The sequence below is a fragment of the Pantherophis guttatus genome, chromosome 1 (assembly GCF_059756535.1).
Source record: "Pantherophis guttatus breed Tessera chromosome 1, ASM5975653v1, whole genome shotgun sequence".
NCBI lineage: Eukaryota > Metazoa > Chordata > Lepidosauria > Squamata > Colubridae > Pantherophis > Pantherophis guttatus.
Genome location: NC_142063.1, coordinates 335,662,776 through 335,806,954, shown reverse-complemented (window position 1 = coordinate 335,806,954; position 144,179 = coordinate 335,662,776). Strand labels below are relative to the sequence as shown.

General features: G+C 42.3%; 1 protein-coding gene and 1 long non-coding RNA gene across 4 annotated transcripts; one reads left to right on the top strand and one right to left on the bottom strand.

Annotated features, from left to right (window-relative positions):
• The first annotated feature begins 46,167 nt into the window (after nt 1-46,167).
• WSCD1 (WSC domain sialate O sulfotransferase 1) lies at nt 46,168-119,509 on the top strand. 2 transcript variants are annotated; one of them, XM_060693190.2, is made up of 11 exons: nt 46,186-46,539; nt 64,614-64,667; nt 66,442-66,613; nt 68,437-69,133; nt 82,271-82,385; nt 85,716-85,900; nt 88,221-88,342; nt 108,377-108,554; nt 113,213-113,377; nt 117,359-117,559; nt 118,892-119,509. In XM_060693190.2, the coding sequence occupies exons 4-11, from the start codon at nt 68,707-68,709 to the stop codon at nt 119,242-119,244; spliced, it is 1,746 nt and encodes a 581-aa protein (XP_060549173.1). In that variant the 5' UTR covers nt 46,186-46,539; nt 64,614-64,667; nt 66,442-66,613; nt 68,437-68,706; the 3' UTR covers nt 119,245-119,509. The 2 variants fall into 2 exon arrangements, with proteins under 2 accessions (XP_034276686.1, XP_060549173.1); XM_034420795.3 differs by lacking the exons at nt 64,614-64,667; nt 66,442-66,613 and having other exon boundaries at nt 46,168-46,539.
• On the bottom strand, nt 110,910-134,341 carry LOC148116986 (uncharacterized). Of its 2 annotated transcripts, none has more exons than XR_015731621.1 (3): nt 134,240-134,341; nt 121,477-121,587; nt 110,910-111,170 (listed from the first exon to the last, which is right to left on the bottom strand). It is a non-coding gene; the product is annotated as an uncharacterized LOC148116986 (long non-coding RNA). The 2 variants fall into 2 exon arrangements; XR_015731622.1 differs by lacking the exon at nt 110,910-111,170 and adding an exon at nt 118,845-119,135.
• Nucleotides 134,342-144,179: the final 9,838 nt, after the last annotated feature.

Here is a 144,179-nt window from a genome sequence, read left to right as displayed (position 1 = left end):
GGACTTTGCTGTGTCATCTCTGGGTTTCGGCCTGAGAGTAGCCCAAACTGAAGCTTCCATTTACTCTCCTTTTAATTTTTTTTTAAATTTTATTTTAATACAAACGTTTCATCTTTCATTAAACAGTGTGTTGTCTGGGTACAAATATTTTGTGCAATAACAATTAAGATTTACAGTCATATTTAATATTTTGTCTATTCTTAACTTAATACTAATACCTAGTATACCTACCAGTGATGGGTTGCTACCGGTTCACCCCGGATCAGGCGAACCGGTAGGGGTGGTGATGGTAGGCCCCGCCCACTCAGCCTGATGTCTCTGCATATGCACATGTGCAGAGACGTCAGGGCACATACACGCCCATGGGAGAACCGGTAGCGATCGAAATTGAAACCCACTACTGATACCTACTATTATAAGAATCCTCTTCTTAGCTTATTTAACTTTGTTAAAACATTTTCCATATTTCACTTCTCTGCTTTTCTTTTCTATAATTTTCATATTTGTTCTCTAACCATTGATATAACAACTCCCATATACTATAATAATCAGAATCTTCCTTTTCTTTAATTGCAAGTGTTAATCTATTCATTTCTGCACATTCTAATATTTTCTTAGTAACATTCTCATCTGTAAGGATATCTTCACTTTTCCAATTTTGTGTCTTCCATTTACTCTGATAGGCTACGTGACCTCATAGTGAGAGTGGTTCAATAGTGTGACATCAGGAGTTCTCTTCCTCCATTAAGAACCATCACTAATGACATCTGTTTCCATACGCAGGAGAACATTTGGTGCATCAAAAATCCCATAAGGAAAATGGTATGTTGGATGAATGAGTAAAGCTTCCTCAAGTGCCTTACAGCCAACACACACATACACAAGGAGTTCTTGAGCATGATTCTTAAGGGCCGGAACCTTCTATCCAGAACCTTCTCTCCTGAGTTCATAACTCTAGGATGGTTTGAAGCTGTCCGTGAAGAAGCTGGTGGCTCACTTTTTGCTCGGTGTGCTTTTATTGATTTAATCTTGAATGAAGTAGCTGTTCCATTTATGAATTGCTTGCTTTATAATATACCATATTTTATAACACTTGTCCAAAGACACGTCCCTCTTAATCATCTAATGGCCTTTAAATATTTTTGGCGATTCTCTCCTTTTAACTTTGGGATCAATCTTTTAATTCATCACCAGAATGTATATTATTTAGCTGTTTGTTTACTCGGTTGGTTTCACAGACCATAGCAATTTTGTACTTGTCATTGTCATTTTATGATTGCATTTCTAGGTCTTAGCTGACATCTGAATTTAGTGAGAAGGCAGAATATAAATTCTGATAATCAACTATAGATAGATAGATAGATAGATAGATAGATAGATAGATAGATAGATAGACAGACAGACAGAGAGAGGTAAGTAGGTAGATAGGTAGGTAGATATATAGATATAGATATAGAAGAGGTAGAGATAGAGACAGAGACATAGATAGATAGATGATAGATAGAGAGGTAGAGAGATAGAGAGGTAGGTAGGTAGGTAGATATATAGAGATAAGATAGAGAGAGATGATAGAGAGAGATAGGTAGGTAGGTAGGTAGATATATAGATAGAGATATAGAGATAGAGATAGATAGATGATAAAGAGAGAGAGAGAGAGGGAGAGAGAGAGAGAGAGAGAGAGGTAGGTAGGTAGATATATATATATATATATAGATTTAGATTTAGAGATAGATTTATTTATTTATTTATTTAAATTTGATTTATATGCCGCCCTTCTCCGCCCTCCTCAGGGCGGCTTACAATGCGTTAAGCAATAGCCTTCATACTTTTGTATATTTATACAAAGTCAGCTTATTGCCCCCACAAACTGGGTCCTCATTTAACCTACCTCAGAAAGGATGGAAGGCTGAGTCAACCTTGAGCCTGGTAAGATTCGAACCTGCAGAAATTGCAGGCAGCTGTGCTAATAACAGGGTGCATTAAACCACTGTACTACCAAGGCTAGATAGATGATAGATAGATAGATAGAGAGAGAGAGATAGGTAGGTAGGTAGGTAGGTAGATATATAGATTTAGATTTAGATTTAGATTTAGATTTAGAAATAGATAGATAGATAGATAGATAGATAGATTGATAGGGACTGATCTGGAGTGGCTATTGTAATCAAAATGATGGTGGAATGAAAATGCCAGCTCACATGTGTGAAAAATGATGTGAGAAAGATTAAAATCCATCTGGTAGCTCATGAAAAAAAAAAGTTTCCAAGCAAAACTGACAAGGCTGGATGTCTTTTGATGCATCTGTAGCTTGAGGAACCTTGAAATAATGTGTATCTTTCTCATTGCCACATCTCAAAAGCAAACATGATAGAAGAGTGCAAAATTATGAATGGTAGGGAGAAAGTAGAGGTCTTTTTTGTCTTCTCCATGTTTCATAACACTACTATCATCCAATGAGGTTGAAGGATGGGAGATTCTAGAAAGAGAAAGAAGAAGGTCATCTTCTCACAGTATATATTTTAACTGTGGAGTCAACTGTCGTCATCTCTTTTTTATGACCCCATAATCCAAGAGTGAAATGCTACTGGTTTGGACCAGTTTGGGCAAACCAATAGTAATAAAAGCTACCGGTTCAGAAGGACCGGTATTTCCAACGATCAGCTGTGCCGCGCGATTTATATTCGCTAGAAAACAGGAAATCATGCTTTCTAGCGAATCTAAATTGTGCGGCACAGCTGTTTTCCCCCCTCGCTGTTCTACTTACCTTAGAAAAGGCTTCTTAAGCCTCCATTTTCAGCGCTGTGTGGTAGCGCCTGGTGTGCACCGCACATGTGCGCGCACAGCAAACCAGTAGCAAAGCGAACCGGTAGCAGACCTCAGAGCATTTCACCCTTGCCATAATCCCTTGCAGAGTGGAGTCTGGGCAACTGAATGAAGCAGTGTGTTTACTGGCCAGATGCCCTTCCTGTTGCCAATGCGGAATTTTATTCAGCTGAAAAATTCTCATTGTGCCCAGAGAGAAATATCTGCCTTTACCTAGGATCGAACTCACAGCCTCCTGATTGTGAGGCAAAAGCTCCACCTCTAGGCCACCGCACCACTCAACTGTAGAGTCAACTATGAAGATGGTAAAGTGACTGCCAAAGAGAAGAGGACAATTCATGGAGGGGAAGGCTCTCAGTAATCACTAACAAAAAGAAGTGCCATATACTTGGTTTATGTGTATCTACATGTTTGTATAGTATGCCATATAGTTACTAACTATATGGCATGTTGCCATACATCAAAAAGATTTCAGAAGTAGTAGAATGTAGCTTCCGAGATCTGCAAGAGAGCATCACACACCACCCAGAGGCTACAATGCGAGGACAAATCATGCATTGCAAAGATCACTTGAAGGTGGAAGATACTTCTAATGTAATCTACTGGATCCATCACATGGATTGCCCCTGTGACTATGTAGGACAGATGGGAAGATGTCTATGGAGCTTCTCAGTCATCCAGGTCATGGTTGTCCCAAGGTGATTTTTTTTTCAAGAGTCAACTGGACTTTCTGATTTTTGAAGATGTTTCGCTTCTCATCCTAGAAGCTTCTTCAGCTCTGACTGGATGGTGGGGAATGAAAGGATTTATACTCCTTGCAGACAGCTGGTCATCTGCATTCTTTTAGTGAGTTGTTAAGGCCACCTGGAGGTTTATCTGTTTCCTCAGGGTCACCTGTGTGGCACAAATGGGCATGGAGCCTTCTTGGAACAGTTGAAAGGACTGTGCCATAGACTGGATGACAGCGGTATAGCTGTGGTCTATACTTCTGACAGATTCCATATTGGCAGATCATGCCACTTCATCCTGGGATGTCCACAAGAGTTTAAAATAGTGAAGTTAATGACATCAGCTGGGGAATCAAAGCCTTACTTCTTTGTACGTATTAGATAATATATATATAAGTATGAATTGAATTGAATACATAATATGAATACAAATAAAGGGAACATTAGGACCAGAGGTGATATTCAGCAGGTTCTGTCAGGTTCTGAAGAACTTGTAGTTGAAATTTTGAGTAGTTCGGAGAACCGGTAAATATCCCCATATATTCTCTGCCTCCCGAGTCCCAGCTGATTGGGAGAAAATGGAGATTTTACAGTAGCCTTCCCCTGCCATGCCCACCAAGCCACGCCACCAAGCCACGCCCAGAGAACTGGTAGTAAAAAATGTTGAATCCTACCATTGATTAGGACAGGGACGGTAGGCACGTTGGTGTGCTTATGCATGCCCCTTACAGACCTCTTAGGAATGGGGTGAGGTTGATAGTAGACAGTCTTAGGTTTAAGGTTTGGGGGTTTGGGGAAGAAACTACAGTTAGGTAGTGCATTCCAGGCATTGACCACTCTGCTACTAAAGTCGTACTTTCTGCAATCGAGTTTGGAGCAGTTCACTTTACCTTTGTATCTCTTGTGTGCCTATGTATTGTTGTGGTTGAAGCTGAAGTAGTCATTGACAGGTAGGACATTGTAGCAGATAATTTTATGAGCCACGCTTAGGTCATACCGTAGTTTTAAGTTTTCTAAGCCTAGAATTTCAAGTCTGGTGGCATAAGGTATTTTGTTGCGAACAGAGGAGTGGAGGACTCTTCTTGTGAAATATTTCTGGACACGCTCAATTGTATTAATGTCCGATATGCAGTGCAGGTTCCAGACATTTGTAAGCACATGCAATGGATAAAAATACAATGTGACAACCTAATTCCATAGCTGGTGACTGCCAACCTGACACTTTTTTAAACCCCTCCAAAGATCACAGATTTCCTCCCCTTTACAATCAAACAGTTCCTCCCACACTTTTCAATTCCTCCAGCATTTCTTACATGCACTTTCAGGCCAAAGTTGAGGGATGAGAAATGGACAGTTTTATCCATTCTGACCCATTATTAATTCATGCACTCGTTCCCCCATTTATTTGTGTATGCGTTTCTTCAATTGATGTCCCAGGTTTCTTCTCAGTTGCTATAATCACGTTTGGTTGGCAATAAATTAAAAGAAGGTGGGATTCCAAAAAAAATCAAAAACATACATTACAACCAATCCAGACATCAGCTTAACAACGAACAGCCTGATGAAAGAGGTGAACCTTGGCTGAGCTTCTAAGGAAAGGATGGGTGGAAGCCAAGAGCAATTTCATAGTCAGAAGTGAAGCAAGAAAAGGCCATCTCCTAGGTACCAGATGGAGGCATCTCTGGCAATAAGGAATAACAGAATAACAGAGCCGGAAGGGACTTTCGGGATCTTCTAGTCCAACTGCCCACTCAGGCAGGAAACCTTCCACCATTTCAGACAAATGGTTATTCAATCTCTTTTTTTAAAAAAACCTCTAGTGTTGGATCCTTAAGGGATGCGGTGGCTCAGTGGCTAAGACACTGAGCTTGTCGATCGAAAGGTCGGCAGTTCAGCGGTTCGAACCCCTAGAGCCATGTAACGGGGTGAGCTACCATTACTTGTCCCAGCTTCTGCCAACCTAGCAATTCGAAAGTGTTGTGTTTGGGAGTGGCCCGGCAACGGGGATGCTGTCTGGGGATTGGTCAGGGGGCGTGGCCATAAAACGCGGGAGTTTCCGTGTCTTCTGACTGGTAGTTCAACTGACAGCTCGAGGTATAAAAGAGCTGTCAGCTCCTGACGTTCCTGTTCTCAGTTCCGATAGTTCCGATGTTAAATAAAGAATTATTGTGAGGACATTTCTCTTGCCTCGTTTATGCCAACTTTGACGGATCTAACACTGGAGACGAAGGTGGGATTCACCCGCTGGTAGTTGGCTGAGGGAGAGAAGGAGGAAGAAATGGCGCCGCCGAACACAACAGAAAGCACGTAAAAATGCAAATAGAAAAATAGGGACCACCTTCGGTGGGAAGGTAACAGCATTCCGGGCACCTTTGGCGTTTGGTCATGCCGGCCACATGACTTTGGACAGTGCTTGCTCTTCGGCTTTGAAATGTAGATGGGCACTGCCCCCTAGAGTCAGGAACGACTAGCACATATGTGTGAAGGGAACATTTACCTTTACCTTTAGTGTTGGACCCACAATTTCTGGAGGCAAATCATTCCACTGATTAATTGTTCTAACTGTCAGGAAATTTCTCCTTAGTTCTAGGTTGCTTCTCTCCTTGATTAGTTTCCATCCTTTGCTTCTTGTCTTGCCTTCTGCTGCTTTGGAGAACAGGTTGACCCCCTCTTCTTTGTGACAACCCCTCAAATATTGGAACATTGCTAGCATGTCACCCCTAGTCCTTCTTTTCATTAGATTAGATATACTCAATTCTGGCAAGCATTATTCATATGTTTTAGTCTCCAGTCCCCTAATCGTCACTGTGGCTCTTCTCTACGCTCTTTCCAGAATCTCAACATCTTTTTTTATAGCGTGGCATTCATTACCAAGGCATTATAAAGTGGTACTGATTCTTCACGTGGTCTTGATTCTATCCCTCTGTTAATGCAACTGAGGGCAACCTAGAACATTTTCCAAAAAAAGCTTTGTCTACATATTTCACCAGCTGGACATGGAGGCAACCATCAGGATGGAGATGGCAGTTCCAGTGGTGAGACTGAAGCCCCACCTGTTTTCTATGTGCTTCAGGATCACAGACATGCATGAAGAGCTTCAAATGTACAGTTGCATTGCTATCTTGGCTTCTTTTGATGCTCCCTACGGATACCTCCAACCTGATAGCTTTGGGGCAGGAAAGACATGGCTGAGTTAAATAAAGACATTGCTGACATTAGAGGAAGAGGATGCCATGAGTGGAGAGATGTGTATTGAGGGGCTGAGATTGTGGATGCTCCATCATTGGAGGTTTCTAAGAAGAGATTGGACAACCATTTGTCTGAAATGATATAGGCCAGAGGTGTCAAACTCAAGGCTTGCGGGACAGTTCTGGCCTACAGGGTGCCTAGATCTGGTTCACAGTGTTGTGGCTCCGTCCTCCAAGCCTATCTTATCAGAGGAAGAAGCTCCGAACATGAAAGAGAGGAGACGGCCAGGCCTCCCTCTCTAGGACCCTCCTCTCTGGCAATGCCTCAGGTGTCTCCCGACGGAGAAGAGATTGGCCAGGAGCCAGGTGTTTCCCAGCCATCGGATAGTGACGAAGAAACATTGTGGTTGGACCCATGCCAGCGTCGGAGAGACAAGCGTGCACAGCAGAAAAGGAGGCATGCCAGAGATTAAGCTGAGTCACTGGACCACACCCCACAGGCTATAAAAGGGAGTGTGGTGGCCATTCGGACTCTGTGACGGACAAAGCTAAATCTCTGGCGAGTCACTTTGCACCTTTGGACACAACGCCTATTTGCTGTGGATTTAATTACAAACTGGACTATTCAAACTGTGTGTATTTTTGTCTGTGTTATCGGAGTAAAAAGTTCTTGGCAGGCAGCTACGGAGTTGCTGCCAAGTTCCTTATCACTAACGTTGAGTGTTTGAAGAGTTTATTTAACCCTCGGCTGGCTGGTTGGGTGCGTGTGTGGGACGGGGACAGAACACACAGGATTGCCCTGGAAACAGTGAAGGACCGGCCCGTGGTGCCTCTACCAGCAAAAATGGAGCTCTGTTTTCACTGGCAGAGGGTTGCAGGAAGCCATCGCAACTGAAATTGGAGCTCAGGAGCCCGTTTTCACTGGCAGGGTGCTCAGGCCACCACAGGCGCCTCCGATACAAGTGACGTCGAGCTGACCATGCCCACCCTGGCCCCCTCAGGTCAAACACAACTCTGATGCAGCCCTCAATGAAATCGAGTTTGACACCCCTGGAACAGGCTTTCCTGCCTGAGCAGGGGGTTGGACTAGAGGTCCCTTCCAACTCCCTTATTCGGTTATTCTGTGGCTTAGCGGTGAGAACTTACTCATTGTCACACCTTGCCCTTGTGAAATCTTCATACCAATCCTGAAGATGGTATTTTTATTTGGGCAGAAGAAGCACCTTTAGTTAGATTAGGGTTAAGGCTTATCAAGATGTGGGAAGTAACCATTGTACGTACTGATAGTACAAATTTGTACTGATAGTACAAATTTAAAAGTGAAGAGAAGCAGAGATAAAAGAAGAGGATAGAAGTCTGGTGGGCTTGTTAGGCTTTGCTTTTCCAGAATTTTTTTCCTAGGAGGATCTAAATGCTTGCATTCCCGCATCTCTCCTGCTTATCTGATGTGCCATTTCCCAAATTGTGAAAGTGTGCTCTTGTTGTGAATGCAGCAGAGACATAGCAGTTGTTGCTTGGTAACTGGCCATGACATGAGAGAGAGAGAGAGAGAGAGAGAGAGAGAGAGAGAGAGAGAGAGAGAGAGAGAGAGAGAGGAAGGGAGGGATGGAGGCAGTGATGGAATTCAATTTTTTTTTACTACTGGTTCTGTGGGCGTGGCTTGGTGGGTGTAGTGTGGCTTGGTGGGCGTGGCAGGGGAAGGATACTGCAAAATCCCCATTCCCTCCCCACTCTGGGGCCAGCCGGAGGTGGTATTTGCCGGTTCTCCGAACTACTCAAAATTTCCGCTACCGGTTCTCCAGAACCTGTCAGAACCGGTTGAATTTCACCCCTTCTGGAGGGAGGGAGAGAAAGAGAGAGGGGGGGGGAGAGAGAGCGTGAAAGGAGGGAGGGTGGGAGCTTTGCTTTTCAGTAATTTATCTGTGGGCTGTCAGGCTTCTGAATGGAAAATAACTTTACAACAACATAGTACAATTGACTTGTGGGGCTGGTGCACATGGTACAGTAGGATTGTGTGTTTGTTAACAGGATTCACTGGAATAGGGATTTTTCTTTTACTGTCTTTCACTGTGAGTTGTATTGGGCTGGGGCCAGGGGTGAAATATAAAATTTGTTACTACCTGTTCTGTGGGCGTGGCTTGGTGGTGGTGGGTGTAATGTGACTGGGTGGGCGTGGCCAACTTTTTTTTTTTTAACTTTTCAAAGCATTTTTTCTAATGCTTTGAAAAGCCTCTGCCGATCAGGTAACTAGCTGGGATCGTCAGAGAGGCTTTTTAAAAAATACCTCTCTGCCGATCAGGCAACTCAGCTGGGATCACCAGAACTTTTCAAAGCATTTTTTTAACCACCTCTTCAGCCAAGAGGTTGCAGAAAAAGATGCTTTGAAAAGCCTCTGATGATCCCAGCTGAGCCGCGCGATCATCAGAGGCTTTTTTGTTTACATTTAAAAGCATTTTTTCGTCGGAAGAGGTTGTAGAAAAAATGCTTTTAAAAGTAAAAAAAAAAAACCCTCTGATGATTGTGCAGCTCAGCTAGGCATGGGGGAGGGCAGGGATTTTTGCTACCGGTTCTCCGAACCACCAGCCGCCATCGCTACTAGATCGGGCGATCCAGTCCGAACCGGGAGCATTTCACCCCTGGCTGGGGCAGAGGTGGGTTTCAGCAGGTTCTAACCAGTTCTGGAGAACCGGTAGTGGAAATTTTGAGTAGTTCGGTAGTAAAAATTCTGACTGGCCCCTCCCCCATCTATTCTCTGCCTCCCAAGTCCCAGCTGATCGGGAGGAAATTTTTGCAGTAATCTTCCCCCGGAGTGGGGAGGGAATGGAGATTTTACAGTATCCTTCCCCTGGAGTGGCGTGGGAATGGAGATTTTACAGTAATCTTCCCCTGCCATGCCCACCAAGCCATGCACACAAAACCGGTAGTAAAAAAATTTGAAACCCACCATTGGATTGGGGGGATGCACGATCTCAGTCAATCTCATTGTACACATGTTGTACCCTGACAATAAAGGTTTGAGTCTGAATGAATAAGCTTTCCAAACTAATGACTCTGAAAAGTTGTTCTTTCAGGATCATTTTGTATATATCTTTTTAATTCTTCCTTCAGAGGCAACTGCATATACTCACAACGGGGCTTTAAAAAAATCCCCCTTGCCTTTAGCTTTGTCTGGCACAGAATCCAAATGAGCTGCTTTTTAATAGAGGGTGGGAGCGAACCTTTCTTTCCTTTCTCTTTGACAGTTCATATATTTGTTATTTTCCTTTCATCAGCTTCACCTTTGTACTTCCTGTAGGGTGCTTGGATTAAGGCTCATGCTTGTTTTCAGAATTAGCGATGTTGAAGACATTCTCTTGGATTTCCCGCCATCTTCCTCTATATAACTTGGAAATCTTTCAAACCAAAAAGAATTTGGATAAAATTCCCATGGATACTGATAGAAAACAATATCCGTAGCTCAGAGTTGAACTGGGGTGTTCTTGGTACTCTCTGAGCTTGGTGGTTTCCTTGCAGGTTCTAGGTTCTTCTCTCTTTGGTTAGTTTCCATCCATTGCTTTTTGTCTTGCCCTCAGGTGCTTTGGAGAATAGCTTGACTCCCTCTTCTTTGTGGCAGCCCCTGAGATATTGGAACACTGCTATCATGTTCCCCCTAGTCCTTCTTTTCATCAAACTAGACATACCCAGTTCCTGCAACCGTTCTTCATATGTTTTAGCCTCCAGTCCCCTAAATCCACATACCTGAGAATTATTCAGGCTGAGCAAGTCTGTCTTAGCCAATATGATTCTGCCTAGAGATATTCTATCTTGATTAAAAGTAAGAGCAGCATAGGCCACAAAGAAAATGCCTTCTTAGTGGCTGTTCCTATTTTATATGAGAGATGTTCACCTCACATTACTGGTATCATAAGACACTTTTTAAACCAGCTCTTAATACTGGGCCATGATTGAAGGCCACTGCTATAATTTGTGTCATACGGTAAGAATTTTAAGTGAATTTTAATTGTGATAAGTTTGCACACAACTCAAAATTGGGCAGTATATTCTCATTATTTTTTACTATTTGGATAAATAATAAAGAAGGAGCTGATAACTACAACGCAGACGTTCAAATCTGCCTTGTTTCTGTTGTGATTAATTGATCCTCTCTCTCTTCTGACTCTTGATGACCTGTCTAACTGTCATTTGAATTTATTTGCAATGTCCTTTAAGATGAAGAAGGAAGGCCCCCTCCCCAAAACGGGGTCATTGCTAATTAGCCTGATTTGCTCTTGCCTGGAAACATTGTGGTAATTAAGTTGAAATTGACCAAGAGAGACTAATTGTCCAGTCTCTACTACTTCTCCTTCTGATGCCTGTAAGGTGGGGAATGCTAATGACATGAGCTGACCCATGAAGGAGTCCTGCCAGATTGTTGCCCACTCTAATTTGGAATCTGGATAGGAATTTCATTGGTACTCTCAAACACAGCAGTTCACTAATTACTGCTGTCAAGTCCTCGTAACAAATGAGTGAGTCAGCATGTCATGGAAGGAAGGGAAGGAGGGAGGGAGGGATAGAATGACAGAGATGGAGGAAGAAGAGAAGAAAAGAAAGAAAGAAAGAAAGAAAGAAGAGGGAGAAAGGAAGGAAGGAAGAAAGAAAGAAGAGGGAGGAAGAAAGGAAGGAAGGAAGGAAGGAAAGAAGGGAGGGAGGGACAGAATGATAGGCAAGGAGGAAGAAGAGAGGAAAAAAGAAAGGAAGGAAGGGATAGAATGATAGGGAGGGAGGAAGAAGAGAGAAAGGAAGGAAGAAAAGAAAAGAAAGAAAGAGGAAGGAAGGGATAAAATGAGGAAAAAGAGAGAAAAGAAAAAAGAAAGAAAGAAAGAAGAAGGAAGGAAGGAGGGAGAGAGGGAGAGAGGGAGGAAGGAAGGGATAGAATGTCAGGGAGGGAAGAAGAAGAGAAAAAGGAAGGACGAAAAGAAAGAAAGAAAAAGGAAGGAAGGAAGGGATAAAATAAGGAAGAAGAGATGAAAGAAAAAAGAAAGAGAGAGAGAGAAAGAAAGAAGGAAGGAAGGAAGGAAGAAAAGAAGGAAGGAAGGAAGAAGGAAGGAAGGAAGGAAGGGATAGAATGACAGGGAGGGAGGAAGAAGAGAGGAAGGAAGGAAGAAAAGAAAGAGAAAAAAGAAAGAGGAAGGAAGGAAGGAAGGAAAAGTTAAGCAAGGACAGATTTTAAAAGATTATCTTTGGAAAAGATGATACATTGTACTGTTTTTTATTGTGTTTCACAGGAATGCCAATGCATATACATTATATATAAACTTTCCCTGATTTAAATTTGGGGGACTTTGAACCGTCACTCTACCAAATCAGTTTGTTGTAGTCAGTTGAGCAAATCACTGTAAAATGATTTTCCAAAAGACATTCAAAGAGCATGGTAATCCTAAATTAGGTAAAGCTGGAGCCAAACTGATGTTTGGAAATTTTTTTTTCAAAATTTCCCACTCTTTCCCAATTTTTCTGGGAAAGGGGATATTTTTGGAAACTTTTCTCAAAGTCAGGAGGTTCCCCTTTGGAGGTGATGGTAGCACTGCTATTGGAAATGCCCACTGGGAAGGAATTCCTCTTCAATGCCATGGCTTGGATTTCATGGAACCACAGGAACTGCAGTGGCATATGGGAATGACTTTGGGAGAAGGAATGAAGAAATGCTGCCTAAGAAATGGCTAGATAAGAGGAGGCATAGCCCTCAGCTCAGGGGTGAAATCCAGCAGGTTCTGATAGATTCTGGAGAACTGGTAGCGGAAATTTTGAGTAGTTTGGAGAACCAGCAAATACTACCTCTGGCTGACCCCAGAGTGGGGTGGGACTGAAGATTTTGCAATATCCTTCCCCTGGAGTGGGGTGGGAATGGGGATTTTGCAGTATCTTCCCCTGGAGTGGGGTGGGAATGGAGATTTTGCAATATCCTTCCCCTGCCATGCCCACCAAGCCACGCCCACCAAGCCACACCACACCACGCCCACCAAGCCACGCCCACAGAACCGGTAGTAAAAATAATGGATTTCACCACTGCTCCAAAGGCACCCTTCCTAGCTTACCAGGTTGTAAACGAGACAGTGGGAGAGTTGGATTTTCAGACTTGCAAGGCTGATGTCAGACAAATATGGGTCTGTTGCCAAGCATCTGGATTTTGATCACAATATCATGGGAATGCTGCAACAGTCAGTGTGAAATACAGTCATATGTCACTTTTTTCAGTGCCTTTGTAACTTTGAAGGGTCACTAAACAAACTGTTGTTTAGACTAATTGTAGACTAACTGTATTTACTTAAACATGGGTGGACAAAAAAGCATTGGAGTGGGAGTAACTTCTGATTTCCTGCTGGCTTCCCCATTGACTTTGCTAATCATGAACCATGGGGCTGTTCAACAGCCATAATTTTGTGAGTAAAACTGATCTAACACTGTAGAAATGTTAATTCCCAATGAAATTCCATTAATTTTAATTAATGGGGCCAGGATTATTATTATTATTTTACACATTCTTGAAGGTAGTGGACTTTGGTTACCTTGACTCAAAAATTGTTACAGAATAATGTATCATTTGGGCTAACTTGAGGGCAGGGATGCTATTCAGCAGGTTCTGACGGGTTCTGGAGAACCGGCAGCGGAAATTTTGAGTACTTCGGGGAACCGGCAAATACCACCCCTGGCTGGCCCCAGAGTGGGGTGGGAATGGAGTCTTCGTAATATCCTTCCCCCAGAAGTGGGGAGGGAATGGGGATTTTGCAGTATCCTTCCCCTGCCATACCCACCAAGCCACGCCCACAGAACCGGTAGTAAAAAAAATTGAATTCCACCACTGCTTGAGGGTATAAACAGACAAACAAATACAATGAAGTTTTAGTAGTTATGTAGACAGAGCTTTTATGATCATATTTGCACAAAGCTACTCAGATTCAACAGTTACGCTTCAATAAACCAGAAGCATTATTCATGATTAAAATTTTATTCTAACTGGGAATGTCCTGTTACTGTTTAGGAAAACCGCACTGTAGATAAGCACAAATCCATCTTTTTTTCCCTGTCCCCTGAAGACTAAGTTCGTACTACTAATCTACTCAGGTCAATTAGAGTGACTTCAGTTCTACCCAGGTAAGTTTTTCTGCCTTATTGTGATGTAGGTTAGAGTTAATGCACTCTGCAAACCCAGAAAATGTCCAAATTTAGCAATTAGGTTGTTTTGTTTTTTTTAAATTTGATTTATATGCCGCCCTTCTCCGGAGACTCAGGGCGGCTTACAGTGCGTTAAGCAATAGCCTTCATACTTTTGTATATTTTTATACAAAGTCAGCTTATTGCCCCAACAGACTGGGTCCTCAATTTACCTACCTTAGAAAGGATGGAAGGCTGAGTCAACCTTGAGCCTGGCAAGATTCGAACTTACTTTAATTGCAGACAGCTGGTATTAAATTACAGTGCTTAGTCTGCAGAGCTATCCAGGCTCTGGATTAAACACACTTTGCAAATGTAATCCACATGTCTCAGCTTTCAGGGACTTGCCAATGTCCTTCCTGTTATGTAAAAGCTGGATATCACATGTCCAGATTCTGTTTCAGGCAGACAGACTAACAGAGCTGGAAAGGACTTTGTAGGTCATCTAGTCCAACCCCCCACCCCCCAAGCAGGAGACCCTACACCATTTCTGACAGCTGGCAGTCCAGTCTCTTCTTGAAAGCTTCCAATGATGAAGGTCCCACAACATCTGGAGGCAACTTCTGTTCCATTGGTTGATTGTTCTCACTGTCAGAACAATTCTCCTTATTTCCAGATTGAATCTCTCCTTGTTCAATTTCCACCCATTATTCCTTGTCTGGCCTTCAGGTGCTTTGGAGAATAGCTTGACCCCCTCCTCTCTGTGGCAGCCCCTCAAATATTGGAACACTGCTATCATGTCTCCCCTGTTCCTTCCCTTCACTAGACTAGCCATGCCCAGTTCCTGCAACCATCCATCATGTGTTTTAGCCTCCAGTCCCCTAATCATCTTGGTTGCTCTCCTCTGCACTCTTTCTAGAGTCTTAACATCTTTTTTATAGTGTGGTAACCAATTCTGTTCAAATATCTCTGATGCCACATCCATAAATATATCTGAATGTGAAGGTTTCTACTCATTTGTGTTCCCTTCAAGAATGAGCATTTATGATCTCAGCAGCTGCTTGTCCTCACAAATTTGTTTTACTGCCTTTTGGATCACTACATCTTCAAGAAGCTGATTGCGTAGAGTAACTGGAGTACATACTGTAGATGAGCTCTGATTACCAGTGGGATTTAGATCATCCGTCCCATCTGATTGTTCAAAATCAGTGAGAATAATACAATCGGAGTGATTGGGTGAACTTGACATTTTCAAGTGATACGGACAGAAAAAGAAAAGCTCTAGTTCATGTCATCTGAAGGCTTCGATTGATTCCGATGCATTTAATGATTTAGTCTGAATTACCTGTGTTGTCCAGGGATGTCACTTTCAAGATTTAGCCGAATCACATTTGAATCGAATCACTGAATGGAAGTTTCATATGGCCATAGCAGAGTTCATGGTGTGCTTGTATCTCAACATTTTCAAGATGGCAGACACAGGGTCCCCCCCTGTTGATGTGATGATCTTGCAGTCTTTGAATCCTCCTCCCTTTGTGGATTTTTCTGTAGACCACATTAAGTAACAACATTATATTTAGAAGCTTCTTCTTCTCCTTCTCCTTCTCCTCCTTCTCCTTTTCCTCCTCCTCCTCCTTCTTCTTCTCCTCCTCCTCCTTCTCCTAGAACATCCAGTGATTCAATAATTAAAGAACGTTCAGTGATAGCAATCTTCCAGTACTTGAGGGTCTGTCACAGAGAAGGGGGGGGATGGGCAACCTGTTCTCCAAAGCACTTGAGAACAAGACAAGAAATAACATATGGAAGTTTATCAAAGAGCGATCCAACCTAGAATTAAGAAGAAATTTCCTGACAGTGAGAACAATTAATTGGTGGAATGGATTATCTCCAGAAGATGTGGATGCACCATCACTGAAGATTTTCAAGAAGAAAACCTCCTCCTCCTCCTCCTCCCTGCATTATCAGATAGCTGAAAATAATTGATTAAGAATAAATATTCTTCCAATAGAGGAGAGTATTTGTAGTTTAGGTTTGAACTGTAGGCTTCTTGGTGCTAAGCATGGTTGTTTGTTTGTGGACCTTCCATTGGACAATGAAACATTAGCAGTGCCAATGAGTGTAGAGTTTGCTATCTACTTAGAGTAGCCTGTCTTGTACGTTTTGTGTGTGGCTTCCTCCTGAGTCATCCGTTGAGTGGAGCATTGTTTTTTCTGCCTCATTATTTGTCTGGTATTAATCCCTGTTTATCTTAGAATTGGCTGCTGGGCGAGAGGAATATTTTCTACCCTTCTTGTTTTCTTCCTAGATCTTTTTTTTTTTAATTATCTCTTTTGAGTAGTATGTAAATGTGGTTCATCTCTATATGTCCTTGCAAGTCAGAGTTAAAAACATAAACTTGAAAACTGTAAAAGTAAATTCCCAGATACGCTTACAGCAAACCAATTAAGCGGATTCTCTTTGACATGGTTCCTTTAAGAGGTGGTATTCAGCCGGTTAAGACCGGTTCTGGTGAACTGGTAGCAGAAAGTTTGAGTAGTTCGGAGAACTGGCAAATACCACCTCTGGCTGGCCCCGCCCCCTGATCTATTCACTGCCTCCCAAGTCTCAGCTGATTGGCTGGGTCTTCTTTTGCTGCCTGCACAGGAGAACAGAGCTGGAAAGCAGGTTAGTGGGGTTGGGAGGGAATGGGGATTTTGCAGTATCCTTCCCCAGGAGTGGGGAGGGAATGGAGATTTTGCAGTATCCTTCCCCAGGAGTGGGGAGGGAATGGGGATTTTGCAGTATCCTTCCCCAGGAGTGGGGAGGGAATGGAGATTTTGCAGTATCTTTCCCCAGGAGTGGGGAGGGAATGGGGATTTTGCAGTATCCTTCCCCAGGAGTGGGGGAGGGAATGGAGATTTTGCAGTATTCTTCCCCAAGGAGTGGGGAGGGAATGGGGATTTTGCAGTATCCTTCCTCCAGGAGTGGGGAGGGAATGAAGATTTTGCAGTATTCTTCCCCCAGGAGTGGGGAGGGAATGGGGATTTTGCAGTATCCTTCTCCTGCCACCCCCACCAAGCCACCCCCACTAAGCCACGCCCACAGAACTAGTAGCAAAAAATTTTGATTCCCACCACTGGTTTCTTTCCTCTGTTGTTGCAAATGAACTTATTTCTGGCCTCGCAAGGAGTTTCCTAGGAACAGCACATGGATAAAGAGGGAACCGGAACCTCAAACAATGAAACAGAACTTCTAAAGCGAGTAGTTCCTCTTATCGTCATCAAACAGACACAGACACATGTGCACTAGCATGTGCACACAAGAAACACAAATATTTAATTGTGACAAGGCACCTGAAAAAAAAAAAAAGATATGTTTATGTAAAGTGCATACTGCATGAAAATGCTAAGCGAGAGAGAAAGAGAGATTAGATCAGGGAATTGTGTATTTTAAAAGCCTGAATCTGCAGTGCAGATATTTACATAAAAAAGACAATAACAGAGAAACATAAGTTAGAAATCTTCCTCTGAGAAAACCTATATGCCACAGGCTAAAAGCTATGAACTCTGGGGAAAGCCACAGAAATGAATGCTAATTTTTAATAGAACTTTACAAAATGTAATAAAAACCCCTGTGATGTAAAAAGCAACCATATTTACTGAATTGTACTTTTTAAATCCTTCAGTTTCTGCGGGCAAAAGAAAGTGGTTTTTATAAATGCTGGAGAATTCATTCATGTCTCATATGAAACCTTTGCATCCTGGGTCGCATTAAAGCTCGAACTACAATGGTAATGCGATTCTTTTTAGGCACATTTCACTAGTTCAAGTAAATATTCAGCAGATACCATTCCGACAAAGCTTGAACTTTGTTTTGCTGTTGTAGAATGTTTCCTAAATCTCCTTGCTTGCTTCGTTGGTTAGTTTATCATTCAAACCGAGAGTATGTTATATAGGTTGTGTGAGCACAGTCATTGATTGGGCAGAAAACATTTTAGCTAACTTCACAGGAAAACGATGTGAATGGCTCCCTTTGGGTGGACAGTCAAGAAATTCAGGCTGCCAAAGAACATGGTGGCTGGACACCATCAAAGCTGACACCAGCCAGGGAATAGAACAACTTAAAGAAGTAGTGCAAGATTGGAGGATATGGAGACAGGATCCCCCCCACCCCCGTTGATGTGATGATCTTGCAGTCTTTGAATCCTCCTCTGGTTGTGGATTTCTTTGTAGACCACATTAAGTAACAACATTATATTTAGAAGCTTCTTCTCCTTCTCCTTCTCCTTCTCCTTCTCCTTCTCTGGAAATGCGTAAGATCTCCGACCTCCGTGTATTTCGCTGTGCCCTCAAGACCCTGCTGTTCCGCCAGGCCGGGCTATCAATGTAATGATTTTAAATTGGGTGTTTTAAATTTTTGGGGTTTAAATCTGAGCCGAAATTATTTAATAATTTTAATAATTTTTAATTATTTATTTTAATTAATTATTTTTGTCTTTGTGCTTTTAATAGGCTGTACACCGCCCTGAGTCCTTCGGGAGAAGGGCGGTATAGAAATAAAATTATTTTATTTATTTATTTATTTATTTATTTATTTATTTATTTATTTATTTATTTATTTATTTATTCTCCTCCTCCTCCTCCTCCTCCTCCTCCACCTCCTCCTTCTCCTCCTTCTCCACCTCCTCCTTCTCCTTCTCCTTCTCCTTCTCCTTCTCCTCCTCCTCCTCCTCCTCCTCCCCTTCTTCTTCTTCTTCTTCTTCTTCTTCTTCTTCTTCTTCTTCTTCTTCTTCTTCTTCTTCTTCTTCTTCTTCTTCTCCTCCTCCTCCTCCTCCTCCTCCCCCTCCTCCTCCACCTCCTCCTTCTCCTTCTCCTTCTCCTCCTCCCCTTCTTCTTCTTCTTCTTCTTCTTCTTCTTCTTCTTCTTCTTCTTCTTCTTCTTCTTCTTCTTCTTCTTCTTCTTCTTCTTCTCCTCCTCCTCCTCCTCCTCCTCCTCCTCCTCCCCTTCTTCCTCTTCCTCTTCCTCTTCCTCTTCCTCTTCCTCTTCTTCTCCTTCTCCTCCTCCTCCTCCTCCTCCTCCTCCTCCTCCTCCTCCTCCTCCTCCTCCTCCTCCTCCTCCTCCTCTTCTTCTTCTTCTTCTTCTTCTTCTTCTTCTTCTTCTTCTTCTTCTTCTTCTTCCTCCTCCTCCTCCTCCTCCTCCTCCTCCTCCTCCTCCTCCTCCTCCTCCTCCTCCTCCTCCATTTAAATGCCACAGCAGGACTGAAGAGGTAACACCAAACTTGTCCACTTTTCTGGGCAACTTCAATCCAGTGACATCCAGAGAAAGCTCTACCTCTACCCAGAGGTAGAGCCTTCTCTGTGGCCGTGCCCACCCTTTGGAACCAACTCCCCCTGGGGCTCCGGTTGGCCCCTGACCTTTGCACTTTCCGCCGCGAACTAAAGACATGGCTGTCTAAAATGCCTAGCCTGGACTGATGGGGTTTGATTATTTTAATGAATTTTAATACTTTTAATTGTATTTTAATATGTTTTTATCTGGTTGATTTTAATTGTTGTGAGCCGCCCTGAGTCCTATGGAGATAGGGCGGCATACAAATCAAATCAAATCAATCAATCAATAAATCTGAGAAACTGGACAGGATCCTTGAAAAGTTGAATTCTCCATCTGTGTATCAGATCTATGCTGTGCCTTGTTGGTTTTTGGCCTTCTGGGAAGAGACATGTGGCAGGGTTCAAGAGGTTGTAAGTGGCCAGGAGCTGTTTGATGATTGTGAGAATGAGCAAGACCAAACCTCATTCAATTGCCTTCTCTGTTGATAGTGGCAGCAAAGGATGCTTGGCTTAATAATAATCAAGGATTATTCTTTTAAGTTTTTAATGAAAACTCTTCATTCCATCTGCCCTGAAGGAGGAGGCAGTTCACCTCCATTTCTTGACTTGACTGTATTGGACAACGGTTATCCAGTCTCCAATTCCCCTTTTCAGCCTGTTTTTTTTTTAAATTAGAAGAGTGGGAGATAGAAAGAAGGGCGAAGACTCTGAAAGACTTTGACATTCTTTGTTTCACTCTTACAACACAATATCAGGCCTTTTGGAGGTTCAGATAACAACACAGGTGCTTTAACCTTAGTTGAGTTTTGCAATATCCATTTCACTTCTTAAATCCTTTTACTCCTTGCAATTTGGAAAATATTTTGGCTCTGTCCATTCTGACAAACATCATGCAGTCTTCCATATATTCCTGTGACTCTTGCAGGTCAACGAATTTAAAATCAAACCTAAAACTGATAGAGGAGAACATTACGGGCCTGGTGGCTCAGCAGACTGATAGCATTGTGATTAACACCAGCTGTCTGCAATTACTGTAAGTTTGAATCTCACCAGGCTCAAGGTTGACTCAGCCTTCCATCCTTTCAAAGGTAGGTAAATTGAGGACCCAGTTTGTGGGGGCAATAAGCTGACTCTGTATAAATATACAAAAGTATGAAGGCTATTGCTTAACGCATTGTAAGCCGCCCTGAGTCTCTGGAGAAGGGCGGCATATAAATCAAATTTTTTAAAAAAATTGTAGTTCAGGGTTAAATTGTAGGGTCCTTGGTGCACTGATGATGTTACCTAGTTTGGTAATGAAACATCTGCAAGAAAACCATCAAGCTCAGGGTGTTTTTTTTACAGTGAAACCGGTCTATCAGGGCAACGCTTAATATCTCCCCTGGTATAGCCGACAAAGCAAGGAAAGCCCATGGCTTAGAGGTTAATACATCTACCTAATATGTAAGTAGCAGGGGTGAAATGCTCTGAAGTCTGCTACCAGTTTGTTTAAAAAGTAGGAAAAAACGTTCCAATGATCAGCTATGCGACAATCAGCTGTGCTGCACGATCGTCGGAACTTTTTTTTTTTTTTTTACTTTTTAAAGCATTTTTTTACTACCTGTTCCAGCGAATCAGTAGCATTTTTTACTACTGGTTCGAGTGAACTGGCCCGAACCAGTAGCATTTCACCCCTGATAAGTAGCCCGGGTTCAAATCCCAGAAGGGTATGGCTAGCTGAGGAGAACTAAATAGCTTGAAATAGATCTATACTAGTCTCCCTTTATTTCTTTGTCAGTAAAATATAAATTCAACATCAGAGAATTCCAAGGACCCCATAAATCCCAAATGTTCTCCTTTAGCTCCATGAAAATTGGCCATTTTCTTTAGGGTAGAGTAACCCTGTGCTGGTGGTCACAGTGCTGAACTATTTTAACACAGATGCACGCTCTTTTTGCATCAGCTTCTTTCCTCTTTAGTATTGTAAATCCCATCAGCTGAATTAGAGGTAGCCCTCAACTTAATAAATAAATAATAAATAAATAACTTTATTGTCATTGTACATATATACACAGTATACCCATACAACGAAATTCCCTTAACACCCAAAGACCAGGTCCAACACACATAACAATCCCCAAACACCCCCCCACCCACCCACCACAAATCCCCCACCCCTAAACCACCTAAACATCCACACAACAGACCAAGTAATGATGTCCAACAGCTCACTGATGGTGGCCCTTTAGTTCATTGTTGAGTGCAATTATAGCTCTGGGATAAAAACTATTCAGAAAACGTGTGGTCCGAGTTTTAATTGTTCTGTATCTTCTGCCAGAAGGCAACAGCCCAAAAAGATTGTAAGCAGGATGGGAAGAATCTCTGAGAATGTTCTGCAACTTTCTCAAACAGCAAGATTCGAAGATGTTGTCCAGGGCTGGTAGCTGGAGTCCGATGATATTCTGGGCAGTTTTAATGATTCTTTGTAGAGCATTTTTGTCCACTACAGATTTTATGGCCACAATTGGATCTAGAATATCAGATGCTAAGTGATGTGGCTGTTAAGTGAGTCATCATGTGACTGGACCTGATTTTATGACCAATTTTACAGCAGTCGCCAAGCAAATCAATTATTAAATGAATCATGCTCTCATTAAGAGATTCTGGCTTCCCCGATTGACTTTGATTGTCAGAAGCTGGCTTGGAAGATCAGAAATCATGATGACATCAGAGGTGGTACCAGGGATGAAATGTAAAATTTGTTATTACTGGTTCTGTGGCTTGGTGGTGGTGGGGTAATGTGACTGGGTGGGCGTGGCCAACTTTTTTTTTTTTTTACTTTTAAAAGCATTTTTTCTACAACTTCTTCGGCTGAAGAGGTTGTAAAAAAAATGCTTGTAAAAGGCTCTGATGATCCCAGCTGAGCTGCGTGATCATCAGAGGCTTTTTTTTAACTTTTAAAAGCATTTTTTCGGCAGAAGAAAAAACGCTTTTAAAAGTAAAAGAAAAAAAGGCCTCTGATGATTACATGGATCAGCTGGGCATGGGGGGTGGGGCAGGGATTTTTGCTACCGGTTCTCCGAATCACCCACCGCCATTGCTACCGGATGTGGCAATCCGGTCCAAACTGGGAGCATTTCACCCCTGGGTGGTACTCAGCTGGTTCGGACTGGTTCAGGTCAACCAGTAAAGGAGATCGCAGGTGGGCCTGCCCACCTGCCTCGGTGCTATGCCACCCTATTTAGGCACATTTTTGAGGCCGGGAGCATGCACGGAAGATATGCGCTCGCAACAAACTGGTGGTAACAAAATGTGAAACCCACTGCTGGATCACATGATCACAAGATCCTGCAACCTTCATAAATATGAGCCGGTTGCCAAGCCCCCAAATGGTGATCCCATGACTCCAGGGAGTGTTGCGATGATCACAACTTCAAGGACAGCTCATAAGTCACCTCTGTCTCTTCCAAGGCCATCCTGACTATGAACCATCATTAAACAAACAGCCATAAGTCGAGGACTACCTGCAATAAAATGGAAAGTCTCTTTGATTTACTTCCTTTCCTTTTTCCTTCCTTTCTTCTTTTAAACTTACCACCTCATCTTTCCTTTTAAGCTTCGCTCTGTTAACTTTCCCATCCCGTCAATAACTTCCCTCCTTCCTGTGGTATCTTTTCCCTTAACAGTATTTTAGTATAAAGATGTTGCTGCGGTTACCTATGTGAAGCACCAGATAGGTAGACCTGAAGGATGAGAGTAGGGAGCCACCTGGGGATCAACAGAAATAACTGTTTGTTTCCAAATTTTTCACCTAACTCTGAGCACTTTGACTTTGTTAAGGCAAGAAGAAGGATCCATATCCAAGCAATGGCAGTTGGGTTGCATTATAAAATAGTTGACATCTCTATTTCTTATGGCCAGAGGTGGGTTTCATATAATTTTACCACCGATTCGCCTCGCACTGAAAATGTGAGCGTGCGCAGCTTGCACACCTGCACGCGGCTTAGAAAATGTGGCTAAATAGGACGGCATAGCGCTGGGGGTGGGGGAGCCAGGGGCAGGGCCACCCGCAGGTCGCCACTACCGTTTCACCCAAACCCGTCCGAACCGGCTGAATACCACCACTGGTTACGGCCCTCTAAAGCAGGGGTCCAACCTTTTGGACCTGAGGGACCACTAAATTCATAATTTTAAACCCCACGGACCACTAATATGATCTGCCTAATGACCAGCTGGGTGGGTGTGGCTAGGTGGTCATGTGACTGGGTGGGCGTGGCCAACTCAATGTCACTTACATTGAGGGGCGCCTCGCCTGCCTCTACTCACAGTGCTCTGCCAGCCACTTCTCATTTCCCTGCCCGGGCTCCTTAGGGCCCCAAAAGGAAGCAGTTGTTGGAGCTAAGCAGCCACCACAAGAAAGAGTTGGCAAAACAGCTCAATTCAAATTGGATCTGACCGAGAAGGAGGCTCAGCAGAAGCACCTCACTGAGGACTATGAGCATATGCTTTCCGAGCAGACGGAAGACCTGCAGGAGTGCAAGGCCAGGTACTGGCGCCTGGAGGCTCAGCGGGCTGAGATGGTCAGCCAGTTCCATGATGCAGTCCCACTGGAACAAGGCCCTCTGGCTCCTTGCCACCAGCGGCACTTCCCTCCGGCCTTTGCCCAAAGCCCCGCACCAGGAGGCTGAAGTGGCCAAGTCGGAATTTCTGCCCCCCTCCAACCCACCCAAAAAGACTCCGAAGGGGGAGACTTTCTGCAGCAACACAAACGTTCACTGCATGTATCTGGCCCAGGGGCTTTACTTTGAGGACCCCTGATTTAGTGCAATATAAAAAAATGCAAATAATTTTTCTGCAGACCACCAAAATTTTCTCATGGACCACCAGTGGTCCACGGACCACCAGTTGGTGACCGCTGCTCTAAAGCAGCTACTTGTCTACTTCATCTTTATTTTTATTTTTCTTCATTTGATTATAGTTCCAGAGAGTCAGAACCTATGCAGACATCCAGTTTTCCGGAACATTCGTTTTTTTCTTTCTTTTTTTTTCATTTTTCAGGTGCATAAATTTTATTAAAGTTCTATACATAAAATAGACATTAGAAAATCAGACAACTACACAAACATATACAAAAACATAAATGGCAAGCACAAAATGAAACATCCAACTTAAAAAAAAAAACAGTCCACTTTTGCCCTTTACTTTCCACATGGATCTATTAATCATCTATTTCCTGACAGTTAGAACAATTAATCAGTGGAACAACTTGCCTCCAGAAGTTATATAACCTCATGGTATAGGGTTTCCTGAGCAGAGAGTTGGACTAGAAGACCTCCAAGGTCCCTTCCATCAGTGTTATTCTGAAGAACATTTCTTAGTCTGTTATACCATTGTAAATGCTATTTAAATTTTCCATTCTCTCTTCTTGTTTAAACACTAAAATGCTTTATCATCAAGTTCTGCTTTTGTAATATAACTCTTAAACAGACGCCGGTCTTTAATAAAAGACTTTGTAGATTTCTCTTTCATTGACTAGGAAAGTGTCTTTCAAATAAATAAAAGTAAATAAATAAAGGAAAGGATATGATGGCTCAGTGGCTAAGACACTGAGCTTGTCGATCGAAAAGTCGGCAGTTCAGCAGTTCGAATCCCTAGTGCCGCATAACGGGGTGAGCTCCTGTTACTTGTCCCAGCTTCTGCCAACCTAGCAGTTTGAAAGCACGTAAAAAATGCAAGTAGAAAAATAGGGACCACCTTTGGTGGGAAGGTAACAGCATTCCGTGTTCCTTTGGCATTTAGTCAAGCTGGCCACATGACCATGGAGACGTCTTCGGACAGCACTGGTTCTTCGGCTTTGAAACGGAAATGAGCACCACTCCCTAGAGTCGGGAACGACTAGAACATATGTGAAAGGGGAACCTTTATCTTTAAATAAATAAAAAGGTCCCCCAAAATGACAAACACTTAAAGTGTCCAAGAGAGCATCGTGGATCTGTCTGTGAAGTTCCCAAAAGTAGAAGTCAACTCCATTTTCCTTTCCTTTATCTTCTCAAATGAAGTAAGGGAACCTGAGTTATCTTGTAAGAAGCAAAGCAGGATCAGTTTTGGTGAATGTGTGTATGGAAGACCTACCAGGAAATCTCAGTAGATTAGACCAGTCCAAAAGGTGGGGGGGAAAGACCACATCCCAGCAGAAGAGACCAGCAAACAATGTCTTCATTGCTACCAAGATAATTACATGGTTACCTCAGTGCAATCATGGGAAACTGAGTTTAACTCAATGTTGACTAACTATCACTTCTAGGCTAAACGTCTTTTGCTTTTACTATCAACAGAGAAGGCTATTGAGTGAGATTTGGTCTTGCAGGTTCTCATAACCATCACATAGTTCCTGCCACTTCCCTGTGACCCACACAGGCTGAATTTTAAAGCAAAACAACCCCAAAACCAATTGTTCTGCTCTCTAGATCTGCTTGCATAAAGTTTCCATCTGTACTTTGCTTTATATTGTTGAAAGAAATGTCCTTCTGGGTTCAGTTCCAAGTGGGGGAAAAGACCTTCTTCATGGAAAGAAAGTTTATTGATGAACGGGATCACATGCCTTGGAGATCTTGGGTGAAAAAAGGGAAGAAATGCTGAGAGTCCCTGGGTTTTATACTCTCTCTGGCTTTGAACTTCCTGGGTCACATGTCATGGCTAGCTTTGTAGGTTGTCTGTGTGCTACGTTTGGTTGAATTTGTTGGGTGATGCAATGAAGGGCAATTAAATGGCTCTGCCTGAAGGAGGTAGATCTTTGTTATGTAGAATGGACCGGCTCAGGTCTTAATGGCCCATTGACAAAGAGGTGTGGGGGTGAGTTTCTGCCTCCCTTTTAGGGGAAATATTCTGCCCTTTTAATATTTCCTAAAATATTTCATTTTTCTAGGAGAGGGGTGGGTGCTAATTTCCTACAATATCTTGATCCTTATTCTTATATTACGAATCTCCTTCCTGCATATGGACATAGTCCTGGTTATTCCTCTCTTAGTCAATCAGGCTGAAGATGTTTCCGTGTCGTGCTTCACCTCTTATAAAATCAAGAACTGAATTTTCAGCATGATCACTCAGTGTGGAGGTAATCTCTCTCCTAGCTGAATGCATCTCTCATTCACTCAAGTTACATTTTTTAGCTTTGTATCAAGAAAAAGAAACATGTACAAGGCCATGAGTTGACTGTGAACAACTGCTGATATTCCCATAAATACATCTATTTGTTAGTTTAAACCCTTCCTGTGTCCTTTTCCATTACAATAAACCTCAAAAACAGGTACAAGGGAGTTTGCATATGGCTAAAGATTTATTTCTATAACCTAGTTCACAAAGAGAGCTAGAAAATTTAGTCCATCTCATTGTATGGTTACAACCTTTCACCCAGGGGTGAAATCCAGCAGGTTCTGGAGAACCTGTAGCGGAAATTTTGAACAGTTCAGAGAACCGGTAGCAGAAATTTTGAGTAGTTCGGAGAACCGGCAAATACCACCTCTGGCTGGTCCCAGAGTGGGGTGGGAATGGAGTTTTTGCAATATCCTTCCCCCAGGAGTGGGGAGGGAATGGGGATTTTGCAGTATCCTTCCCCTAGAGTGGGGTGGGAATAGAGATTTTTCAGTATCCTTCCCCCTGCTATGCCCACCAAGCCATGCCCACCAAGCCACACCATGCCCACCATGCCACGCCCACAGAACCAGTAGTAAAAAAAATGGATTTCACCACTGCTTTCACCCCCAAAAAAGGATTCACCTTTCTAGTTTATTTAAGTAGAATAGAATAACAGAGTTGGAAGGGACCTTGGAGGTCTTCTAGTCCAACCCCCTGCTTAGGCAGAAAACCCTACACCACTTCAGACAAATGACTATCCAACATCTTCTTTAAAACTTCCAGTGTTGGAGCATTCATAACTTTGGGAGGCAAGTTATTCCACTGATTAATCGTTCTAACTGTCAGGAAATTTCTCCTTAGTTCTAAGTTGCTTCTCTCCTTGATTAGTTTCCACCCATTGTTTCTTGTCCTACCCTCAGATATGTGGATACAACATTTATAACCAGGTCTGTTAATGCCCAAATAGTTTCAATGGCACAACATCCTATGATTAATTAGTGTTAACCTTTAGGGTTTAACTTTTGCATTTTTGGTCAACTTATGATTTATGGCTATCTTATATTGAATTAACTCAGAAAATGGGTTAATTAAAAAGTTGGGGGCTCAGGTTTTTCAGGACACAGATATCAATTGTGTCTGCAATTCATAGTCACCCATCTTCAAGGTCAAAACATTCAAAGAGAAAGTCATGGGAAAGGCCGGAAAAAAAAAATTAAGAAAGGAAATCTGTACATCTCTATTGAAAAGAATTACGGTATCTTAAGTTCTAGAATGGAACTAAGAATGCTTGAAAGAATAAAATTACTACCAGTAATAGCAATATAAATCTCTGGTAGGCATCACTGTCACTCATCTCTAAGCAAAGAGACAGCACTTCTCAAGATGTCCTTCATTTCTCCGAAGCTCTGGGTTTCCAGGTTCTTCTGTTTCCAGGTTCTTCCCCTTGAATCTCAGAGAAGAATTTCAGGGGCCCCAAGATTTTACATGGAATGGTAACCGACATCCCCGAGCCGAGGTGGCACAGTGGTTGGAGTGCAGTACTGCAGCTACTTCAGCTGACTGCTAGTTCAGCAGATCAGCAGATCAGATCTCACCGGCTCAAAGTTGACTCAGCCTTCCATCCTTCCGAAGGTGGGTAAAATGAGGATCCAGATTGTTGGCGGCAATATGCTATTTAGTTTACTGTCTTTGGTGTAAGCCGCCCAGAGTCCTCGGAGAGTAGGCGGCATAGAAATATGAATAAATAAATAAATAAATAAATAAATAAATCCCAAGTCACCAATGCCATCATTTGACTGAAACCTCTAACTTCTAGTTTCAGCTCTTGAGAGACACCTCAAGCGTCCAGTGCTGTCTTCCATCTGAAACATCTAGCCCCCTGGGTCAGCTCCTGAGTGATTCCTCAGACCGGTAGCACTATCTTCTGACAGCTAAAGTTTTCAGAGCCCCTGACTGACATTCCAAATCTCCAATGCTATCTTCTGACTGACACCTCAAGCATCTGGTGTTATCTCCTGCGGGACACCTCAATTTTCCCCATGCCAACTTTCACAAATCTGGTTGACCTGGAGCCCCGTTCAGTGTACAATGCTTCAAAGTTGAGGGAAAGAGGGAATGGACTAGCATCGCTGATAAGGCCACCCTCAAGGCAGGAAGCAGCCTCTTTCGTCTCTTGTTGTTTATAAATAATTTACTTCCACCTGCTCAGAATTATAAATTGCAATGGGATTGTACACACACGGTGGCTATAAAGGAAAAGCGAATATGTATATCAGTCTGAATATATGTTGTTGATATCAACGTATGAGGTGCTAGCATTTCAAATCCATCCTTTCCAGCTTGGAGCGATGGAAAATTCATCCATGGAATGGATGTTTTTTTTTTCTTTTCCTCAGCAACAAATGAGGATCTACAGGCCTATTTTGTGTTGAGAATGCATTTTACTTGTTCCAAAACCCTACATAATGGGTTTTGTAATGCACCTAAGCAGAAAATCCCTAGATATTTATTTTTGTGAGCATTTGTATGCATACCCTGAATGTGTCATTACATTGCGTCTGTTTTCCGGCTGGTAGGATTTAGGTAACATATGTTAGCTTGTAGACAGCCTCTAGATCAGGGCTTGCATGGAATAACAGAATAACAGAGTTCGAAGGGACCTTGGAGGTCTTCTAGTCCAACCCTCTGCTCAAAGAAGAGATTCTATATATCATTTCAGAAAAATGCCTGCCCAATTTTTTTCTTAAAAACCTCCAGTGATGGAGCACCCACACCTTATGGAGGCAAGTTGTTCCACTGATTAATTGTTCTGTCAGGAAATTTCTCCTCAGTTCTAGATTGTATCTCTCCTTGATTAGTTTCTTGCTTCTTATCCTGCCTTCAGGTGCTTTGGAGAATAGGTTGACCCTGCTTCTTCTTCGTGGCAGCCCCTTTGACACCAGAATACTCCTAGCATTCCAATATGATGTCTTTAGATACAGTGGTAGGTTGGCCTCGGTTTGGACCGGTTTGCAAGAACCGGTAGTAAAACCGGCGGGACCCAGACGTCATCATAGGTCAGTGATGGCTAACCTTTTTGCTGTCGCGTGCCAAAAGCGGGGGGAGAGCGGGGGGATCGTGCATGTGCGTGCCCACACCCATAATTCAATGCCCACCCGTGCTCCACCCTCCCGCGCACGTGTGCGTGCTCCCCCCGCGCTCCCCCCGCTTTTGACACGTGATGGCACAGTGGGCCCATTTTTCACTCTCCCCCGGCTCCAGAGGCTTTCTAGGAGCCTGGGGAGGGCAAAAACGGTCTTCCTCAACCCCCCCTGGAGGCCCTCTGGAGGCTGGAAACAGCTCATTTCCCGACTTCAGGTGGGCCCGGAAGGCCCAAAAATCAGCTGGCCAGTGGGCACATGTGTGCTGGAGCTGAGCTAGGGCAACACTCGTGTGCCCTCAGATATGGCTCCGCGTGCCACCTATGGCACCCGTGCCATAGGTTTGCCATGACAGTCATAGGTGATCTGCGCATGCACAGAAGAGCGCAGGCGCGATGTGAACCGGTGGTAAAGGTAAGTAGAACCCACCCCTGCTTGGATATCATGTCACTCCCAATCCTTCTTTTCTTCAAACTACCCAAACATACCCAATTTCTACAACTGCTCTTCATATGTTTTAGCCTCCAGGTAAATACAATTCCTGGGATAAAACTGAGGTATGGGTGTGCTTATGGCACACAGGATAAAACATATCCCAAATGAACAGGACAGTCCTTGTGGTTAGTAGGAAATGTAACGCTGCTAAATTTAGGAATCTGAGTTACCTGTCAAAAATTCAATTTCACTGGGAAGCAGAGGTCAATATTTATAGGCTGATTGGTAATGATCATGGTATATACTGTAGAAGATTGCAGCTTGGAAGATAAGAGGATAAAATGGTAAAGAACACAAATTAACCAATGAAATGAAAGAAAACAGGCATGTTGTGTGTTTGTGAAGCTAAAACAGGAATGGATGCAAGAGACTTTAATAATGATCTCTGAACTTGTGCAAAGGAATGAATGAACAGGTGTATGGAAGTGAAGTTATAGGCATAATTATGAATGCAGGGGCTGAAATGAATCTGAGAAAGCATGAATTGATGTTATTTAGATGTTATTTCAGGGTACAATGACTCAGCAGTTAAAGATACTTAGCTTGTGAGAGGGAGAGCCAATAGCCTAGGTTCGAGACCCGAGTTCCATGCAATGGGTTGAGCTCCTGATACTTGCCTCAGGTCTGGCTCACTTAGCAGTTCAAAGACATGCAAATGAGAGTAGATAAATAGGTACCATGCCAGTTGGAAGGTAACAATGTTCCATGCTCCTTTAGTGTATAGCTATGCTGGCCACATGGCCAAAAAACAGAGATGAGCACCAAAGACTAGAGTCAGACATGACCGACCGGGAAACCTTTATCTAGATGTTATTTAGATTGGATGCTTATGGAAGTGGGAATATTCCTAGTGTCAAGCTTCAAAACTATTATCGCTTCTCAGCTTGCTAATGAACTATGGGGGGAGGGAAGGGGGGGAGATAGGTTTCAGACATCAAAACGCCAGGCATGAGAACCAAGGACGTTTCGGCAGGTGTTTATCAGAGTCAGAAAGACTTTCTCACAACAATACCAGGAGACTCAATTGGACAATATGACCTGCTCTAATTGGAGGGAGGCAGAACCAGAACTTTGACTATGTAGGTTTGCATGGGAAATAGCCAGATCTAGTTTTTGTCCTCCTCGGTGCCGAAATGATGTACTCAATCAAGTTTTGCATTAGGAGATTGGATCGTCTTGGCTGTGATTACTTTGATTGGGTTCGTCTCTCGGAACCTTGGCGCTTAGGTTGGTGACAGTTGCATGCTACTCTCCCATGTATCACAGTATTAAAAGAACTAAAGACAGGTCTATTGAAAATTGGGGGGTGTGTGGAACTGGGGGCCTGTGCATCGAGAAGAGGCTCATCCTCTTCTTCCTCTTCACTTATGGGAGCTTCTGGAGGTTCTGAAGGCCCTGGCTGAATCCCCGCCTCTGGCACCACATCTTCTCCAGCCTCCTCATTGTCCGACTCGAATGCCAGCTGCACAGGCTGCTGGTGCAGCACCACACCAGCCTCCTCGCTGTCTGAATCAGCTACTAGCTGCACAGGCCGCTGACGGGCCACAACACTTGCTCAGCACTGGAAATTCTGGTCTCAATTGTGGTCACAAGTCGAGGCCTGCCTGTAGTCCAAAAGATCTTCAGCAATTCCTCAGTATCAGGTTGAGTGCAATTTGACTCTAAGACAGGGGTGTCAAACTCAAGGCCTGTGGGCCGAATCTGGCCAGTGGGGTGCTTAAATCTGGCCTGCGGGGCCGGCCTGGAAATTGCAAAGGACTGGCCCACACATTGCCCCCCAACACCCATTTTGGCCAGCAAGGTGCTGCAGGAGGAATCTGTCCCATGTCCTTCTCCCGACCCCTGGCCAGCCCATGGAGGAGAAGTACAATGCTGATTCAGCCCTCAAAGAAATCTTTTGACACCCCTGCTCTAGGAGCTTATCAACTGGCGCTCTATCGTCCATAATTTTATATTTTCTATTCATGTGGTTTTCTTGGGCAAAATACAGAAGTGATTTACCACTGTCTTTGCCTGCACAGCATAAACAAATGCCTTTGCTGTGGTCACTAAAATGACCCTCTGCTTTTGCACCTTCCTAGGTCAGGGGTGTCAAACTCGATGTCATTGAGGGCCACATCAGGGTTGTGTTTGACCTCGGGGGGCCAGGTGGGCATGGCCAGATCGTCACTCGTGTTGGGGGCAACTGTGGTGGCCCAGGTTGGGCTGGGGGGATCTATTGTCCTCCTGGCAGGGGTGAAATCCAGCAGGTTCTGATAGGTTCTGGAGAACCGGTAGTGGAAATTTTGAGCAGTTCGGAGAACCGGTAGCGGAAATTTTGAGCAGTTCAGAGAACTGATAGTGGAAATTTTGAGTAGTTCAGAGGACCGGCTGGCTGGCCTCAGAGTGGGGTGGGAATGGTGATTTTGCAGTATCCTTCCCCTGCCACGCCCACCAAGTCACACCACACCCAATAAGCCACGCCCACAGAACCGGTAGTAAAAAAAATGTGGATTTCACCACTGCCTCCTGGTCTCCGTTTTTGACTGCAATGGCCTCCTCCAATCCTCTGCCAGGGGAAACAGAGCCCGGAAGGGCCACATGCACGCCTCCCGAGCTCAGTTTTCACTGGCAGAGGCACCGCAGGCCGGTCCTTCACTGTTTCCAGGGTGGCTCTTCAGGCTAGGTCTAACCACTCCTGATCCGGCCTACAGGCCTTGAGTTTGACACTCCTGTCCTAAATCATGGCTGCCCAATATAGGTGTCTGCCTGTTTTAAGTGTGCAGCTGGGATGACCTTCAAAACTCCTACATAGGAGCCATTGGTGACATAGTGGTTAGAATGCAGTATTGAAGGTTAATTCTGCCGACTGCCAGGAGTTTGATCCTGACCAGCTCAAGGTTAACTCCGCCTTCCATCCTTCCGAGATGGGTAAAATGAGGACCCAGATTGTTGGGGGCCATAGGCTGACCCTGTAAAATTGCTTAAAGCAGGTTGTAAAGCTCTGTGAATAGGTATATTAGTCTAAGTGCTAAGTGCTATAACTTTGGAGACTTTGCTAGGGGAATATACATCTGGCTTACATTCCTGGCATTCTTTAGCCATCCCTCCCAGGAACATCCCTGCCATAATAAGACAGCATAGCAGGACTTGAGAAGAGAGGAGGGGGGGAGGTTGTACTCCGAAGAACACTTCATAATGTGCTTTGCAATCATCATGAAACTTTCATATATATTCCCGTGCATGGCTTGTTCATTGGCAGAAATAAATGCAAGCTTGCAAGGTCTGAAGTAATCATTATAGATATGGGAGGTTTGTTGCAAAATGGTTAAGACATACTTTGCAGTGGCTGTTGCCAGAACACAGTGTAAGTGTTTTCATTATTAACAACTTGTTCATTTATTATAAATCAATACCCTGGCTCTCCTGCTTAGAGAATATTTGAGCAAAGAGGTGATATATTTTCCTTCCTTCCTTCCTTCCTTCCTTCCTTCCTTCCTTCCTTCCTTCCTTCCTTCCTTTCTTCCTTCCTTCCTTCTTTCCTTGGTATTATCTGCTTCCTTAGCCAGTGTATTGTTGATTGGACAACTGTAGTCTTTCTTTCTTTCTTTCTTCCTTCCTTCCTTCCTTCCTTCCTTCCTTCCTTCCTTCCTTCCTTCCTTTCTTTCTTTCTCTCTGTCTTTCTTTCTTTCCTTCCTTTCTCTCTCTCCCCCTTCCCTCCCTCCCTTCCTCTCTTCCTCCTTTTTTCTTTTTTGTTTCTTTTTTTGTTTCTTTTTTTGTTTCTTTCTTTGTTTCTTTCTTTGTTTCTTTCTTTGTTTGTTTGTTATTTTCTTTCTTTCTTTCTTTCTTTCTCTTTCTTTCCTTCCTTTCTCTCTCTCTCCTCCCTTCCCTCCCTCCCTTCTTTCTTTCTTTCTCCTCTCTCTCTTCTTCCCTCCCTCCCTCCCTCCCTCCTTCCTTCTTTCCTTCCTTCCCACATAGAATGGAAACAGTATTTAGTATATGTTGTATTATCGAACAGCCAAGCTTTATCACTAACTTAAGAAACCATCCGTGTCCCCTCTGAGCTTTTGATATAGTAATAAGAAAGCAGACTTCAGTCATGACGTGAGTTTCCAAATCATAAGTAGGCTTGTATAAGCAAAATGGGGAGCACATCCCAAAATGACTTTTGACCTACCCCCATTTTTTTCTGCACGAGCCTGATTAGATTTTAAAAATACATAGCACCCCTGCCCATCTCAAATTTGCATGCTATTATCCCAACTCATATTTTGAAATTTTCTCCTTACCTTGGAGACACCCCAATTCCTTTCTTCACAAATTGGGCAGAGAATTTAGAGTCCCCTGCTCTAATATTTCCTTTTAAAGCTGAAACCCCATCCTGCAGGTTACAGGCTGCAGAGGGAAATGCAGATTTTATGATTCAACAGCTACATTGACTCTATAAAGATGATCAGGAGACTGGAGGCTAAAACATCTGAAGAACGGTTGCAGGAACTGGGTATGTCTAGTTTAATGAAAAGAAGGACTAGAGGAGACATGATAGCATTGTTCCAATATCTCAGGGGCTGCCACAAAGAAGAGGGAGTCAAGCTATTCTCCAAAGCACCTGAGGGGAGGACAAGAAGCAATGGCTGGAAACTAATCAAGAAGAGAAGGAACTTAGAACTAAGGAGAAATCTCAGCTCAGATCATCTCAGCGTATTGTGGCACACACACTAACCAGATTCCTTTGTTATGATGTGCAGTTGTATGCTAGCTCTTTAGAACCCTTGGGTTCCACACAACCTCCTTTAAATGGAGTTTATAATTATAGGAAATTAAAGAAAACATTCTTCCTAAAATATTAAATGGTACACAAAGATTTGATTTTAAATGGAAAAGGGGCTGAGATTTTTTTTTAAAAAAAAGGATTTTAAAAGGAAAAACCTGACACCAATGATCCACCTATCCGTATCCATCTTCATACCCACAATTTTCAGGAAATTTAAAAAAAAAATACAGAAATCAACACTCATTACATTCATACACCTGACATCGTTACGTTGTAATTCCCATCATGAGATTTTATAAACATCCCTGCAGAAATTTCTTGCAAAAGGATTTTGGATGTAGAGCAATCATAAATGTAAAGATGGATGCAGGTGTGGGGCAAGGGAGGAAAAGAAGACGGAATCACCAATCTTCAGATGCGCTTCCAACCTGCTCCACCTTCATTCTGGAAATGACTTTTGAGAGTTAGAATCAATGTAGTTTTAAAAATGTAAGAACTAAAACTCGTTGTCCTCCCAAGCCAAATCTACAATCCTGGCTAGAATTAGAATAGAATAGAACAGTGTGGGTGAAACTTTTCGGCACTGAGTGCCAAAACAAGAGCCTTGGTAGTACAGTGGTCTAAGGCACCTTGTTATTAAGACCAGATGCCTGCAATTACTGCAGGTTTGAATCTCGCCAGGCTCAAGGTTGACTCAGCCTTCCATCCTTTCTAAGATAGGTAAATTGAGGACCCAGTTTGTGGGGGCAATAAGCTGACTTTGTATAAATATACAAAAGGATGAAGGCTATCGCTTAACGCATTGTAAGCCGCCCTGAGTCTCCGGAGAAGGGCGGCATATAAATCAAATTAAAAAAAAAACAAAAAACAGGAGTGCGCGTGCGTGCGCAAGGAAGCGCGGGAAAGTGGAAGAGCAGCTCCCCAAGGACATGTGTGCGCCGGGAAGCTAGGCTTCCAGTTTATGGCATGCGCATGTGTGCCGGTCACCTGGTCTTCCGGTTTCTGGCATGCATGCGTGCACGAAAACCAGTTGGCATGTGCAACCCAGAACCGGAAGAGCAACGGGGGACAGCTGGCGTGCCCGGAGAGATGGCTCTGCGTGCCACTTCCAGAATGCATGCCGTAGGCTTGCCATCACTGGAATAGAATAACAGAGTTGGAAGGGACCTTGGAGGTCTTCTAGTCCAATCCCCTGCTTAGGCAGGAAACCCTACACCACTTCAGACAAATGGTTATCCAACCTCATCTTAAAAACTTCCAGTGTTGGAGCATTTATAACTTCTGGCGACAAGTTGTTCCATTGATTAGTTGTTCTAACTGTCAGGAAATTTCTTCTTAGTTCTAGGTTGCTTCTCTCCTTGATTAGTTTCCACCCATTGCTTCTTGTCCTATCTTCAGGTGCTTTGGACAATAGCTTGACTCCCTTTTCTTTGTGGCAGCCCCTGAGATATTGGAACTCTGCTATCATGTCTCCTCTAGTCCTTCTTTTCATTAAACTAGACATACCCAGTTCCTGCAACCGTTCTTCATATGTTTTAGCCTCCAGTCCCCTAATCATCTTTGTTGCTCCTCTCTGCACTCTTTCTAGAGCAAGGCTGTTAAACTCCCGGGCCGCAGGCCAGATGCATCATGCGCTGGCCATGCCCATGCCTGGTTTAATGAAGGGGAAAAAAGTCCCGATATGCCATGTGACACCTCTGTGACGACATGAGTTTAACACTCCTGTTCTAGAATCTCAACATCCTTTTTACATTGTGGCGACCAAAACTGGATGCAGTATTCCAAAATAATAATTATATTATCCAAGCATCATTTGGTATAGTAATCCAGACTGAAGCAGTAGCCAAAAAAGCTAATACAATCCTTGGTTGTATAAACAGAGGCATAGAATCAAAATCACGTGAAGCATTAATATCGCTTTATAAAGCCTTAGTAAGACCACACCTGGAATACTGCATCCAGATTTGGTCGCCACATGACAAAAAAGATGTTGAGACTTTGGAAAAAGTGCAAAGAAGAGCAACTGAGATGATTAAAGACCTGGAGACTAAAACATATGAAGAACAGTGGCAGGATTTGGACTTGGCTAGTCTAGAGAAAAGAAGGACTAGCAGGGTCATGATAGCAATATCAATAGGACTTAGACTTATATACCGCTTCACAGTGATTTACAGCCCTCTCTAAGCAGTTTACAGAGTCAGCATCTTGCCCCCAACAATCTGGGTCCTCATTTTGTCGACCTCGGAAAGATGGAAGGTTGAGTCAACCTTGCGCTGGTGAAATTCGAACTGCCGAATTGCTGGCAGCCGGCAGTCAGCAGAAGTAGCCTGCAGTACTGCATTCTAACCACTATGCCACCATGGCTCTGATATCATTATTCTAGTATTTGGGTGGCTGCCACAAAGAGAAGGGGATCAATTTATTTTCCAAAGCACCAGAGGGTAGGACAAGAAACAACGGATGGAAACTAATCAAGGAGAGAAGCAACCTGGAATTAAGGAGAAACTTCCTAACAGTGAGGACAACTAACCAGTGGAACATCTTGCCTTCAGAAGTTGTGGATGCTTCATCACTGGAGGTTTTTAAGAAGAGACTGGACAGTCACTTGTCTGAAATGGTGTAGGATCTTCTGCTTGAGCTGGGGGCTGAACTAGAAGACCTCCAAGGTTCCTTCCAACTCTATTCTGATTCTGATTCTGATTTATTCCTAACATCTCTTGAACTTAATGAAGGCATGTCCACCACCTCTCCGAATATTTACTTTGATTGTCAAATTGTTTTTAACAATTGTTTTTGGCCATATGTCTATGGAAATTCTCAGTCATCTATGTCATGGTTCTCCCAAAGGTGCTTTTTCAAAGGGCAACTGGACTTTCTTTGTTTTTCCTTGAAGGCATTTCACTTCTCATTCAAGAAGCTTCTTCCGTTCTGACAATGGTGGAGAATGGAAGGATTTATATTCCCTGCAGTCATCTGATTGTTAGCAGTCTTTCTGAGAGTCATTGAGGCCACTTGGAGGTTTATCTGGCAGATACGACACTGCCTACCTTGTGTTTACAACACAGTCCTTTCAGCAGTTCCAAGAAGGTTCCACACCCATTTGCACTACTCAGGTGACCCTGAGGGCAGTGAGAAACTTTCAAGTGGCCTCAATGACTCTCAGAAAGAGTGTAAATGACCCGATGACTGCAAGGAATATAAATCCTTCCATTCCCCACTATTCAGTCAGAACTGAAGAAACTTCTTGGATGAGAAGCCAAATGTCTTCAAGGAAAAACAAAGGAAGTCCAGTTTCCTCTTGAAAAAGCACCTTTGGGGCTTTGGGCAACATTTATTTATTTATTTATTTATTTTATTTGTCAAGAACGTATTAGGTAATATGTATAAGTATAAGCATGAATTGAATACATAAAATCGATACGAATAGAGGAAACATTAGGACAGGGACGGTAGGCACGCTGGTGCGCTTATGCACGCCCCTTATAGACCTCTTAGGAATGGGGTGAGGTCAACAGTAGACAGTCTTAGGTTAAAATTTTGGGGGTTTCAGAATGAAACCACAGAGTCAGGTAGTGCATTCCAGGCATTGACCACTCTGTTGCTGAAGTCGTATTTTCTGCAATCAAGTTTGGAGCGGTTCACTTTAAGTTTGTATCTATTATTTGCTCATGTATTGTTATGGTTGAAGCTGAAGTAGTCATTGACAGGTAGGACATTGTAGCAGATAATTTTATGAGCCACGCTTAGGTCATACCGAAGGCAGCGTAGTTCTAAGTTTTCTAAGCCTAGAATTTCAAGTCTGATGGCATAAGGTATTTTGTTGCGAGTAGAAGAGTGGAGGACTCTTCTTGTGAAATATTTCTGGACACGTTCAATTGTATTAATGTCCGATATGAAGTGCAGGTTCCAGACAGATGAGCTATAGGTTTACAACTCTTAATGCCTTTTTGGCGATGTTTTGGCAAAGTTGGCCCTCCTGTGACCAAAGGCTGTTTCTCTACCTGTTCTCCAAAGCACCTGAGGGCAGGACAAGAAGTAATGAGTTGAAACATATCAAAGAGGGATCTAACCAAAACTAAGGAGAAATTTCCTGACAGTGAGAACAATTAATTAGAGGAATGGCTTACTTCTGGAAGTTGTGGGTGCTCCATCGCTGGAAGTTTTCAAGAAAGTCTTGACAGGTTTTTGTCAGAAATGGTGTAGAGCAGAGGTCTTCAAACTTGGCAGCTTTAAGACTTGTGGACTTTAACTCCCAGAATTCTCCAGCCAGCATAGCTGGCTGGAGAATTCTGAGAGTTGAAGTCCACAAGTCTTAAAGCTGCCAAGTTTGAGGACCCCTGATATAGAGTCTTGAGCAAGAGGTTAGGCTTGAAGACCTCCAAGTTCTCCTCCAACTCTATTGTTCTCTGTTCTGGGATTTATGGATTTCCTTGGGATGGCATCTCTGAACTTCTACTTCTCAGAATCACAGAACCATTCCTGAAAGCTTTTCTAGTCCAACTTCTGGATAGTGTAGGATTCACTAGAACAGGGGTCACTAACCTTTCGGACCAAAGGCACCACTAAATTCATAATTTTAAATCCCACAGACCACTAATATGATCTGCCGAATGACCGGCTGGGTGGGCGTGGCAAGGTGGTCATGTGACTGGGTGGGTGTGGCCAACTCGATGTCACTCACGTCAAGGGGCACCTTGCCAGCCTCTACTCGCTATTCCTCGCCTGCCTGGGCTCCTTAGGACCCCAACAGAAAGCAGTTGCTGGAGCTAAACAGCCACCATGAGAAAGACTTGGCAAAACAGCTGGCTCAGTTCGAATTGGATCTGACCGAGAAGGAGGCTCAGCAGAAGCACCTCACTGAGCACTACAAGCATAGGATTTCCAAGCACAGGGAAGACCTGCAGGAGTGCAAGGCCAGGTACAGGCGCCAGAAGCCTCAATGGGCTGAGATGGTCAGCCAGTTCCAGGCCATGATACAGTCCCATTGGAACAAGGCCCTCCCTCTTTGCCACCAGAGGCACTTCCCTCCAGCCTTCGCCCAAAATCCTGCACCAGGAGGCTGAAGAGGACCCCAAGTCGGAATTTCTGCCCCCCTCCAATCCACGCAAAAAGACCCAGAAGGGGGAGACTCTCTGCAGCAACACAAACGTTCATTGCACGTATCCATCCCAGGGGCCGTAGTTTGAGGACCCCTGATTTAGTGCAATATAAAAAATGCAAATATTTTTTCGCGTGGACCACCAGTGGCCCATGGACCACCAGTTGGTGACCGCTGCACTAGAATGTCTCTGAGATGACTATCCAAACCTCTAGCACAGAGGTCTTCAAACTTGGCAGCTTTAAGACTTGTGAACTTCAACTCCCAGTATTCTTCTGGGAGTTGGAAGTCCACAAGTCTTAAAGCTGCCAAGTTTGAAGATCTTTGCGTCTAGCAGGACAACCTGTTCTTCTGGTTGACAGCTCAGAGGTTCTCTTGATACCTAACTATATCTCTTGCCTGGTTTTCTCTTCTCAAGGCTTCCAGGTATCTCTATAACTAGTAGAGCAATATATCTTACTATGAATGGGAAAAACTATTTGGTTTTCGATGAGTTTTCCTTTTAAAGCCTATATTTGTTTCGTGCCTTTTCGTGTTTTTGCATCCATCTGAGCATATTTTTATTAAATGTCATCATGAATTTTTTATGTTGTTTTGTCTGCAGTCCTTTTCATATAGACTTTTTCGGGACATGTTTGCTCGTATGCATATTTTATATAGAGTTTTTCCTACTGTACATGTTTTTGCAAAATAATTTATCTGATACTTGACCTTTCAAATGCCATTTTCTCTAGTGTATCATTAAATGTATTCCTTGATTGAAAAACCACATCACAAAGTTCAGAACTGAATGACCATTGTAGGAAAATTATATATACCACACTTGCAATAGTTGAGGAATTTGTTTAGAAGGTATAAAGCAAGGTGGTCCAAACAAGATTTTCTTCAATCTCTCCAATTTCTCATTTTTTAAAAAAGGTGAAGATTTCCTCTGTCCAGTCATGTCCATCTCTAGGGGGCGATGGTCATCTGTACTTCCCAGGTGAGGGAACCAGCATTGTCAAAAGATGCTTCAGTGCTCATGTGGCCAATGCAACTATTTGCCGAGGCACATGGAATGCTGTTATTTTCCCACCAAAGTGGTACCTATTTATCTACTCACATTTCCATGCTTCCAAACTGCTAGGTTGACAGGAGCTGGGCCAAGGACAGGAGCTCACCCTATCACACAGTGCTTGAGTCTTGAACTGCCAACCTTCCGGTCCACAGCCCAGTGTCTTAACCGCTAGGCCACTTTAGCCTTCCCTAACTCAAATAACCCCAACATTTGTGGATTTCAAATCCCAGAATTCTCGGTAATTAAGAGTTCTGAAAGAGGAAACCCACATTCATTTGAAGGCAATGCCGACTAAGGAATGTCTGTCTGATCACTTTTTTTTTTATAAAAAAGAACTAACATTAGAAAAGATGTAAAAAAAAAACCCCAACAACTTTAAAAACAAAATACGGAAGAAAGCAATATTGTCAGGAGCATTTGAATGTTTAGCGTTCCTGGTGAGTTGAGTTCTGAAATCTCTTAAGATGACAGAAAAGATCTTTTGAGCTGAAACCTCTAAAAAAAAAAAAAATTGGTGGTCTTGAAAGATTTAAGCCGTTTAATATTTTCTGTACTCTACACAAGAAACCACAGGAATATAGAACAGCTGATTTGTACAACTATGCTGAGTTTCAAAGGAGCACTTTGAATTAATGAATCTTCCATCTCTGCATTTGTTCAAAGCATGTCCAAAGGTAACGTAACATTAATGGTGCTCTGTGTAACTTTGATCCAAGATGATTAAAGGGGACTTTGGTACATGGGTGCACATGTTCCACAGCCCCCTTTTCTTTAGAATATAGTGATGGGTCAAATCAAATGTTCAAATAGAGTAATCAGTGGAACAGCTTGCCTCCAGATGTTATGGGTGGTCCATCACTTGAGGCTTTTAAGAAGAGATATAGCAGTGGTGAAATGTAAAATTTGTTACTACCGGTTCTATGGGCGTGGCTTGGTGGTGGTGGGTCATGTGACTGGATGGGCGTGGTCAACTTTTTTTTTTACTTTTAAAAGCATTTTTTTACATCCTATTCGGGCGACACAGCTGGCGGCACAGCTGTGATCGTCAGAGCCTTTTGTTTTTTTACTTTTTAAAAGCATTTTTACTACCGGTTCTGGAAAACCGGGAGTAAAAAATGCTAAAAAAGTTTTTTAAAAAAGTTCTGATGATCGCGCGTCACTCAACTGATCATCGGAACTTTTTTTAAAAAACATTTTTACTACCGGTTCGGCGAACCAGTAGCCTTTTTTACTACCGGTTCGGCGAACCAGTAGCCTTTTTTACTACCGGTTCCGGCGAACCGGACCAAACCGGGAGCATTTCACCCCTGAGATATAGGATCTCCTGCTTGAGCTGGGGTTTGGATTAGAACACCTCCAACATCCCGTTCAACTCTGTTACAGGTAGTCCTTGACTTACATCAGTTTGTTTAATGACCGTTCGTTGTTACAACGGCAGTGAAAAAAGTGACTTATGACCATTTTTCACACTTACAATCATTGCAGCATCCCCCACGGTCACATGATCAAAATTTGGATGCTTGGCAACTACCTTTCCCATCTTCCCTTATATAAGACTTTTCGGTAGTTTTGCAGAACTTGAGATGAGTTTGCAGAAGAAATTCCTGATTTATTTATTTTTTTTGCCACAGATAGTCCTTGACTTACGACAGTTCATTCCGTGACTGTTTGAAGTTACAACAGCACTGAAAAAAGTGAGTTTTGACAGTTTTTCACATTTATGACCATTGCGGCATCCTCATGGTCACATGATCAAAATTCAGACGATGGTTGCAGTCTTCCAGAGTCATGTGCGATCCTTTTGCGACCTTCTGACAAGCAAAGTCTGTGGGGAAGCCAAATTCACTTAACAACTGTGTTACTAATTTAAGAACTGCAGTGATTCACTTAACATGTCCGGTAAGAAAGGACATAACATGAGAGCTCCTGGATTGGAGCTGAAAGGCGAAAGGGAAGCAGTATGCTCCCTCCCATATTGAGATAAACCAGGTGCTTCGACAGAAAAACACTATATACATACATATATACATACATACATACATACATACATACTAATAATTCCATCTTCAATTAAACAATGTGTCATCCGGGTACAAATATCTTTGTATAATGATAATCAAGATTTACAACAATATTCATTACAATGACGACTTCAGCTTCAACCACAACAATACACGAGTAAATAATAGATACAAACTCAAGGTAAACCGCTCCAAACTCGTTTACAGAAAATACGACTTCAACAACAGAGTTGTCAATGCCTGGAATGCACTATCTGACTCTGTGGTTTCTTCCCCAAACCCCAAAACTTTATCCTTAGACTGTCTACTGTCAACGTCACCCCATTCCTAAGAGGTCTGTAAGGGGCATGCATAAGCACACCAATGTTCCTACCGTCCCTGTCCTATCGTCCCTATTTATTCATCTCCATCGCATGTATTCATAATCATGTTTATACTTATATCTGTTATCTTATACATGCTTGACAAAATAAAAAAAAAACATTAATTCTATAATATTAAAATGATAATATTAAACATAATACTTGCTTCTCTCTCTTAACATATCTTCTTTATTTGACTAGTCGTTTTCTTTTGTTTCCCCTGTTTTTAACTCCCATTTTCTGTGTTCTCTTATTCTGTTAATCTGATTTATTTATTTTTTTCTAACTGAAATGCTGCGGTGAATTGGATCCTTCTGAGGTTCCGAGAAAGTGATATTTCTAACCCGATCATGGTGGCCGGCATAGGGAAAAAGCTGCCCACTTCTAACTTAACTTTTAAATGAATCGCTGAATGCTGGGATAATCAACCATGTTTAGGAGGCTGAATTAGATTCGTGGTCATTTCTCAGTGACTGCTCCTCTTTAAAACACTGGAAAGAACTCAGCTATTCCGTTCAGTTAGTGCAGTTGGCTAAGGGTGTAAAAGTTTGTTTATTTATTGTTTTCCCTTAAAAGCAACCTGCTTATCCCTCCATGTTTCTTCATAAACAAGACAGAAAGAATTTGAGATTAAAAGACTATGAAGGTGGGAAGAAGTGAAACGGATACATTTCCTCACCCAACACTTTTATTAAGAATGCTTATAAATTATTTATCTTATATTTGACCACTGAGTTATGAATTTGCTTTTGTATTACATAATTTAATTTCTAATTTAAAAAATCTTTTTTACAGGAGTAAAAAATGTCTGCTACAATTATCTGGGAATAAATTTCATGTAACAATGGGAAAAAAAGAAAAAAAAAGAATGTTTTGCTCTTATCACATGAGAAACTGCCATTTGCCCCTCTCATCTAGCAACACACAATACCGTCAGTTCGTTTTCTTCTAATTCTTCATTTGGTTCACCACAATGTTTCTGTTCATGCCTGTTGCTTACCAATTCTTTTTTTTTTTTGAGGTGGGGGTGGGGGAAGGAAACAATCACATGCATATTAACATACATCTTTGCATAACTTTCCAGCAGTCACCCTTTTTTTTTTTTTTTTACATTTTTCCATAATAAACCACATTTGTGCACACTTTATGCATTCAGGTTTGCCCATCTCCCGGATGTACATGTTTTGTGCGTATATTTTGAATTGGGTATTAAGTTGGAATTTCTGAAGGGTAAAGATTTTGGCACTTTCAAAAAAAAAAAAAACATTTCTCTAGAAAAATGCCAGTAATTGGGTTTTTCATTCTGCTGTATCCATCCCTTTTCTTCTCTACACATTAGAGAAACTCGTTTTCCACACCAGTTAAAATACCTTTCAAGAAATCTTCACCCCTCATCCTCCCTCTTCTTGAAATAAAGAAATCATTTTTAGTTTAGTGTCAATTCGTCGACCAAATGAAACTTTTAGCTCAGCTAAATTGAACTCAGCAGGGTCCTTCCTGCCTTAGATACAGATTAACAGAGTCGGAAGGGACCTTGTAGGTCATCTAATCCAACCCCTCGCCCAGCAGACCCCACACCATTTCCAACAGTCTCTTCTTGAAAGCTTCCAGTGATGAAGCTCCCTCAACATCCGGAGGCAACTGCTCTTCCATTGGTTGATTATTCTCACTGTCAGAAAATTTCTCCTTATTTCCAGGTTGAATCTCTCTTTAGTCAGTTTCTATTAATTATTTCTTGTCTGGCCTTCAGGTGCTTTGGAAAATAGCTTGACCCCCTTCCTCTCTGTGGCAGCCCCTCAAATATTGGAAGACTGCTATCATGTCTCCCCTGGTCCTTCTCTCCTTCTCTTCACTAGACTAGCCATGCCCAGTTCCTGCAACCATTCTTCATATGTTTTAGCCTCCAGTCCCCTAAGAATCTTGGTTGCTCATCTCTGCAACCTTTCCTTTCCTTCCCTACCTTTCCTTCCCTTTCTCCTTTCCTTCCTTCCTTCCCTACCTTTCCTTCCCTTTGTCCTTTCCTTTCTTCCCTTTGTCCTTTCCTTCCTTCCTTCCCCACCTTTCCTTTCTCCTTTCCTTTCCTTCCTTCCCTTTCTCCTTCCCTTCCCTTTCTCCTCTCCTTCCTTCCTTTCGTTTCTCCTTTCTTTTCCTTCCTTTCCTTCCTTCCCTTTCTCCTTTCCTTTCCTTCCTTCCCTTTCTTCTTTCCTTCCTTCCTTCCTTCCTTCCCTTTCTCCTCTCCTTCCTTCCTTCCCTACCTTTCCTTCCCTTTCTCCTTTCCTTTCCTTCCTTCCCTTTCTCCTTTCCTTCCTTCCTTCCTTCCCTACCTTCCCTTTCTCCTTTCCTTTCCTTCCTTCCCTTTCTCCTTCCCTTCCCTTTCTCCTCTCCTTCCTTCCTTCCTTTCTCCTTTCCTTTCCTTCCTTCCTTCCTTCCTTCCTACCTACCTACCTACCTACCTACCTACCTACCTACCTACCTACCCTTGAAATGGTTTCAAGTAATAAAATATTTAGACAATGTGTTTCTTCAGCTCTATTTGAGTTGGAGGTTAAGCAAGGCAAGAGGGGGCATAAAGGGCACAGCTCCTATAGCTGTTTGCTTGGACTGTTCGAAGGAATTCATCCAGAGCTGTATAGAGCGATGGTGGTGAAATTGTGGTTAAAAAAAGGGGGGGGAAGGCATCACAGTTTATATGTCATTAGATCAGTCTCCCAGGGCTGCTCCCTCGGGGTCGCTCTTCTTTCTCCTGCAGCCCGGAAGCCTCCGCAGACAAGATCTTTCCCTCACCCCTCCCACCCCCTCAAAAAAACCCCCACAGCTCCCGAAAAGCGACGCGGGTGGAATTTTTTTTTTTTTTTTTTTGTTGACATCCTGGCTTGTCGTTTTGGAACCGTGGTTCGCGTGAGTCACTTAGGACCCCGGAGAGCTTTTCAGCTAGTGCAGGCACAAAAGCTCGGTGCCCACTGAGCATGTGCAAAACCGAGGCTTGCTCTCTTAAGGCTGGGTTAGTTACTGATATAAACAGCTGGAGGAATTCGAAAGGCTGAGTTTTTTTAGAGACCCAGCAGAGCCGCCCGAGCGGAGATGCGAGAGGATTACAGCTTCTGCGGGCTTCCGTCGGGCTGGCAGAAGAAGGCTTAGCCAAGGGCACCCGAAAGATCTGCCTTTTCTTTTTTTCTTTCTTTTTTTTTTCCCCCGACGCTTGCATTCCGGTTTTGAGGCTGGCTGTCTTTCCTCGCCTTTTTGCCAGGGACTTTTTCTCTCTGGCAAGACGACGGAGTTTTGGAATATTGTTTATTTTTTATTTTTTATTTTCCCAGAGGTGAGTTTTTCCTTCCTTTCTTCCTGGCACATGTGGGGGAAAACCTACCTTGGCTCACGTTCCCATCCTCCACTGCTTGACTCGGGACTGGAGAACTTTTCCGAGCTCTCTTCGCCAACAGTTTTTTTAAGGGATTGCGTGTCCTTTTATTATTATTATTATTATTATTATTATTATTATTATTATTATTATTATTATTATTATTATTATTATTATTATTATTATTATTATTATTTAGCATCTCTCAAGGAAGGATGAAAACCATTTACATTTCAATGGGGTAGTAGTACATTTTAATGGGGGACATTTCAATGGGGTAGTAGAGGGACACGGAGGTTGTGGTTAGTGGAGAAGGGTTCATCCCTCGTATGTAGGGCACCAAGGGAGGTTTGGAAGGAAGGACCAGTTTGGATCTGGGTCTCTGTTTTTGCAGAAAGAGGTTGTCTGGGCAGGTTTCGAGGGGAAAAAAAACAACACACACAGGTAGAATCTTCCAAGCACCCTTCTTAACGCACAGAAATATTTCCTAAGACTTTATAAATAGCATCTATCGCTTTCTGGGGGGGGCTCGATTGCTGGAGGGGGTAGGGGTGGGGGTCTTCTGGCATTTTGGGTGCTTTCAGTGCTCAGGCCTCTTTCAAAGATCTATTGGAAACGGGTGTCCTCTCCTCTCGCGCTGGAGAGACCTGCTTCTCTGAAATTGGTGTTATGCAAAGATTTTTTTTCTAGGGGTTCTGTCTTCAGGAGAGAAACTTATTCCTCTCTGAAAAATCATATTGGCTTGCTGGGAAGTATTTTCCACGCTGTTCCAGGAAGATCCAAAGTCAGAGTTTATTATTATTATTTGTAAAGCTCCATTTATCTTAAATTGGATAAGAATTCTTCGGCAGCTTTCCTTCCCCTTTTTAATGTTGATGTAAAAGACAATAGAGCACAGATTATCATAAGTATATACACACACACACACACACACACACACACACACCCAAAGCTCAAATTTATTTCTATAAACCCATAGGGTTCAATCTTGTGCCAGAGTCTATTTTTCACACCATAATCTTCAAATGTTGTGATTGACTCACCATGGATCGTTGTAAGACTGCAGGAAGAAAGCATATAGTTCTACTTTAGAGGGAGGAAGGAAGGAAGGAAGGAAGGAAGGAAGGAAGGAAGGAAGGAAGGAAGGAATTCTTCCCTTTCACTTCAATCGGTCTCTTATCTTTATTTCTCCAGTGTTCTTGAAAGTAATTCCAAGAATATGCTTCCTTCCCCAAACCTCCGTTTTTCCAATTAAACCCTGACTATGATGAATACAGAAATCTCAAATTGTTGTTGTTCATGGTACAACTGATGAGCAGTGCAGGTTCAGTTTGATACAGTTTTCTCTACAATACCATGTTTATTTACTGCTTTTTCACCATCTCCTTGGGCATCCTTGCAATTTCTATCTTGCATTTCTATGGTGGGTGTCTGCCTTCCTTCCTTCCCCTGTTCTGCTCCACGTATTCTCCCTAGCCCCTGATTGCCCTATGCCACTTCGGTATCTATTGGGTGCCCTTTAAGTAATCAAGGCTTGCCCATTCGTGCAAGTGAAGGTTAGCTTCTGATCCTCAGGACAAAGAAAAAGAGTGCAAATGAGCCACTTAGGTCATTAAATGGAGAGGCTGTTACCCAAGACAAATTGAAATCAAATTGGGTTTCCGTAGAGAGACTGTAGGTCCATCAATAACTATTCTTCTCAAAGGCTGTAGAACATTAAGGATGTAAAAGAAATAATTGCCTATTTCCTTTAGAACAGAAAGATACAGTCCACCAGTAGAGTCTGAGTCATAGCACGGCTGGTGGAAATATACAGAATGTCCTCAAAACTTTTTATACAAAACAACATGTGTGTTTGAAAAAGGGGTAGGCGCACATCCTTTCCTCCCCCCCCCCCCGGGAGGTGGGGAGGAAGCCAGGTGAGGGAGTCATGATAGATGCTTGAGTGAAAAACAAACAATTATGAAGAAAACAGCGTGCCAAGCAGGGTATATATTAGGTGTATATCCTTGTATATTGTCTACAAAGATATTTTGGGGAAATTGCAAAGAAAACGGTGAACCGATTTGATGTGTGTGTATGGGATAGGGATCGGTACAGGTATAGATACAGGCAGAATAATAAGTAAATATACAAAATCTGACCCAGAATGTATTTGCAATAAACCCAATGTCCCTATGTAAGGTGTCCAGAGTCAAAGGGGGAGCATGATCATATCCAAATGTGATTTGCCAATAGGTGACAAAGTAAGCCGTACGTAATCGTGTAGAGCAGTGTTTTAAGATCACACCTGGAATGCTGTATCCAGTTTTTGTCACCATATTATAAAAAAAGATGTAGAAATTCTGGAAAGAGTGCAGAAAAGAGCAACAAAGATGATTAGAGGTCTGGAGGCTAAAACATATGAAGAAAGGTTGTAGGAACTGGATATGGCTAGTTAATGAAAAGAAGGACTTGGGGTGACATGACAGCAGTGTTCCAAAATTTGAGGGGCTGCCACAAAGAAGAGGGGATCAACCGATTCTCCAAAGCACCTGAAGGCGGGTCAAGAAGCAATGAGTAGAAGCTGGTTAGAGAGAGATCCCAACCTAGAACTCAGGAGAAATTTTCCTGACAGTGAGAACAATTAACCAGTGGAACGGCTTGCCCTCAGAAATTGTAGGTGTTTCATCACTGGAGGCTTTTAAGAAGAGATTGAACAGCCATTTGTCTGGCATGGTATGGGGTTTCCTACCTGAGCAGGGGGTTGGACTAGAAGACCTCCAAGATCCCTCCCAATAACATTCTATTAATTTTCTATGGATGTTTGGGAGAGAATTCTCAATTTCAGTCCAGCTTTGAGGACCAGGCTTAAGCAACAGAAGAGATCTGATTGCTTTAGTATCCTCTCTGTAAGCAATGCAAAGAGATCTGGTTGATCACTATAAACACGAGAAAACGTGACTGGATGATCTTTGGTATAATCCCTCTGGATGATGCCACTTGAGTTCAAGAACTAAAATATTTAGTCTGTCCATCTAAGCCTGTTTTTTTAAAGTCCTCCTTACATGTATTATACTGGCAAGAAGAATCTTTTTTATATGGCTGAGGAGAAGTAGGATGAAGAGAGCGGTTAGTGACAAAAGAGAGAAGAAAGGCTCACAAAAGAGAAGATGAGGAAAAAGCAAGGAGGTCCAGTTTGAGAGGGCCAAAACTAGCAAAATGGTGGATGGAACCAAGGCAGTGAAAATATGGACATTGGAAAAGGGTGGGGCTTGCACAGTGATGTTCTGTCCACTTTTTTTTTTGTTGTTGTTGTTGATAATTTTGACCCTCCCAATGTGGATACTCCCAGATTCTGCTCAGGAAGGAAATGTTGACAAAAATTGACAAAATCCATTACTCTTTCTTTTTTTACTTTTGACTCTAGACCAGAGGTGGGATTCACTTACCTTCTGTACTGGTTCGCAAATGTGAGCATGTACGCGCGCACGGCCTTCCATGCATGTGCAGTCCTCGCGCATTATGTCAGGGAGAGTGAGCGGAGCCTCCCGCAATCGCCACTACCGGTTTGCCCGAACTGGAGAGAAGAGGATGAATCCCACCTCTGCTCTAGACCAGGAGTCTCCAACCTTGGCAACTTTAAGACTTGTGGACTTCAACTCCCAGAGTTCCTCAGCCATCTTTGCTGTCCACAGTTTTGCTGGCTGAGGAATTCTGGGAGTTGAAGTCCACAAGTCTTAAAGTTGCCAAGGTTGGAGTCCTCTGCTCTAGACTCAACTTAAGCTCTACCCACCATTGGCATTCCCTCAAATTGGATTATTGTAACGCGCTCTACATGGGGCTACCCTTGAAAAGTGTTCAGAGACTACAGTTGGTCCAGAATGCAGCCGCGCGAGCTATTGTGGGTGCATCTAGATACACCCACATTACACCAATTCTCCGCGAGCTGCACTGGCTCCCTATCAGTCTCCAGACGCATTGGTAATAACCAATGTTGGTTATTACCTTTAAAGACCTACATGGCTTAGGGCCAGGCTATCTTTGAGACCGCCTTCTACTGCATAGCTCCCATCGACTGGTAAGATCCCACAGAGTTGGTCTCCTCCGGGTCCTGTCAGCTAAACAATGTTGGTTGGCGGGCCCATGGGGGAGGGCCTTCTCTGTGGCTGCCCCGGCTCTCTGGAACCAATTACCCCCTGAGGTCCGGACTGCCCTCACCCTATTGGCCTTCCGGAAAGCGATGAAGACCTGGCTTTTCCGGCAGGCCTGGGACCGTTGATCTCACTACGGCGATCTTGCGAGATCCAGCCATGGAATGGAGTGTATGGGTTTTTAATGTTCTTTTAAAAAATTTTTATGGGATATTGTTCGCATTGTTTTTTTGCTGTAAGCCACCCAGAGTCCCTAGGGAGTTGGGCGGCATAGAAATGCGACTAATAAATAATAAATAAATAAGTTGTGTCTGAGAGAATGTACTTGGGAAATATATATATATATATATATATATATATATATATATATATATATATATATATATATATATATGTGTGTGTGTGTGTGTGTGTGTGTGTGTGTGTGTGTGTGTGTGTGTGTGTCTGTGTGTTTCCTCTATATATAAAGGTTATCTCTCTTTTATGTACTTGTTTCAATGTAGAAAAAATTAGACTCAAAAACATGGTGGTCTTTTTTTGAAAACAAGGACAACTACTACCTTAGAAGCTTAGTTTGAAGCTGGATGAGAGCAGCAGGCAAGGCAGAATAATTCCATGAATGAAGGCAAATATACGTGTCCCTGGATAATGATGTGAGATCGAATTTGAGTCAGTCACCGGGACCAGAGAGAAAGTGGATTACAGATAGTCCTCAATTTACAGTGGTTCATTTAGTGACCGTTCGAAGTTACAACGGCACTGAAAAACATGACTTATGTCCGTTTTTCAAAGTTACAACCTTTGCAACGTCCTTACGATTATGTGATCAAAATTTGAATGCTTGGGACCTGGTTCATATTTATGACTATTGCTCAGGGGTGAAATCTACTTACCTTCCTTACTGGTTCGGAAGCGCATGCACCACGTATACACGCATCACATGCACATGCAGACCTGTGCACGCGCAAAACCACCTGCGCATGCACGGAAGGTAAAAAATACATTACTTCCTGGTTAAAACCAGGAAGTAATGACACCCAGGTGTGTGGGTAGAGCTTCACTCCGCCATCGCTACCGGATTGCTGAACCACCGGCCAAGATCTCTAGCGGATTGGGCGATCCGGTCTGATCCGGGAGCATTTCACCCCTGCCGTTGCTGTATCCCAAGGTCACCTTCTGACAAGCAAAGTCAATGGGGAAGCCAGATTCACTTAACAACTGGCTTACAACTGTAGTGATTCACTTAACAACTGTGGCAAGAAAGGTCGTAAAATGGGGCTTACTAATTTATGAACTGTTGTGATTCACTTAACAGCTATGGCAAGAAAGGTCGTAAAATGGGGCAAAACTCACTTAAGAACAGAGATTTTGGGCTCAATTGTGGTCGTAAGTTGAGGACTATCTGTATTTACCAGGCCTGCCTTCTACCATTCTTTAATTCTGGTTTAGTTTCCTCTTTGCAACCTGCAGAGCTTTCTGCAACTCTCTCTTTTAATTTTGTTCACTTGTATCTTTCCCTTTCCGTGCTACCGATGTTCATAAAATACATTCAAATAAAATAAATATTGCTCTTGCCCATCAGATAAAAGCAAAATTGACGCCACTGTAATTTGATTTTCTTAAGAAGAAAAAGACCTGGTCTTTTAAAGACGAGCATTTGCTTTCTTTGTCCATTGCTAAAGCATTATGTATGCCTCAGTCACGTTCAATCAGGTGCAGTGCTTAAAAGATACCAGGTTATCAACTGGGAGGTTGTGAGTTCTAGTCCTGTCTTAGACACAAAGCCAGTCGGGAAGAAATGATGGGGGAAAAAAAATCACATTCTGCCTAGAAAGCTGCAGAAACCTCTCCATCAGGTGTAAATATTACAGATAGTCCTTGGCTTGCAACCGAGTCATTTAATGACCGTTCAAAGTTAAGATAGACTTTAAAAAGCTACTTATATAAAGTTTATTGTCATTGTACGTATATGCACAGTATACCCATACAACGAAATTCACATAACACCCAGAGACCAAGCCCAACACATATGACAATCTCCAAAAACCCACCACCACCACAAATTCCCCACTCCTAAACCACTTAAGCATCAACACAACAGACCAAGTAATGCTGTCCAACAGCTCACTGATGGTGGCCCTTTAGTTCATTGTTGAGTGTAATTATAGCTCTGGGATAAAAACTATTCAGAAGACGTGTGGTCTGAGTTTTAATTGTTTTGTATCTTCTGCCAGATACTTACTTACTTACTTTCTTACTTTCTTACTTTCTTATTTTCTTACTTTCTTACATACTTACTTACTTACTTACTTACTTATTTATTTATTTATTTATTTATTTATTTATTTATTTATTTATTTATTTATTTATTTATTTATTTATTTATTTATTTAATTGGACTTATATGCCACCCTATCTCCACAGGACTCAGGGTGGCTCACAACAATAAACAAAAACAAACAAACCGTTAAAATGAAGTCCATAATAAAATTGACAAAGAAATCCAATAAAACCCCATTAAATTCTGTTAAAAACCCCATCAGTCTAGGGCGGCTAGGTGAAATAGCCACGTTTTCAGCCCACGGCGGAAGGAGCGAAGGTCGGGGGCCACCCGGATCTCCAGAGGGAGTTGATTCCAAAGGGTGGGTGCGCCTACAGAGAAAGCTCCCTCCCTGGGGGTCGCCAGCCGACATTGTCTGGCCGATGGCACCCTGAGTAGGCCCTCCCTGTGAGAGCGCACCGGGCGATGGGAAGCTGTTGTTGACTGCAGATGGTCCGCCAAATATCCCGGGCCTAAGCCATGTAGGGCTTTATAGGTGATCACCAGCACCTTGAATCTTACCCGGAGGGCAACCGGCAACCAATGCAGGTCGCGCAGGAGAGGTGTAACATGGGAGTGTCGGTGTCAAGTTTCGAGGTCGTCTCAAATAAATTGCATTTCAAACAAAGTCTTTGATGAAAAAAACTTCCCATTTATTAAGCACGACATTCTAAATCCGACTCCATCATAGCCAACACTGACTTCCAGACCCAAAACCCTCCCTTTCCGTTCCCCACTCCCCTGAACTCATTGGCTATCTTCCAAGTCACTCTACCCCTAATCTACTGCTCCAGCTCAAAGGAATTTCCCCCCTCCCATCCCATCTCCTAGGAGATATTATCTCCAGGGAAAATAAGTAGGTGAAAAGGCCCAGCTATTTGCGAGACCACCTTCTGCCACCGATAACCTCCCACCGGCCAGTTCAGTCCCACAGAGAGGGCCTCCTCAGGGTGCCGTCGGTCAAGCAATGCCGACTGACGACCCCCAGGGGGAGGGCCTTCTCTGTGGGGGCACCCGCCCTCTGGAACGAGCTACCCCCAGGAATACGACTAATCCCGGACCTCCGGACCTTCCGTCGAGCTTTGAAGACCTTCCTATTCCAGCAAGCTGGGCTGGCTTGAAATTTTTAAAGGGTTTTTAAGGGGTAATGGGTTTTAAATACTTCGGGAAGCCAATTGGATTTAATTCTGTTTTAAATTATTTTAAATTTTGTATTGTATGTATTTTAATTTGGCTGTGCACCGCCCTGAGTCCTTCGGGAGAAGGGCGGTATACAAATTTAAATATAATAATAATAATAATAATAATAATAATAATAATAATAATAATAATAATAATAATAAGTCAAACGTCCCTTTCCAGACGCCTCCGCTTCTCCTTCTTATGTCAGCATTAGAGTAATGCAACTTGAAGTGCTGACATCCGGGACACTCCCATCACTACCCACGCAGCTGCACTCTGCACCAGCTGAAGCCTCCGAGTGGTCTTCAGGGGCAGCCCCATGTAGAGAGCATTGCAGTAGTCAATACGGGAGGTGACGAGCCCACCCTTGAAGTTACGACTGCTTACCCCCTCCCTATAGTCACGTGATTACATTTTGGACACTTGGCTCACACTTACGACTAGTTGTAGCATCCTACGGACATGTAACTTCAGGTTGCAATTTTTTTTGTGTAGTTTCTGGCATGGTTTCTGGCAAAAACCTTGCTTAATGACCAGGGGATTGGCTTAATGGTTACTTTTTCTGATATGGCAAAAACAGTTCTGAAATTGAGTCCGGTCATGTGGTGCCTCAATTTATGACAGCAATGACTTGCAACAGAAATTATGGTCCAGTTGTTGTTGTAAGTCGAGGGCAACCTGTAATGTAAAGGCACCAAAACGAATAAGGACATTATGATGTTCAATCGAGATAAAACTAAAGCAACTAAAAACTGTGTAGCAAATCATGCAGAATTCTGGGATGGGATTGAGGGCTGATTTAGCTCTGTTCTAGAGATTTGGACTTTCGGACTTGCAACATTGATGTCAGTGTTCTCAGGTAAACCAGACAAGATACATGATTAGAAGAGCTAATTCTACTTAAGGTTACACTAACAGAGACCTTTAAGTCTGAAAGTAGAAATCTCCTTTAAAAGTAAAGGTAAAGGTTCCTCTCACACATATGTGCTAGTCATTCCCGACTCTAGGGGTCAGTGCTCATCTCCATTTCAAAGCTGAAGAGCCAGCACTGTCCGAAGACATCTCCGTGCTCATGTGGCTGGCATAACTAAATGCCAAAGGCACACGGAACGCAGTTACCTTCCCACCAAAGGTGGTCCCTATTTTTCTACTTGCATTTTTTACGTGCTTTCGAACTGCTAGGTTGGCAGAAGCTGGGACAAGTAACGGAAGCTCACCCCATTACACAGCATTAGGGATTCGAACTGCTGAACTGCCGACCTTTCGATCGACAAGTTCAGTGTCTTAGCCACTGAGCCACAGCATCCCTCCTTTACAGCCTGAGAAATTAGGGAGGGTCATTTCTGAGTCTCTTTGTCCACCCATTATGCAGCTGCAGGCTATGCCCCCATTATCTGACCATTCCCTAGACGGCATGCTGGCTGGGGAATTCTGGGAATTGAATGTCTATGGAGATTCTGAGTCATCCAGGTCATGGTTGTCCCAAAGGTGCTTTTTTCAAGAGGCAACTGGACTTTCTTTGTTTTTCTTTGAAAAAGTTTCACTTTTCATCCAAGAACAGTCTTCCGTTCTGACTGGAGGGTGAGGATTTATACTCCTTGCAGACAGCTGGTCACTTGCATTCTTTCAGCGAGTCGTTAAGGTTACCTGGAGGTTTATCGGTGTCATCAGAGTCACCTGAGTGGTGGAAATGGGCGTGGAGCCTTCTTAGAGCTGTTGAAAGGACTGTGTTGTAAACTGGAGATAGATGATGTTGCACCCCTCTGTTGAGTGATGGCTTCTTTGACCCCTTTTGGGGAATTGAAGTCCGCACTTGCCAAGATTGAGAAAGACTGATGTAGAGAATTCTGCGTATATGCAGAATACTTCTATATAATAGAATAACAGAGTTAGAAGGGACCTTAGAGGTCTTTTAGTTCAACCCTTCACTCAAGAAACTTTGTTATCATTTCAGACAAGTGGTTTTCCAATCTCTTCTTCAAAACTTCCAGTGTTGGAGCATCCACAACTTCTGAAGACAACTCTCCATAGACATTCAATTCCCGGAATTCCCCAGTTTCACCAATCAGTTGTTCTCACTATCATTCATGCTAGGTGAGAATTGTCAGTTCTCACCCAACATGAATGGGGGAAAGTTTGGTGCCTCTCTGAAATCTTGTTTCTGTTGAATCAGAATTAATGTGAAACTCTTACATAACAAAGCGATGCTAGATTCATGGTGTGGTGATAAAGACAGGAAGTATAGCTTTCTGTTGTGTTTCCTGCCACCCACGCTGTCCAACTTCGGATGATTCATATTTTTTCCAGGTTTTAAATGAGCCGTTCTTTAAGGTTAGGATGATGAAAAATGCATCAATGTTACTTTCAGTTATTTTTTTAAAAAAAAACTATTCCAGAAACAGCTTTATTTATTCTGAATAGAAAACCTGAATGGACATCATTCAGTGATCCTCAGTGGGATTAACATGGTCAAACCTTGTTGGTACTTACCGTGTTTCCCCGAAAATAAGACCCTGTCTTATATTTTTTTGAGCCCCAAAATAAGGGCTTGGCCATATTATTGGGGGGGTTGTTGTTATTATTTTGGGGGTGCAGGAGACAGTGAGCATGGCCATCTCATGGGTCCTGCTGTGGCAGCGCAACACAGCCGCTCGTCAGCTGTTTGCTGGGCACTTGCCCGCCTCCCATCTATCCATCCATCCCCCTCGCCTGTAAACTCCCACCCCGCTCCCACCTCTCTGCCAGGCAACCCCCGGCAGCCGCAGATGCCCAAAGCCTGCACCCGTCCGGCTCCCTTTTCCACAGCACCTGGCTCTTTATTGAGGGGGGTGGCATGTGGGGCAGGGGAGAAGCAAGATGTGTCTTGCCGTCTCTTCTCCCCCCCCTCGCCAGGGGCCGGGGAGACGCGAGACACATGTCTTACTTGCCTTGTAGCTCTGTTGCGTATCTCGCCGTTGTCTGCAGGCAAATACATTGTAGGGTAAAACCAAACTTCTTACGAGTTCGAGAAGTTTGACTGAACTCGCGAGATTTCAGCTCCACCCCCTCAATAAAGAGCTGAGCACTGTGGAAAAGGGAGCCAGGCGGGCACGGGCTTTGGGCGTCTGGGGCTGCTGGGAGTCGCCCACCGGAGAGGCGGGAGTTTGCAAGGGATTGCTTCCCCTTTGCCTTCTCTTCCCAAAAGCGCTCCTCGGGTGCAGCCACTTCTGCAGCAGGAGACTCGTGCCTCACGCCGGCCTTCCGAAGAGTGCCACAGCAGAAACTATCCACAATTTGTTAACCCTTATTTCATCCTGGCCCATGTGGCCCAATACGGTCGGGACGAAATAAGGGTAAAAAAATTGTGGGTAGCTGCTGCTACAGTACCCTTCGGAAGGCCGCCACAAGGCACATGGGGCGCATTGCTTGGCCTCCTGCTGCAGAAGTGGCCGCAATCCAGGGCAAAAACGGCGGCGTTTGCTGGAGGGCTTATTTTTGGGGGAGGGCGTATATTTACGCCCACCCCAAAATCAGGCTTGGCTTTATTTTCGGGACATGTCCTATTTTCAGGGAAACACGGTATTAAAATGTACAGGGACTTTTGTCTTTTGCAGCTGTCACATAGACCAGCATTTCTTAACCTTGGAAACTTTAAGATGCATGGACTTCATCTCCCAGAATTCCTCAGTGAGTCTGGCATAGACTGAGAGACTGGGCATGGTGGCACTTCCCAGAGATTTTGAGATAGGAACAATAGGTTATGTATTATGGGAATGATAGTCCAAAATATATGGAAAAGTTGCTTCTTTCTGTTTTAATTTAAAGCTTGAGCTTCTGTAGGAAGGGTCAATTGAGGAGTCCTTGATGCTCCCTGAGCTTGGTTGGTTTTTCGCAGAGGTTTCATTACTCAAACTAGGCAACATCATCAGTGCTAGTCAATGTTTAACTACTCAAAATTTCCGCTACCGGTTCTCCAGAACTGGTCAGAACTTGCTGAATACCACCTCTGCTTTGGGAAAACCATGACCTGGATGACTGAAAATGTCTACAGACTTTTATCTACCACAGTATTTCCCAATCTCAGCAACTTTAACATGTGTGGACTGTTAAATCCCAAAATTCTCTAGCCAACATGTTGGGAGTTGAAGTCCACACATCTTAAAGTTGCTGAGGTTGTGAAACGGTGCTCTAGACATTTAATACAAGAGGGGAAAATCGATCCCTTGTGCCTCTAGTGACCTCCCTTGACAGCCATTTCCCATTGCTTTTATTGACCAGTCATTAAAACAAATTTGGGTGATACATCACTCGTGTTAAAAACGAAGTAAAATAAGTCATCGCAATTTCTATTGGAAGAATCAGAGACAGAAACTCCACAATATATAGGAGAAACCTTTTTGTCAATCCCATTTTGTTAGAAACATGCTGGATTAACCAAATGTTGTCATTCCTCAATGCGATGATTTCTGAACGTGATGCAAAAACGTATATATTTTAAATGTGATCAGAAGGATAAAAATAATGGCCAATAATTGTTTCCATTCTTGGTAGACAGGGAATAAGTTTTGTTAGCCAACTCCATGGCTTAGGACCTGGTTATTTACGGGACCGCCTGCTACCATGAATAGCCTCCCACCGACCAGTACGCTCCCATAGAGAGGGCCTCCTCCGGGTGCTGTCGGCCAAACAATGTCGACTGGCGGCCCCCAGGGGGAGAGCCTTCTCTGTGGGGGCACCTACGATCTGGAACGAGCTCCCCCCGGAGATATGGAGGATCCCGGATCTGCGTACCTTCCGTCGCGCGCTCAAGATTTTCTTATTTCATCAAGCTGGCCTGACCTAAGTCTTTCCCCTTTTTAAATGGAAATTTTAAATTTGGTTTTAAATTATTGGGGTTTTAAATTTGTTCAGCCAAATTATTTAATTCGCTTTATTTTATTTTAAATTTTGTATTTATATGTTTTATTCTATGGCTGTTCACCGCCCTGAGTCCTTCAGGAGTAGGGTGGTATAGAAATTCAATAAAATAAAAATAAAATAAAAATAAAAATAAAAATAAATAACATCTTCAGTGTTATTCAGCACTGTAGATATTTCCACAATCAGATATCAAAATGTTTGCAAGCAACCAACCAAGTCCAGAGAGCAACAAGGAGTTCACAGACTATAGAATCTACCTAGCATTTTAAAAATGTTCAACCTAGCCGGAATCTCACTATTTACTTTCTTTGAATAATGAAATGTACAATCATTTATTCACAGTACGGACTGTAGGATTCTTCTCCAAGGCCTCTCTGCCTTCGCAGAATTTCCTGGATTGATCATGTGACCAAACAACCTTGCAGGTGGCACATGAACCTGTTTACTCTGGAAGAAGAGAAAAGATTGAGGGATCTTTTGTTCGTTTTTAAGAAATAAAATGCGAAAGTAAAATCCCCATTGCCTATGAACATTTAAGCTCCCCCCCATCCCCCTGTGAAGACCTTGGTTCTCTCTGAGCTTGGTTGTTCGCATACAGACATTTAGTTAAACAGCAGTGGGTTTCACATTTTGTTGCTACTGGTTCGCCGCACGCACACATGCTTGCTTTGTGTGCGTGCCTTGCACGCATGTGCCCGGCCTTCCGTGCATGCACTTTGCTCTCTTTCGCGCCTTCCGCTGGTCTCAAAACCATGCCTAAATAGGACTGCATAGAGCCGGTGGGGGAGGGGCATCTGCGATCTCTGCCACCAGTTCACCTGAACTGGTACGAACCGGCTGAATACTACCTCTGTCTGATCAGGTAACATTATCAGTGTTAATGAGTGTGGTGTTTGCTCCCAGGCAGGGGTGAAATGCTAGTGGTTCGCACCAGTTAGGGCGAACCGGTAGCGGCGGTGGCAGGTGGTTCGGAGAACCGGTAGTGGCGGCAGCGCGAAGCTTTGCCCACCCGCCCAGATGTCGTTCCTTCCTGGTTTTAACCAGGAAGTAACCTGTTGTTTACCCTGCACATGCGCAGAGGGTCCAAAATCGCATGTGACACACGCACGCGCACACTTCCGAACCAGTAGGGAAGGTAAGTAGATGATGTTGGTGGTAGTGTGGTTTTCTCCTTGGTGATTCCTTGATTAGGCTATTGTTTTCTGCTTGACTCTCTGCTGGACTGCTCACAAACTCCTGCATATAAACGGGAAGCAAACACTACACTCACCAGCACTGATGATAGCAAGAGCAAGAGCACTTAGACTTATATACCGCTTCATAGTGCTTTACAGCCCTCTCTAAATGGTTTATAGAGTCAGCATATTGCCCCCAGTAATCTGGGTCCTCATGATGTCACCTAGTGTTGGAAGAAATATCCAGGTCCAGTTCCAAGCCGGGAAAAAGGCACTAGAGATAAAATGGAGGCTGATTGGAAAGTGAGTTTCATTTATTGATGAAGCAGAAGCACGTTGGTGGTTCTGGGCAGCTGATCACCTGGAGCTGAGAGGGGGGGTATTTATACCTTCTCTTGGGCTTTGAACTTGAGCTTCCTGTTCCTGAACATGTATTCTATTGGCTGTTGTAGGGGTAATAGCTGGCTCTGTAGGTTGGCTGAGCTAAGTTTGGTTGAAGTTTGGTCTGCTGATGCAATGAAGGAGCTTGTTGGACAATTCCTATTGTGGCTGAGGGCTAGCCCTACAGACCTTGCTCTAGGGAATTTGTTTATGAATAGAGCTAGCTATCTCTTTATCTCTTAAGTGCTGACATCTGCTGAGGGTTATTAAGGAAGGTGGGGGCTGCTTTCCAAGAGCATGTTTCTCCAATTCTCATCTAGGGAAATATAATATTCTGCCTTTTAAATATTTCTCAAAATATTTCATTCTTCTAGGAGAGGGGTGGGTGCTAACTTTCTACACTAGTCTGGCAATGAAATGTTTGCAACCAAACAACCAAGCTTTGAGAGCACCAAGGACTCCACAGCTGAATTATGAACCACAAATATTCCCTTCTAAGTTTTGTTGTTGTTGTTGTTGTTTTCCTGGATCCAATTATTTTAAACTAAGAATCCGAGAGAAAATGCTTGTTTGGAAAGCAGCCAAAATGGGCCAGACTGATATCAATCCAAACTTACCTGTTCATATCTACGGATGCTTTAATGTACAGTATGTGAAACTGTTCCATTATTCTTGACAACTCTCCATTGCGTGCCTTCTGGAGTAACCTATTGTTAGCCAAGTTGACCTTTCTATTAATAACAGTGCTCTGTTGTATAGGTATATATTTGAGCTTCTTTACTAAATTTTACTGCAGTTATTCCAAATATAGAGAGTGGTAGTTGGAATGGATTGTAATGGAACAAGTTACTTTCCGTAATGACAGTTGTTTTGAGCCGAAATAAAAGTGCGGCTAATTTATGCACCATTGCTGGAACGGTGTTAAAATAAACTAATGGAACGGAGCAGTTTTCTGACCACAATGTAGAATTCATTGCATTTGGAAACCAGGGGCAGGAGGAGGAAACATTTCAAATGAACGCGATTGGAGTTTGTCGTTTCAGTTATTAAATGTTCTTCTGCAAAACAGAATCTCCATTTCTTCTGACAAAATTGCTTAATATTTATGTATCAATAAATTAGATTTTTTTTATCCCACCTTTATTACTTTATAAGTAACACAAGGTGGTGAATGTACCTAATACTCCTTCCTCCATCTATTTTCCCCACAACAGCCCTGTGAGGTGAGTTGGGCTGAGAGAGAGAGAGAGTGACTCGCCCAATTTCATCCAGCCTGCTTTCATGCTTAAGGTGAGACACTGCACCTGAAGCAGTGCACTAAACTGGCTCTCTACTATGCTTGCTGTGCTTCACTGCTATGACAGTAACAGACTGTCATGAACTGTGGGAAGGAGGAATGAAAGGGGGGGAATGCTTGGGAAATAGAAAGTAGAAACTGTACTTGTTCAAGACTTGGCCTCAAGGTCACCCAGCTGAAAGAAGGAGGGAGTTGCATTCCAACCTGTGCTTAGACTGACTGTTATGAAAACATATTGCATGAACTGGATTAGTTGCACCGGAATGGACAATGAGAGACAGTTCAAGTGGGGGGAGTAGAACTCAGGGATTTTGGCACACGATTCTCAGTTCTGGCTATGCCATGCTGCAATACATATGATCTCTAATAAAGCTGTGTTTCAGTGGCGCAGTAGTTAGAGTGCAGTACTGCAGGCTACTTCTGCTGCCTGCCGGCTGCCTGCAATTTGCCAGTTCAAAATGAGGAGCCAAATTGTTGGGAGCAAAATTCTGACTCTGTAAACTGCTTAGAGAGGGCTGTAAAGCACTGTAAAGCGGTATATACGTCAAAATCCTCAGATATCCGAATGCAAGACTTTATTGAGTACATCATTTCGGCACCAATGAAGGCAAAACCAGCTCTACCTAATTCCAGTGCAAACCCACATAGTTACAATATGGATTTTCCCTTCCCCCTATTGGTGCAGGTCACATGGTCCAATTGAGTGTCATTGCATTGGTATGAGAAGAAGTCTCTGGTCTTGGCAAGCACCTGCCAATATATCCTTGGTTCTCACGGCTCTTCTTCTTGAAGTCTGGGACCTGCATTCCATCTCACTCTTCCCTCCCCTCTGGTTCTTTGGCAATAGAGAAGTGATAATAGTTTGCAAGAGCATAAGCGCGCTTCAAGCTTGACACAATATACCTGACTGTTGCACCTCAGTGATGATTTTCTTTCTAATGGGAAGGAGATTGAAGTGTTCCGATGATCTAGTTCAGTGATGGCGAATCTTTTTGGGACTGAGAGGCCAAACCAGAATGTGCATGCATGTACATGCATATGTGTGCGCTGGAGCACCAGAAACCCTAAGACCAGCTGGCTGGCACACGCATGCCTGTTTTTGGCAGTTTTCTGGGGGTGTTTTACAGGCCATTTCCAGGCCGTTTTCAGGGCTTTTTTTCTGGCCATTTTTGGGCTGTTTTCAGGTTGTTTTTCAGGCCATTTTCAGGCCATTTTTCTGGCCATTTTCAGGCTGTTTTCCAGGCTGTTTTCCGGGCCGTTTTTCTGGCTGTTTTGAGGCCGTTTTCAGGTTATTTTTCAGGCCATTTTTAGGCCATTTTCTGGCTGTGTTTGGCCCAAAAAAGGCCCAGAAAACAGCCAGAAAACGGCCCAAAAACGGTCTGAGAAATGGGCTGGGTTTTGGCCATTTTCCAGCATTCCAGCACCTGGGAAGAGCAGCTGATGATGGCTCACTTGCCCACAGAGAGGGCTCTGTCTGCCACCTCTGACACGTGTGCCATAAGTTCGCCATCACAGATCTGGTTTATCTTGGTTTAAGGCTAAAGAATTGCATTCCAAGAATGAATGAATTGGTGGGTCATTACCAAAAGGGATTGCAGATTTTAATGGCCACCTCAGGTTATTTCTTCCAAAAAAATAAAACTCTTTTGGGAAAAGCTGGGCAAATATGCTCTGCGTATTTCTGCACCTTCTTCCTTGAACATGGCACCATCGTCACATCTTTCCTGTAATGGTGAAAATCTCACCCAGAAAACCCAGCAGGCTGGAGAAGACGAGGACCTAAGTGACTGCTTTTAGCTTGGTAAATAACACTGAGCCATTGGATTCAGGGTCAGAGTGAGATGGCAAGAATATATATATCAAATATATCTTCAAAAGAAACAAACCCGTATGATGCAAGTAGGATACACAGAGAGGAAATATGTTTGTAAATGATAAGGGAGGGGAAAAAATGTGAGGTGCTTCTCTGGTTACTAAGGAAGCAGACTGTTCTTCTCCATAAATTTGTTCTAAACCCTTTATCTGGTTGCAGAGCTGTCTGACCTACATCTCAAATGAAGGACGTAAAATGGCATCTGACAAGCTATCTGCTCAAAATCACTATGAAGGATTAACTTTACTACTAAGTAGCCATTCTTAACATCATCTTTAGTTTGGAAATTGCAGTCCAGACATCTTTCAGTCACTAAGTTTGAAAAACAGAACAAAATAACAGTTGGAAGGGACCTTGGAGGTCTTCTAGTCCAACCCACTGCTCAAACAGGAAAGCCTGTACCATTTCAAACGTGTGGCTGTCCAGTCTCTTCTTAAAATCTCCAATGATGGAGCACCCATAACTTCTGGAGGCAATTCATTCTACTGGTTGATTGTTCTCACTGTTAGGAAATTTCTCCTTAGTTCTAGGATGCTTCTCTCCTTGATTATTTTCTATTCATTGCTTCTTGTCTTTTCCTCTGGTGCTTTGGAAAATAGGTTGAAACCCACCCAAACCTCGTTGTGGCTCTCAAATATCAGAACACTGTTGTTGTGTCACCCCTAGTCCTTCTTTTCACTAGACTAGATATACCCAATTTCTGCAACGGTTCTTCATATGTTTTAACCTCCAGACCTCTAAACTTTCTTGTTGCTCTTCTCTGTACTCTTTCTAGAGTCTCAACTTCTTTTGTATACTGTGGTGACCAAAACTGGATGCAGTATTCCAGGTGAGGTCCTTACAACCTACAATACTTACAACCATTGCAGCACCTCTGTGATCATGTGATCAAAATTTGGGTGCTTGGGAACCAGAATGTTTTTACAGTGGTGGCCAAAATTGTGGAAACCTTTTGGGAAAAGTGTATTTTTGAGGTTTGATGGCTAATAATATCACTTCTTTTTTTTTTTTGGAGTTTCAAGATAATCCTATTCCACTGCTGGGATGGCCTGGGAATAGCCCAGACCTTCACCCAATTGAAAATCTATGGAGCCGACTAAAGAAACTTGTTAGTCAGAAGCAACCAAGCAACAAAACCCAGTTAATAGAAGCAATCATTCAATCTTGGTTTCACATTATCACAGCTGCAGAACTAAAAGACTTGGTTCACTCCATGGGAAGACATCATAAGGTTGTAATTCATGCTAAAGGTTACCCAACTAAGTATTAACTGACATGGTGATAATGTTTGTATATCTTGTTTTTTCTACGTGTTTCACTTTTCTTCTTTATACTGTAACTGCTATTCTAATAGCAAGTCCTTCATAAAAGTTATTGCATTACATTCTTGATTAAATTATCTTTCCATTGATATATAATGTTATGGTAGTACTCCAAAAAAAAAAAAAAGTGGTGTTATTAGCTAGTTTTAGAAAATTTTCCAAAAGGTTTCCAAATTTGTCATACAATTTTGTATGACAGTTGAAGTATTCCAGGATCCCCATTTGTGACCTTCTTAGCTGGCTGCCAATAAGCACAGTCAATGGTGAGCCCAGGCTCTTTTAACAACTGTCTGATTTACTTAACAACCATGGCGATTCACTTAACAGCCATGATGATTCACTTAACAACTATGGCAAAAAGGTCATTAAATCAGGACATGACTCACTTCACAATCACCTTTCTTAATGACAGAAGTGCCAATCCTAATTGTGGTTATAAATCAAGGATTACATGTATTGTCTGGAATATATTTGGACAGGGTCTTTCTATTTTAATCACAAGCCACTCAACCTTTTGGTACTCTGTTTGATTTTGGATATCCCAAAGGTGCTTTTTCAAGAAGTAACTGGACTTTCTGATTTTTCTTTTCTTTCAAGATGTTTCACTTCTTCAGAGCTGAAGAAGCTTCTTGGAGGAGAAGCGAAACGTCTTCAAAGAAAAACCAGAACATCCAGTTGCCTCTTGAAAAAGCACCTTTGGGACAACCATGACCTGGGTGACTGAGAATCTCCATAGGCATTGATTTTGGGTAGTTTATTTGATCATTGGAGCTGATATAAACATTCAGAAACTATTCCTTGAAAATCAAGACCATGGGAAAAATCCCATAAAAGGAAAAAAAAAGTATTTTAAAAAGTGCCTTTGGTAGGGATTATGGGCACTTATTTTGTTGATTTAGGAAGTTATGCAGAATAGTTTGTAATTGGCTGAGCACCCATCCGAAAATCCCCATAGGTTAGTCCGGGAATTTGGAAAACATCCTAGAGAAAGGCAGTGGTAAACCTATGTTATTTCCAAGAAAATTATATGGATTCAATTATCATTAACTAGGCTTGGCACAAGGGCATATTTACTACTTTAGGAACGGATAAATCAATCTAGCTCCAGTTTGTGTCAGTATTACATAAGGTCAAACATAAAACTCTTTTTCATAGAGTTTTCAAAGATAGTATGAACATCTCTAAACATAAATTTACTTTCTAAAATTTGCATTTCCCCTAAAGCACTCTTTTTATCAATATTTGCCTAAAATATATATACTTGTGCACATTTTCTTCTAGGAAAAGGTGAAATGGAAAATGTGGAAGAATGTGAAATATGGATAACTATATTCTGATTTATGAATCCTGGGAATGCAAATTAGCTGCTTTGCTTTAAAAGAAGAACACACAGTCAACAGCCCCATCTGAGACTTGGTTGCAGTTCAGAGCTCCTGAAACAACTGGCAGTGATGTAATTTTAATGTTCCAGAAGGGAATAATTGTTAAATACATGGGGAACAATCCTTTCAACTCTATTCAATTAATTTTTTGCTAAGTTTTAATTAGGCTTTAATTTAAATTAAGTTTTAACTTTTCCTTGGCTGGCCCACCCAAAATCCAAGGATATTTTGGTTGAAAGTAGATTATGTAGCCAATTTTAAAATAGGGCCTGAATCCATTTCTCCATGGTTTCATTTTAGACACTGAAATCAAAACATCATAGAACAGAATAGAATATTCCGAGTAGAGTAGAGTAGAGTAGAGTAGAGTAGAGTAGAGTAGAGTAGAGTAGAGTAGAGTAGAGTAGAGTAGAGTAGAGTGGAGTAGAACAACAGAACAGAACAGAACAGAACAACAGAACAGAACAGAACAGAACAGAACTGGAATTCTTTATTGGCCAGATGTGATTAGACGCACAAGAAATTTGTGTCAGGTACATAAACTCTCAGTGTACATACAAACAATAAAGTAATATAATTATAAGATATCAATAGAAGGCTATAGGAAAAGGATAATAGTAATATAGTCCTACTGCAGAGCAATAGCACTTAGACTTATATACCGCTTCACAGTGCTTTACAGCCCTCTCTAAGCGGTTTACAGAGTTAGCATATGGCCCCCAACAATTTGAGTCCTCATTTTACCCACCTCGGTAGGATGGAAGGCTGAGTCAACCAGCCAGTGATCAGCAGAAGTAGCCTGCAGTACTGCACTCTAACCACTGCGTCACCGGGTACGTGGGTTAATATCCTTAGACATAAGGCAATACTGTAGTAATTAGGTATTCAGCAGAGTGATGGCACGAGGGGGAAAAACTGTGTTGTTTTGGTATGCAGTGCCTTATAGTGGAGTCCCGAGGGGAAGAATTGAAACAGTTGATATCCAGGATTTGATGGCTATGTAGATATTTTCTCAACCCCCTTTCTGAGTCATGCAATATACAGGTTCTCAATGGAAGGCAGGCTGGTTGCAATTTTTCTTTTTCCTGCAGTCCTAACTATCTGTTGAGGGACGTGGTGGCTCAGGGGCTAAGACGCTGAGCTTATCAATCAAAAGGTTGGCAGTTCAGCGGTTCGAATCCCTAGTGCCAAGTAACGGGGTGAGCTCCCATTACTTGTCCCAGCTTCTGCCAACCTAGCAGTTTGAAAGCACGTAAAAAATGCAAGTAGAAAAATAGGGACCACCTTTGGTGGGAAAGTAACAGCATTCCGTGCACTTTTGGTGTTGAGTCATGCCAACCACATGACCACAGAGACATCTTTGGACAGTGCTGGCTCTTCGGCTTTGAAATGGAGATGAGCACCACCCCCTAGAGTCAGGAACGACTAGCACATATGTGCGAGGGGAACCTTTATCTTTTAACTATCTGTTGGAGTCTATACCTGTCCTGTTTGGTTGCTGTGCCAAACCAGATGGTTATAGAAGTGCAACTCAATAATTCAGACAGACTCAATAATTCCTCTGTAGATCTCTGCTCCTTGGGCAGTCTGAGCTTTCTGAGTTCATAGCTGCCAAAAGAACAAAAAGTTTTTATCATCCAAAACTTTCTCGGGTTGAAAATCAGAGAAAGCAGAAGGAAAATGAGCTACACATCCAGCTGAAAGTCTCTTATTTTGTTTCTCTCCCACCCTGCGTCTCATCCAGCATTTTTGAAGGATTATTGTTTTACCGACTGTCAGGGAAACAGACTGTGGTAAATTACAGATTAGGGTTTCAGCTAAAGAGGAATAGAACGGATTAGGAAGGAACAAATTGGTAAACTGGAACTGAACAGATTGTGCTTTCTTCTTGCAGATCTGAGGAACCGAGTCTTTGAAGTGTGACGGGCCACAATCGAGAAAGATGCTTGTGAACGGTTGACTGGATGTTCTGGTCTTCTGAAACCCCCTCGGTGCAGAGAACTATGGCGACTAGCCTAGCAGTGATGGCAGAAGGAAGCATATTGGAGACAGACAAAGTTCTAAGATGATCAGACGAACCCATGGGAGGGCCTGTAGCGAGAAGCCAAGGTGTGGCTTCAGAGCTGTTCTAAAGGCGTGAAGGGCTCAGTTTCCCAGGAAGGGTATGGCCAGATCCTTTTTCAGACCACAAAAGTTTCTTCGGAGGACCCAGTTTCTGCTCTTTTTCCTCACGGCTGCTTATCTGATGGCTGGTAGCCTTCTCCTCCTACAGAGATCTCGCGTGGTTCTGCAGCAAGGCTCCCGAGGGTTCTCCAGGAATCAGGGCCTACCAGTCGCTGAGACGTTGCCAGGTGAGGCAAATGCAGAGAGCAGACCAGTTCAGATGCCTCGCTTGACTTCTAAGCTTCTTGTGAACATGCATACAGTGTATGGATCCAACCCGGACCAGAAAGATGGACCGCGGTGGTTGATCTCCAGAAATTCAGAATTGAGACAGTTACGGAGGCGTTGGTTTCTCCGATTTGTAAATGACCAAGAACCCGTTCTGGCTTCTGGAGCAAAAACAGTGAAGCACGCCTCCAAAAGCAAAGGTAAATCTGGTTTTGAAATTTGCGCTAGATTTTGCAGAAGTATTTCTGAAAAGAGACATAGATACCTTGAAGTATCTTCTTAGGGTGATATTATTATTACTATTTACTTTATTCCTTAAACATGAAACCCAGTCAACTGAACATTAAAAAATGCATCACAAATACCATTGACTGGTGCTAATGGTTGATACGGGTTGCTGCCAGCGTCCTAGGTATCAAATAATAATAATAATAATAATAATAATAATAATAATAATAATAATAATAATAATAATTCCCCACTTTTCTACTTATCAAAGTGCACCAGGCAGTTTACAATAGCAAATACTGAAAAATTAAAATTTAGTAGAAAATATTAAAAAAGCACCACCAAGAAATCAACAAAGAGCCCAATTTAAATTAATATGTAGTAGCTGCTACATTGATGTCGATGATGACATGAAACCCAAGAGGAGCAAATCATTTCATTTATACTCACATTTCCTTTGGTTGGCTCATAATTCACCATCTGTCATTCTACCTTCACAATACCTCCGTGAGATAAACTAGGTTAAACGATGGTTAGTAACCGGTCAACCTTATAAGTAGGTAGACCAGGAAATTGATTTCCCAAGATGACTAGAACTATATTTTATTGAGATAGCCTGTAGTAACAAATTCTTGCAAATTTGCCTCTCTCTCCCTTCCTATCCTTTGTACCAGTGGTGGGTTGCTCCTGGTTCGCACTGGTTCACAAGAACTGGTAGTAAAAATTTCTAGTAGTTCGGAGAACCGGTAATAACATTGGCTGGCCACGCCACCGAACTGGTCCCCAGCCCGGTCGCTGCTTGCTTACCCCACCCACCTCATCAGAGGCTTTTTTTTTTTTACTTTTAAAAGCATTTTTTCTGCAACCTCTCCAGCTGAAGAAGCTGTAGGAAAAAAATGCCTTTAAAAGCCTCTGGCGATCCCAGCTGAGTTGCCTGATCGTCAGAGGCTTCTAAAAGCATTTTTTCCTGCAACCTCTTAAGGGTGTAGAAAAAATGCTTTTAAAAGTAAAAAAAAAAAAAAGTTGGCCACGCCCACCCAGTCACATTACCCCCCACAAGCCACGCCCACAAAATAAGCCACACCCACAGAACCGGTAGTAAAAAAAATTAGAACCCACCCCTGCTTTGTACTATAGATGTGTGGTCTTCAACTCCCAGGATTCCCCAGCCACCACGTTGTGAGTTGGAGACTATATTGTAGAGCTGCCCAGGATGAGAAATGATGCCTAGGGAATGGGGGAACCAGTCTCATTTTGACACACATACGCACCAGGCTTAATGCATGTGTCTTCTCCATCTGTGGTTGTCTTGGCAGCTTAAGGAAATAATGATAGTAAATAAAATACATTTGTCAAAGCCTTACCTACTTTCCATTGTATCTCTTCCTTCTCCAAGATGGGCAGCCATATGAATTGACTAGAATGAATGAATGAATGAATGAATGAATGAATGAATGAATGCCCATTCAAGGAAGTGCCTTTTATGAATTGACTAATATATATATAAATGAATTAATGAATTAATACATGAATAAATGAATACCCATTCAGAGAAATGCCCTTTATGAAATGACTAATATATATGAGTGAATGAGTGAGTGAGTGAATGCCCATTCCTGGAAATGCCTGTTGTGTGACAATTGGCAATGAGGGATAATGCCCAAGGCTCAAAAATGGCAACGGGGTGAGGCAAAATATTGTTGAGTATGCGAAATCTAATCTAATCTAATTAAATCTCATGATTCAAACAGGCAAGGAGATGAGTGCGATTGAAACGTTGCCTCTTTGGCATGTTCACTGTTGTTACATGCATGCAGAAGATGGGGTCTTGATTGTGCTGTCACGCTCACATCTTGCCTCTTTTGAATAACCCCCTGCAGTGGTTGCCTATCTACGCACTATCTTTAGCCGTAATAGAAACATGGATTGCAATTGCTTTCCTCCAGAATTTCCCCCCCCTCTATTTCCCAAGTTAGGCAACAGCTTGGTCATTTCCTGGTGGTCTCTCATCCCAGCATTAACCAATCCCAACTGTGAAGCACCAAGAAAATCAGGAGATCCAGACAGTTCAAATGGGTATAAATGAGAGCTGTGGTGGCACAGTGGTTAGAATGCAGTGTGGCAGACTAATTCTGCCAACTGCCAGCAGTTCGATTCTCACCAGCTCAAGGTTGACTCAGCCTTCCATCCTTCTGAGGTTAGTAAAATGAGGACCCAGATTGTTGGGGGCAAGAGGCTGACACTGTAAACTGCTTAGAGAGGGCTGTAAAACACTCTGAAGTGGTATATAAGTCTAAGTGCTATTGCTACTGCCTTAAAGATTTATTGTAAATGTAAGCTGTCTACAAGGATCTGTATTAATGGCCTAGGGAAATTGGCAGGAGATAAGAGTAGAAGGAATTCAAGGTGGGTTGAACTTAAATCTCTTGTGGGCACGCAGGGATTCATGACTTATGACCAGGGCCGGATTTAGATGAAAAGAGGCCCTAGGCTATTCCACTTATGAGGCCCTTTCACCTATAGTGAAAGTGTAATTTATTTTTGCTAACAATTTGAATGTAGGGAATGTAGGCCCCTCTTGATCTTGAGGCCCTAGGCTGAAGCCTAGTTAGCCTATAGGAAAATCCGGCCCTGCTTATGACATACCTCGTGCTCAGCCTGGTCATCTTCTACACCAACTCTATTTAGCTTTTCTTATTGGTCACTTATTGCTTCCTAGGTGAGCCAGAGGGTAAAGTCAGCATATTGCCCTCTCCAACAATGTGGCTCCTCGTTTGACCCACCTCGGAAGGATGGAAGGCTGAATCAACATTGAGCCTAGTGAAATTCGATCTGCCAAATTGCAAGCAGCCGGCAGTCAGCAGAAGTAGCCTGCAGTACTGCACTCTAACCACTGCGCCACCACGGTTCATTAGAGATGTGAGCATCTCTGTGAGCACTAAGGGTAGTCAGAAGATGAGGCTCAAAATATCAGAGCAGGCCTTAACACAAAAGCCTTAAGAAGCCTTTTGTAATATTACAGATAGTCCTTTATCTACAACCATTCATTTAGTGACCATTCAAAGTTACAACATCATTCAAAAAAATGACTTGTGACCATTTTTACACTTATGACTGTTGTAGCATCCCCATGGTTATGTGATCAAAATTCAGACTTATATACCACTTCACAGTGCTTTACAGCCCTCTGTAAGCAGTTTACAGAGTCAGTGTATTGCCCCCAACAATCTGGGTCCTCATTTTACTGACCTCAGAAGGATGGAAGGCTGAGTCAACTTCAAGCCGGTGAGGATTGAACTGCTGGGAGTCGGCGGAGTTAGCCTGCAATACTGCATTTGTGTTACTAACCGAACAACTGCAGTGATTCACTTAACAACTGTGACAAGAAAGGTCTCAAAATGGGGCAAAACTCACTTAACAATTGTCTTGCTTAGCAACCAAAATGTTGGGCACAATTTTGGTCATATGTCAAGAAGTGCCTGTCACCTTAATTAAAAACGGTTACATAAAGCAGGTGTCAGTATTCTGAGTAACACATCCAAAAGTAGGACTTCTGAGGCAGGTAGATTCCTCAAAGAACGTGTTTATTGAATACGTCATATTGGCACAGCCAGTGAAAATGAACTCTAAAAAGTTCCTGCAGTTTTAGACTAATTAAAATAATAAATAGTTCCCTCCCCAAATGTCACTGTAGTTGGCAGGCTGCTTGGTCCCTCCTCTCTTCCTTCAATTGCCACCTGTTAGGATGACCTTGGTTCCCACAGGAAACCGCTTTGTTTTGACTGTTTGCCAGTCTGTCAACTTCCACTTCCTTTCCCCCTCTCAGAGTTTGTGGCAACTCTGTGGCAGCAGAAGATAGCTTCAGCCAGGTTCGCTCCAGAGTTGACAGCAGGAGGAAAAGAGGTTAAACCACAATATTCTATCTATCTCACAATGCAACAACAACCTGAGGAAGCCCAGATGGCTTTGAACGTGCAGCTGCAAAGGATGAAAAAAAAAACCTCTCCAAACCTGTGAAATGGAGCTCAGAAAGAGAAACTCCCACCTTCTTAGCAGCTTATTGTGGGTGTCTGTTCACAGCTTGTGAACTTCCTAATTGCATGTTTGGAAAGCGCCAATGTTCACCTCTTTAGAAGAAACATAACATTCACCTTGTCTCAACATCTTAATTCAGGAGTTCTAGCATTTCCTCCTACTTTGCTGATTTTTTTCTCTTCTCTACTCTTTTTTTTTTTCATCCAAAAAGGAGAGGGATGTAGATTCTATTGGCTATTTTTAGCCATTAAAAAAAAAAAAAAGACTGAAGGTTGAATGATTTATTTTGGATCCATCTGTGGAAAGCTTTCGTTCAGAGACTGAACGCGGGACGGGAAATAATGGAGGGGAAAAAAACCAGAAGAAAGCAGAGCCTCCATTTAAGTCTAAAAAGCTTGTGTATAGAAGTGTTTGTGGATGTGATGTATGTCAGAAAAAGTTAGGATGGTAGCTGTAATTATTCAAAGCTGCCATCTTGAATTTCTTGATTCTGTTCCCTGTAAAGCAGGGGTGTCAAACTCGTGTTGTCACGGCGTCATCACATGATGTATCACAACTTTTTCCCCCTTCACTAAACTGGGTGTGGGCATGGCCAGTCCGTGACGCATCCAGCCCACTGGCCGCAAATTTGACACTGCTGCTGTAAAGGAACACAGAATTGACTTTGGGGAAGATATAAGCCAGGGATGTCAAACTGGTGGCCTGCGGGATGGATACGTCACATGTCTACCCCAGCTCCATAAAGGGGGGAAATGTCACGATACCTCACATGATGGCAACGTGATGCCACGAGCTTGACACCCGTGATATAAGCAATCTGTTAATGTTGCTTTACACCAGGAGTATCTAATCTTGGCAAACTTTTAAGACGTTTGGACTTCAACTCCCAGAATTCTCCAGCCAGCCATTCAGGCTGTTGAACTAAACAGTTACTCAGATTTCATCTAACTGGTTGATTCTATGATGGCTTGATTTGTTAAAAGCCAGGTGTCAAGTTCCAAAGTGTGCTTATGCTGTTGCAACCATTATCGCTTCTTGGTTTGCCAAAGAATAAGGGAGGAGGGAACGGTGAGAAGGAAATGCAGGCTCCAGACTTTTGAGGAGGAGAGCTGTGAGATTCAAGGACACATCTGCAGGTGTTAGCCAAACCCAGAGACTATTTCTCATAACAATACAATAACACTCAATTGGACAATGTGACCTGCGCTAATAGGGGGAGGGGGAGATTCAATTTGTACTATGTGGTGTGGGAAGCTCCCCTCTCCTAGAAGAAGGAAATACTTTGAGGAAAATTGAAAAAGGCAGAATATTATATTTCCCTAATTGAAAAATGGAGAAACATGTTTTTAGAGGCAGGAAGCAGCCCAAGTCTCCCTGCCCCCAAGCAGACAGTGAGCTTTTAGAAATGCAGATTTGGTAATCCATTCAAGACAGGATATTTTGAAACAAAGGCAGAATGGTAGGATTAGAAGCAGCCCAGAGCAGTCCAAGGCCCCTTGATTGCACCACCCCCAGAGCAGTCCAAACTTCAAACCTGGGAGCTCAGATAAACAATAAGCCAGAGGTTGACCAAATTAGCTCAGACAAGTGCCTAGGACAGTGATAGCTAACCTTTTTGCCATCGTGTGCCAAAAGCGGGGTGGTGGTGGTGGTGTCACATGGGGTCGCGTGCATGCGTGTCCACACCCATAATTCAATGTGGCCCCCTGTGCATGCACACGCGACCCCACTGCATGACCCCCGCTTTTGACATGTGATGGCACGGTGGGACTGAAAGGCCCATTTTCACTCTCCCCAGGCTCCAGAGGCTTTCTTGGAGCCTAGGGAGGGTGAAAATGGCCTTCCCCAACCCCCAAGGCCCTCCAGAGGCCGGAAACGGGCCATTTCCCGACTTCCAGTGTGACCGGAAGACCTGTTTTTTACCCTCCCCAGGCTCCAGAGGCTTTCTAGGAGCCTGGCGAGGGCGAAAACTGCCTCCCCCCCTTCCCTGGAGGGCCTCCAGAGGCCAGAAACAGCCTGTTTCCTGACTTCTGGTGGGCCCAGAAGGCCCGAAAATCAGCTGGAGCTGAGCTAAGGTAGCTCTTGCGTGCCCACAGATATGGCTCTGTGTGCCACCTGTGGCATGCGTGCCATAGGTTCGCCATCATGGGCCTAGGATTTGCATTTCCTCTGTTGCTTGTAGAGCCAGCTATGACCCCTACATAACCCCTACATGACCCCATAGGAATCTGACAACAGCCAATAGAAAACATGTTCTTGCACAGGAACAGAAAGCTCAAGTGCAAAGCCCAAACGAAGGTATAAAAATCACCCACTTTCAACTCCATTTTGTCAGCTGCCCAGAACCACAAACCCTGGTGGTTCTGCTTCATCAATAAATTGACCTTCTTTCCAATCAGCCTCCAGCTTCCATTTTATTTCTAGTGCCTTCCTCCCAGCTTGCAACTGAACTAGATGGATATTTCTTCCCACAGTGGGTTTGCGCGGGAATTTGGCAGAGCTGGTTTTGCCTTTGATAGTGCCAAAATGATGCACTCAACAAAGTTTTGCACATTGGCAGGTCTTGAGTGTGTGCTTGCTTTGGTTGGGATCATCAGTAGGGATGTTGACCAGAGGTGGTATTTAGCTGGTTTGGACCGGTTTGGTAGAACTGGTATTGGTTACCTGCAGGTGGGCCTGCCCACCCACCCAGGTGCAATCCCGTCCTATATGGCTGTGTTTTTGGCGCTGTACACACATGTGGATGGCGCACACTAGTGAATTGCCATGTTGTTTTAATGTTGCATGCATGTGTGGACAGCGCGCACGAGTGAATTGCCTTGTTTTGTGAAAATCAGCTGGCCGGTGCGCACATGCGCGCTGGAGCTGAGCTAGGGCAATGCTCGCGTGCCCACAGATTCGCCATCACGGATGTATACCATTCATATATACAATTCTTTCTACTTCACTCTCCTTTAAAGCAAGAGAAAATAGGATAAACCAGGCAGGATTTGCAGGTTGTTTGGATGTGAAATAAATAATTAAATGACAACATGAAACGGGAAAAAAATATTGATCTCTCTTCAAATATCTTTTCCTTACTTTAAAGTACTCTGACTGAGATAGGAGAAATGTAGGTAGTCCTCAACTTTCAACCACAAGTGGGACGGCAGCTTCCATGGCTTTGAGATGGGGTTGTTAAATGAATCCAGCTTCCCCATTGACTTGTTTGTCGGAAGCCCAGGGGAAGGTCGCAAATGGTGATCACATGACCCCAGGATGCCGCAAAACAGGCATAAGTACATGCCAGTTGCCAAGCTTTTGAATTTTGATCAGAAGACCATGGGGACACTGCAACGGTCGTAAGTGCAAGAACTGGTTTTCAGTGCCGTTCTAACTTCAAACCTTGTTGAATGAATGATTGTAAGTCAAGGTAAGTCACTGTTCTTGTACCTAGAACAAAATTTAGCAATTTCAAGACATCTGGGCTGTGGCCTGGCACTGGTCTTTGGTCCACCAGTAACTGGGCCATCTGCACACACACAGGATCTAGGCAGCAGGTGAAACCACACACCCCTGGTCCAAGGAAAAAATGCCCCCCATGGAACCAGTCCCTGGCACCTAAAAAGTTGAGGACTGCTAAACTAGAGTACTGGGTTTTGTTTGGAGAAATCCAGGCTGGCTGAGGAATTCTAGGAGTTGAAGTCCACACATCTTAAAATTGCCAAGTTTGAAATACAATGACTTAGAACAGTGATGGCGAACCTTTTTGCCATCATGTGCCAAAAGTGGGAGGAGCGGGGGGGGCACGTGTGTGTGCCCACACCCATAATTCAATGCGCCCTACCCCCCACGCATGCATGTGTAATCCCCGTGCATGCGTGCGCAAGCCGCCCCCCATGCTCCCCCTGGTTTTGGCACGCAATGGCACGGTGGGCCCAGTAGGCCCGTTTTTCGCCCTCCCCAGGCTCCAGAGCCTTTCTAGGAGCCTGGTGAGAGTGAAAAACGGGCCTTCCACAACCCCCTGGAGGCCCTCCAATGGCTGGAAACAGCCAGTTTCCCGACTTCCGGTGGGCCCAAAAGGCCTGAAAATCAGCTTGCGCGCGCTGAAGCTGAACTATGGCAATACTCGTGTTCCCACCGATATGGCTCCGCATGCCACCAGTGGCACACGTGCCATAGGTTCGCCATCACGGACCTAGAAACTTCCGTAATGTGTGTCTACGGAGATTCTCAGTCATCCAGGTTCTGGTTGTCCCAAAGATGCTTTTTCAAGAGGCAACTGGACTTTCTGGTTTTTCTTTGAAGACGTTTCGCTTCTCCTCCAAGAAGCTTCTTCAGCTCTGCCTGGATGGTGGGGGAGTGGAAGGATAATTCTGTAACGTGTCCTTGTTGCAGAAATAATTCAACTACATTGCGTGAATCCTTCATTCGTGGAAATGAAATTGTTCACCAAGGCGTGTGCATGGAAAGGGGGCAAAGAGTCAGTAATAATTTTTACCCACAAATGCACACACAAGTAAAATTCTCTGGTGACGTTCAGTATCTTTTTTTATTACTATTATTCTCTGTTATGTTCACATTGTGTGGTGGTTTCCTTTTGCATCAGAACTCTTGTGATTCAGATTTCCTTGCCTGTCTTTTATCTTACCGTGATTCAAATCAATCAGATAAAATTTAGCTCTGCTTTTTAGAGAGCGCTGGGCACGTTTGTGTCGCTGTCAGATTTTGTGTAGGATAACACATGCAGTTGAAGAGATTTCTAAGAAACTCAAGAAGGCAGCTAGCTATCATGAGAAAGAGACTTTACCAACCGTCAACCAATCCATTTCCAAAGCTTTTACAATACATGTTAAATGAAAAGGAGATATTTATGAGTTGTACACTTTTGTAGTTGATGTGATAGAGTGCTGTAATATAGGTCGTTGTCAACTTACGACCACAACTGAATCCAAAATTTCTGTTGCTAAGGGAGAGAGACATTTGTTAAGTGATGTTTGCCCCATTTTACGACCTTTCTTGCCACAGTTCTTAAGTGAATCACTGCAGTTGTGAAGTTAGTAACCTGGCTGTTAAGTGAATCTGGCTTCCCCATTGACTTGGCTTGTCAGAAGGCGGCAAAAGGTGATCCCACAAGCCCAGGACATTGCAACCGTCATAAATATGAGTCAGTTGCCGAACGTCTGAATTTTGATCGCATGACCACAGGGATGCTGCAGTGGCCGTAAGGGTGAAAAGCGGTCATAAGTCACTTTTTTCCAGTGTCGCTGTAACTTCGAATGGTCACTAAATGAATGGTTGTAAGTCGAGGACTACCTGTAATGCAGAGGTGGGATTGACTTCCCTACTGGTTCGCAAATGTGAGTACGTGTATGCACAGTGCTCGCGTATTACGTCCGGGCAGGTGGGTGGAGCCTCCTGCAGTTACCACTACCGATTCGCCAGAACTGGACATAACCAGATGAATCCCTCCTCTGCTGTAATGCACATGTATTTCGTTTGGAAAGCCTTACAGAAAATGTCAGCTGATCAATGGCCAGGGCTGCTGCCACACCAGGGGTGAAATCCAGCAGGTTCTGACAGGTTCTGGAGAACCAGTAGCGGAAATTTTGAGCAGTTCGGAGAACCGGCAAATACCATCTCTGGCTGACCCCAGAGTGGGATGGGAATGGAGATTTTGCAGTATCCTTCCCCTGGAGTGGGGTGGGAATGGAGATTTTGTAGTATCCTTCCCCTGGAGTGGGGTAGGAATGGAGATTTTGCAGTATCCTTCCCCTGCCACGCCTACAAAGCCATGCCCACAGAACCGGTAGTAAAAACATTTGGATTTCACCACTGTGCCACACGCTAACCAAAAGGTGATTTTTTCCCCCCGCACCAGCCTAAATGTTCCTGTTGCATTTTCGTAGGTCGTACATAATTAAAAATCATTTTCATGTCCTTTCACAAGAAATCAGATAAATGGCTAGTCTTCATTTCTCCACGTATGCCTTCCCCCCCCATCTTCTTCTCTCTACCTTTGCCTGACAGTTTGCAAGATTGAATTCAGAAGCTTTATCAAGGAGATGCAAACGTGATCGTTTCATTTTTATTTTGCATTACAGAAGGAAGGGGGTCAGTGCGGAGAACGAAGGAAGATTGATTTTAAATAAATGTTGCATTGCTTGAAGATTTTCCAAGTAGGATGTCGAAGTCAGGGAAACGCAGGAAACATGCCTTAATAATGCCAGAATAAATTATATCACTTTTGCTTTCTAGTCCTGGTTCTGGTCTTTTTTCTTTTCTTTTCTTGTTTCTCTGATTAATACAAAATCTGGGTTGGCTCATTTCTCCAATCAGATGTGCTTTAAAGTCTGACTAGAATCAGGGAATGAATAATAATGGTTTGCAACTGGCATGAGACGTTTCATAAACACTCCAATCAACCTTTATGGGGGAAAGTGAGAAAGTTGATTGTACAGTAAATGGTCATAGCTTTTGAATGAAAATGAAATATTCAGTAGCTAGTCCTCAACTTACAACAATTCATTTAGCAGCTGCTCAAAGTCACAATGGCGCTTTAGAATAGAGTTGTCAAGTTTCCGAAAGATGCCCTAATTAATTCATGAGCCATGATCCAAACTTCAAAGGAAATACAGTCATTTATTAGGAGCGACATTCCGGCAATACTCGGATGCAGTTAGGACTGATCCCACATAGATTTACGTTCCCCTATGACCCTCTCTCTCCCCTTCTCTCTGGCCATGTCATAAATCACATTCTCCAGTTAACCACTTTGGCTGGCTGTGAAACCTAATGCCCTCCTGATTGCGGTCAGGAAAAATGTATGGAATTCACTTCAGTTCTCCCTCCTTCTTGCTCATGGCAACTTGAAAGCTTTGCAAGTTGACAAGAGTAGAATAACAGAGTTGGAAGTAACCTTGAAGGTCTTCTAGTCCAACTCCTTGCTCAGGCAAGAAACTCTATACCAGTGATGGCTAACCTTTTTGCCATCGCGTGCCAGGAGTGGGGGGAGGAGGGGGTTTCGTGCACATGCGTGCCCAAACCCATAATTCTATGCACATGCACATGTGACCCCCCCTGCTTCCCGTGCTTTTGGCATGTGATGGCCCGGTAGGCCTGTTTTCTCTCTCCCCAGGCTCCAGAGCCTTTCCAGGAGTCTGGGAAGGGCGAAAACAGTTTTCCCCACCCCTGGAGGCCCTCTGGAGGCCGGAAACGGCTTGTTTGCCAACTTCCAGTGGGCCCAGAAGGCCGGCAGAGCTGAGCTCACCTGCCCACCAATATGGCTACACCTGTGCCATACACGCATGCCATAGGTTGGCCATCACGGCCCTACACCACTTCAGACAAATGGTTGTCCAATCTCTTCTTTAAAATTTCCAGTGTTGGAGAATTCACAACTTCTGGAGGCAAGTTGTTCCACTGGTTAATTGTTTTAACTGTCGGGAAATTTCTCCTTAATTCTAAATTGCTTCTTTCCTTGATGAGTTTCCCCCCGTTGCTTCTTGTCCTGCCCTCAGGTGCTTTGGAGAATAGCTTGATTCTCTCTTCTTTGTGGCAGCCCCTGAGATATTGGGACACTGCTATCATGTCTCCTCTAGTCCTTCTCTTAATTAAACTAGATGTAGCCAATTCCAGCAACCGTTCTTCATATGTTTTAGCCTCCAGTCCCCTCATCATCTTTGTTGCTCTTCTCTGCACTCTTCTTCTTCCCACATTTGTTATATGAATCACTGCAGTTGTTGTTAAGCAAATCTCGCTTCCCCATTGAATTTGCTTCTCAGAAGGTCACAAAAGAGGATCACATGACCCTGGGACACTGCAGCTGTCATAAATATAAGTCAGTTGCCAAGCCTCTCAAATTTGATTATGAGCCTACCGTGTTTTTCCCGGAAAATAAGACCCTGTCTTATTTTATTTTTTTTTTGAACCCTCAAATAAGTGCTTGGCCTTATTGCCATGCGCTCAAAAGCCCGATTGGGCTTATTATCAGGGGATGTCTTATTTTGGGGGAAACAGTGCATTGGGATGCTACAATGGTCATAAGTTTGAAAAATGGTCCTAAGTCACTTTTTTCAGTGCTGTTTGTAAGTTTGAATAGTTACTAAATGAATGGTTGTGAGCCAAGGATTACTAATAAAAATGCTGTATGTTTTCTAACATGAAGTTTATGTTTTGTTTGTTTATGTTTTATTTGATTTGTATACCGCCCTACTCCCGAAGGACTCAGGGCGGTGAACAGCCACAAGATAAAAACACATAAGTACAAAATTTAAAACGGAATTAAATAATTTGGCTGAAGACAGATTTAAAACACCCCAATAAATTAAAACCAATTTAAAATTTGTATTTTAAAAGGGGGAAAAAGGGAAAAATTAGGCCAGGCCAGCCTGATAGAATAAAAAGGTTTTAAGAGCGCGGCGGAAGGTGCGTAGATCCGGGATCCTCTGTATCTATGGGGGGAGCTCATTCCAGATAGTCGATGCCCCCACAGAGAAGGCTCTCCCCCTGGGGGCCACCAGTTGACATTGTTTGGCCGACGGCACCCAGAGGAGCCCCTCTCTATGAGAGCGTACCGGCCGGTGGGAGGCTACTAGTGGCAGCAGGCGGTCTCGTAGATAACCAGGTCCTAAGCCATGGAGCACTCTAAAGTTTAGTTCATAATCATATTTTATTCATTCTTCTTGGCAGAACATGAGTCTACAGCTATTATAGGAGAGGAATACAAGCAGGGCCGGATTTTCCTATAGGCTAACTAGGCTTCAGCCTAGGGCCTCAAGATCAAGAGGGGCCTACATTCAAATTGTTAGCAAAATTAAAATTACACTATTCTAAAAACAGTGAACACTAAAACACTGAACCGAAAATAAGGAGAAATTCTACGCATATGACTAATAAACAAACATAAAAACTTAAAAATGGGAGGTGAAAGGGCCTCATAAGTGGAATAGCCTAGGGCCTCTTTTCATCTAAATCCAGCCCTGAATACAAGGCTATTCTTTAAAAGGAGAATGCTAGGGTTTTTTGTTTTTTTGGTATTCAGTTCTATTCTCAAGATTCTTTCTAACTGTCTGTTGTATTTTCATATGCTCAAGGCACTTATATTGGCTGCTTTGGCGACGACTCAAGAAAAAGGACGTTGAAAGGAGCCGTGTTCTATGACTTGAGAAAAATGACAATTTCCCATTGCCAAGAAGCCTGTGCTGAGAGGTAAAAAAAATAAGAAAAAAAAGTATTTTATTTCTTCTGCATGCTGTTGCTCCTAAAGTCTCCATAACAGGAATGGCCAAATCAGTCTTAACATGAATTGGTCCTTATTTTATGTATATTGACTCAGCATGAAATGGTATGTGCGTGTTGTGGCCCGCCAGCTGCCAGCAGAGCTGGCGACAGACTCGGATGATGAGGAGGTTGGGGAGGAACTTGGGTCAGTGCTGGACTCTGGGGAAGGCTCTGATGGATGCTCTGCATCGGATGCAGAGATAGAGCCAGGGCCATCCAACATTTCCCAGCCACCGGAGAGGCAGCTGCCTTTGGAGGCTGAGATGAGTGAGGAGGAAGAACAGCTGGAGCCTGTTCCAGATGCATGTATCCGCAGAGCAGTTAGGAGACGTGAGCAATGGAGGACAAGGAGTCAACTTGGGAAGCAAAGCACACATGGACGCTGAATGGCCCCTCCCTGGCTGGGGAATAAATAGAAGGAAGGGTTGTCGTAGGAGACAACAGTTCGTATTTCTGAAGATTTTGCCCATTGTGTTTCATGCCACAAAGACTGCTTGCCAGAACTTAATTTGCAGCCTTTTGGCTGGGAGCTCACGGCCTTGAAATTATCGCAAGGAACTGATAAGGTCTGTACTGCAGTTAACTCCTTGAAGGACTCTTGCCCGGACTTTTCGATGGGTGAATGCCATTAATTCACAAGAGGTAAATAAAGAGGGTTTTTTTTGTGACAAGGAGTCTTTTTTTTGCTTCTGCAAAGGCTGGGTCAGAACAGTGAGAATGACCTTGGGAGACAAAAGAAGCCACAGCCAGGGGAACCATCAGATAAGAGGCAGCTGAGCCCACAGAAGGAATGGGAGCATGGCAAATGTCTCAAAAGGGACTCCCTAGTTTGTTGGACTGTAAAGGTGAGGGGAGAGAGAGGTACTTTCATTCTTGCAAAAATTCTATTAATGTAGCCTTACAATAAAGATAGTATTTATAGATGTGCTTATTGTTTAAACTACCTCACAAGGCTGATATCCAAATTTGAAAGCACATCTTTCCCCCCTCACCTTTACAATTGAAGAAACAAGAGAGGGTTCCCTTCTGAGACATTTGCCACACCTCAACTCCTTCTGTGGGCTTAGCAGCTGCTTGTTTGATTTGTCTGCAGATCTTGCTTCTGTCTGCCAAGATTATCCCCAAATATACTATATGTCAGGGTTCCAAGTAATATACCCATAGCAAGCAAAACTCCAAGGCAGGTAGATTCCTCAAAGAATAGTTTTATTGGGTATATCTTATTGGCACAGTTCTGGTGAAAACCGGCTCTGAAGGTTCCTGCAGTTTTCACCTAATTAAAAGTAAAAGTTTTTTCCCCTTCCCCAAACAGTCAGTCACATGGTCCAATTAAGGTACTCTTCAGTTGCCTGGTAACATCACTATTCCTCTCTCTCTCTCTCTCTCTCTGTCTCTCTCTCTCTCTCTCTCTCTCTCTCTCCCTCCCTCCCTCCCTCTCTCTCCCTCTCCCTCTCTCCCTCTCCCTCTCCCTCTGTCCCTCTCCCTCTGTCCCTCTCCCACACACACACACACACACCAGGTGTGAGAATGTCCTTGGTTCCCAGGAGAAAGTATTTTGTTTTGGCTACAAAACCCCAACTATCTCTATTCCTCCCTCCCTATCCCTCAGCTCCAGTGTGAAAACACCGAAGCTCCAACATGGCTTCGGTCAGGTCAGCTTCAATCTGTTCTGACCTATGCTTCCTTAGAAAGTAAACAGCACAAACGTAGTCCCAGCAAACCTCTTTAATTCAAACAGGTGTGAATTATTGTCATTCCTAGTCTGAAAGGCTTCTCAAACAGTCTATTTGGGGAGTGTTTAAAAACACTCACCTTATCTCCCTTGGAATGCTGCCAGAGAACTAATTGCCAAATGCAGGGCAAGGCCAAACTTAGCTCAGAGTCAAACAGAGCTTTTCCAGAGCTTTTACCGACCAGATGAACTAACTGCTTCCTGCAAAAGCTCACGTCCCGTTCGCTTCTCTTTTATGTCTTATGGGAGGGGCCAATCATCTCCAAGCCTTACTCCCAAGTCGACCCTCTTTCCTTAATTGTTCCTGTCTCCTGGCAGTCTGCGCATGTGCACACTGGGAACAGGCTCATGCTGTTCTTCTGCCTCGCTGATGTCAGACTCCGGAGGTGGCAAAGAACTACCAGATGGCCTTGGCCCCATCTCTGCCTCTGACTCAGAGCCATCGTCCGAGCCTTCCCCAGGCTCCAGGACTGGCCCACGTTCCTTCCCAACCTCCTCACTGTCCGAATCTGCTGCCAGTTCTGCTGGCCGCTGGCGGGCCACAACAACTATATACTATACCTCTATTATACTATAAATACTATATAGACTGGATAACTATTTGACCAGGATGATATAAGGTCTCCTTGAGGAGAAGGTTGGACAAAGACCTCTTCCAGCCTTAGGATTCTATGTTCTGTATTCTATTACACAGCAGCATTGAGTCAACAGCATCAAAATGTGTGACTGAGCCATCAAAGCCCTTCCCAATGTCTTTTTGCAAGTTTGGTCACTGTCTGACAAACAATGCTGGACTAGATGGTCCTTGGGCTGATCCAGCAAAGTCAGAATAATAGAATAACAGAGTTGGAAGAGATTTGGGAAGTCTTCTAGTCCAACCCCTTGCTCAAACAGGAGACACTATCCCATTTCATACAAGTGGCTTTCCTGTCTCTTCTTAAAACCTCCAGTGATGGAGCACCCACAACTTCTGACGGCAAGCTCTTCCACTGGTTAATTGTTCTCCCTGTTAGGAAGTTTCTCCTTAATTCTAGGTTGCTTCTCTCCCTGATTAGTTTCCTTCCATTGTTTCTTGTCTTGCCTTCTGGTTCTCTGGAAAATAGGTTGACCCCCTCCTCTTTGTGGTAGCCCCTCAAATATTGGAGCACTGCTATCAGTCCTTCTTTTCCCTAGACTAGACATACCCAACTCCTGCAACCATTCACATGTTTTAGTATCCACGCCCTTAATCATCTTTGTTCTTCTCTGCACTCTTTCCAGAGTCTCAACATCTTTTTTATAATGTGGTGACCAAAACTGGATGCAGTCTTCCAAGTGTGGCCTTTCTAGGGCTTTACAAAGAGTCCTTGGAAGTCTCTACCTTTCCTTCTTCAACTTCTCTCCTTTCCGTTTCCCCTTGATTTCCTCCACCACCATTTCCCAGGACCCCCCTCCCCCCACTCTCCTTTTGAACATCGCTCCATATTTGTCTTTGGTCTAGGTTGCAATGATGATATAAGAAGAGTTTTCTTTTTGGTTTTGCCCAGGGCTTATAAATACGCCGGCTTGGAATATGGAGCAGAATGCTATTGTGGAAACCAACTGCCAGTGAATATTGCAAAGCAGGAAGAGTGCAACAATGAGTGCAAAGGGGAGAAAGGGACCATCTGTGGAGGCATCAACAGGCTCTCTGTTTACCAGGTGGAGGAATCAGGGGCAGGGCCTAAACGACGTAAGTGATGTAAGCTTCTTAAGTGAGTATTTATTCCCGATAGGGATGGGCAACAGAATGCATGTATTGTTTTCTATTTGACTGTTTGTCTGGTGTTAATAGATAAGCAGGGATAAACAGTAAGTAAGTACCGTAGATAAGCAGGGATTAATACCAGACAAACAACCAAGCAGAAGGTTTTATGTATGCCCCCCTCCCCCCAAAAAACCCCCACTAAATCTCTACTATGGGTATAGGAGATGGGTTCAGGAGATGGAACTGGGAAATTGATGGGATTACATTTTGAACTCTATAATCACCTCATCAGTACAATTCGAGGTTGTCTCTGCTGATGTTCACATCAACTCATGGTGTGATATGGAAGGACCCTACAGACATATAGATTAGGACTTTCCACAACTGATTCTGTTGAGGGATTCTTAGCTCCTGCCCTAGTTGTAGTCCATCATTAAGGGACCAAATGGAAGATTCTAAATTTTAAAAAATGCCTGTAATGAGTAAGAGTTAATTTTGCAATGAAAAAACCCTTTGTTCATCCTTTTTGGTTTTAAAGGAAAAACAACATTTCCTTTTTCATCCTTTTCTAGTTATTCTGTTACGAGTGGGAAATAACATATCTTAAATCTCTGATTCATTCTTATTTTGCTCCAATGAATGCCATTTGCTCCCTATGAATGCCATTTGTGGAGAAGAAATGCTAACCTTGTTCCCTCTGCTAATAAAAAGGACTTTTAACCTGCAGAGTTTAACCTGCTTCTTGGCGCATTCTCCAAATTTGCATCTGTGCTAACACTTCTTCAAGTACAAATGCAGCCTAGGGTTTATTGATTGATTTAATTATTTGTTCCCAGAATTGGGAATGTTCGAAGGAGTACAGTCCATTCATTTAGTGAACATTTGAAGTTGCAACAACACTGAAAAATGTGACTTCTAACCATTTTTCACATTTACGATAATTTCAGCATCCCCATAGTCACGTGATCAAAATTCAGATGCTCGGCAACTGACTCCTATTTACGACAGTTGCAGTATCCTGGGATCACGTGATCATCTTTTTCAACCTTCTCACAAGCAAAGTCAATGGGGAAGCCAGATTCACTTAACAACCGTGTTACTAACTTAACAGCTGTTGTGATTCACTTAACGCCTGTGGCAAAAAGGTCGTAAAACGGGGCAAAATTCACTTAACATCAGTCTCGCTTAACAATATGCATTTTTGGCTCAATTGTGGTCGTAAATTGAGGACTAATTCCTAAAACTTTCAAAAATTCTGATTGATACCAATTGGGCTCTGAGAAATGCCTAAATAAAAAAAAGCATTATTATTGATTAAAATAGCCAGACCATTTAATTGATTAATTGGGAGGAAGATGAAGTGATTGGCATTTACTATCTTATTCTTATGGACTTAGAAATAAAGTATGCAATGGAACTTAATCAAAAAAAATTCTGGCTGAAGAATTGCAGCCTCTGCATTTTTCTTAAAGTATGCCCCAATTGATTAATTAATTTTTTTTTTTTGGTAAACTGTTCTTAATCGTGGTACTTACAGATTCGGCAAAGGTACTTTCGCATTCTGGCTGACTCTTCTGTCCTGATGTGGCAGAGAACGCATTTTTTGTCATCTTTCATATGCAGATTTAATCAAGATTAATTGATTCATCACATAAAATCAGCTGCTTAAGAATTTTCTAATAAGGGAGTTGCAGTCTCCTGAAGCCCGCCTGCTCTTTAATGAAACATTTCATTTAAAAGCCTAATGATCAACAAGAATTCGATGTCTTTGTAGGCTTCCTTTTGTTTTCTGTTGAAAATGCAGAAGCTGGGGTTCTTAGAGGTTCCCCTGTTAAAGGACAAAAGTCAAAATGAAATGCATTTTGTATTTCAACCGAAATCCCCGATTTAAAACTATTCCTTTAGTGGCTGTTCAAAGTTACAACAGCACTGAAAATATGACTTACGACCGGTTATGACCGTTGCAGATCCCTGTGGTCACGTGACAGTTGTGAAATCCACATTTTTTTACTATAGGTTCTGTGGGTGTGGCTTGGTGGGTGTGGCAGGGGAAGGATACTGCAAAATCTCCATTCCCACCCCACTCCTGGGGGAAGGATATTGCAAAAGCTCCATTCCCACCCCACTCTGGGGCCAGCCAGAGGTGGTATTTGCCGGTTCTCTGAACTGCTCAAAATTTCCGCTACCAGTTCTCCAGAACCTGCTGGATTTCACCTCTGTGTGTGTTTGGGTACATTCCTTGTGGTGATGGGAAGTTTTCCTGGTTTTTATTATTTAAGACTAAACTTCTGGTCTTTCTTTGCAGGGCAAAATATTATCTATCGAGGATGTTTTAAAGTACCTGAAAATTTAACAAACATCTTGCCAGCCTCATTGATACATTCCAATTTGACAGTGGAGATGTGCTCTGAATTTTGCTCCAAAAAGGTAAGAATTCCTTTTCCTTATCCATCTTTCCTTTCCTTTCCTTTCCTTTCCTTTCCTTTCCTTTCCTTTCCTTTCCTTTCCTTTCCTTTCCTTTCCTTCCCTTCCCTTCCCTTCCCTTCCCTTCCCTTCCCTTCCCTTCCTTCTTCCCTTCCTTCTTCCCTTCCTTCCTTCCCTTCCTTCTTTTCCTTCCTTCCTGCCTTCCTTCTTTTCCTTCCTTCCTTCCTTTTCCTTCCTTCCTTCCTCCCTCCCCCCTCCTTCCCTCCCTCCCTCCCTCCCTCCCTTCCTAGTTTAATATATTATTACGGTTGGTCACACAGTTGAATGTTGTTTAATAAGATATTGCCACAGGATGTAAGCTGTTCCAAGTACAGGTAATCCTTGATTTAACAACAGTTCATTTAATGACCATTCAAACTTAGTACATTATTGAAAAAAAGTGTCTTATGACTGTTTTTCACACTTAGGACCATTGCAGCATCCCCATGGTCATATTATCAAAATTCAGATACTTGGCAACTGAACTCATATTTTTGACGGTCACAGTGTCCCAGGGTCGCGTAATCCCCCTTTTGCGACCTTCTGACAAAGCAAAATCCATGGGGAAACCAGATTCACTTAACAACCATGCTACTCACTTACCAACTGCAGTGATTCACTTAACAACGTTGGCAAGAAAAGTCGTAAAATGGGGCAAAAACACTTAACAAACGTTTCACTTAGCAATAGAAATGCGGGGCTCAATTGTGATCGTAAATTAAGGACTTTCTGTAAAAGCTGCCTTTTGCAATTGATCAATGGTGATTTTGTCAATGCCAGATGTGCTATTCCAGATGTTTTCGAACCAGATGTTTTGGAACTGCAACCAAGGCCGCTATTATTACTACTGGCACTATCTTTGCTTTCTATTGTCACTATTGTTCTACCTCTGTTTGCAAGTCTGTATATTGTGTGATTTTTCTCCAGTTCTTTGCATTCTATTCCATTCCACTGAGTCCAGGAAGTGCAGCATCCACTAGCCAGACATTTTTTTGTCTTTCTTATCAACAATTGTTAAGTCTGGGGTGTTATGTGGCAGGTGCTTGTCTGCTTGAAGTCTAAAATCCCAGAGCACTTTAGCTTCTTCATTTCATATTACTTCGTCTATTTGTGATCCCGTCAGTTCTTGCTTTCTGGCAAGTAGCATTTCCTGGAGATCTCCTGTGCATCATTGTTGCTACCTTGTGGTGCCATTGTTTGTAGTCACCCTGTGTGATCTTCTTGCACCAGCTAACCAGATGGTCCACTGCTTCCTCAGCTCCTTTACAGAGATGGCATTTCCTGTCTGTTGTGCTCTTCTCAATTCTGGCTTTGTATGCATTTTTAAAAATTTATTTTATTTTATTATTTTTATTATTATTATTATTTTATTATTATTATTATTTTATTATTTTATTATTATTTTATTATTTTTTTATTTTGTCAAGCATGTGTAAGATAACAGATAAAAGTATAAACATGATTTTGAATACATGAAAAGGATACGAGTAAAAAAGGACAGTAAGACAGGGACGGTAGGCACGCTGGTGCGCTTATGCACGCCCCTTACAGATCTCTTAGGAATGAGGTGAGGTCAACAGTAGACAGTTTAAGGTTAAAGTTTTGGGGGTTGGAGGAAGAAACCACAGAGTCGGGTAGTGCATTCCAGGCATTGACCACTCTGTTGCTGAAGTCGTATTTTCTGCAATCGAGTTTGGAACGATTTACCTTGAGTTTGTATCTATTGTGTGCTCGTGTATTGTTGTGGTTGAAGCTGAAGTAGTCATCGACAGGTAGGACATTGTAGCAGATAATTTTATGTACTATGCTTAGGTCAGACAGAAGTCGGCATAGTTCTAAGTTGTCCAAGCCCAAAATTTCAAGTCTGGTGGCATAAGGTATTCTGTTGCGAGCAGAGGAGTGGAGGACTCTTCTTGTCCTTAAAACTTGGTTTTGCACAGCCAGAATTAGCTCCTCTGTTTCTTTCTTCAACTTTCCTGCTCTTACCCATCACCCGGCCTTTTTGTTACCTGCTTTGCCTGATAGGTTTTTTTTAAATGTACTGGCCATATAATACTTTGCCTTGCAATTATTATTACATAATATGAAATCACAGCTGGAAGTCATTTAGTTCATGTTGGCCTTCAAACACATCGAGTAGCAATAGAAATAGCACTTAGACTTATATACTGCTTTACAACCCTCTCATAAAATGCTCTTCCATACCATATCACAATAACAACAATAGCACTTATATACTGCTTTGTAGTGCCTTATAGCCCCCTCTAAGTGGTTTACAGAGTCAGCCTATTGCCCCCAACAATCTGGGTCCTCATTTTACCGACCTCGGAAGGATGGAAGGCGGAGTCAACCTTGAGCCGGTGAGACTTGAACTGCCAAACTGCTGGCAGAATTAGCCTGCAATACTGCACTCTAACCATTGTGTCACCATGGCTCATGTAATTCCCAAGAACCTAGGATTCCATTACATAACAGTCGTGTGTGTATAATGTATATAATAAAGATGGGATAATAAAGTGTATACAATATACACACATGCACTGTATATCCCACCTGTATTATTTTTACAAATAACTCAAGGTGGCAAACTTATCCAACACTCCTTCCTCCTCCTATTTTTCCCGCAACAACAACCCTGTGAGATGGATTGGGGTGAGAGAAAGGACACCCAACTGGCTTTCCATGGCCAAGCCCTTTAGATATTGGAAGACTGCTATTGTATCACCCCAGTCCTTCTTTTCATTAAATTAGACATACCCAATTTGAACTAGTTACTAAGTCTGCATTACTATTAATCTTCTCATCGTTCCTATCACCCATCTCCCCCCACTTATGACTGTATGACTGTAACCTTGTTGCTGGTATCCTTACGATTTATATTGACTGTTTCCTAATATGATTTGATTGCTTATTTGTACCCTATGACTATCATTAAGTGTTGTACCTTATGATTCTTGATGAACGTATCTTTTCTTTTATGTACACCAAGAGCGTATGCACCAAAGACAAACTCCTTGTGTATCCAATCACACTTGGCCAATAAAGAATTCTACTATTCTACTGCAACTATTCTTTATATATTTTAGCCTCTGGGATCCTAATCATCTTCCTTGCTCTTTTCTGCATTCTTTCTAGAGTTTCAAAATGTTTTTTACGTCGTGGCGACCAAAACTGGATGCCATATTCCAAGTGTGGCCTTACCAAAGCATTATAAAGTAGTACTAAGTGGTATTAACCCTCTGTTAATGCAGCCTAGGACTGAGTAGTCCTAGGGCAGATATAATCTATCAATATCACTATGGGGTTGTAATGCATAGTGAACAATCATTAGCTTTCTTGTTTTTTTGATCCAAATTGTCCAGTTCAGCCTGTGTCCAGTTAATAATTCCAGCAGCATATTGTGTCACAGCTATGGCCCAGATATTGATGGCTTTGATGGTATTTCCACCATCCATTTTTGTCTTTAGCACTTTTCTCACTCTTTGGCTATATTTGTCACTAATTACTTTTTTAATTTGTCATGCTTGATATTATCCAACTATAAAATGCTCGGATACTTGTTGGCTTCAGATTGATGGCTCCTAATGGTTTGGCCATTTAGCATTTCAATTGCATTATTGTCTGTGATTTTACTTCAATTTATTTCTACTGTGGCATTTTTCTCTGAGCCATTATTATTATTAGTACAGAACATTTCAATTTTCCTATATTTTCTGCTACAAAATTACAGCAACCTACGCCACAATTCCTTGACAAATGAGGTCATATAAGGGTCTTGGGATATATCTACGAAAGAGGTTTGTAAGTTCTGTGTCTTCAGATTCCTAACTTTTCCTCAAAGCTAGGGTCTTCTGATATACTGTAGAAAACATCTGGAATTGATGTTAAGATGATTATAAAGATGATTGAGGGGCTGGAGCTAAAACATATGAAGAACAGTTGCAGGAATTGGGTATATACAGGGGTGGGCATCAAAAATTTTAGCAAGAGGTCCTCTGCTTGTTTGTGGGGTAGGCGTGGCTGTGGTGGCTGTGGCCCAGTCGGCCTCCTGCACCATGGCCGGGGGGGGGGGCATTTTTGCCATCCCCAGGCTCCAGAGGCTTTCCTCAAGCCTCCGGGAGGGCGAAAATGGCCTCCCCAGGCTCCTCTGGAGACTGAAAACAGGCCTGTTTCTGGCCTTCCCGAACTTCCGGTAGACCCGTTTTTCGCCCTCCCAGAGCCTCTGCGTGTGCCCTGCACTTACCTGCATCCAAAACGGGCAGCATGGGGACTTCTAGGAGGGGCGGGGTAGGGTGGGGGGGGCAGCGAGGAGAGTGATTTGGGGGATCTCCAAACTGCACAGAATCTTAGCTAGAGGTTCTCCTGAACCCCCGGCAGCCCATCCCTGGATTTGTCTAGTTTAATGGGAAAAAAAAGACTAGTCTCTAGGGTGATATGATAGCAATGTTTCAATATTTGAGGGGCTGCCACAAAGAAGAGGGAGTCAACCAGTTCTCCAAAGCACCTGAAGGCAGAACAAGAAGCAATGGATGGAAACTAATCAAGGAGAGAAGCAACCTGGAACCAAGGACGGATTTTCTGACAGTTGGAATAATTAATCCAGAAGTTGTGGGTGCTCCAACACTGGAAGTTTTTAAGAAAAGATTGGACAACAATTTGTCTGAAATGGTATAGGGTCTCCTAGTTGAGCAAGGGGTTGGACTAGAAGACCTCAAAGAGGTCCTTTTGAACTCTGTTATTCTGAAGAAGACATCCATTCCAGTCCCCTTCTTACACTTACAGGCCCGTGCAATTAATTTTAGAATTACTAATATTTTGTCATGCTAATTGTTCTTATATTTATAATTGTTCTTATATTTCTGTTCTTATTATTTTGTAAGCCATCCAAAGTCACCTTTTCACAGCAAGATGGGTGATGTATGCCGATAGATAGATAGATAGATAGATAGATAGATAGATAGATGATAGAGAGATAGATAGATGATGATGATGATAGATATAGATAGATGATAGATGATAGATAGATAGATATATGATAGATAGATAGGTAGGTAGGTAGGTAGGTAGGTAGGTAGGTAGATAGATAGATAGATAGATAGATAGATGATAGACAGACAGACAGACAGATAGATAGATGATAGATGGATGATAGATAGATAGATGATAGATAGATGATAGATAGAAGATAGATAGAAGGGTAGTGACGGGAGCAGCATGGCGCTCCCATGTAACACCGCTCCTGCGCGAGCTGCACTGGCTCCCAGTTGTCTTCCGGGTGCGCTTCAAGGTGTTGGTTATCACCTTTAAAGCGCTCCATGGCATAGGGCCTAGCTATCTGCGAGACCGCCTGCTGCTACCGACGACCTCCCAGAGACCCGTGCGCTCCCACAGAGAGGGCCTCCTCGTGGTGCCATCAGCCAAACAATGCAGGCTGGTGACCCCCAGGGGGAGGGCCTTCTCTGTGGGGGCACCCACCCTCTGGAATCAGCTCCCCCCAGAGATAAGGAGAATCCAAGACCTCAGTGCCTTCCGTCGCGCCCTTAAAACCCACTTATTTAAACAAGCCGGGCTGGCTTAAGATGAAATTTTTAACTGTTTTTAAATGTTTTAAACGTTTTTAATTGGTAAATGAGTTTTAATTGGGCCAAATTTATATATCTTTTAATTGTTTTTAATATTTGTTCTGCATGTTTTTTTTTAATCTGGCTGTACACCGCCCTGAGTCCTTAGGGAGAAGGGCGGTATAGAAATCCAATATAAAATAAAAAATAAATAAAATAAGATAGATGATAGATAGATGATGATAGATAGATATATGATCGACAGATGATAGATAGATGACAGATAGATAGATGATGATAGCTAGCTAGCCAGCTAGATATATGATAGACAGATGATAGATAGATGATAGATAGCGAGATAGATGATGATATAGATTAGACAGACAAACAGACAGATGATAGATATAGATAGATGATAGATAGATAGATAATAGATGATAGACAATTAGACAGACAGATAGATAGATGACAGATGATAAATAGACAGATGATAGAAGATAGATAGATAGATAGATAGATAGATAGATAGATGATAGACAGATGATAGACAAATAGATGATAGATAGATAGATAGATAGATGATAGATAGATGATAGATGATAGATGGATGATGATAGATATAGATAGATGATAGATAGATAGATAGATAGATAGATAGATAGATAGATAGATAGATAGATGATGATATAGATGATAGACAGACAGACAGGATAGCTATAGATAGATGATAGATAGACAGATAGATAGATAGATGATAGATGATAAATAGATGATAGAAGATAGATAGATAGATAGATAGATAGATAGATAGATAGATAGATGATAGATGATAGACAGATGATAGATAGATAGATGATAGATAGATAGATATATGATAGATAGATAGATATATGATAGATAGATAGATAATGATAGATAGATATATGATAGGCAGACAGACAGACAGATAGATGATAGATGATGATAGATAGATAGATGATAGATGATAGATAGATGATAGATAGAAGATAGATAGATAGATGATAGATAGATGATGATAGATAGATATATGATAGACAGATGATAGATAGATGATAGATTGATGATGATGCTAGCTAGCTAGCTAGATATATGATATATGATAGATGATAGATAGATGATAGACAGATAGACAGACAGACAGACAGATAGATGATAGATAGATAGATGATAGATAGATAGATAGATAGATGATAGATGATAGATAGATAGCTAGATAGATGATAGATAGATAAGATAGATAGATGATGATATAGATGATAGACAGACAGACACAGATGATAGATATAGATAGATGATAGATAGATGATAGACAGATAGACAGACAGACAGACAGATAGATGATAGATAGATAGATGATAGATAGATAGATAGATAGATAGATAGATGATAGATAGATAAGATAGATAGATGATGATATAGATGATAGACAGACAGACACAGATGATAGATATAGATAGATGATAGATAGATGATAGACAGATAGACAGACAGACAGATAGATGATAGATAGATGATAGATAGATAGATAGATAGATATATGATAGATGATAGATAGATAGCTAGATAGATGATAGATAGATAAGATAGATAGATGATGATATAGATGATAGACAGACAGACACAGATGATAGATATAGATAGATAGATGATAGATAGATGATAGACAGACAGATAGACAGATAGATGATAGATAGATAGATAGATAGATAGATGATAGATAGATAGATAGATAGATAGATAGATAGATAGATAGATAGATAGATGACAGACAGACAGATTTTCCTAGAGCCCCAGGCCTCCAGGTCTCTGGGGTTCACTTCACCTTCAGTACAGTTTCCATGATAACATACATTCTTAACATTTCTCTTCATTGTTTCCATGAAAGCAAAAAGTGAGTGTGTTCCTGCTGTGATTCATTTTGAACGTGCTTAATGTCAGATCATGGCTTTGTTTGAGGAAAGGATGCTGTATTTCAAATTTGAAAACAAAAGGGAAAAGGAAGCGTTTGGAATAACACACATCTGCTTGCCTGTGGCTGAATAGGGTGACGGCCCCAAAGAAGCCATCATCACGTCCATCAAAATGTCAAGGCAGATCATTGTAATAAATTCTGTTTTCAACCCCAATCCTTCTTCTCTGCCCTGGGGAGTCCTTCTGGGCGCAGTCAAAATATCAAGATGGCAATTGCACTAAAAAAGATATATTTTTTTAATACAACACACACACACACACAAAAGTAGGCAGGATTTTTAATTGTGTGGGTTTTGATCACCATCTTTTTGGACCCTTCCTCCAGATACCCCTGAGCAGATACTAATCTCTGCAAAGAGGATTAAATAACAAAAGGATTAATAAAACTTGAGTGTGGTCAGTTCCAATTTTATGCGGTTCCAGGAATTTTAATAACATTATGGTTAAGAAGATTGGAGCCCTATTGGGAGAAATCGAGGGTGAGGAATGTACAGGCAGGCCTCAATTTACGGCTATTCATTCAACAACCCAGAGCTTCCCCCACTTCCTGAAGCACCCCATGTTCAGCATAATGATTTCAAGGGGTGAGCCGGGATTGCATTGGTGTCTTGCTTAATGACAAGAATTTAATGGGCTCCATTGTGATCCTTCTCCGGGAGAAACATCAACAACCTCATATTTTCCTCCATGAAAATATTCATGACTGCTCTTTAGAAGGCCAGATCCTGAAGATGAAACTCAAATACTTTGGCCACCTAATGAGAAGGAAGGACTCCCTGGAGAAGAGTCTAATGCTGGGAAAGACTGAGGGCAAAAGAAGAAGGGGATGACAGAGAACGAGGTGGCTGGATGGAGTCACTGAAGCAGTCGGTGTAAGCTTACAGTAAATGGACTCCAGAGGATGGTAGAGGACAGGAAGGCCTGGAGGAATGTTGTCCATGGGGTCATGATGGGTCAGACACGACTTCACAACTAACAACAACAACAATTGTGATCCTAGGTCGAGGACTATCTGTAGGAATTTTGCATTCAAAACATTTTGGGCTGGAAACCTCTCTATTGAGCAGAAAACAATCATCCTGAGTTTGAAACAGGTTGTTCTGCCCCTGATAGAAATATTTTCATAGCGAGTGTAAGATTTCCAGTTAATCTATTTTGAATTGGAAGCGGGCTGTTTTGGCATTCAAAACACTGCCAGGATGTCCTGAATAGTATCAGAAGCCTACTGAGATGTCCAAAGAACCCATTCAGATCTGAAAATCAGTACTATCCATTTTTTGATGTCTAATCACACTCTTGAAAGGCCTAATTTTGAGCAAAGACAATGATAGAGCTGCGGTGGCACAGTGGTTAGAATGTAATATTGCAGGCTAACTTTGCCCGCTGCCCAGGGGTGAAATGTTCCTGGTTCAGACCGGTTCGTTTAAACTGGTAGCGATGGCGGCCGGTGGTTCAGAGAACCAGAAGTGATGGCGGCACGAGTCTCCGCCCACCTGCCTGGTCGTCGTTACTTCATGGTTTTAACCAGGAAGTAACCTGTTTTTTACCCTCTGCACATGCGCAGAAGAGCTTGTGAATGTGCAGAGGGTCCGCGCGCACATGGTTGGGAAGGTAAATAGATTTCACCCCTGCCCCTGCCAGGAGTTTGATCCTGACAGGATCAAGGTTGACTCAGCCTTCCATTCTTCTGAGGTGGTAAAATGAGGACCCAGATTGTTGAGAGCCATACACTGACATTATAAACCACCCAGAGAATGCAGTAAAACGTTGTAGAGTGGTATATACTGTAAGTCTTAAGTGCTATTGCTATAGAAAGAAAAGGTATCATGGGAAAAGATCAAGTCAGTTTTCTATCTTTGCTGAATGTAGGACACAAAACAACGTCTTTAAATTACAAGGAGGCAGTGTCTAAATGAACATTAGGAAACACATCCCAGTCAGGGATAGGATTCAAAAATTTTAGCAACCGGTTCTCTGCCCGGTTGGTGGGTAGGTGTGGCCATGGTGGGCATGGCCTACTCGGCCTCTTGTGTGTGTGTGTGGGGGGGGTGTTTGTGTCGTCCTCAGGCTCCAGAGGCTTTCCTCAAGCCTCCAGGAGGGCGAAAATAGCCTCCCCTGGGCTCTGGAGGCTGGAAATGGACCTCTTTCCAAACTCCCAGAACTTCCAGAAGGCCCGTTTTTCACCCTCCAAGAGCCTCTGCTGCACTTACCTGGCATCCAAAATGGGCCTCATGGAGACTCCTGAGAGGGGCGGGGTGGGTGGGGCCAGCCAGTCCTTGCAACTACCGGTTCGACAAACCAGATGTAAAATTAGCATCCGGTTGGCTCAAACCGGTCCGAACCGGCTGAGTCCCACCCCTGATCCCAGTGTTAAAAACAACTGAACCACCAATATTGGAGGGTGTGTTTTCCTGTAGGAGAGGCTTTAATCTGTGCTCAGTAAAAAGTTGAACCACATGACCTAAATACAGGTAGTCCTCAATTTCTGACCAAAATGGAGCCCAAAATTTCTGCTGCTAAGCAAGGCAGTTCTTAAGTGAGTTTTGCCCCATTTATGATCTTTCTTGCCACATTTGTTAAATGAATCACTGCAGTTGTTAAGTTAGTAATATGATTGTTAAACGAATCTGGCTTCCTCCTTGACTTTGTCAGAAGATTGCAAAAGGTGATCACATGACCCTGGGACATTGCAACCGTCATAAATACATGCTAGTTGCCAAACATCCCCATTGGGATGTTGCAATGGTCCTAAGTGTGAAAAACAGTCATAAATCACTTTTTTTCAGTGCTCTCGTAACTTCGAGCTGTCACTAAACGAACTGTTGCAAGTTAAGGACTGTCTGTAGTCTCTTCCAACTCAATGGTGTTCTTCAAACTTTATTCTTAACCTCATTTCTAAATTAACCTGTTTTCTGGATTTGTGTTACACACTGGACCAATAATCCAGCCAATATGTTAGATAATGTGTTAAACCACAGAAAACTTAATTTTGGTTAATACTAACCAAACTTAGCCTATTATGCAGAAGCAGCTACAAGCTTTTTTACTGAGATGAGTTGTGTTGTGTATCCAGAAGATGCAATTTAGCAGTCCAAATCGCGGCTCTGTCCTGCTCAGATAAACCTCACTGTTTTCCTAGACTGTGTCTCTACGAAGGAAAAGGAAAATCTGCTAATGCCTTTCTCTTAGAAAATGGATTTTTTTACATGTAATCAAACTGAATTTATTTCTATCCTGTTAAAATGGACTAATGAGAGCCACAGTTTTCTTCCCCGCCATGATTTTAACCTAAAGGGAAAGTCAGAAGGGGACAGTTTGAACCCAATTATGTTGACAACTATTTAATGCCTTGTCATGCTGATAGAACATTAGAAAAGAGCCTTAGGGACTCTCCATAAATTACCTCATTAGGAGGGGATCATTACCAAGCGAGCCCATGTTCTCTTTAGGAGAATAGCATTGGATCTTTTTCATCAGACACATTTAGGGTAGTTGATAGCTGCTGCCTGCTTTGAACTGACCTATTTTGCATAGATGGGAGAAAGAATAGACTTATTCTTTCCCGGTGTCCTGATCCATAAAGGTGATCCTAGAAACACCTTCTCATCCTTAAGACTCACCGGATCACGGAGCTTCCTTTCAAGTCCACATCCATTTTGTTTATTTAATTTGTATCCCACCTTTGAGTGGTGTGGTGGCCTAGAGGTGGAGTTCTTCCTTCACAGTCAGGAAGCTGTGAGTTTCGAACGTAGATAGTGGCAGATATTTCTCTCTCTGGGCTCAATGAGTAATTGTCTGCTGTGAACTCTGCATAGGTGTCAGGGAGGTCAGCCAGCCAGTAAACGCTCAGCTCCATTCAGTCGCTCGACTCCACCCTGAAGTAAGGGGATTACAGGGGGAAAAAATGTATCCCACCTGTATTATTTTTTACAAATATCTCAAGGTGGCTTCCTCCTTTTATTTGCCTCACCATAACAATCCTGTGAGGTGGGTTGGGCTAAGAGAGAGGGACTGGCTCAAAGTCACTCAGCTGGCTTTTATGGCTAAGGTGGGACTTGAACTCACAATCTCCTGCTTTTTAGCCTGGTGTCTTAATCATTAGACCAAAATGTTCCTCTTTTACTGCATTTTACAATTTTAACCCTTTCGTTGCATGAAGTGAGATGAAAACCACCATTTTGCCTGCGTAATATTATTTAATGGCACATTTCTTTCAAGGGTAGAATTTGGGGGATATTTAGGTTGGAAAGTTAGACAATTCTTTCCTCAACTTAGTGTCTTCAAATAGGTTGCAGATATATGTCCCATAAATCTCAACAAACAAAAACACTCTTTTGGGTGATTTTGTTTAGTTTCCATGGAACTAAACTATGTGTTTTTATACTTCCTGGAATAATAAGTAGATTGGAGAATGGTCCCTTTCAGATTTTCACAAAGCGAAATGTTGTGATTTAACTTTCAAGGGGGGGAAAAAAACCTGTCCTGAAATATTTATAGTAATTAGGAAAAAAGATCTTCAGTAAGATGTGTTTTGAGAGATAGTACAGTACCTTCAGGCTAGGCCTTCATTGTGTGAATTAAAAAAAATAAAACCACTCAAAACAGCATGCAGTTTTTTCTAGCACAAAATGGTTTTTAGCAGATCATTCTACATGCAACAAATGTACACAAATGCATACATGATATATACTTGACCAGTAAAGTTAAGTTCTGTTCTATTCTGTTCTGTTCCACTCTGCTCCATTCCATTCCATTCCATTCTGAGATGGCGCAGTGGTTAGAGGGCAGTACTGCAGGCTACTTCAGCTGACTGCTAGGTGCAGTTCAGCAGTTCAAATCTCACCGGCTCAAGGTTGACTCAGCCTTCCTTCCTTCCGAGGTGGGTAAAATGAGGACCCAGATTGTTGGGGGCAATATGCCGACTGTGTAAACCGCTTAGAGAGGGTTTGTGAAGCAGTATATAAGTCTAAGTGCTATTCAGGGGTGAAATGTAAAATGTGTTACTACCGGTTCTGTGGGCGTGGCTTGGGAGGGTAATGTGACTGGGTGGGCATGGCCAACTTTTTTTTTTAAAAAAAACTTTTCAAAGCATTTTTTTTACCGCCTCTTCGGCCAAGTGGTTGTAGAAAAAAATGCTTTGAAAAGCCTCTGAGGATCCCAGTTGAGCCGCACGATCATCAGAGGCTTTTTTTTTTACTTTTAAAGCATTTTTTCGTCGGAAGAGGTTGTAGAAAAAATGCTTTTAAAAGTTAAAAAAAAAAAGCCTCTGATGATCGTGCGACTCAGCTGAGCATGGGGAGGGGCAGGGATTTTTGCTACCGGTTCTCTGAACCACCCGCCACCATCACTACCGGATCAGGCGATCTGGTCCGAACCGGGAGCATTTCACCCCTGGTGCTATTACTATTGCTATTCCATTCCATTCCATTCCATTCCGCATTTTATTATTCTATTCTATTCTATTCTATTCTATTCTATTCTATTCTATTCTATTCTATTCTATTCTATTCTATTCTATTCTATTCTATTCTATTCTATTCATTCCATTCCATTCCATTCCATTCCATTCCATTCCATTCCATTCCATTCCATTCCATATCATATAGCCATTATAGGTGATGACAAATACACAATCTAATAGTTCAGACTTGATTGTTACTGTTCTTGGAAAAATGTATCGGGCTACTTGAATTTCAAAACTAGATTATATCAAGTGAGACATTTTTCTTCAATCAGGCAGCAGCATGTTATGTTTGCTGTTGTTGTTGCTGTTGCTTTACTTATGTGATGGTACAACTCTAGCATTAGAGTTGCAGAATTCTTGAGAAAGTAGGTGTGTACGCGCCACATTTTAAAAAGTATGCATTTAAATGCAGTCATATACGGAATGGTTGAGTTTAAACTTTGGTCTTGTCTGAGTACGAACCAGAGTATTGTAAAGCAATAATTTAAAAAAAGGTGGTGGACCATACATATCCATGGGGGATTAAAATATTTTGAAACATGGAAACAAAAAAAAAAAAGTAGTCCTTGACTTAGAATCATTTGCTTAATGACTGGTTGAAGTTACAATGGCACTAAAAAAAGTGACTTATATCTGTTCCACTACTGCAGCAACCCCACAATCATATGATCAAAATTCAGGCACTTGGCAACCAGTCAGGGGTGAAATGCTCCCAGTTCAGACTGGATCGCCTGATCTGGTACCGATGGAGGCGGGTGGTTCAGAGAACTGGTAGCAAAAATCCCTGCCCCCCTCTCCCCATGCTCAGCTGAGCCACACAATCATCAGAGGCTTTTTTTTTTTTACTTTTAAAAGCATTTTTTCTACAACTTCTTTGGCCAAAAAAATGCTTTTAAAAGTAAAAAAAAAAGCCTCTGATGATCGCGTAGCTCAGCTGGGATCATCAAAGGCTTTTAAAAGAAAAAAACCCTTTTTTTCTTTTAAATGCCTCTGACGATCCAAGCTAAGTTGCCTGATCGTCAGAGGCATTTAAAAGAAAAAAAAGCCTTTGCTGATCAGGCAACTCAGCTGGGATCGTCAGAGCCTTTTGAAAGCATTTTTTACAACCTCTTTGCCGAAGAGATTGTAGAAAAAATGGTTTTAAAAGTTAAAAAAAAAAATTGGTCATGCCCACCCAGTCACATTACCCCACCACCACCAAACCACGCCCACAGAACCGGTAGTAACAAATTTTAGATTTCACTACTGCAACCAGTATGTATTAATGATGGTTGCAGAGTCCCTGGGTCATGAGTTTGCCACCTACAACTTCCATAGCTGGCTTCTGACAAGCAAAGTTAATAGAAAATCTGGATTCACTGGACAACCATATGATTTATTTAACAACTACAATGATTCAATTAACCAGGGCAAAAAAGGTCAAAACTCACTTAGCAACTACCTTGCTTAGCAACAGAAATCTGTGTCCTAATTGTGGTCATAAGTTAAGGATTACTTGTATTCAGAGAAGACCATGCTAAAAAAGGCAGTTTATTAACCTGGAAAGTATGTGTCATATCTGTGGCTTAATATACACATAGAGATGTACATTTATTCAAATTGATCTCAAACATTCCAGTTCCAATAGGACCAAGTAAATGTCTTCTTTTATTTCTTCAAGATTATATGAAAAGAAACTGCAGCAAATATTGTACAAATAATGACTGATATTAGAGCTGACTAGTGTTTTGGATTTGAAGACCAAATGAATCTCTAGAGTGGCTTAATCCAAATTAATATTGTCCTGTGAGAGATTCCTGGGAGCAGATTCTGAGATAGAATCTTCCAAGTGAATATGGTGGCCATGACTCTGCAATTTTATTTATTTATATCCCACCTTTATTATTTTTACAAATATCTGAAGGCAATGAACATTGGTAAGGCCACACTTGGAATTCTGCATCCAGTTTTGGTTGCCACGATGTAAAAAAGATGTGGAGACTAGAAAGAGTGCAGAGAAGAGCAACAAAGATGATTAGGAGGCTAAAACATCTGAAGAACGGTTGCAGGAACTGGGTATGTCTAGTTTAATGAAAAGAAGGACTAGAGGAGACATGATAGCAGTGTTCCAATATCTCAGGGGCTGCCACAAAGAAGAGGGAGTCAAGCTATTCTCCAAAGCACCTGAGGGTAGGACAAGAAGCAATGGATGGAAACTTATCAAGGAGAGAAGCAACCTAGAACTAAGGAGAAATTTCCTGACAGAACAGTTAACCAATGGAACAACTTGCCTCTAGAAGTTGTGAATGCTCCAACACTGGAAGTTTTTAAGAAGATGTTGGATAACCATTTGTCTGAAATGTTGTAGGGTTTTCTGCCTAAGTAGGGGGTTGGATTAGAAGACCTCCAAGGTCCCATCCAACTCTGTTATTCTATTCTATTCTATTCTATTCTATTCTATTCTATTCTATTCTATTCTATTCTATTCTATTCTATTCTATTCTATTCTATTCTATTCTATTCTATTCTAATTAACATATCCAACACACACCTTTTTCCTCCTATTTTCTCCGCAACAGTAACCCTGTGAGGTGGGTTGGGCTGAGAGAGAGAGGAACTGGCCCAAGGTCACCCAGTTGGCTTTCATGCTTAAGGTGAGACTAGAACCCTCAGTCCCTGGTGATTGGCCCAAAGTCACCCGGTCAGCTTTCATGCCTAAGGTGGGACTAGAACTCACAGTCTCTTGCTTTCTAGGCTGGTGCCTTAACCACTAGACCAAACTTTCTCTCAATCAAAGCCCACCTCTTTTTAATGTGTATCCCATATTGACACCCTTGGACACAACAGAATTCAGGGTTCAGGCAGCAACTGCTTTTTGGAGTTCTTGAAAGTCCTGCTTGAGACATCAGTGATACCATATTTCCCCGAAAATAAGACAGGGTCTTATATTAATTTTCACTCCAAAAGACGCATTAGGGCAGAGGTGTCAAACTTGATTTCATTGAGGGTCGCATCAGGGTTGTGTTTGAACTTGGGGGGGGGGCAGGGTTGGTGTGGCCAGCTTGATGTCACTCGTATCTGAGGCGCCTGTGGTGGCCCAAGCACTCTGCCAGCGAAAATGGGTTCCTGAGCTCTGTTTTCAGTTGGGACGGCCTCCAGCAACCCTCTGCCAGCGAAAATGGCGCTCAGGAGCCCATTTTCATGGCAGAGTGCTTGGGCCACCACAGGTGCCCCTGACATGAGTGATGTCAAGCTGGCCACACCATTTTCACTGGCAGAGGCACTGCAGGCCGGTCCTTCACTGTTTCCACAGGCCAGAGCTAAGCACCCCATGGGCTGGATCCGGCCCGCCGGCCTTGAGTTTGACACCCCTGAATTAGGGCTTATTTTCAGGGAAATATGATAAATGCATCCATCTGGCTGACAATCTTAACTGAGGCTTATTTTGGGTGGTATGGCTTATATTACGAGCATCCTGAAAAATCACATTTGGGCTCAAGGCAGCCATCTTTTGGCATCTTTTTCTATTGCTTTCAGTTTATATCAAGATCTTTTCCAATAACTCCTTGCCTTCACAATACGGGTCCAAAGTATTTAAACTTTAGCTTTATTACTACTGTCATCCGGTTTTACTTTGTCTGGCACTGAATGATTTGTTCTTCTTGGTGTCCAAGGCATTCTTTACAATCTTTTCTAGCACCATAATTCAAAGACATCCATCACTGTCTCTGTTTACTCTTTCTAATAATGTAACTCTTACACCTCTATGCCACAATTGGGAGAACCGTGGCCTTGACAATATGTACAGGTAGTCCTTGACTTATGTCCACAATTAAGCCAACATTTCTTTTGGAAAGCAAGACCGTTATTAAGTGAATTTTTTTGCCCCATTTTATGACCTTTTCTGCCATGGTTGTTAAGTGAATCACTGTAAGTTGTTAAATTAGTAACAGGATTGTTAAGTGAAATTTGGCTTCCCCGTTGACTTTGTTTGCCAGAAGGCCGCAAAAGGTGACCACATGACCTAGGGAACTTGCAACCCTCATAAATATGAGCCTGTTGCCAAACACCTGAATTTTGATCAAGCGAGCATGAGAATGCTGCAATAGTTGTGAGTGTGAAAACCAGCCATAAATCGTTGTTTTTAGTGCTGCTGTAACTTCAAACAGTCACTAAAAGAATGGTTATAGGCCGAGGACTATCTGTAATCTGAAACCTTAGCCCCATTCCTTAGTTTGTGGACATTTCTCCCAGCAATTTTAATGCCAGTTTCTAGTTTGTCGTTTTTCATATGTTCTACATCAGAATTTCTCAACCTTGTCCTTTTTAAGATGAGTGGACTTCAAATCCCAGAATTCCCCAGCCAGCTGGCTGGGGAATTCTGGGAGTTGAAGTTCACTCATCTTAAAGGGGACGAGGTTAAGAAACATTGTTCTATATAGATATTACAGAAAGCAAGTGAATGTAGGCAACTTTGACACATTCCTTTTCCATTTTAAATCATCTGATTATTAAGGGCCATGAAGTCGTGGCTGACTCCTAGTGACTATATAGGTAGACTTTCCCCCAAAACTATCTATTCTAACTTGATTTTCCAGGTCTTCCAATGGTACCCTCATTGCCACTGTTACATTCTAACTATAGGTCAAATTAATTACTATGATTCAATATTCATTTCCTGCTCATCATCCAAATTGTATAATAAGCTGTTGAGCTGGCTTGCTATATCCATGTTTTTAAACACCAGGCATAATTAGTTGTAATCCATCCAAAAGACTTGAAATAATCAATCAAAAGTAGGCACATTTTTTTAAATTTCCCTTGCTTGTTCTATTATCCATCAGATGCTAAGCAATATGATCCTTTCCTTTTCTGAATTCAGCTTTTATCCTTGACAGTTCTTATTCCGTGAAGTCTTTTTTTGTAAAACCCTGAGGATTATTTCATAAGCATTTACAAGATGTGCAATTGTTTGATAATTTCAGCATTCTTTAACATTGCCCCGCCTATTGTTAAATACAGATCAGTAAAAATTCTTCTCATCTCTAGCGCAGGTATTTATTCAAATACCCTTAACAGTATTACAAATACAAATTCCTTCCTTAGATAAAAATGTAGGTTTAATGCAAAATCAGAACAAGCTCATTCAGTGGACTTATGAATAGATACAAGTTAGGGGGGAAAGAATTAGATTTCAATATTTTTTTCTTGAATCGTACTAATTACTTTGACCTATTTACAGAGGAACGTGGTGGCTCAGTAGCTAAGACGCTGAGGTTGTCAATCGAAAAGTTGGCACTTCAGCGGTTCGAATCCCTAGTGCCGCGTAATGGGGTGAGCTCCCGTTACTTTTCTCCCAGCTTCTGCCAACCTAGCAGTTCGAAAGCACGTAAAAAATGCAAGTAAAAAAATAGGGACCACCTTTGGTGGGAAGGTAACAGTGTTCTGTGCTCCTTTGGTGTTGAGTCATACCGGCCACATGACCATGGAGACATCTTCGGACAGTGCTCGCTCTTCAACTTTGAAACGGAGATGAGCACCGTTGAGTCAGAAACAACTAGCACATATGTGCGAGGGGAACCTTTACCTTTACTTTATTTACAGACTTATGCATCTTTAATACATTGTTTTGTGTCAAAATGAATACCTGAGGACAGATATTTTATGACTAATTTACAAAGTCTATCATTCATGTGTTGGCTGGGGTGGGTCTCATTGAACTCAATGGGATTTACTTCAGAGTACATATACTATACATTGGGTTAGATTGCACAATTAAGTGTTTTGGTCAGTTGACAATGTCATTGAATTATGCAGCAGCTGTGCAGATGAAGCCAGAACCACTAATACAAACTTGTAGTTTTATATACACATAAATATATTTAACATACATACTTATAGCAGTATTTGTCATCATCCAGAAAGAATAAAAACACAATATAGTCAGAAATACAAAAAGCATCATGAGGTAAATTAAACAGTACAGGTAGTCCTCGACTTGCAACAGTTCCTTTAGTGACTATTTGAAGTTACAACGGCACTGATAAAAGTGACTTATGACCATTTTTCACACATATGGCCTTTTTAGCATCCTCATCATCATGTGATTTACATTTGGATGCTTGAAAACTGGTTCATATTTATGATGATTGTAGTTTCCCGGGATCACATGATCCCCTTTTGCAACCTTCTACAAGGAAAAGCCAGATTTCACTTAACAACCATGTTACTAATATGAGTGGTACAGTGGCCTAGAAGTGGCGCTCTTGCCTCACAATCAGGAGGCTGTGAGTTCGATCCTAGGTAGAGGCAGATATTTCTCTCTCTGGGCACAATGCACTCTGCATTGGCGATAGGAATGGCATCGAGCCAATGAACACTCAGCTCCATTCAATTGCCCCAACTCCACCCCGATGCAAAGGATTATGGGGTCATTAAAAGAAAAAAAAACCCCATGTTACTAACGTAACAACTGCAGTAGTTGACTTAACAACTGTGGCAAGGAAAATGGAGCTCAGTTTTTGCTGGCAGAGGGTTGCAGGAGGCAGCCAAAAACGGAGCCTGGGAACCTGTTTTCTCTGGCAGAGGCACCACAGGTCGATCCTTCACTCATTCCAAGGCAGCCCCGCAGGCTGGATCTAAGCATCAAACAGGCCGAATCTGGCCCCCTGGCCTTGAGTTTCACACCCATGCACTAGACCAAACTGGCTCTCTATTTATGGTAGATATGTGATAACTATAATTCTCTGTTTATGGTTTGCATACTCTATTTTTGTAATGATTTTTAAATTACTAACCATTTTGCTGTCTATATGTTTATAATGATTGTTTTTATATTGTGGTTTTACTTGAGTGTTGAATGCTGCCCAGAGTGGCATAGTGGTGACAGAGGTGGCTATATAAATTGAGTAAACACATTTCTTTAAAAAAAAGTAACTAATATTTACTGGTGTTTACCACTATGGATGACAGCCTGATTTTCTTCACTTTCTTCCTGATTAGGAATTCCCTTTGGCGGTTATTCGAAGGCCTCAATGCCATTGTGGCTTTGCAACAATTAATTTCCCACTGCATAATAGTTCTGACAGATCGTTTTGCAGCAGGCTTGAAAATGTCAGCGGTACAGCTGAAGTTTCAAATGCAGGAGACCATGGCTTTGTTTATCAAACTCCAGTCCAAGGTAAGGAGAGAGTCCATTGAGACCTATAATGCTCATACTCATATCATCTATCATCATATTAATATTTATATAGTAAATACACAGACAGACAAACACAGGGATTGAGGAAAGAAGACAGAAAATTACTGTGTTTCAACAACATTCTAGAACAGTGTTTCCCAACCTTGGCCATTTTAAGATGTATGGACTTCAATTTCCAGTATATCCCAGTCAGCATTGTTGAAATGTGTCCATTAAATAAGAAATGTGTCATTAAATAAGAGCTGTGGTGGCGCAGTGGTTAGAATGCAGTGCTGCAGGCTAACTTTGCCCACTGCCAGGAGTTTGATCCTGACCAGATCAAGGTTGACTCAGCCTTCCACCCTTCTTGAGGTGGTAAAATGAGGCCCCAGATCATTGGGGGCAATTTACTGACATTATAAACCACCCAGAGAGTGCAGCAAGGGCACTATGGAGCAGTATACAAGACCGAGTGCTATTGCTATCGTCATTCTGGGATTTGAAGTCCAGACGTCTTAAAATGGCTACGGTTGGGAAGCACTGGTCTAGACTAACACTTCCGTATTTCAACTTCCAGAATTGTCACAAATGGTCATCCTGGCTGGATAATTCCATGAAATAAAGTTCTGGAGATTGCCTGTCTTTTGTCATTTCCCTTTACTGCCACTCTTGCAGTCACACAGGGGCAGATAGATAGATAGATAGATAGATAGATAGATAGATAGATAGATAGATAGATAGATAGATAGATGACAGATAGAGAGAGAGAGAGAGAGAGAGGTAGAGAGATAGATTTGATGATTGATGATAGAGAAATAGAGAGATAATCATTAGACAATAGATAAATAGATTTGATGAGAGAGAGAGAGAGAGAGATTAGACATAGGTAGATAGATTTGATGATTGATGATAGAGAGAGAGAGATTAGACATAGGTAGGTAAGTAAATTTGATGATTGATGATAGATAGATAGATAGATAGATAGATAGATAGATAGATAGATAGACAGACTGATAGATTGATTAGACAGTAGATAGGTAGGTAGATTTGATAATTGATGATAGAAAGAGAATAGATGATAGATAGATAGACAGACAGACAGACAGACAGACAGACAGACAGACAGAGGTAGAGAGATAGATTTGATGATTGATGATAGAGAAATAGAGAGATAAACATTAGACGATAGATAAATAGATTTGATGAGAGAGAGAGACAGGTAGATTTGATGATTGATGATAGAGAAATAGAAAGGTAATCATTAGACGATAGATAGATACGTAAATAGATTTGATGAGAGAGAGATTAGACATAGGTAGATTTGATGATTGATGATAGAGAGAGAGATTAGACATAGGTAGGGAGGTAAGTAGATTTGATGATTGATGATAGATAGATAGATAGATAGATAGATAGATAGATAGATAGATAGATAGATAGATTAGATGGTAGATAGGTAGATTTGATAATTGATAATAGAGAGAGATTAGATGATAGATAGATAGATAGATAGATAGATAGATAGATAGATAGATAGATAGATAGATAGATAGATAAGACGATAGGTAGGTAGATAGGTAAGTAGATTTGATAATTGATAAAGAGAGAGATTAGATGATTAGATAGATAGATAGATGATAGATAGATAGATAGATAGATAGATAGATAGATAGATAGATAGATAGATAGATAGATAGATAGATAGATAGATGGATGTGCAACACAAATAGAAAAAGGTGGACCTTGCATTGTGGACATCACCACCCATTTCATTATGTTCACCTCCTTATGGTTAGGAATGGTTTGATTCTAAAGGTCCTATCCTCTTTTTAGAGTACAATTTAACATACCACTATAAAAGTATCCAAGGGCCTATATGGTAAGGTAGAGTGAGGCAGAATTCAAATTACTCTGTTGTAGCAGTTACTATGCTGAATGGGACCAGAAGACATGTCAGTTTCAATTCTAACATGTGATAGAGAAAGGTGAAACTGGATGACTTTGGGACAGTCTCTCCCTCTCTTAGCGCAATCATCTTTGTGAAGTTGGGGTGGAATCTGGCATTGAGAAGAGGCGGGAAATGAAACAGTTGACTCCCTTGTGAGAAGGAAGAGGCTGAAGGGAGACCCTCCCTAAAACTTTGCAGTATTTATCTAGTAGTTATGCAGTGTTGTGCTTTAGTCTGGCAAGATTCCTGTCTGTAGGCGAGCAACAATAAATATACTGCTCCGATCAGTTCATTGTGTCATTTTTGGTTCCTTATGCCTAACAATTATGGGCTTAACGTTGATAAACTTCTGGAAGAAAGGCAGTGTCTACATCTAATAAGTAAATAAACTCTCATCCTATACTCTGTTCTGTTCTCCTGTGCTTTTAATGCTGTTTTCAGAAGGTTTACAGGGTTTTTAAACTATTCCCCCCCCCTCCGTGGTTGAGCTGCATTCATTTCATGGTTTCACAACTTCTGAGCATTTCCCCTTGAAACTGTGTCTTATCAATGTTCATCTTCTTTAATGCTGCCTGGAAGCCATTTGCAGTGAAAGATAAACCACAGTCTGTAGGTCTGTGTCCCTGTGTGTCCAAGTTCATCTCTAAAAAGATCTCCAACTGCTTTTGCTAAAAAAAAAAAAAAAGGAAGATTTTCAAATTCCAGTTTCCCCACTGTTATCTCAGCCATCCGCCCCTTTGACCAATAGACCCTGAAACAAAATGATATATTTATTTATGAGATATTATATGCCAGCCATCTTGCTGTCATGTGACTCTGGGTGGCTCAAGTTGAATAAAAATCATGGCAAAAGGAAGGAAGAGAGAGAGAGAGAAAGAGAAAGAAAAGAAAGAAAAAAGGAAAGAAGAAAGGAAGGAAGGAAGGAAGGAAGGAAGGAAGAAGAAAGAAAGAAAAAGAAAGAAAGCGAAAGAAAGAAAGAAAAAAAGAACGAAAGAAAGAAAGAAAGAAAGAAAGAAAGAAAGAAAGAAAGAAAGAAAGAAAGAAAGAAAGAAAGAAAGAAAGCCAATTCCCTTGAAGAAAGATAGGCTAGAAATTTACTATATTTATTTATTTATTATTTATTTATTAGTTGCATTTTTATGCCGCCCAACTCCCGAGGGACTCTGGGCAGCTTTAAATTTAAATAGTAAATAGATATAAATAAATGTCAACATTTTAAAAATAAGCAATACTTCCTATAGAGTCCTACTGGGCTCACACATAATAATTTAACCTGGCTTCATACCACGTAAATGCTCTCTTTACATAGCATGCTACACCCAAAAAACCAAATCACAGCTTAACATATTGGCTTGGTTCATCCAGCATCTCAAGATAGCAATTGGGCTCCACAAACCCAAATGCACAAGCATAGAATAGGTGGCACCTGGCTCAACAGTAGTAACTGCAAGAGAGGGACCTTGGAGTCCTAGTGGGCAACCACTTAAATATGAGCCAGAAGTCTGCCGTAGCTGCCAAAAAAGCCAACACAGTCCTAGGTTGCAATAATAGAGAGATAGAATCAAGATCATGTGAAGTGTTAATGCCATTTTATAATGCCGGACAGTGAGAACAATAAACAAGTGGAAGGGTTTGCTTTCAGAAGTTGTGGGTGCGCCAGTACTGGAGGTTTTTTAAAAAAGAGATTGGATAACCATTTGTCTGAAATGATATAGTTGTTTCCTGCTTGTGTAGAGGGTTGGACTGGATGACCTAAAAAATCTCTTGCAATTCTGTCATTCTGTTATTCTATCTATCTATCTATCTATCTATCTATCTATCTATCTATCTATTTATTTATTTATTTATTTAATTTTTATACCGCCCCCTCTCCCGAAGGACTCGGGGCAGTGAACAGCCAAGATTAAAAAACATACAATATAAACATTAAAATACATTTAAAACAAAATTAAATCCCTAATGGCTTTCCCCAATTTAAAACCCCTTACCCATAAAATTCACCAATAAAACATTTTAATCCAGCCCAGCTTGCCGAAATAGAAACGTTTTCAGAGCCCGGTGAAAGGTTCGGGGGTCCGGGATCAGTCGTATCCCTGGGGGTAGCTCATTCCAGAGGGCTGGTGCCCCCACAGAGAAGGCTCTTCCCTGTGGGGTCGCCAGTCGACATTGCCTGACCGACGGCACCCTGAGGAGACCCTCTCTGTGGGAGCGTATTGGCCGGTGGGAGGTTATCGGTGGCAGAAGGTGGTCTCGTAAATAACCGGGCCCTAAGCCATGGAGCGCTTTGAAGATGAGAACCAGTACCTTGAAGCGCACCCGGAAGACCACCGGAAGCCAATGCAGCTCGCGCAGGAGAGGTGTTACATGGGAGCACCATGTCGCCCCCATATGACATTATCGGAAGTGGGATTCACTTACGTTCTCTACCAGTTCACAAATGCGAGCATGCATGCCATGCACGCTCTCTTCGCTCACTCATGCCACCTCTGTGCATGCACACAGCCTTCTGCGCATGTGCAGTAGTTACACATTATGTCCGGGCAGCGTGGGCAGAGCCTCCGACAGTCACTGCTACCAGTTCATGCGAGCCAAACAGAACTGGCTGAATCCCACCACTGGACAGTATTAGCAAAAAAGCAACTTAATAAGTAATGGGAGGAACAGTTTTGATTTGACTGTGGTCAAATATGTCATCTATGTTTGCTTGCAGATACCCGTTGTATTGACCGGAATTTTCTCCCCACCAAATCAAAAGCCCTTGTTGCTTTGTCAAGCTTCCCAGGAGCGGGAAATACGTGGGTTCGCCATTTGATAGAGCATGCCACAGGGATCTACACAGGGAGCTATTACTTTGATGGAACTCTGTATAATAAAGGTATGTGTTGACTCTTCGCTAGACTGAATTGGATCAAGCTGTGGATTAGAAGCAGGCAATCTTTTGGAAGTCAATGGACAACCTAAACTATGGCGCCATGTGGTGGGTGAAAGTCTGTAGCGATTCTCAGTCATCCAGGTCATGATCGTCCCAAAAGTGCTTTTTCAGGACGCAACTGAACTTCCTTGTTTTTTTTTTTTTTTTGAAGACGTTTCGCTTCTCATCCAAGAAGCTTCTTCAGCTCTGATAGGACAGTGGGGGGATGGAAGGATTTATATTCCTTGCAGACAGCTGGTCATTTACATCCTTTTAGAGCAATGTTTCTCAACTTTGGAAGCTTGAAGATGGGTGGACTTCAATTCCCAGAATCCCCCAGCCAGCGCTGCTGACCTAAAGCATTAGGCAGCTGCCAGTTGGGGGATTCTGGGAATTGAAGTCCACCCATCTTCAAACTTCCAAAGTTGAGAAACACTGTTTTAGAGGGTCGTTGAAGCACTTGGAGGTTTATCTGTATGCTTAGGGTCACATGAGTAGTGTTTCTGGTTCCTGTAATCTGCATTTTTTTTTCTAGAAATCAAAGGGTGTGCATCTCAAATTGTATAGCTAAAAGTCTGTAAAGATTCTCAGTTATCCAGATCATGGTTGTCCCATAGGTGCTTTTTCAGGAGGCAAACTGGACTTTCTTGTTTTTTCTTTCGAAGACGTTTCGCTTCTCATCCAAGAAGTTCCTTCTTCATATATAAATCCTTCCATTCCCCACTTTCCTGTCAGAGCTGTAAAAGCTTCTTGCAGGAGAAGTGAAATGTGTTCAAAGAGAAAACAAGAAAGTCCAATTGCCTCCTGACAAAACACTTTGAGACATGTGGTATGTGGTTTTCCAAAATGGGTGCCACAATGGTTACCCATCTCCAAATGCCTGTTAAGGGGTAAAACCACTCTACATTAACTTCTCTACATTTGCAGCATGGTCTCTATAACCCTTGGTTTACTTTTGGTTTGCAAGCTAGACAATTGCTACTATCTTCTAGATCTTTTGAGAATACAGCTACCAGAATTCCAAGGAAAATAGTTATGATAACTACTGTATGTGCCCAATTACATTAGCTAAGGTGTTCTAAATTCCTATTATCTATCTATTATGGATGCATATGCTTTGAAAATTATTTGAAAGAAATACTTCTGAATGGATCCAAAAGTTTCTATTTGAAACAGTCCCTTCTTTTTAGACTTCTACATAACCCTGGAAAATGTCAAATGCTAAATATTGCTACAGCTAGCTCATAAAAGACATAGCTATTAGGATTTTGACATTAAAATGACTACATCTTTTATCTGAGCCTGGAGTAAGAATGGCTGTATTAATGAATCATATTAAAGACACGGTTGCTTTTATCTGGCCTGTGGTGAGGTGGATGGCAAATAATTAAAAAAAATAATAATAAAATAAAAATAGAACAGGACAGGACAGGACAGGACAACAGAACAGAACAGAACAGAACAGAACAAAGATACGATTGCTTTTATGAGTTGACTAATTAAAGTAGTGAGGTTTCCAGTTTGAAGAGATGTATCCTTGCGCTCTGCTCATTCTGAAAAACCTCTTTCAAACCCTCTTTTGACCAAACCCAAGATTGTGTATTCTAAATGTGATCACCCCTCTCTTTAGTTCCAATTTTGGAGCCTACATTTATTTAATTCCTCATTCACCATCACATGCTTATATTGCTAAATAATGCTCACCAATTATACTATGCAAGCATATAATTAGAATTTCTAAAGATATTTAAATATCAATTCCAGGTGCAATTCAAGGTGTTGGTTATTACCCTTTAAAGCCCTGCATGGCATGGCTCCAGGTTACTTGAGGAACTGTCTTACCCTGATGGGACTGGCTTGCCCTACCCATGCTGGCAGAGGAGGCATACTGCAAATCCCATCAGCCAAAGAATTTTGGCTGGTGGGATCCAGGAAAGGAGCCTTTTCTGCAGGGGTGGGATTCAAAAATTTTAGCAACCGGTTCTCTGCCCAGTTGCTGGATGGGCGTGCCCATGGTGGCCTACTCGACCTCATGCACCATGGTGGGGGGATGTTTTCACCCTCCCTAAGCTCTGGAGGTTTTCCTCGAGCCTCTGGGAGGACGAAAACGGCCTCCCCCAGGCTCCAGAGGCAGGAAATGGGCCTGTTTCCGAACTTCCGGGAGGCTCGTTTTTCGCCCTCCCAGAGCCTCCATGCAGGCGCTGTACTTACCTGGTATCCAAAACAGGCCATGTGGAGACTCCTGGGAGGAGAGGGGCAGGGTGGGCAGGATGGGGCCAGACAGTCCTTGCAACTACCAGTTCGGCGAACCAGATGTAAAATTAGCATCCGGTTTGCCCGAACTGGTCCAAAGTGGCTGAATCTCACCCCTGGATCTCTGCCATAGCTCCTGTCCTTTGGAATATTTTACCCCCTGAGGTGAGATTGGCTCTACTGACCTTCTGTAAGGATCTTAAGACCAGTGGGGGAGTATCACACTGGAGGAGGTTGATTAATTAACAACCAATCTCACCTCCATCCCCCACAAACTGGCTCTCTCCTTCCCGTCACCTCTGACGTGAACTTGGATGAAGCCATTTTGTGCTGCCTCACAGTTGCCATGAAGCCTGAGAGGGGGAAGGGAGAGCGGAAAATAGATAGCGCAGCATATTGTCAAAATAAAAAGTTTTCCTGTGGGAACCAAGGTCATTGTAACAGGTGGCTGGTGAAGGAGGAGAGGAACCAGCCAGCTATATTAATGTGACTGATGACACTGGGAAATGGGGAAGTTTTACTCTTTTAATTAGGTGAAAATCATGGGAACTTTTAGAGTTGGTTTTCACTGGCTGTGCTGATATGATGTATCTAATAAATATGTTCTTTGAGGAATTTACCTACCTTGGAGTTCATCTTTCAATGGGTGCATTACTCGGAATGTTGACATTCCTATTTTGTAACTATGATTTGACTTTGATGATGTTTTCATTTTATTGTATCAGGAATATTTATCTTTGGTGATTTAAATATTTTTATACTGTAGCCCACCTACACGATGGGCAGCAAATAAATTAAATAAAAAATAATTTCAGAATGAAAATTAATTTAAGTCATAAACAATTAAACACACCATTTTTAATAACCAAGCTCTTAATGGCTATTTTTAAATGTCAACAAAGGCTTCACTTTGCTCTGTGAATGGAAACACGGATAACTACAGAAAAGATTTGACCTGGGTTACCACCCGATAACAATTACATCATTTGTTCAGGGTGGGATTCAAAACTTTTAGCAATCGGTTCTCTGCCTGGTTGCTGGGTGGCCGTGGCCATGGTGGGCGTGGCCTACTCGGCCTCCTGCACCATGGCGGAAGGGGCATTCTTGCCCTCCCCAGGCTCCAGAGGCTTTTTGAGCCTCCGGGAGGGTGAAAACGGCCTTCCCTGGGCTCCGGAGGCCCTCCAGAGGCCAGAAACGAGCCCATTTCTGGGCTTCTGGTACTTCCGGTAGGCCTGTTTTTCACCCTCCCCAGGCTCCAGAGGCTTTTCTTGAGCCTTTGGGAGGGCGAAAACGGCCTCCCCCAGGCTCCGGAGGCCCTCCAGAGGCCGGAAACGACCCCGTTTCCAGGCTTCTGGAACTTCTGGGCGGCCCATTTTTTGCTCTCCCAGAGCCTCCGTGCAGACGCTATACTTACCTGGCATTCAAAATGGGCCAGGTGGAAACTCCTGGGAGGGGCGGGGTGGGTGGGGTCAACCAGTCCTTGCAACTACGGTTTGGCGAACCAGATTAAAATTAACGTCTGGTTCGCCTGAACCAGTCCGAACCAGCTGAATCCCATCCCTGCATTTGTAGATGAACTACTTCAGATGATTTCAATAAATGGGGAGGAATTATAGAGAAGAAGGTATTTTCTCACGTAACATATATCAGAGACTCTGGAAATAGTAACCCCAGTCTTTACATCCTGGCCAGGTTTCAAAGGAGAAAAGGACCACTGGAGAAGCAGAAGAACTATTTGTGTCAAAACACATGAGAGTGGCAGAAAGGAAATTGAAATGTTTGATGCGGCCATCTTATTGATACGCAACCCGTACAAATCGTTGGTGGCGGAATTCAACCGGAAATGTGCTGGCCATCTTGGTTATGCCACAGACCAGAACTGGAAAAGTAAAGGTAACTAGGATAGCTAGCTCTCTTGTGATCATTTTGGCCCTGGGAATATTTCTTCCTACCATGGAAGGATTGCGGTCAGTTTGGTATGGCAACAGAGAAGGGTCAATTAGAAGCACAGCCAAATCCACCCATAGCATCTCTCAGCAACTTCCTCAGATGGTTAATTCATTCTGGAATGAAAATATAAAGGATCTCAAAGTGAGTGAGTAGCAGTTCTTTTCTTGCCCACAGATAAATTGGGAGCTGCTATCACTTTTAGCAGTTCAAATCCCTAGTGCCGCATAACGGGGTGAGCTCCCGTTACTTGTCCCAGCTTCTACCAACCTAGCAGTTCGAAAGCACGTAAAAAATGCAAGTAGAAAAATAGGGACCACCTTTGATGGGAAGGTAACAGTGTTCTGTGCACCTTTGGCGTTTAGTCATGCCGGCCACCTGACCACAGAGACGTCTTCAGACAGCGCTGGCTCTTCAGCTTTGAAACGGAGATAAGCACCACCCCCTAGAGTCGGGAACGACTAGCACATATGTGCGAGGGGAACCTTTACCTTTACCTTTATCACTTTTAACATAGATTGGAACTCATTGAATCCTTCCCATAAGTAGTAACCATTTAAGCCAGGGGTGTCAAACTCTATTTCATTGAGAGCCGCATCAGGGTTGTGTTTGACCTCGAGGGAGCGGGGGTGTATGTGGTCATGGTAGGTGTGGCCATCTTGACGTCACTCATGTCGGGGGCGCCTGTGGTGGCCCAAGTGCTTTGCCAGCGAAAACAGGCTCCCGAGCTCCGTTTTCAGCTAGGATGGCCTCCTGCAATCCTCTGCTAGTGAAAACGGAGCTCAGGAGGGCTGTGGCTCCATTTTCACTGGCAGAGGCACCTCAAGCCGGTCCTTTGCTATTTCCAGGGTGGCCCTGTGGGCCAGATCTAAGCACCCCAAGGGCTGGATCCTTGAGTTTGATACCCCTGCTTTAAGCAAACCCTTCCAGACATGTGAGGCCACTGCAGAAAAGGCCCTCTCTCTTATGTTAGCCAGCCGAACAGCTGTATTTCAAATGTTATTTCTACTCTTCTCTGACTCTTTTATGGCTACCTACTGTAGGAGATGAGCAGGCAAAGCTTGGGGCAGAATCAAGTGAGGAATCAGCCTAGAATCGTTACGTTCCCAGAAATGGTCCAAGTCCAGCCCCCCTTTGAATTCTGTTGACTCTTATCTAGTGCCAATTTAGTGCTGACCATTAGTTGACTAAGATTTAAGAAGGTGCAACAGATTTTTTTTCTGCACAGTGCTTCAAAAAGCCGCATAAAGCATCTTTATTGTCTTTCTCACCCCGCAGAATGGCCTGATTTTGTAAACAGCTATGCTTCTTGGTGGGCCTCTCATGTGCTCGATTGGCTTAAATATGGCAAGCATCTCCTCGTGGTTCATTACGAAGATTTAGAAGAAGCCCTTCTTCCCAAGCTGAGGGAGATGGTTGAATTTCTGAACATCACAGTGACTTACGACCGGCTCCTCTGTGTTGAAAACAATCGAGACGGGAATTTCAAGCGGTCGGGAGCCAAGCAGAAAGGGTTTGAACCCTTCACAAAGGAAATGAAAGAAGGGATAGATCAGTTTATTGTGATCGTGGACAAAGCCCTACGTGAGAGGAACTTTACGGGGCTGCCAAAAATGTATTTGCGAAGATGATGCCCTGCAGCCAGCTAGCTGCATTGTTAAAGGAAAGACCGAATAATGAAATTAAAGAAAAGGCTAGGATTTTATAGCATTTAAAAGCAAGATTTGCACAGAGTCTGCTGATGAATGCAAATTCTTAAGACTTGGACAGTCTTCAGGGTACTAAGTGCTATGAAAGGCAAGCAATGAAGGATGGAAATTAGGTTATAAACCGAGGCAAAAGCCATTAGCATCTCTGCCTGTGTGTGTCCTTTTCTCTATAAATGGCTACGAATTTTAACATTTTTGTGCACTGCTAATTCTGGGAAATGTGGCTGGGGGCGGGAAGCAACAGTGTCCTTTCTCTTATCCTTACTGCCTACTAGCAATATTTTCTCAAGAGTATCCGACATTTTTATAGAGGTTTTTGGCAATTCAAATGTGTATTTTTCCCCTGGGGTTTTGGTTTGTTGGTTCTTTTGTTTCAAAACTCATCCTGATAAATATTTTTAGTGAAGCAAGTTAATGGAAAAAAAAACAATAATTGTCTTTGTCTTTTTTTTTCCCGCCATTGCATATGAAACACGAAGATATTGCAGTAGCTTCTTGCTATTTCTTATTTACAGGATAATCCTGTACGTGTGTATTTAGCTGTAAGACTTGACGAGTACAATGGGATTTACTCCCAGGTAAGTGTGTTGGGGATTATAGGTTTAGCAATGAAATTAGTTTGCTGGAAATTATTTTCATAAACATATTTCTTTAATTGGTTTATAACGGGTGTCAAACTCACGGCGTCACGGCGTTGTCATGTGATGTATCGCAACTTTTTACCCCTTCGCTAAACTGGCCGTGGACCGGGGTGAAATCCAGCAGGTTCTGGAGAATCGGTAGCAGAAATTTTGAGCAGTTTGGAGAACCAGCAAATACCACCTCTGGCTGGCCTCAGAGTGGGGTGGGAATGGGTATTTTGCAGTAGCCTTCCCCTGGAGTGGGGTGGGAATGGAGATTTTGCAGTATCCTTCCCCTGCCATGTCCACCAAGCCACACCACGCCCACCAAGCCATGCCCACAGAACCGGTAGTAAAAAATTAGGATTTCACCACTGCCGTAGACGTGGTCAGTGTGTGACGCATTCAGCCCATGGGCCTGGAGTTTGACAGCCCTGTTTTATAATAACAATAGTTCCAGAAACATTGCAAACACAATGGCTTTCTGCCCCTTAAATGATTAAATAAGAGTGCATTCATTTTAAGAGACATGGATCGTGACGCTGAATAAGGTATATATAAGGACTTTTGAATACTTATCCTGAACTCGCTAATCCATAAATTTGTGGCTCAGGGGTGGTATTCACTTACATTCACTACCAGTTCACAAATGTGAGCGTGTACACGCAGGACCTTCTGCATATGCACAAAGCATCAAGAATATGATGTAATGACATCCGGGTGGGTGGGCGGAGCCTCCCGCTGCCTCTGCTACCGGTTCGCTCGAACAGGATAGAACTGGCTGAATACCACCATTGTTGTGGCTCTTACGGAAAGCCATCCGGGCAGTTAACCATTCTTGCCATTCAATAAAGAAGACCGTATTTCACCATCTAAACTTTATTCAGTGCTCCAAGATCCGGTACAATGTAAAAAAAAAAAAAAAAGCAATAGTATATGATTACAACATGAGTAACAACTAGCAGCTGTTGTGACCCAGGCCCGAGTAGGTAGTAATCGACGTAAACAGTTCCAGAACAAACAGACTTTATTAGAACAGCTGAGAATTAACTCATTCTCAGCATAGTTCAAACTAAATTAAAACAAACTCTTCATAACACAAATTCTTCGGTCTAATCACCAACCTTGGTATAATTAGGCAAACTGCCAAAAGCTTCTCTTGGCAAAGTTCAGAAGCAGAAGACGCCAACAAGAGATAAGTGCAGCAAGACTATCAACGTTGTTTTCTGACAAAGAGCCCAAGAGCCATTACTGGTCTTTTAAGCCTTATAGGAGGGGCCAATCATCTCTTGGCCCTACTCCCGAGTTGTCCTCTTTGCTTTAGCTGCTCTTGCCTTCTGGCAGCTCTTCTCATACATGCACTAGGAACAGGGGAGGCAGAGAATAAATGGGGGTGGGGCCAGTCAGAGGTGGCATTTACTGGTTCTCCGAACTACTCAAAATTTCCGCTACTGGTTCTCCAGAACTGGTCAGAACCTGCTGAAATCCACCTCTGCCTAAAACTGAATAAAGGTGTGTAAGGATATTTACTCACCTGCAATACCCCCAGATGGGTTGAGATGGCAGCTGAAAAACTGTGAGTGGCTTTTCTGAATGGAAGATGGAGGCTGGAATGGTCTCGCTTCCCTTCTCTTTCTCATCAATGCTTGTAACAGAAAATGATGAACAGGAAAAGGGAAGTAAGTAATAATACCTAAACACTTCCTTATGAAAAAAAACATGTTTCTACTTTGGCCAGTAAGGGCAGGGTTGCCAAACTTACCTATAACCTAGCTAAACAGAAAGAAATTAACCTTATCCTGCCAGAGCAGCAAAAACTTTGTGGAGAGAACAATACCCAAGAGGTCAAGCTAAAGACTAGGCCCAATTCTATTCCGAGATCAATCAAGGATATCTAAATACTGACAATTGCTTAGGCTCTAAGTTCTATATTGAAAAATAACAGAGAAATGAAATGCAGAAGATGCAAACATTAAGAAGTACGTAATTGACAATGGCCGTTTGCAAAACAGAACATACAAAATCCTTGCCGTAGACCACACAAACCATAGTATCAAGGTATCAGAAGGAGAAGTAATTCAACAAATTTAACAAAAATTAGGAAGAATATATTTTCAATGTTTAAGAGGTAGTTCAAACATCAACCAAAAGACAATGCTTATGAAAATCAATAATCCAAAATATAGTGGAATTTTCAACTCGGATCTTGTAGTTTTCCCGTGTTGTCACCACAAAGGTTTAGGGAATCTTTGATTACAAAGCCATCATTAAGACGCATGGACTTCAATTCCCAGAATTCCCCAGCCAGCGTAAACAACTTATTAGGTCTAGGAAAGATGGTTTCAATATTTTTGAACAAGGTGCTTTGCAACATGATTCTTCCTGTGAAAATGTAACACAATTTGTCACAAATTTTTTTGCATCACCATCTAGCCTGTTCTAGCAGCTCAAAGACTTCTGCTTTTGAAAAGTACATTAAAAGAGATATATCCTGCAACTGTTAAAACTGCTGAAGGGATATGGATCCAAACAGATGCTTTGCACTGGTCTTGGAAACAGGGGTATGGATTGAGATGCTTATTTTGATGTGCTTGAGATGCTGTTTTATGAAGCAGTTTCAAGAGATGCCATATCTGGATTGCAAAAAACAAAATACCCGAGTGACTGTCCCAAAGGTGCTTTTTCAAGAGGCAGTTGAACTTTCTTGGGTTTTGACCTGTGAATTTTCTAGATAAAATATGCAGACAGAGGGAGCAGCTATGCCTGTTCTGGAAATGAAAGGGAAAAATAGGTGTTCAATTATCTGTAACGGGTCTCCAAACTTAGTGACTTTGAGACTTGTAGACTTCAACTTCAGGGGTGGGTTCTAAATTTTTTTACTACCGGTTCTGTGGGCGTGGCTTATTTTGTGGGCGTGGTTTGATGGTCATGTGACAATTCTTTAGGATTTAGCAGAGGTACTGGTCTACCAGGCTTTTAACTGCTTGCAGAGCTGTATCGATCTACCCATTTATTTTTGCAGGCACTGGTCTACCCATTTATTTTTGCAGGCACCGGTCTGCTCATTTGTTTTAACACTGATCAGCTGTAGGGCTCTCATAGAGAGGGACTCCTCCGGGTGCCGTCAGCCAAACAATGTCGACTGGCGGCCCCTAGGGGGAGAGCCTTCTCTGTGGGGGCATCTACCATCTGGAATGAGCTCCCCCCGGAGATACGGAGGAACCCGGATCTGCGCTCCTTCCGCCGTGCTGTGAAGACCTTTTTATTCCATCAGGCGGGCTTGGCCTAATTTTCTTCCCTTTTTAAATATGTAAATTTTAATCTGTTTTTAAATTATTGGGGTGTTTTAATCAGTCTGGGCCAAAATGATTTAATTTGATTTTATCTGGTTTTTAATTTTTTTGTATTTATGTATTTTATTGTTGGCTGTTCACCGCCCTGAGTCCTTCGGGAGTAGGGCGGTATACAAATCAAATAAACCTAAACCTAAACCTAAACCTAGGGCAGCCCTTTGAAACCCGTGGAAAGAGTTTAAACAGTTTTTTTCCCTCTAGCCATCAGCTGGGACTCAGAAGGCAGCAATAGATTGGGGGTGGGGCCAAATAAAAGGTAAGAATAATGTGGGGGGGCAGGGGGGCGGGGGACGGGGGGGCAGAACCGGTTTGGTGACATCATATCGTCACCGCTACCGGCTCGGCGAACCTGGGCCGAACCGGGAGGAACCCACCACTGTTCAACTCCCAGAATTCCCCAGCCAGGCAAGAAGTAATAGATGGAAACTTATCAAGGAGAGATCAATCTAGAAATAAGGAGAAATTTCCTGACAGTGAGAACAATTAATCAGTGGAATGGCTTATTTCCAGAAGTTGTGGGTGCTCCATCACTGGAGGCTTTTAAGAGGAGCCTGGACAGCCATTTGTCTGGAATGGTATAGGATCTCTTACTTGAGCAGGGGGTTAGACTAGAAGACCTCCAAGGTCCCTTCCTCCCTATTATTCTACATTCTATGATCTAGATAAATAAAATATTTAGGGTAGATGTTGGAGACAGAGCCTTTGCTAACAGCTTATTCAGCTTTTGAATTTATTAATATTTTCAGCCAGTTTCTAACTCAAACAATCCTTTTATGAAGGTCACAGGCCTACAGAAATTTCCCAGCACTGAGGTCCCAAAGTTAAAAGCATGAATCTCAATATAACCAATTATCCAGCAGACACTGGCAAATAAAATAATCAGCCAGCTTAGTGACCCGGGACAAAACTTAGCCCTCTGCATGCTTTTTCATGCAGAAGACTGAAATTTAGCAATTGCTTCAGTAATCCTCGTCTTTGTTTTCCACAAAAAGGAACATTAGAAACCATCGCAAGCCATCCGTCAGGGCATTTTGCCGTGTCAGAGGCTAGAAATCTTACCCGCTTTTCTATTAAAAAGGAAAAAAAAGAAACACAAAAGAGGAAAGAGCTGACTTAATTATTCCGCTAGCCCTATCTTTTTATTCATCTTTGCTGTGTTAATCAATTCCTTTAGAGATAGTGCTGTCAAATCACGAACTGGGCTGCCTGTCCAACACATCTCCAGTAACAACAGCGCTCAAAAGACTCAAATCCGTGCCCCAATCAATTCTCATTCAATGCGATGGGAAAGAATTGGCTTTAGAAATACTTTCAAAGGGAGAAGAAGAGGATTCCAGAGAAATTGGGGGTGGGGGGTGGCATGTGGTGCCATTGAAGCTAACTTAGGGACCACAGCCAAGAAACTCAGTGTCTTTCCAGCTTTTGTTGCAAATCGCCTCTCCCTATTTTTCGACATTTCCCCTCATTCGCACAGAACAATCTTTTTTTTAAAAAAAAAATATTTATACATTTTTCTTTTAACATACATAAATGCTTAATGAACAATGTGCTGGGTCAATTTAGTTATACATAGTAACAGTAATAATAATATTATTTACTTGTACAGAGTGGTATACTTCCAACTTCTAATTTCTACCTCTATTATCTTTATTAGCTCCAACACTGGAAATTTTTAAGAAGATGTTGGAAACCATTTGTCTGAAGTGGTGTAAGGTTTCCTGCCTGGGCAGGGGGTTGGACTAGAAGACCTCTAAGGCCCCTTCCAACTTTGTTATTCTATTCTATTCTATTCCGTTCTACTCACAGAAAAATCTTAATGGGAGGGGAGCACTCCTTTCCAGGTTCCCCTGAGATCTGGCTAGTCCGCCCCCGTCCCCCACCTAAGTCTTGTTCAGTCCAGCAAATGTCACGACCGCAGTTGTAAAATCCTTCGAAAAATTGCGAATCACCTCCCTGTTACAGAAATGCTCATTAAAATAGATGCTTTTTACTATATGATTGATTTGTTCAACGGGAAGACAAAGAAAGGCAATAAAGATTTATTGGCTGAATTATCTTCCTCCTTTTTCTAATGCTAAGGAGAATGTTCAATTTTTTTTAAAAAAAACATTGACTTCTTTCACATTTATTTCAATGAGCTCTGTTTTTTATGCCTCTTTTTAATCCCAACCCAGGTTAAAATCAGTTTTTAAACTTGGAGTGATTTTTTTTTCGTGAAGGATAAAGGTGGAGGAGAAAACATATCCATCTCTCTCTCTCCTAATCTAATCTAATCTAATCTAATCTAATCTAATCTAATCTAATCTAATCTAATCTAATCTAATTTATTATCTGTCTAAGGGTATGTGATGGCAGAGTGGCTAAAGATGCTGAGCTTGTCAGGTGGAAAACTGACAGCTAAAGTTTGAGACCTGCAATGGGGTGAGCTTTTGTTACTTGCCCCAGCTCCTGCCCACCTAGCGGCTCGAAAGCATGCAAGTAGATTAATAGGTACCACTTCTGTGGGAAGGTATAGCAGCATTCCATACGCCTTTGGCATATAGCCATGCTGGCCACATGACCACAGAAAATGTCTTCAGACAACGCTAGCTATCTCGGCCAAGAAACAGAAATGAGCACCATGCCCTACAGTTGGACACGACTGGACAGAACCTTTACCTGTGTCTGTCTGTCTGTCTGTCTATCATCTATCATCTCTACTTATCATGTGTCTGTCTGTCTGCCTATCCGTCCATCCATCCATTATCTATTATCTATCAAGCTATCTAGCTATCTATTTATCTAATTTATTATCTGTCTGTCTGTCTGTCTGTCTATCTCTATCTCTATCTCTATCTCTATCTCTATCTCTATCTCTATCTCTATCTCTTATCTATCTATATCTATCTATCATATCTATCTGTCTGTCTATCTATCAAGCTAGTTTCTAGTTTTCTAGTTTCTACTAGGGTCTGAGAAATAACTCTGGGAAATGTATCCTCTGAATGTACATATTATTCATTGTATTTAACAGTAATGAATAAAAGATCTCTTTATGTTTCTTTCTACTATCTATCTATCTATCTATCTATCTATCTATCTATCTATCTATCTATCTATCTATCTCTCTATCATCTATCTATCTATCATCATCATCTATCTATTTATTATGGTTGCCCATCTCAAATTCATGATACTGAATGGCTACCCATATACAAAAACACTGTAAAACACATGACTATAAAAACCATAGAAACATAAACAGCAGCCAAGCTTAAAACAAAAACTGCATAATCATTGTAAAAGTCAAAGCAGAAACACCTTCCATATATCCCATACCCAAGTGCACGGGTTTGGTACCTAGTACAGTAGAGAAAGAGATACTTCTTTCAATAAGGAAAAACACGAGGCAGATGTCCGTGTAAAGTAAAACTTGTCATTTGTGAAAAAGCTCCTGTTTCTCTCCACCCCCCCCTCTCGTATCCCTGGATTGCTTGAGAATTTCTTCTGGCAGTGTTCTGAATTTATGTTATGCCTTTCAGGCAGAATTTATTTGTTAAATTTATTTGCTGCCCATCTCGCTCTTACAACAAATAATAGGGCTTACAGCAAGAAACGGGGGGAAAAATTGATAAAAAATGTAAAGATAACAATAGCAAAGGAATAAGACAATAAAAATAAACAATGGGAGTACAACAATATGAAATTAGAAAGATGAGGGGGGGGGAAGGAAGCCCAGAAGGGAGGTGGGGTCAGTTAATTAATCCACCAGAATATGCCACTGTTTATTTCTGTTGCATGTCTCTCCATATAAAATTTACTACTTTATTTAATAAGCTATCGGATCATTATCCCAAATTAGGATACCACATAATACAAAACAATTTAAAATAATACAGCACAGCTCGTCCTCAGCTTATTATCACAATTGGGACCAGAATTTCCATTGCTAAGCAAGTGGTCGTTAAGAGAGTCCTAGGCGATTTGACATTTTTGCCATGGTTGTTAAGGGAATCACTGCAGTTGCTAAGTGAGTCACATGGTCGTTAAATCAATCTGGCTTCCCCAGTTGACTTTGTTTATCGGAAGCTGGCTGTGAAAGTCCAAATGGCAGCCCCAGCAGGCTGCAACTGTTGTAAATACAACTCAGTTCCCAAGCATCCTAATTTTGATCATACAACTATGGAGGTGCTGTGACAGTCATAAATGGAAGGATTGATTGTAAGTCAATTTTCTCAGTCCCATTATAAGTTTGAACACACCCAAATCAGCATAGAATAACTCCGTGGTGAAATCCATTTTTTTTTACTACTGGTTCTGTGGGTGTAGTTTGGTGGGCATCGTGTGGCTTGGTGGGCATGGCAGGGGAAGGATACTGCAAAATCTCCATTCCCACCCCACTCCAGGGGAAGGATACTGCAAAATCTCCATTCCCACCCCACTCTGGGGCCAGCCAGAGGTAGTATTTGCCAGTTCTCCAAACTACTCAAAATTTCCGCTACTGGTTCTCCAGAACCTTTTTTTTAATTATTTATATGCCCCCCTTCTCCGGAGACTCAGGGCAGCTTACAGTGCGTTAAGCAATAGCCTTCATACTTTTGTATATTTTTATACAAAGTCAGCTTATTGCCCCCACAAACTGGGTCCTCAATTTACCTACCTTAGAAAGGATGGAAGGCTGAGTCAACCTTGAGCCTGGCAAGATTCGAACTTACTTTAATTGCAGACAGCTGGTGTTAAATTACAGTGCCTTGTCTGCAGAGCTATCCAGGCTCCTGTCAGAATCTGCTGGATTTCACCCCTGGATTAATTCCAAAGTTAACGCCAGACCAACAATCAAGCAAACAATACCCCAATCAACTGCCAAAGAAGCCAACAGCAAAGCCCAATGAAAGAATCTCTAAGAACACCCCCACCAACACTGACAGGGCAAACCAGCAGAATATAAACTGACAGCAAACTGCACTCCTTACTAGCACTGATGATGTTCCCTCGTTTGGGTAATTTGGGTAGTTTGGGACATTTCATTACCCAAATGAAATGTCTGCAAGAAAACCAAGCAAGCTCAGAGAGCACCAAAGACTCCTGCTGAGTTTGAATGGTCTCTAAATGAATGACAGTAAGTCGAGAACTATAAGACAAATGGTTATCCAACATCTTAAAAACTTCCAGTGTTAGAGCATTCACAACTTCTGGAGGCAAGTTGTCCCACTGATTATTTGTTCTAACTGTCAGGAAATTTCTCCTTAGTTCTAAGTTACTTCTTTCCTTGATTAGTTTCCACCCATTGCTTCTTGTCCTGCCCTCAGGTGCTTTGGAGAATAGTTTGACTCCCTCTTCTTTGTGGCAGCCCCTGAGATATCGGAACGCCGCTATCATGTCTCCCCTGGTCCTTCTTTTCATTAAACTAGACATACCCAGTTCCTGCACTCTTTCTAGAGTCTCCACGTCTTTTTTTACATCGTGGCAACCAAAACTCAATGGAGTATTCCAAGTGTGGCCTTACCAAGGCATTATAAAGTGGTATTAACACTTATCTTATAACCCATGCAGCTCACAAAACAAAAATTATTATGTGGGCATAATTTGGCATGCCCATTACTTTTTGTTTTTCTCCAAAAGTGTTCTAAAATCTCTTCTGGCATTCCTTCCACTGGAGCACCTCAGAAACTCGAGGATCCCAGATCGATTCACAGCAAAAGGCTACAAATAGGAGTAACCCTCCCCAAGGCCCTTCTCACTTACCCATTCCAAGCCCCCCCCCCCCCCGGAGATTTACCTTATAATGGATTTAGATATAAAACAGCTGGCATTCTAAAAACCTCAATGAAAAGCAATTGATGACTCTTTCATTATAAAAGTGCTGGGAGTCCTATTTGTTAAAACACGACTTAGCTTTTAAGGAACATGCCCCCGAATTATTTAGCATTTCCCTCAAATGTTCACTTATTATGCAATTCCACTGCAACTCCCATCAATCTGCCGTTTTAACCAAAACACCCTTAAAAAGGGGCACATTTTAAAATGCGACTAAATACACGATGTGTGTAAGGCTATGCACACACAGACCTCTCTCCTTTAAATCAAACTTGAATTTTAGTGACTTGAGGACATGTCTGGATAGCTTTGCCAAAAATGTAAGAGCATTTTTGCTGCTGTCTTTTTCTGTGATTTGTTTTTTATGATTATTATTTTCCAGTCTAATGCCTTGTACGTCTCAGCCCAGACCCGCTGAGACTCTCTCAATGTGTTTGCTTGTGTAATTTTCAAGTATTTTTTAAAATTAATGTCGGCATACATTGAACACAAAAAAATATATTGGGATGTTTAAAAAAAAAACACCAAAAGAATTTATGGCTGATTAAGCTTACAGGTAGTCCTTGACTTATGACCACAATGATGCCCAAAATTTCTGATGTTAAGTGAGGCATTTGTTAAGTGAGTTTTGCCCTGTTTTACGGCCTTTCTTGCTACAGTTGTTAAGTGAATGACTGCAATTGTTAAATGTATCTGGCTTCCCCATTGACTTTGCTTGTCAGAAGGTCTCAAAACATGATCATATGATCCTGGGACACTGCAACCTTTCATAAATATGAACCAGCTGCCAAGTTTTCAAATTTTGATTATGTGATCATGGGGATGCTGCAGTGGTCATAGCAGGGGTGGGTTCTAAAATTTTTTATTACCGGTTCTGTGGGCGTGGCTTATTTTGTGGGCGTGGTTTGATGGTCATGTGACAATTCTTTAGGATTTAGCAGAGGTACTGGTCTACCAGGCTTTTAACTGCTTGCAGAGCTGTACCGGTCTACCCATTTGTTTTTGGAGGCACTGGTCTACTCATTTGTTTTTGGAGGCATCGATCTACTCATTTGTTTTTGGAGGCACCAGTCTACTCATTTGTTTTTGGAGGCATCGGTGTACTCATTTGTTTTTGGAGGCACCGGTCTACCACCACACTGCCTTTTACCACTGATCAGCTGTAGTTTGGCCCTTTGCAGTCCCGTGGCAAGAGTTTAAACAGTTTTTTTCCCTTCTAGCTGATCAGCTGGGGCTCGGGAGGCAGCGAATAGATTGGAGGCGGGGCCAAATAAAAGGTAAGAATAACGTGGTGGTGGGCAGCTCCCGAACAAAGAGAACCGGTTCGGTGACGTCATATCGTCACCGCTACCGGCTTGGGGGAACCGGGCCGAACCGGAAGGTACCCACCACTGAGTCATAGGTATGAAACAACAGTCGTAAGTCACTTTTTTCAGTGCCATTGTAACTTTGAAAAGCAATAGCAATAGCACTTAGACTTATATACCAAATCACAATACTTTACAGCCCTCTCTAAGCAGTTTACAGAGTCAGTATCTTGCCCCCAACAATCTGGGTCCTCATTTTACCCACTTTGGAAGGATGGAAGGCTGAGTCAACCTTGAGCCTGGTGTGATTCGATCTGCCAAATTGCAGGCAGCTGGCAGTCAGCAGAAATAGCCTGCAGTACTGCACTCTAACCACTGCACCACCGTTACAATGGTCACAAAATGAACGAAACTAAGTTGAGGATTACCTTTATTTGACCAAATCCATTTTTAGGAAATTATTTAAACACTGAAATAGTTATGACCTAACAGTGAGGACAATTAACCACTGGAACAGCTTGCTTTCAGAAGTCATGGGTGGACCACCACTGGAAGTTTTTAAGAATTGACAGTCACTTACTTATCTGAAATGGTATAGGTTCTCCTTATTGAACATAAGGCTGGACTAGAAGATCTCCAAGATCCCTTCCAGCTCTGTTTTTTTTTTAAATAGTTAATTTGTACATTTTCATTTAACATATACAAGTGCTTTGTGAATAGTGTATTGTCTGGGTAGATTGCTTACATAATAATGTTTTCCCAGCTCCTAATTTCTACCTCTATTATCCAACCATTTATAAAACAAATCCCATATTTGAAAGTCCTTCCAGTTCTATTTTGTTCTAATCTTCTATTTACCACCTCAGCTGGAATTTCCATTGCTACGCAGGGCAGTTGTTAAATGAATTGCACCCGATTTCACAACCGTCTTGCCATAGTTGTTAAGTGACTCACTGCAGTTATTAAATGAATCACATGGTTGCTAAGCAAATCCAGCTTTCCCCGTCAACTTTGCTTGCCGGAAGCAAGCTAGGAAATTTGCAAATGGCGACCACACGACCCTGGGATGCTACAATCACTGTAAATACATGTCAGTCATCAAGTACCAAAATTTGGATCATGTGATTGTGGGGAATATTAGCAATGTCATAATGCAAAGGCTAGTTGTAAGTCACTGTTTTTTCAGTGTCCTTGTAACTTCTAACAGTCACTAAAGGTATTACTATAAGTCAAGGACTATCTTTGTTACAGATGGCCCTCATAAGTGCAATGAATGGATGTAAGTCATTTTTTTTCCAGTGCTTTGAAGGATCACTAAATGAATGGTTGTAAGTTGAAAACTCATCTGATACTATCTGTGCAGTAGACCAAGAGCCCAAGGAAGAGCAACCTGCATTCTCAGGGCTAGAATCTGACTCTGTAAACCGCTTAGAGAGGGCTGTTTCAAGCACTGTAAAGCAGTATATAAGTCTAAGTGCTATTGCTATTGCTAGAATCCGTTCTAATTTTAAAAGCCATTTGCAAGGCATCTGTTCAAATGGTGTGACCCTTCTCTGAGCCCGCTATGATGCAACAGAAGAATGGAGGAAAGAATGTGTTAAATTCTTTGGGTTTTTTTTTTTGATTTTTCTACTTTTCCTAATTTGCAGATGGTGGTGTGAGACAGTTTCCCCACTTTCATTGTTCTCCGGGGACCTGCAGACTCTCTGGCTTCTCGCGTTATCCCTAAACTCCAATGAGGGCATTACACCAGAATTCTCACGATAATTTTTCAGATTAATGAAAATAGGCTAAAGGCACAATGAATGTTTGGGACGTCCTATTTCCTCAGGCAGGAGAAACCAAGGGGCCCTGATCTGTTGGTTTTCAGAAAACTATTAAACCAATGAGTATTAAACTAGCCATGAACCAATAGCCAAAGCAAGTAACATTTTCTTTCTTTCTTTCTTTCTTTCTTTCTTTCTTTCTTTCTTTCTTTCTTTCTTTCTTTCTTTCTTTCTTTCTTTCTCTTTCTTTCTTTCTTTCTTTTTTCTTTCTCTCTCTCTCTTTCCTTCCTTCCTTCCTTCCTTCCTTCCTTCCTTCTTTCCTTTCTTCCTTTCCTTCCTTCCTTCCTTCCTTCCTTCCTTCCTTCTTTCCTTCCTTCCTTCCTTCCTTCCTTCCTTCCTTCCTTCTTTCCTTCCTTCCTTCCTTCCTTCCTTCCTTCCTTCCTTCCTTCCTTCCTTCCTTCCTTCCTTCCTTCCTTCCCAAAGCAAATCTGACCATTATCTAATTTCTCAGGCATAGTCACAATCAACACAGCCGTTGAAACTGGGGAAATATTATCATCCTAATAATATAGTCAAATATTTATGAAATAGTTAATAATTAATAAATTTCATTAATAAATTTCATTAAGATCTACACATTTGCAATGGAATTTTTCCTCTTTTTTCTTCTCTTAAAGGGGAGTTCGATAGATAGATAGATGATAGATAGTTAGATAGTTAGATAGTTAGATAGATAGATAGATAGATAGATAGATAGATAGATAGATAGATAGATAGATAGATACTGGAGATAGATAGATAGATACTGGAGATAGATAGATAGATACAGTGGTGGGATTCAGCCAGTTCGCATCTATTTGGGAGAACCGGTTGTTAACTTTCTAAGCAGTTCAGAGAATTGGTTGTTGGAAGAAAACTTATTTTGTTTTTTTCCACTTTACAGGGCTAATCCCGTAAGGAAGGCAGGAAGGAAACATTCTGGTGTTGTTTCTAGCCTAATCTTTATTACCCTGCTTACAGAAACTGCCTCTCTGGTTAACCCTTATTACATTACAACGTGAGTGACGTTGAGTTGGGCACGCCCACATGGTCACATGACCACCGAGCCACGCCTACCCAGCTGGTCACTAGGGCAGAGAACCAGTTGTTAAATTATTTGAATCCCACCACTGGAAAGAAAGAAAGAAAGAAAGAAAGAAAGAAAGAAAGAAAGAAAGAAAGAAAGAAAGAAAGAAAGAAAGAAAGAAAGAAAGAAAGAAAGAAAGAAAGATACATACATTCAAACACAGTGCGCACACAAACACACACTAACTTCTATATATTGCAACTAACTGCACATATCTACCAACACGAGAGATAAAAACATATATCCCAAATACACACAACTTACAGTACTATGTAATTTGTGCATGTAAAGATGTGCTATGTAACGCAAGACTAATAAAATAAAGAAGATTTGAAAAGATACCCTCCTGACAGATTGATCTTGGTAAAACAAGGTCAAAAGTAAATGATAAGCAATGCATTTAAGGACTTGGAAGGACCTGGGTAGATAAATGTTCTAAGTGAAAGAAGCAGTAACTCAGTTTTCTATATTTGAACATCTCATTATATTCCATGCCAGTGAAAGACATATTAGTTTCTTGGGAGGTGACACTGAGTGGGCCCTCCTATTTTGTGGAGGTTAATGTGCCTAGAATTGCTCTGCTTTAAGAGTGAATATTAGATCTCCATAGGAATTGGTTTAATGGGAAATTAATAAAGCAGGGCCAAATCATCATGAAGATTAAAGAGGAAGACTTGCCCTATGAGAAGGAGAAGGTCTGGAGTTCAAATTTCTTCCTTAGAATGGAGAACTTATTCTCACATCCTGGAACATATGCTAAATTGGTCACAGAATCGCTCTGTGAAGGAGATGGGCGGTCTCCAAATTTGAGAAATAAAAATGAATAAATGAATGAATGAACGAATGAGTGAATACTGTTGAATGGATTGCTTCTTCTTCCAGATCTCCTCCTCCTCCTCCTCCTCCTCCTCCTTTCCTGCTATTGGGAAAGTTAAGAAATTCAGCATACCTTGATTTTTAGCAGGGATAGTTAATGTGTAGTGGGCTTCAGTAGGCAAGAACCAGACCAGCATAGCTGCAACAGCATTTATTGACTCAAAAATGGAACGGAGGAACTGGAGGCAAATGACCGTTATTTATACTCTAGACCCACAGGGCCTTAACCAATCATAGAACTAGAAAAAGCCCACCCAAATATAAATGTTCTAAATTTCCCTCCAAAACAGTTGGGGTCATCTAAAGCTTACGTTCACTTTAGCACAGTTAACAGTTGTTGTTGTTGTTAGTTATGAAGTCATGTCCGACCCATCGCGACCCCATGGACAACGTTCCTCCAGGCCTTCTTGTCCTCTACCATCCTCTGGAGTCCATTTAAGGTCACGCCGACTGCTTCAGTGACTCCATTCAGCCACCTCATTCTCTGTCTTCTTTTGCCATCAATCTTTCCCAGCATTAGGCTCTTCTCCAGGGAGTTCTTCCTTCTCATTAGGTGGCCAAAGTATTTGAGTTTCATCTTCAGGATCTGGCCTTCTAAAGAACAGTCAGGGTTGATCTCCTCTAGGATTGACTGGTTTGATTGCCTTGCAGTCCAAGGGACTTGCAGGAGTCTTCTCTAGCACCAGAGTTCAAAGGCCTCAATTCTTTGGCACTCAGCCTTTCTTATGGTCCAACTTTCACAGCCATATATTGCAACTGGGAACAGTTAACAGTTAGAGTCATCTAAAGGTTAGTTTCACTTTAACACAACTATATACATTCAATACATAACAATAGTTTTGGTGAACGTCTAGATAGGCAAAACTCAATGGTCTTCTGAAATTCTCAAACAAATTTGTAGGTATAGGAATCGGGTGGCTGATTGTCTCTAAATCACTTCAACAAAACAGAAAGTTTTCTATAATTTTCTAAGGACAGGAGTCCCCCTCACAACATTTGAAAGCCCCAACTCTAATATTAAAAAAGTCCTTCACAAAGTTTTATTATATGGTAACTGCAATAAGATTATTAGATGCACCAAGATGGAAAGATTCAGAAAAAAACTACGGTTGTTGAAGATGACAGAATTTGCAGAAATGAAGAATTTGACTTGTCTGACTAAGTACTAATATTCAAATACATTTCAACAACAAGTACATTTATTAGTCACTGGAGACCCTTTTTGGACTTTTTGCTGAAAATGGGGGGGGGGGAAACCTGGTGATTTATGGACCCAAGGAATTAGAAAAGACAAAATATGGGAAGACGGGAACCATGATGTAACCTTAAGGAAGAGGACTGATGATCAGTTTATTTGTAACTGCTGAAAAGAAGATTGGAAGCTGCTTCCTTATTCTTTTCTTTTCTTTTCTTTTCTTTTCTTTTCTTTTCTTTTCTTTTCTTTTCTTTTCTTTTCTTTTCTTTTCTTTTCTTTTCTTTATTTATTCACCATTTTTCTCATTTTTCTTTTTCTTAAATTTATATCATTTTTACTTCTGTATAAAATTCTTCAATAAAAATAATGTTAAAAAACGTACTTCACAAGGGATGGATTAGCCCTGTGGCAAGGCTGGACTCTGGTCCTTTCTAAGTATTTGCAAAATTGGAAAAAAGAGGGAGGGAGGGAGGGAGAGAGAGAGGAAAAGGAAGGAAGAAGAGAAGGAAGAGAAGGAAAAGAAGGGAGGGAGGGGAGGGGAGAAGGCAGGAGGAGAAGGGAGGAGAGGAAAGGGTGGGAAGAGGAGAAGAGGAAATGGAGGAAGGAAGGAAGGAAGGAAATGATAGGGAAGGAGAAAAAGAAAGAAGAAAGAAAAGATGGATGATTGAGAGGAGAAAAAATATCCTGTAACACTGTACCATTTCTCAACATTGGGAAGCTGGTTTTGTATTTTTTTTGTTTTTCTTCTATTCCATTTCCTTTCTGTTACATGGATTCAGTCTAGAATCGCACACCACCTGATTTTTAACTTTATTAGCATTTTTAATGTTTAGAACTTTGTTGCCCTCTGGAAAAATGTTCCAGTGCCATCATAGTAGTGGGTTGAAGAGGCAGGAAATGTTTCCTTTTTTATTCTTTTGAAGATTTAAGGCAAGGAACTTGGCTTTTTTATTATTCAGTACAGAGAATAGTCATCTTACGTCCTATTTCTTGCATATATTATTATTATCTCTTTTATTCATTAAACATAAAACTCAGTCAACTGAACATTTAAAAATGTGTCACAAATATGATTGACTGGTGCTAATGGTTGATTCGGGTTGCTGCCAGCATCCTAGGTATCAACCAAGTATCTTCTTAAAATATATGATGTTCTGAGTAGTGCAGTTTTTTGCAGTTCTGCTGGTGTTAGTGCAGGAAGCTGCAATTTGTTGATGTGTTTTGTAAAATTCTTGGACATGGTACCAAGTGCCCTGATGACAATGGGTATCACTGTGACATGTTTCATCCATAGCCGTGTAGTTTCGATGGCCAGGTCGATGGCGATATTTTGTGATTTTTTTTCCCAGTTATTTTTCTTCATCTCTGGTGTCTCCTGGTACAGCGATATCAATAAACTGTACACTTCGGCCCTCGACAACTGTGATGTCTGGCGTGTTATGTTCTGAATGACGATCCGTCTGTATTTGAAAGTCCCAAAAGATCTTCATTGTCTTATTTTCAGCAACTTTTCCACTTTATGTTCCCATGACTTTTTGGATACAGATAGTTTTTACATAATGACCAGTGGATTAATTGAGCAACTCAATCATGTCTATCTTTGTAATCAGTTTGCGTGATTTTGTTGCACTCACATATATTAAGTGGTGGGATTCTGCCGGTTCTAGGTGGTTCGGCTGAACCGTTTGTTAAATTGCTGGCTTGCCCCGCCCCTTGCCCCGCCTCTCCCCACCACTATTTATTGGCCTCAGCCCTCTGCAGCACACGAACTGTTTGTTAAATTGCTGGCTCTCCCGCCCCTCCCCACCACTATTTATTGCCAATAAGTAGTGGTGGGCGGGGCGGGGCGAGGGGTGGACGAGCCAGCAATTTAACAAACAGTTCGGTGTTTTTTTGTAATTTATTGGCCTCACAGCACAGCGAACTGTTTGTTAAATTGCTGGCTCGTCCGCCCCCCGCCCCACCCTGTCCCGCCCCGCCCCACCCACCACTATTTATTGGCCTCGCTTGCAGTGCTGCACAGCTTGCCTGCAGTTATTCCTTGGCTCCTTGACCACATGGCCCAGCCTGCTTTCCTAACTTTGCCCATGGCGGCCTCCCACTCTGTTCCTGAATGCCCACCTCGGACTGCCCCCGACCACTCCAGCAGCAGAACAGGCAAGTACAGCTGAATGCTGCCCTCGGGGAAGTGGGGCTGGGAAAGGTGGTCGACCTGCACCCGCACGGCTGCCAGCCACGGCCTACCCCTATCCAAGCACCTCACTAGTGGCTGGCGGCTGCGTGGCTAGTGAGGTGCTTGGATGGGGTGGCCAGCAGCTGTGAGCCGCTGGCTACCCCATCCAAGCATTTCAGCCTGCCGCCAACCCAGCAGGACTGTCCTGTGGCTGCCTCCCACCTGCGCGGTGCCAGGCTGCCCTACCCCATCCAGTCACTGGGGGAGACGGGCGACTTTTCTCCGCCCCAGAACACTGGCTGCCCAGGCTACAGCCGATGCTCTGCATCGTAATGGGCTCCAGGAGGAGGAGGGGCATCGTCTGCCCCATTGCAAAACTCAGTAAGAGCAACCGGACCCGGCTGCAGGTGCAGCCGAGCGGGCGCACGTGCAGTGGGGCACAGGCTTAAGGTGTCGCCTCCAAGCCAAGGGGCGACCCGATGGTGCGGTAGGTGCGCTGCCGCTGCTGCCCAGGCAGGAGAGGAGAAAGAGGTGGAGAGAAAGAGAGATGAAGGAGAGAAAGGGGAGGGAGAAAGAGATGAAGGAGAGAAAGAGAGATGAAAGAGAGAAAGGGGGGAGAAAAAGATGACGGAGAGAAAGAGGGGTGAGAAAGAGAGATGGAAAGAGAGATGAAGGAGAGAAATGGGGGGAGAAAGAGAGATGGAGAGAAAGAGAGATGAAGGAGAGAAAGGGGGGGAGAAAGAGAGATGGAGAGAAAGAGAGATGAAGGAGAGAAAGGGGAGAAAGAGAGATGAAGGAGAGAAAGGGGGGAGAAAGAGGGAGAGAAAGAGAGATGAAGGAGAGAAAGGGGGGAGAAAGAGATGGAGAGAAAGAGATGAAGGAGAGAAAGGGGGAGAAAGAGAGATGAAGGAGAGAAAGGGGGGAGAAAGAGAGATGGAGAGGAAGAGAGATGAAGGAGAGAAAGGGGGGAGAAAGACGAAGGAGAGAAAGACGGGGAGAAAGAGAGATGGAGAGGAAGATAGATGAAGGAGAGAAAGAGGGGGGAGAAAGAGATGGAGAGGAAGAGAGATGAAGGGGAGAAAGGGGGAGGGAGAAAGAGAGATGGAGAGAAAGGAGAGAAAGGGGGGAGAAAGAGAGGGAGAAAGTGTGGGGGAGAAAGAGATGGAGAGAGAGATGAAGGAGAGAAAGGGGGGGGGAGAAAGAAAGATGGAGAGAAAGAGAGATAAGGGAAGAAAGAAAGAGATGAGAGAGATGAAAGAGACACACAGAGATACCTGTTTAAAAGAAAATACTGGGAGCCACAAAAACTGGGTGGGAGTAAGTGATATGGAGTTGGCAATGCCCACCCAGGTTTAAGTGTTTACATGTGTTTAAGGTTGAGTGTTTAAAGTTGCAGACCCCCGACCTACCCCATCCGATTGCTTCACCCTGCAGCCAGCCCTGTAGGCCTGGGCCCGCCTTCCACCTGGGCAGCAGCAGCCTACTTCCCCCAGTTGTATCATCTTGCCCTGCAGCTGGCCCAAATGGCCGTCTTGGACTGCCTCCGACCGCTCCAGCAGGTCATTTTTATTTAATTAATTTAATTAAGAATGCTGCAATGGGCATAAATGATGACCGGTCAAAAGTGCGAGGACCTGTCAGAAATCACTTTTTTCAGCTCTCTGGGTAGTCTCTATGTGCATATGGACTACTCAGAGGGCTGAAAAAGTTATTTTTGACCGGTCCTCACACTTTTGACCAGTCCTTGAATTTACGACTGTCCTCACATTTTACGTTTTGCGCCCTATCTTGTCACCGTGGTGAAGAGTAGTAGTGGTGAAATGACTGACACAGTTGTTAAGAATGCTGCAACGGGCATAAATGTGAGGATGGTCATAAGTGCGAGGACCAGTCAGAAATGACTTTTTTCAGAGCCCTCTGAGTAGTCCCTATGCACATAGCCATGCCCACCCAGTCACATGACCAGCTAGCCAAGCCCACCCAGTCACATGACCACCAAACCACACCCCCAACTAAGCCACACCCAGAGAACCGGTTGTTAAAACAATTGAATCCCATCACTGCATATATTATTATTATTATTATCATCATCATCATCATCAATCTGCTGTCAAGATGATCTTAACCTACAGTTCAGTAAATGAAGTATTGCTATGGAAACAGCCTTCCTCCCAAGGACTTCAAAGTAATAGCCCTGATTTTTTTTCCCACTAGGTTCATGAATACAGTATCCTGAAAACATTTGGAAAAAAAACTCTGCACAACTGATTAATTCCAGAAATGGAGTGTGCATAGTTTGACTTGTATATCAGTTAATTCATGTACATCTTGCAAATACTAGCCTAGAACGATTTTTGTGGTTGGAGAGGTGAGTTATCACTTTAGGCATAGAAACTCATATATTTTCCCTTTTTCACCATGACACTTTTTTACTTGAGCATTACAAAAACATATTTTATATGAACATATGCACAAAATATTGATTTGCATATAATGCATATGCATTCTATGCTTGGTGCTCTCTGAGCTTGGTTATTTGCCTGCAGACGTTTTATTTTCCAACTAAGTAACATCATCAGTACAATAGAATGCATTAAATATATATATCCAGAGGGTTATTAGCGAGCACAGTTATAATGTGGGAAATTAAACAAAAGAGTATAGAGCATAAAATATGGCATTAGTATTGAATTCCCATAGCAATCTCAATCTCTCTCTCTCTCTCTCTCTCTTTCCTCCCTCCCTCTTTGCCCTTCCTTCCTTCCTTTCTTCCTCCCTCCCTCCCTCCCTTCCTCCCTCCCTCCCTCCTTTCCTTCTTCTCAGATTAAATCTGACCATTATTTTTTTTCTCAGGCTGTTAGTCACAGCCAATACAGCCTTTGGAGCTGGGAAAATATTATCATCCTAATAACATAGTTCTTATTTTGGGCAGATGTTCTTCCTTCCTTCCTTCCTCCCTCCCTTCCTCCCTCCTTCCCTTCCTTCTTCTCAGACCAAATCTGACCATTATTTTATTTTTCAGGCTGAAAAGCGGACCCTGCATCTGTGGGGAGAAGAAGAAGAAGGAAAAGGAGGAGGAGGAGGATGGGGAGGAAGAGGAGGAGGAGGAGGAGGAGGAGGAGGAGGAGGAGGAGAAGAAGAAGAAGAAGAAGAAGAAGAAGAAGAAGAAGAAGAAGAAGAAGAAGAAGAAGAAGAAGAAGAAGAAGAACAACAACAACAACAACAACAACAACAACAACAACAACAACAAACTTACTTTAAGTTTTATAGTTAGCCTAACAAAGAACTTCAGAATAAAAATTGATTGTTTTAGAAATAATCATCAGTCCAGTTACTGATGGACAGTGATATATATACACATGTATACATATGTATGTATGTATAGGTGCAGGTATATATTTATGTCTATATGTAGCATGTGTGTAGTTGTGTTATGTACTGTATGTGTTTGGGTAGATATACATTTTCTCTTGAGAGCAGACAATAGAATTTCATTTTTAATGTGGGCTGGTGTGCTCGCAGTAAAAACTGACAATACAGTTCTCTTCTCTTCTCTTCTCTTCTCTTCTCTTCTCTTCTCTTCTCTTCTCTTCTCTTCTCTTCTCTTCTCTTCTCTTCTCTTCTCTTCTCTTCTCTTCTCTTCTCTTCTCCTCTCCTCTCCTCTCCTCTCCTCTCCTCTCCTCTCCTCTCCTCTCTTCTCTTCACTTCACTTCACTTCACTTCACTTCTCCTTCTCTCTCTTCTCTTCTCCTTCTCTCCTCTCCTCTTATATCTATCTTATATCTTATAACATCATGTCTTGTCTTGTCTTGTCTTGTCTTGTCTTGTCCTGTCCTGTCCTGTCCTGTCCTGTCCTGTCCTGTCCTATCCTATCCTATCCTATCCTATCCTATCCTATCCTATCCTATCCTATCCTATCTTATCTTATCTTATCTTATCATCATCTTACTTCGTAAGAATTAAAGCATCCAAGAATACTTGAGCATAGCCACACAAAAAGAGAGCATTTTATTAAAGTAGAAAAGGCATGGGAAAAGACTTCCTCTAGGTTTTGTTGTGAAAAGGTACAATTTCACCTCGGTTGAAACTTCTTAACTTGCACAGTTGAATGAGCTTTTTGTTATTCAGCCTGAGAACATTCCTATCTTGCAGTTAGTTACAGCGGAGTTGGTTGCTAAGGGAAAACTTCAGCCTTCCATTCTTACAAGGTTATGCCCAAAATGTAGGTTAAATTAAAGAAGGTAAAGCATATTAGTTTGCCAGTGTGACAGTACAGCTAGTCCTGGATTTACAGCAGTTCATTTAGTGACTGTTTTGAACTTACAACGGCACTGAAAAAAGCAACTGAAGACCATTTTTTCCCCACATATACGACCATTGCAGCATTCCCCATGTCACATGGTCCAAATTCAAACACTCGGCAACTGACTCATATTTATGACGGTTGCAGTGTGATCCCCTTTTGCGAACTTCTGACAAGTAAAGTCAACGGGGAAACTAGATTCATTTAACACCCATGTTTATAACTTACCAATCGCAGTGATTCATTTAACAACTGTGGCAAGAGAGGTTGTAAAAATGGGGCAACATTCACTTAACCATCATCTTCCTTATCAACAGAAATTTTGGGCTCCATTGTAGTCGTATGTCAAGGATTATCTGTACTACAAAACCCATCTTATGTGGCCCTCAGTATGCTCAATTGTGGAAAGCTTACAGAGCAAAAAGAAAAAGGATGAGAGACCTAAGAACATGTAGGGTCTTTCTTGCTAGATCCACCTGTGGTTCATGGTGGATTTTTAACAGATCAATTTAGTCAATCAAAGAACTATTCATGGGACTTCCATGAGAAGAAAATATATCGTGTGGACATTAGTGGCATCTGCAGCAAATCACGATGGTGCCAAAATGAAGACACGTGTGACAACATCATCACGCAACACCTAAAGGCAGTATGTAAGTCCTGGCATTTAAAAAAAATGTTTTAATTTTATTGTGATGGTTTTATATTATCGTCAGTTGCCCAGAGTTGTGGAGGTTTAAATCAATCAATCAATCAACCAATTTGCACAATGACATCATGATCTACAAGTTGTCCTTTGTCTATGGCAGGCACCCATTTTTAAAGTCCTCAAATGCTTGATGAATAGAAACCCAGCATCAAGCCAACAGAAGAATGACTACCAGCTTGTTAGATTTTCAAAATTAATTAGGCCCTGAGGGTGCCTGACTAAAGATCTGAACAGCCTGCCCACTCTGACAATCACCATTAAAATTATACGGGGAAAAATATGCATGAATAATATTCATCAAACAATGGAAACCATGAATCAGAAAGAAAAAAAAGATATATGGGTTTTTTTAAATCAAAGGTACAGTGACACAGTCTTCACAGTTCAGCTTTTGTCTAAATTTGGCTTTAGTTCACCTCAGCCTTTTAATGTTTTTTTCACAGATCACATGCTCACATTAAGGATGGAATTAAAGTTGAATTCTTCTCCTTCTCCTCCTCCTCCTCCTCCTCCTCCTCCTCCTCCTCCTCCTCCTCCTCCTCCTCCTCCTCCTCCTCCTCTTCTTCTTCTTCTTCTTCTTCTTCTTCTTCTTCTTCTTCTTCTTCTTCTTCTTCTTCTTCTTCTTCTTCTTCTTTTTCCTCCTCCTCCTCCCCCCCCTCCTCCTCCTCCAACATCCAGTGATTCAATGATTAAAGAAGATTCACTGATAGCAATCTTCCAGTACTTAAGGGTCTGTCACAGAGAAGAGAGAGGGTGGGCAACCTATTCTCCAAAGCACCTGAGAACAGGACAAGAAATAACATATGGAAGTTTATCAAAGAGAGATCCAACCTAGAATTAAGGAGAAATTTCCTGACAGTGAGAACAATTAATTGGTTGAATGGCTTATCTCCAGAAGTTGTGGGTGCACCATCACTGAAGGTTTTCAGGAAGAAAAGTTGTATCCAAAAGCTTCTAAATTATTCAGTATTGTATTTGAGGTACCCAGTCCTGCTTTCTAATCGCAAAGGTTTTTCACTCTTTTTCTAAAAAGTTCTCTACCTTAACTTCCTGTTTTAAAAATGGCTCTTAGGCTTTCCTTGCCACTTTTCTCAGGAGGTGGAGTAAAAAAACAGTTCCATCTCCTCATTTTGGGTTCCACTTTCACCTTTCTTCTTGAAAACCTTCAGTGATGGTGCAGCTAGAATTGTATTCACACAAAACTGGAAAAGCGGAGAGATCCCTACCGATGAGAAAATGATTAGGAAAATATTAGAATGTGCAGAAATGAACAGATTAACACTTGCAATTAAAGGGGAAAGAACAAATTCAATATTATATGATATGGGAATTATTTTATCGATGGTTAAAGAATAAAAATGGAAGTTGGAAATAAAAGAAGAGTAGAAAATATGTTAAGATAGAGATGTAAACAATATGATTGTTTTTATTATGACTATTAGGATTATTAGGCTTAATATTATTATCGTATTTTTATTAGAAGATACGTTAAGAGGGAAAAATGAATAGGTTTACTATGTTCAATACTACAATTGTAAGATCAGAGAATTAATATCAATGTAATGAATACTGTTGTAAATTTTGATGGTTATTGCACAGAGATATTTGTACCCAGACGACAGACTGTTTAAGG

Coding starts and splice junctions, on each gene's coding strand:
- WSCD1 (XM_034420795.3), top strand. CDS start 68,707: ATGGCCAGATCCTTTTTCAGACCACAAAAGTTTCTTCGGAGGACCCAG. Junction 108,555..113,212: donor TTATCAAACTCCAGTCCAAG/GTAAGGAGAGAG, acceptor GTTTGCTTGCAG/ATACCCGTTGTATTGACCGG. Junction 117,560..118,891: donor CCAGAACTGGAAAAGTAAAG/GTAACTAGGATA, acceptor CTCACCCCGCAG/AATGGCCTGATTTTGTAAAC.